Here is a 134,213-nt window from a genome sequence, read left to right as displayed (position 1 = left end):
GAACAGCTTTGTCGCAGTGGTTCGGGGCTTCCTGGGCAATCACAAGGCCGAAAACTATGTGGAGCTGGTTGAGACTCTGGTGAAGAACTACGGCACAATGGGCTGTAGGATGTCCCTCAAAGTCCATATCCTTGAGGCTCATCTTGATAAATTCAAGGAGAACATGGGAGTGTACTCGGAGGAGCAAGGCGAGCGCTTCCACCAGGATATACTGGACTTTGAACGCCGCTACCAAGGACAGTATAACGAGAACATGATGGGAGACTACATTTGGGGGCTGATTCGTGAAAGTGATTTACAGTATAATCGTAAATCTCGAAAAACTACTCATTTCTAAATCTTTTGTAGTCATTTTTGTATTACTTTAGTATTAATACATGTTAATTTGGATTCATATGTTGTTTTTTTCTGACTTTATGTGAACGAAAAGATACAAATTCGCCCGTTCTCATTGGAAATAGGTAAATTTCAAAATATCACTGTCCTGGTCACAAAAGCAAAGTTTGTGGGGAATAATAGCCATTTTCTATACTTCTGAGGCATAAGCAATTAGGAAATAACACTTACTACCCAGGAACAAAAATTGTGTTACATAGTGTAATGAGTCTTATTAAAACTGCTGTGCGATAATGAGTCCTATTGAAACTGCTGTGCCATAGGGAGTCTCATTGAAACTTCTGTGTGATAGGGAGTCTTATTGAAACTGCTGTGCCATAGGGAGTCTCATTGAAACTGCTGTGTGATAGGGAGTCTTACTGAAACTGCTGTGCAATAGGGAGTCTTATTGAAACTGCTGTGCGATAGGGAGTCTTATTGAAACTGCTGTGCGATAGGGAGTCTCATTGAAACTGCTGTGCAATAGGGAGTCTCATTGAAACTGTTGTGTGATAGGGAGTCTTATTGAAACTGCTGTGCAATAGGGAGTCTTATTGAAACTGCTGTGCAATAGGGAGTCTCATTGAAGCTGCTGTGTGATAGGGAGTCTCATTGAAACTGCTGTGCAATAGGGAGTCTCATTGAAACTGCTGTGTGATAGGGAGTCTCATTGAAACTGCTGTGCGATAGGGAGTCTTATTGAAACTGCTGTGCAATAGGGAGTCTCATTGAAACTGCTGTGTGATAGGGAGTCATTGAAACTGCTGTGAAATAGGATAAGTCTCATTGAAACTGCTGTGCAATAGGGAGTCTTATTTAAACTGCTGTGCGATAATGAGACTTATTAAAACTGCTGTGTGATAGGGAGTCTCATTGAAACTGCTGTGTGATAGGGAGTCTTACTGAAACTGCTGTGCGATAGGGAGTCTCATTGAAACTGCTGTGCAATAGGGAGTCTCATTGAAACTTCTGTGAAATAGGATGAGTCTCATTGAAACTACTGTGCAATAGGGAGTCTTATTGAAACTGCTGTGCAATAGGGAGTCTTATTGAAACTGCTGTGCAATAGGGAGTCTCATTGAAACTGCTGTGCAATATTGAGTCTCATTGAAACTGCTGTGAAATAGGATGAGTCTCATTGAAACTGCAGTGCAATAGGGAGTCTTATTTAAACTGCTGTGCAATAGGGAGTCTCATTGAAACTGCTGTGCAATAGGGAGTCTCATTGAAACTGTTGTGTGATAGGGAGTCTTATTGAAACTGCTGTGCGATAGGGAGTCTTATTGATACTGCTGTGCAATAGGGAGTCTTACTGAAACTGCTGTGCGATAGGCAGTCTTATTGAAACTGCTGTGCGATAGGGAGTCTTATTGAAACTGCTGTGCAATAGGGAGTCTTATTGAAACTGCTGTGCAATAGGGAGTCTTATTTAAACTGCTGTGCAATAGGGAGTCTCATTGAAACTGCTGTGCAATAGGGAGTCTTATTGAAACTGCTGTGCAATAGGGAGTCTCATTGAAACTGCTGTGCGATAGGGAGTCTCATTGAAAGTGTTTGAGAGAGACCCAGGGAAAGCACTGTTTTAAAAGGAACTAATCTAAAAAGTTATATAAAAAAATGAAATGGTGTCTTTCCTATAGACTTGCTCTGTACAGCTCTGCAGTGTTGATCTCTCTTTCCTTTTAACCTGTTCTGTACAGCTCTGCAGTGTTGAGTTTCCTACAGACCTGCTCTGTGCAGCTCTGCAGTGTTGTTTTCTATAGACCTGCTCTGTGCAGCTCTGCAGTGTTCAGTTTCCTATAGACCTGCTCTGTGCAGCTCTGCAGTGTTGGTTCCTATAGAACAGCTGTGTGCAGCTCTGCAGTGTTGAGTTTCCTATAGACCTGCTCTGTGCAGCTCTGCCGTCTTGAGTTTCCTATAGACCTACTCTGTGCAGCTCTGCAGTGTTGAGTTTCCAATAGACCTGCTCTGTGCAGCTCTGCAGTGTTGAGTTTCCTATAGACCTGCTCTGTGCAGCTCTGCAGTGTTATTTTCTATAGACCTGCTCTGTGCAGCTCTGCAGTGTTGAGTTTAATATAGACCTGCTCTGTGCAGCTCTGCAGTGTTGAGTTTCCTATAGACCTGCTCTGTGCAGCTCTGCAGTGTTGAGTTTCCTATAGACCTGCTCTGTGCAGCTCTGCAGTGTTGGTTCCTATAGACCAGCTGTGTGCAGCTCTGCAGTGTTGAGTTTCCTATAGACCTGCTCTGTGCAGCTCTGCAGTGTTATTGTCTATAGACCTGCTCTGTGCAGCTCTGCAGTGTTGAGTTTCCTATAGACCTGCTCTGTGCAGCTCTGCAGTGTTGAGTTTCCTATAGACCTGCTCTGTGCAGCTCTGCAGTGTTGAGTTTCCTATAGACCTGCTCTGTGCAGCTCTGCAGTGATGAGTTTCCTATAGACCTGCTCTGTGCAGCTCTGCAGTGTTATTTTCTATAGACCTGCTCTGTGCAGCTCTGCAGTGTTGAGTTTCCTATAGACCTGCTCTGTGCAGCTCTGCAGTGTTGAGTTTCCTATAGACCTGCTCTGTGCAGCTCTGCAGTGTTGAGTTTCCTATAGACCTGCTCTGTGCAGCTCTGCAGTGATGAGTTTCCTATAGACCTGCTCTGTGCAGCTCTGCAGTGTTGAGTTTCCTATAGACCTGCTCTGTGCAGCTCTGTTCATAATGAATTACAAATTACACTTCTTTTAAAGTCTTTTGCCATTTCTTTCCCAGTTTTATGTCTCTCTCTCTCTTTGACTTTCTTAATTGATACGAAAATCCCTACAAAATATTCTGCAACTGTTTTAAGATGTTTAAAGATGATATATATATATATATATATATATATATATATATATATATATATATATATATATATATATATATATACAAAATGTGTTTCAGATGTTACAATTTGAAACTGTTTTCTTTTTAGTTTGGAATTGCGTGTATTTTATTTAATTTAAGTGCAAAATGACTATTTTTTTTTTGAAGGGACTGGTCCATTTAGGTGCAGTCAAAGAGAGGGGTGAGGGAGTTTGGACTAGTAATAATATTGTAATAATAATAATAATAATAATAATAATAATAATAATAATAATAATAATAATATGCACAATAGCCTTAGACCAATCACCCCCTATACTAACTATAATGGACTGTTCCGTGTTACTTTGTACTTTTTTTTTTAAAAAGGTGTTGGATTGACTGAATTTGTGTAATTTTAGGAATTTGTTTATAAAGTTGTGTATTGATTTTTTCATTTATGTATTTATTTGTTTATTTCGTTCATTCATTTTCATAAGTGTTATTTCTCAGGAATTTAAGATTTACAACATTTTATGGATTTTAAAAACAGCACTGTACTGTACTGGAGATATGAGAGCCAGCTAATTCAATACAGTCCAGTCTAATCTAACAGCACTGTACTGTACTGGGGATCTGAGAGCCAGCTAATTCAATACAGTCCAGTCTAATCCAACAGCACTGTACTGTACTGGGGATCTGGGAGCCAGCTAATTCAATACAGTCCAGTCTAATCTAACAGCACGGTACTGTACTGGGGATCTGAGAGCCAGCTAATTCAATACAGTCCAGTCTAATCTAACAGCACGGTACTGTACTGGGGATCTGAGAGCCAGCTAATTCAATACAGTCCAGTCTAGTCTAACAGCACTGTACTGTACTGGGGATCTGAGAGCCAGCTAATTCAATACAGTCCAGTCTAATCTAACAGCACTGTACTGTACTGGAGATATGAGAGCCAGCTAATTCAATACAGTCCAGTCTAATCTAACAGCACGGTACTGTACTGTACTGGACATTTTGGTAGGGAATGTGTTCACATGCGACAATTGACAAGCTCTTACCAAGATGGCAGCCCAACAACAAACAGAAAAAAAAAACGAAAAAATATTTTAACTATTGTCATTCTTTTAACAAAAAAAAAACATTCTGTGTTGTATTGTGTTGTATTTTTATGTATTTTTGTAAAAAAAAAAACATGTTGAATAAATGCTTTATTTAAAAAAAAAAAAAACTAAAAAAACACCTTTTGTGTTTCCTCTTTTCAAGCAAAATGCAATGGGACTTTATTTGATTTCATGCGAAACACACATACATCAAATATATTTCTGTCAATAAAAACATAATTCTTAAAGGTTATTAAATTAGTTTTATCTTTTCTTAATGAATGTCTTTTAAATTTGTAAAATTATAACCCATTAAAATAGAACAAATCGACAGAAATTAATGCATTTGTCGCTCGTTACCCTTTTTCATTTTTTTATTATTATAAAGTCCAGCCACTGTAAAATATCAGAAATTATCGCGATCGCTAAAACCCAGCCCATCACTGATGTATCATGGGAACAAAGAACAGTCGTTTGAATTTGAATACGAATATATTCAATATTTGACCAAAAAAGAGGGGATATGGCAGGAAGACAAGTAAGAGAATAATCTTTTTTATTGTATTTTCTTAATTAAACAGGAAATAGGAAACTTTTTTTTTCTCAGCGTCTTTTCTGTGTTTTCAACGTGTTGTGTTGTCAGGATACCGTACACACTTAACTCGCTCAGTCAAAAATAGATTTTTTGAAGCTTAACTATTTATTTTTTTGTTGTAATATTTTAAAAAAATCTCCCAATTTGGAATATCCAATTGTTTTTTTATGGCGCTGCTGCAACTTCCCGTATCGACTCGGGAGAACGAAGACTCATCATGCGCATCCTCTGAAACAAACGCCGTCAGCCACCCTCCTCTTGTCACACTGCAAAAGCAAAGCCAGCCGCACCTGGCTGTAGCGGTGTTGGAGGAAACGCAGTTCCGCCCACAACTCGCAGGCGAACGGTCGCCACAGGAGTTGCTGGAGCTTGTTGAGACAAGGATTACCAAGCTGACCTAAGCCCTCCCAACCCGGGTGGCATTCGGCTTATTGTGCGCCGCCCCCTCGGTGTTCCTGTCGGCGATGGCATAGTCTGGATTGGAACCAGCGATCTCCAGGCTATAGAACACACCCTGCATTTCAGATGAAGCGCCTCAGCTGGATGCTCCACTCCCCCCCAACAATTCAGCAATTCAGTAGGCTACATTTGACCCGTTCAGTTAATCAGTGCAGTGTTTTTCACTAGTTTTCTGTTAGGTTCTCATCTGTTTTCTTTCTCAGTATTAGCCGTGATTTCCTGGAAAATGTGACAGTGGCGACCTGCAAGTTTGGTCCATCCATAATTAAATACTCTACTGCAGTTACTGCTTGCTCTTAAATATAACTCTATTTAATGTATTGCAGCTGCTCTTATTTAAACTGCCTTTACATTGATTTCCACATTCCATTTTGCACTCGTTATTCGTCCGATTTGATCTCCATTCTGCTTCCAAGCTGATGGCTGGGAAGCCTATTGTTTCTGTTAGGATTAAATAGCTACGTATTTTGAAATAAAGATGTATTCATTATTATGAACGTTAACAGAAAGTATATTGTATTTACTTTTCCCATGTGTGCTTGCCTTGTACAAATCTGACAGAGTTTCAACAAAGGCATTTGACTTGGGTTCATTAGTTAGCCTATACTGCCATCTACAGCATTACTGCGGGAGCCGTTTATTTCTTTTGGATATTTTCACAACTAACCATGCGAGCATGTAGTCGTGGCCGAGTGGTTAAGGCGATGGACTTGAAATCCATTGGGGTTTCCCCGCGCAGGTTCGAATCCTGCCGACTACGTAAGCTTTGTTTTTAATTGATTGTATGTGTTCATTGTTAATGCATGTTTAAAGCACAGGAAGTCTGAAATATTACTGGTTGTACTTCATATCGCTTCGGTTCATTTTGTTAAAGATTGTTCATTTTGGCACCATTACAAATGCTGTGGTTTCTTTAAAGAAGAAAAGCCATGGCCCGTACGGGGATTGAACCCGCAACCTTGGCGTTATTAGCACCACGCTCTAACCAACTGAGCTAACCGGCCACACACTCAAAACTTGATACTAGAACCCGAGGAAAATAAGTCCTGCGGACATTATGTGTTCTACCAAGATGTTCTCATGTTAAACTGAACAATAACACATTCAAAGTATTGGAAAGGCATAATTAGAGGCCTCGTCATAATGAGGCAGTTTAACAGTGTGAAGGATGTGGTGAGGTGCAGGCTTGCGGTGACTTTCTCTCATTTAACGAACTTGTGATTTGAATACTAACAAGAAAAACAAATCAAATTACCAAGCATTCGATGGACGTTTTAAGAAATAAATAAACAAACAGATTTGTCAGAAGTGGGATTCGAACCAACGCCTCCAGTGAGACTGCGACCTGAACGCAGCGCCTTAGACCGCTCGGCCATCCTGACTTACACCGACGACTTTGCACAACACTGCAGTACACTGCTGAACCTCCAATGTCTGACGCTACAGTAAATCACCTGGTGTGTGCGTGAACTTATTCTTTATCTGTTTATATTAAGGAGGGCGACCTTTTTCGTCGCATTCTATATGGGATCACAAGGACACTCCTCTTACAGACAGAAAATATACGGCAAACAGAGCGATCGCTTCACGGTTAGAAACAAATCAGAACAGTCTGTTAGCAAATTAACTTCATGAAAAAACCACACAGGCATTACATAAATGTTACAGATATGTATCGTAGACACAAAAGTTGTAACATAATTGAGTACATTTGTAAACTATCCGCCAGTAACAGACATTATCTCACATTATCTCTAGTTTCAAACGCATTATCACAGGCGGCACAATTACGACATGGAAAAAATCCAGTATATTTGTCCAGTACACCTAGATCTCTCGAACATTAAAATGAGTCAGCCCTTAAAAAATCATTACATAATCACATCACCAAAACATACATTTTACAAAAATAAATCTGTCATTGAATTAATTTTCCAGTTTTTCATTGCATTGTTTCTTCCCAAGTTCTTAATATCCATCCATATATAATCTTTCACTCTACCAAAAACAATTTTACAAAAATCAATTTCTGTTGCTTGATTTTTTGTTTTATTATACAGATTCATGTTTCTCAACAACCACAAAGCTTCTTTGGCACTGTTGATGATCAGCCATGCCTTCTTCCAATTATCTGTTTTTAAAGCCCCTCTTGGCCCATACATAATCACATTACATGTCAATTCATTTGTTTTGATAAATTTTTTTCAGAAGCACTTTTACCCTCCCCCAACATCCTTTAGCAAACTTACAGTTACAAAAGACATGTTCAACCGACTCAGTTTCTTTACAATCAACTCTTACACATGTATCTGTCATTGCCATTTGTCTTCTGTACATAAGCTGCCGACAAGGTAAGCGTGCATGTACAGATAGCCAAGCTATATGCTTCTGAGTATTAGATAAGCCAGGATATCCTACATTTCTCCACACAACTGTTGACACGTGTGCACATTGAAAATTAACTTTGATTAATTTAACATTTGCCAGTTTCTTTTTCTGCAAATCTCTAGGTTTCCACTTTGCTTTTGGCCAATCCATCAGATCATATTCTAAAATAAACCGTGAAGCCTTCTTGTATACAAAAGGCATCATCCAACTGTAGGGCACTGTCAAATTTATATAAATTAATCCCATCTTTCTTACAAAATGTCCAAAAAAATACCTGGCAAAGGACTGCATTTCTTATTCATCTGAAGAATTGTGTTAATTAGAAAACAGACAAAATTTACATACAAATAAAAAATGACATTAGGAAAACCTTTCCCTCCATTTTTCTTTTCCAACATTACAGTTTCCCTTTTCACCTTTTCCATTCTCCCCCCCCCCAAAAGAAAATAAACAGCTCCCTATTAATCGATTTGCAAGATGCTCTGTCCGGAGGAAAAACCTTTGCTACATATAAGAGCATTGACATAAACACCACTTTAATTATTAAAATTTTACCTTCCATTGACAACTTTCTGGGATTCCAGAAAGTGATTTTCTTTCTCACTTTACTCATCACCTCCACCCAATTCCTTACCCCACTCACATTTTTATCAAAAATCATGCCTAAAACTTTAATGTAATCATTCTTCAATTTTAACATTTTCTTAATTTCATCTCTCTCCTCCCACTCCCCCATACAAAAAGCCTCACTTTTCTCCATATTAATTTTCGAACCAGAAGCTTTCCCATATAAAACCATAATTTTCAAAGCTTCCTGAATAGAGTAGAAGTCTTTACACATCAATGTCACATCATCCATGTATGCTAAGGCTTTAACCTCCTGATGATCAGAGCCAGGAATTACCACCCCCTCAATCTGTGTATTCTTTCTAATTTGTAAAAGTGCAGGTTCTAAACAATAAATATATAACAGGGGTGACAAAGGACACCCCTGTCTCACCCCTGACTTCACCTCAAAACCAGCAGACATAAATCCATTAACAATAACTTTACTACTGATGCCTCTGTACAGCATCTTCACCCATCTAATAAATCTTTGATCCAAACCCATGTACTCCAAAACTTTAAACATAAAACAATGATCAACCTGATCATAGGCCTTTTCTTGGTCAAGATTAATTAAACATAAAGGTGAATCTCTCTCCTTTGCATAGATACATGTATCTCTAATCAATACTAAATTCTCAGCAATAGCTCTTCCTGGAACACCACATACTTGGTCAGGATCAATTAATTTTGCCGTTATATTTTGAAACCTAAACATTATTATCTTGGACAAGATCTTATAGTCACAATTGAGGAGACTAATAGGCCTCCAGTTTTTCAGCTCCTCTTTTTCCCCTTTATTTTTAAATAGGAGAGTTATCAGCCCTTCCCTCATAGAATCACTCATTAGTCCACTGCTCAAACATTCATTGAAAACTTCTAATAAATCTTCTTTAATCACTTCCCAAAAGGTGCAATAAAATTCTATGGGCAACCCATCTGATCCAGGAGTCTAACCTGTTTTAAAAGAAAAGCATGCTTCTTTAATCTCATCCAAATTTATATCCCTCAACAAATCATTATTCTCTTCTAATGTTACCTTGGTTTCCAGACTTTTAAGAAACAAATCTTGTATTACAGGAATTGTTTCTCTCTTTTCATAAAGAGATTTATAAAACTCCTCTGCAATTTTTAACATTTCATCTTTCCCTTTCAGAACTCCCCCATTCTCAGTTCTCAAGCCTTGTAGACAACTCTTCTTCCTAAACATTACTTTAAAGAAAAACCTACTACAAGTCTCGTTTTCTTCCATGTAGTTGACTCTAGCCCTAAACATAACCTTTTTTTCCATTTCTAAAAATATCTTGTACAGTTTCTCCTAAATATCTCTTATTTCCTCCTGGAAATCAAACCCCTGACTCTGCAACCCAAACAAGTTTTGTAATCTTTTTTGTAACTTAACATATTTATTTTTCCTTTCCTCTGCCCTCCTCCTTCCTAGTGATATAAAATAGCCTTTTGTCCTACTCTTGATCATTTCCCACCATTCACACACCGAATCAAAACACACTTTCAACTCTTTCCACTCTGTATACCTTTTTTTAAAAGCCTGAACCAAATCCTGATTCTGTAATAATGCACAATTAAATTTCCAAAAACCTCTTCCATATTCAAAATTGTTAACCAGTTCAACAGATACCACCAAACTCTTGTGGTCTGAAAAAAAAAACAGTTTCCAATTCAACATTTTTCACATTTAAAAACTGTGAAACGAAACAAAAATCTATTCTAGAAAAGGAGGACTGTGCATTATTGAACCATGTAAAACCAGGGTCTAATGGGCAAAAGCATTTTGCTGCATCCTTCAAGTGAGCATCTTTCACTATTATTTTTAACAATTTTCCTGATTCATCTAAATTCCACTTCCTTTTATCAGCAGGTAACAATCCACAATTAAAATCTCCCGCCACTATTAGAGTTTTGTTGCTCACTAAAAGCAATCTTAAGTGTTCAAAAATATGTTCCCTCTCTGCACACGTTTCAGCCCCATAAATATTCACTAAACAAATTTCTGTTTCATGATACTTTATATCAACTGCTAACAAACGCCCTGGAATTATATCAGAAACAGATTTAACTTCAATATGAGGGTTTTTAAACAGAATCCCCAACCCTGCAGCCTTTTCTACATTTGATCCCGCCCACACAGATATCCCAACATTCCATTCCTTCTTTAAATTTGCATAATCATTTGAAAAGGAAATACTGCACTCTTGTAAAAATATAATATCGGCACTAATAGATTTAAGGTAACCAAAAACACTCTTTCTCTTATCAGTCCCTTTAATACCTCTAACATTTACAGAACATAAATTCAATATCATCATTGTATAAACACGAATGACAGAAAAAAACCCAAACTTAATCATTTGTTTGTCCCTTTTTTCCCCCTTCTTTTTCTCTCCCACGTTATGCCACTGATAGTCTCCTCTTGTGTTCTCAATATTATCCTTGTCGTTGATTGTATTGTTATCAACTCCTTTATCTTTGTATTTGTTTGTGGCAGCCATCTTGTCTTTGTCTTTGTCTTTGTCTTTGTCTTTGTCTTTGTCTTTGTTTGTGGCAGCCATCTTGTCTTTGTCTTTGTCTTTGTTTGTGGCAGCCATCTTGTCTTTGTCTTTGTTTGTGGCAGCCATCTTGTCTTTGTCTTTGCCTATGGTAGCCACCTTTTCATTGTTATCTGACTCACCCTCTGCTACAACTGCTGGTTTCAAAAATACAGACACAGCAGAGAATGTCTGCACATCTCCCTCCTCCAGAAATGTAGAGCCCTGGAAATCAGTTCTTTCAATTTCCAGCCCCCGAGTTGGAGTGTCTGGACTACTAATCACAGCCAGGCACTTTTCTTGCTTCCCAATATGTGCAAGTAAATGCTCTCTTTCCTGATCGTGCACAACATCAGGGGCAATATTAACCCCCCAGACTTTCTTTTTTGTTTTAGCCACAGCCTATTCTTCAGGCTTCCGTTTACCAGTCAGCTGTATTATCTCCATTTCATTATCACTGTTATCCTCCTCTGCAGAGACATCAGGCTCATTTTCCGAAAACTCTGAGCTATACAGGTCCTCTTTAAGACTCCTGTCTTCATCCTGCTGTTCCTCTGTTCTCTCTTTGCTGGCTTCCTCCTCCCTTTCAACATCCTGCTGTTGTGTTACTCTCTGTCCTTTAACTATATTGGTATACAACTCTGGGCAAGTTTTGAAAACATGGCCCTCTTCCCCACTGTGGCAAAGTGCCCCACCCCTGTGTGCATTTGTGTGCTCTGTGTTGTATATATGCATGCGTATGTTAATGTTGGTGTATAGATTGGTACACGGGATATAAACAGGTCTGTGTTTCACGTGTGTTTAAATTGTATATTTGTATTTAGGCACGGGATTGCACATCACGCACGTGCATTTAAAATATAATATGCGAGCACGGGGTTGCACAGAATTAATTCACGTGCTGGGATTCAAGTGAATAATGAATTAGTAATTGAATCCCAGCACAATAGTATATATAGACGCACATTTCTTGCACTCAGGGTTAGGTGTTCGGAAGAGGAGAACGGGTGAGAGAGAGAGGAGAGTTAAAATCATTAAAAGTAAAGTGTTTTGTTTGTACTCACCGTGTTTGTTCGTCTGTCCTGCACCGTCTGTTTAGTGTTTAGTCGTTTTGTATGTCTGTTTATTTTGACGCAAGTGCCGTGTCCTGTGTTTTTGTGCTGTTTGAAACCTTTTATTTGTTAATAAACGCTGAGTGCAGCCATTGCACTCAGCTCATCATCACCACCGTCTGTGTATTCCTTTTCTGGTCTGACGCCACCCACTCTGGCCGTCTTTGTGACACGTGGTGTCATCGTGGGATAGCCGCGCCTCCAAGCGTCAGACCAGGAGGGGTTTTGTTAAAAAAAAAAAAAAAAAAAAAAATATATATATATATATATATAATGGCAGAAGACGCCACAAAATGGCGGGACTGGTTCCTGGAGAATGCTGGGCTGGAGGCCCAGGCTCTGCCCATAGTCGTTCGGGCCCTGTGGATGATGGACAGTGAGAGATGGGAGGCCTATCAGCAGGAACACACCCCAAACACCTTGGAGGAAGGTGTGGAGTTTCTCCTCAGCTACCTGGAGGCAACGATAAACGGAACAGCAGCCCAGGTAGCAGGACCACCAGCAGAGGAGTACCTGCTGTCCCCATCTCCACCAGCAGAGGGTGAATGCCTGCTGGTTTTGCCTCCACAGCCCAAGCGGGAGACAGATAAAGAGGTGAAGGACAGGGAGGAGGAGTGCCGCCTAAGGGCCAGGCATCCACGGCGATGTAACAAGCCATCGTCGGGGTGCCTCCTCTGCGACCAGGATCACCTGTTCGGCGCGCACATGCCCAGCCGCCACAGCAGAGGGAGCCAGCACCGCCAGGAGCAGAGGAGCTGGAGCTGCCTCTGCCTCCACCACCACCAGGAGCAGAGGAGCTGGAGCTGTCTCTGCCTCCACCACCACCAGGAGCAAAGGAGCTGGAGCTGCCTCTGCCTCCACCACCGCCAGGAGCAGAGGAGCTGGAGCTGCCTCTCCCTCCACCACCGCCAGGAGCAGAGGAGCTGGAGCTGCCTCTGCCTCCACCACTGCCAGGAGCAGAGGAGCTGGAGCTGCCTCTGCCTCCACCACCGCCAGGAGCAGAGGAGCTGGAGCTGCCTCTGCCTCCACCACCGCCAGGAGCAGAGGAGCTGGAGCTGCCTCTGTTTCCGCCACCGCCCGGAGCAGAGGAGCAGGAGCTGCCTCTGCTGCCCGTACCTCCACAGGGAGTACGGTGGCCGGAGCCCCAGAAAGGGGAGCTGCCGGCCACGAAGAAGGGGGACGAGGTCTGGAGACCACTTTCCCCAGCAGCAGTTTCGCTGCAGGAGTTCTTGTGGCCGGAGCCCCACAGGAGGGAGCTGCCGGCTACGAAGAAGGGGGAGGTCGGGGGACCACCTGCCCCCGCAGCTTTTTCGCTGCAGGACGGGACCAGCATGCTGTCAGCCGTGCCACTACCGGCAGGGGAGCTGACAGCATTTCCAGCCATGGGCCCACTGAAGCCTCCCTTCCCAGCCCGAGACTTTGTCCTGGACTGCTGGGTTTTTAAGGGGGGAGGTGGCCGTTGAGGCCATGTGTGCTGCGCACAAGGGGGGGTATATGTGGCAAAGTGCCCCGCCCCTGTGTGCATTTGTGTGTTCTGTGTTGTATATATGCATGCGTATGTTAATGTTGGTGTATAGATTGGTACACGGGATATAAACAGGTCTGTGTTTCACGTGTGTTTAAATTGTATATTTGTATTTAGGCACGGGATTGCACATCACGCACGTGCATTTAAAATATAATATGCGAGCACGGGGTTGCACAGAATTAATTCACGTGCTGGGATTCAAGTGAATAATGAATTAGTAATTGAATCCCAGCACAATAGTATATATAGACGCACATTTCTTGCACTCAGGGTTAGGTGTTCGGAAGAGGAGAACGGGTGAGAGAGAGAGGAGAGTTAAAATCATTAAAAGTAAAGTGTTTTGTTTGTACTCACCGTGTTTGTTCGTCTGTCCTGCACCGTCTGTTTAGTGTTTAGTCGTTTTGTATGTCTGTTTATTTTGGCGCAAGTGCCGTGTCCTGTGTTTTTGTGCTGTTTGAAACCTTTTATTTGTTAATAAACGCTGAGTGCAGCCATTGCACTCAGCTCATCATCACCATCGTCTGTGTATTCCTTTTCTGGTCTGACGCCACCCACTCTGGCCGTCTTTGTGACACCCACACAGATTGCAGTGTTTCTCCTCATGGCAGAGAGCAGTTACATGCGGCCCTCCACAGTTCTTGCATTTAGTTAAAGAACAACTCACAGCCAGGTGTCCCAGTTGTCCACAGTTACGACACAGCTTCGGCATCCCATTGTATACAACAAACCCACGAGCTGCCCCCAAAGTCACATTACTGGGAAGGTGACGCACCCCACCAATCCCCTCTGGATCCTTAAACAGTTGAATGAGCCACTGACGTGCTCCATTCCACACGCCATCTCTGTCCACAACTTTGCGGCTAGATGAAGTAACTTTGCAGTATCTCTTAAGCCATGTTTCCACGTCATATTCATGAACAGACTCATTATAAAACTGTATAGTCACAACTTTAATCTCCCGGTCAGACAGAGGTTCAACCAAAAAATGTTTCAGAGGAAGTTCATTCTTTCTCATTCTATATCTTTGTAAAAACTTTTCCATTTTTTCAGAATTTACAAAACTTACATCAAAGCTTGCCTCAGTTCCAGGTCTCTTGATTAAACAGTTCAGGTCTTTTGAAGTCTCCAACATTTTCTGGATAATCTTTCTACTGAAGTCAATTCTAGTTAGGTAATTCTCTTCAATTTTGCCGCACAATGTAAAACGAATTACATTGTGCCTCCGCACACCTGGTTGCATCGGCATCCCCACAGCTCCTGAAGAAAGCCCCTCCAAATCCCGGCAGAAGACTTCCTCCGAAGCAGGAATGCTTTATACTCTCTAGATAGTTTAGCAATTCTGTTGAAAACAAACTGCAGAAATGATCCCTGAAAGTATTGTTTTATGGGCAAGTGGCCGACCGTCTCCCTCCAACTCTGAGTGGCACCGGTAGCTGTGCCGCTGACAAATTAACAGGAGCTTTCATATAATGCAATTGCTGTTGCCCAGTGAGGTGTTACAACAACATTTCAAACTCATTCCAGACTGCAGGCGGTTAAAAGCTAAATTGGGTTCAAGTTTCTCGTATGATTTAAAAAGTAGGAGCCAGTTGCCTCATTTGCATTGTCTGCCTTCCTCCTTTGCACTGTGAAGTCTATCAGATTTGTGCTTAAAATCTGAATACGATTCCCATTTGAATCGTATATATTTGGTTTCCATTTTAGCTCTATGCATACACACTGTTCTGTTGAGACTCCCAAGGTGTTATGTAATAAAACACCATAATCGGTTAGCACGTTGGGCTGTTAATCGAAATTTTGGTGTTTCAAGCCCACGCAGAGATGATGCTTTTTGCATTTCTTTATCGTATTAGAAAATGGCACTATAATACGTTTTTATTTCCTCCAATTACACTGAAGAAATTATGTGCTGTTTTTTTAATTCAAAAATTAATTAAGAAAAAATAGCCCTAGTCGTGCTGTTTGCAAAAACCCGGGATCGAAGCAGGGATCGTTACAGTCTAACGCTCTCCCAACTGAGCTATTTCAGCTTGACGCGATTTTGCTATCGAGACAGCATTCTTTTCGTCAATCGCCTTTTTGTCAAGCCAGTAAACCTGCATGTAATGAGAAACGTTCAACAGTTCGGAAACACCACAATAGAATCCAATGCCTTTGCAAATGTGTTTCCAAACTGTTAGTTTTTCTCCCAAATGCGGTTTCTCAAAAAATGGTTTTGCCTACTTTTTATTATTATTATTACTTTTTCCAGAGTAAGACCAAAAGGCAAACATCCAGGAAATAGTTAAACACTGCTACAGCGCTTGAACTGTCTCAACAAATGTTTAGCTCTAAAATGTGTACATTAAAAGTCTATTAACATCTTTAACACAATCATCTGTGTTCCAATAGCGGTTAATCCACATGGTGATCAATAAAGTAAATGCTGGCTTTGTTCACATATTCGCAAGACGTTTTCACGATTCACGCATATTCTGAACAAGCACACTAGAATATGGTAATGAAAGGACAGGAAAATAACTGCTTTATTGGCTCTGGTCTTGTATCGTCACCTTGATTACTGTCCGTAAGAAAGTGGCATTAATCAAAAACCTAATTATGTAAGGTTCCCAATGCGCAAATACGCAGCATACTTAAACTTCTTCACAATCTTAAATCTTCCCACATGAATGTCAAATACGTACTGACAAGTACGGCCCTTTCCCAGTGTAACACTCTGCTGTGTTTGAACACCAACGATGGCTTGGATATGATGTATTAAACCACGATACTATTGTTCCCACTTTCTTTATTACTACCAAATGTGCTTTTCGTGTCAGTCCTTGTGGCCTAATGGATAAGGCACTGGCTTTCTAAGCCATGGATTGTGGTTTCGAGTCCCATCTGGGGTGTGATTTTGTTATAGGAGGCTGTGTGGTCCAGTGGTTAAAGATAAAGGGCTTTTAAACAGGAGGTCCCCCGGTACACATCCCACCTCAGCCACTGACTCATTGTGTGACCCTGAGCAAGTCACTTAACCTCCTTGTGCTCCGTTTTTCGGGTGAGATGTAAATGTAAGTGACTCTACAGCTGATGCATAGTTCACACACCCTAGTCTCTGTAAGTTACCATGTATAATAAAAACGAACATAATTATGGTATGTTTTATTAGCATGAAATATTTTGTAGATCTTGTTATCTGCTAAGTCCGCTCACGCTAGCCAGAACGTGCTCGAGTGCTCTGGCAACAGCCATGAAGCAAGTCAATTTTTCAGTTCAATTAAATAACTACTTTGTTTTTGTGGATGGGGGTGTTTCTTGAAAAGATCAGTTAAATAGCTACGTATTTTGAAATAAAGATGTATTCATTATTATGAACGTTAACAAAAATTATATTGTATTTACATTTCCCACGTGTGCTTGCCTTGTACAAATCTGACAGTTTCAACAAAGACATTTGACTTTGGTTCATTAGTTAGCCTATACTGCCATCTACAGCATTACTACTGGTTTCGTTTACTTCTTTTGGATATTTTCACAAATACTCGCGCGTGCATGTAGTCGTGGCCGAGTGGTTAAGGCGATGGACTAGAAATCCATTGGGGTTTCCCCGCGCAGGTTCGAATCCTGCCGACTACGTAAGCTTTGTTTTTAATTGATTGTATGTGTTCATTGTTAATACATGTTTAAAGCTCAGGAAGTCTGAAATATTACTGGTTGTAGTTCATATCGCTTCGGTTCATTTTGTTAAAGAATGTTCATTTTGGCACCATTACAAATGCTGTGGTTTCTTTAAATAAGAAAAGCCGTGGCCCGTACGGGGATCGAACCCGCAACCTTGGCGTTATTAGCACCACGTTCTAACCAACTGAGCTAACCGGCCACACACTCAAAACTTGATACTAGAACCCGAGGAAAATAAGTCCTGCGGACATTATGATTGTTCTACCAAGATGTTCTCATGTTAAACTGAACAATAACACATTCAAAGTATTGGAAAGGCATAATTAGAGGCCTCGTGACCTTGTGATTTGAATACTAACAAGAAAAACAAATCAAATTACCAAGCATTTGGTGGACGTTTTAAGAAATAAATAAACAAACAGATTTGTCAGAAGTGGGATTCGAACCCACGCCTCCAGAGAGACTGCGACCTGAACGCAGCGCCTTAGACCGTTCGGCCATCCTGACTTACACCGACAACTTTGCACAACACTGCAGTACACTGCTGAACCTCCAATGTCTGACGCTACAGTAAATCACCTGGTGTGTGCGTGAACTTATTCTTTATCTGTTTATATTAAGGAGGGCGACCTGTTTCGTCGCATTTATATGGGATTACAAGGACACTCCTCTTACAGAAAGAAAATATACATCAAACAGAGTGATCGCTTCATGGTTAGAAACAAATCAGAACAGTCTGTTAGCAAATGAACTTCATGAAAAAACCACACAGGCATTACATAAATGTTACAGATATCTTTCGTAGATAAAAAAGTTGTAACATAATTGAGTACATTTGTAAACAATCTGCCAGTAGCAGACATTATCTCAAAGCGCTATCATTTAATTATTTTCAGCTCTTATGAAAGACAAGTATGCTTGCACATTATATCACAGATAACATGATAACCCTAGCTCTTCATTTAATCCCTCGGGTTGTACCGTATGGAAATAGAAATCCATTTGGATTCACATTGTAATAGTTTTTGATCGAGATTATCACCTCCTCGAGCTTGAAATATTTTTTTGTATGCCACGGTATTTAAGATCTGAAACGGAATGTTTGGCATCTATAAAATGTCTAGCTAGTGGTGAGTGGATATCTTTTCTCCTAATTGAACTTTTATGCTCGCTCATTAATGTGCAATCGTAACTGTCTAGTACTTTTACCAACATGCTGTAAATGGCAAGGACAAGAAATCAAATAAATGACATGAGTTTGTGACACCGACCACATATAATGGGGTAAGAAACTCCCATCTGCAACTTAATTGTTTGCAGTTAGTCTGGCAGGACACCTTAATCCAAAATGTAATTATCTCAAAGTGGTCACATACTTGTTCAATTAAGAATTATAAAAAAGTGGGTATACACCTTTCCCTTTGTGCATCTGTGCAATTTTGTCTATCATGGCTTCAGATTCTACCACACTCTCGCCCATTGCTGTTACTGACACTGGTTGTTCAGACCCTGTTGCTTTTACTGACATAAATGCACCTGTGGTGACTAGGAGGGATCAAACAGATCATTTAGCTTCTTCTCTTAGTCTCTTATATCTGAGTGAGCCAGAGAGTGAAGATGAAGGAGACTTGGTTAATAGTGTACAGGAGTTGGAACAAGTGAAACAGGATATACAAGCCATAAATGACCGTATAAGGAATGTAGAGCAGGATGTACGTCAAGCTCAAAGAGTAGCTTTAATCGGGAGGAGATATTCAGAGAGCAGGTGCGAACACGTTTTGGGCAAACTGAAGAATTTGTAGTACAGCCTGTGTTAAAATTGGAAAAGGCTATTATTGATTGTTTAGGCAAGCGAGATAAAGCTTGGGAGCATAAACTTAACAAATTAGCCAGAAAGGCTAGTATCCCTTTATTGTCTTCGGTTCCAGCTGTGAACCAGGCTGAGAAGCATTACCTAGTGAAGGAAGAGGGTCAAAGTTGCCTATTAGAATTAATTTTCCAGAATTTGGTACAGATGAACAAACATCTGACGCAATGATATATGTGGAGCTGTGTGAGGAGTTTTTAGCCTTGCGCCCTATGTCTGACCCTGGATTGATGGCTACCTTGTCGTCTGTTCTGAAAGGATCAACAAAAAGTTGGTGGATTGCGGAACGCCACAATTTACATTCATGGTATGCTTTTAAAATCTCTTTTTTTTAGGCTTTTTTTACCCTCCGATTTCCAAACCGAAATAGAAGATCGACTGAGGAACAGAGTGCAGTCCCCCCAGGAGTGCATTTGAGATTCTGCCTATGACTATCGTGCCTTGTGCATTAAGTGGAGACCTGAAGATTGAAGAAGCAGACGTGGTGCACCGAATCCTCAATAATGCCAATCCCAAACTTGCTAGTGGGCTGCGTGGGGCAATTAAGTCTGTGTCTGAGCTCGTGCAGGTGGGCACGATGATTGAGAGAGACTGGGCTAATCAAAAGGAATATTGGGCGAAGGTGAATAACAAGAACCTTCCATAGTCACGCCCACAAAAGAAGCCAAAGAAACTGGCAGAGGTGAGTGTTATCCACAGCAGGCCTAAAAAAACGTTTAATGAAACCTGGCCTGGATGTTTTATCACTTTTAGCAGTGCAGATAGAAGCAAGAGGGGTTTGCGGACAAGCTTTACTGGACACAGGTAGCACATACTCTCTAATCTGCTGGAAGCTATGGAAGGGGCTTTGCCGTCCAGAAGAAGAACTGACACCTTGTGCGGAGCAGCAGTTTTCCTTGGCAAATGGAACCTCTCACACAGCAATGGGTAAAGCTCACGTTACTTTCAGCTTTCATGACACGTTCTGGTCAATTCCTGTTTTCATCCTGGCAGATAAAGACCTGGCGTTTCCTATCGTCCTCGGGCTGGATTTTCTCGACAAGACCAAGACAAGAATTGACGTGGCAAATAGAAAGTATGGAGTTTGGAATGGAGGGAGATATATCTTTCATCCCTTCCTGGAAAAGACAGCATGGGAACAGGCATGGCGTCCCAGAGACTTGTTGCCCAGAATCTGTTTGCATTATGCGCTTCCACCTCAGAGCCCAAAAACTATCACGGGGCACATTAGCACTATTATCACAGAACCATCAGGTGCGTTGAGTGATTTATTGTCGTTGTTATGACCTGACCTTGTGGGAGTGATGAGGCAGTGGACACGGGTGTGTTCAAACCAGTTGGGAAGAACCAATGTTACAAAGCATGTAATACATACCATTGATGAAGTTCCTGTGCGTTCACGTGCCTATAGAGTCTCTCCACAGAAGCGAGCCATCATTGAGCATTATCTGCACCAGATGAAAGAGGATGGGGTTATTGAACCTTCGACTTCCGCCTGGGCTTCTCCTGTTGTGCTGGTGCCTAAGGCAGATGGATCTTGGCGTTTTTGTGTGGATTATCGGCGGATTAAAGTAAAAACACATTTTGATGCATACCCCATGCCCTTGATACATGATATCCTCTAGTCTTTTAACCCTTTGCAGTCCATTTATTAAGTGTGCGTCAGGTGCGTCAGGTCCAATTTATTTTCACACGTGCAGTTAATTTTAGACGTGCTGTTTAAAAGTATTTTTTTTCCACAGTCAAACAGGTTTAAAAGGCCCTGCATATCAACAAAGCACTCACTAGGCATCTCCAGCCCCTCCCCACCCTTTCGTTCGCTATCGCTTTCACATATGCTAAGAAATAAATAATAATAATAATAATAATAGTCGTACATCCCGATCAATCATCTCCTGATCACTCGTTTTATCACCAAACTCCTCAATAATGCAATCCAAGTCATTATTTTATTACTATAACATCTCAAAAAGCTCGGCAAATGTCCGTGATAGTCTCTGTGCACTGCTACAGTAACAGCCAGCTTGTTTCCTTATGACCGCCCATATGGGATGCTAGGGGCAAGTATGACTATTAAAGATATGCCTTTTTTTATTGGCTTGTCTCAGATCCTGTTGCTCCCACTCGGCTATTGAATGGTTTTCTTGGCTTTTTCCTGAGAAAAAACGACTAGAAAGCTGTTTTTTGCGTTTTTTGATGTCGGACAGGGTCCGACAATGGACCGGATAGTTATAATTGCAATGTCGGACCAGATCTGACATAGGACCACAAAGGGTTAAAGGAGCTAGTGTTTTCAGTTCTCTTGACCTACAGTCAGGGTACTGGCAAGTGACGATGGCTGAGGATAGCAAGAAGAAGACTGCCTTTACCACCCCTTTTGGATTGTTTCAATTCCACGTTATGCCTTTTGGATTGAAGAAAGCCTCTGCCACGTTTCAGCGGCTAATGGAACAGGTCCTCGGTGAATTAAAGGGAGTATCTTGTTTTGTTTATATTGATGATACTAATGTGTATTCAAGGACGGAGGAGCAGCACTTAAGGGACCTTGGAGAGGTGTTTAAGAGATTACACCAAGCTCACCTTTCCTTAAATTTAAAGAAGTGTCATTTGTTTAATCACACTTTGACTTTTTTAGGTCATGTGGTTTCGGGAGATGGCATTTCTGCAGATCCAAAAAAAATTGGATGCCATTCAGTCTTACCCTGAGCCCACAAACCTGAAGGAGGTCCAGCAGTTTTGGGAGTTGACCGGATGGTACCATAAATTCATTCCAGGTTTTGCTGACATCGCAGTACCCTTAAATAACCCGAAGAAGAAGGACATGCTGTGGAATTGGACTACAGAGTGTCATGAGAGCTGGATGAAACTCAAAGCAGCACTACAGTCTCCACCCATCCTCACGCATCCTGATCTTTCTAAACCTTTTAAGGTCTACACAGATGTCAGTGATGTGGGGTTGGGCGCAGTGATGGCTCAGAACTTTGATGGAGAGCATGTTATTGCCTTCTCATCCCGAATCCTCAGTAGTGCTGAAAAGAACTATTCCACTTCAGAGAAGGAGTGTTTGGCAATCGTTTGGGCTGTGGAGAAATGGCGTTATTTCTTGGAAGGAATACAATTATTATTATTATTTATTTCTTAGCAGATCCCTTATCCAGGGCGACTTACAATCATAAGCAAATACATTTCAAGTGTTACAGTACAAGTAATTCAATATGAGCAAGATAAATGCAATGACTTTGGTTCAAGCAAGTACAAGTGTGACAAAATACAATTCAATAATACAGCAGATAACAGTGACAGTGATAGTTACGTCAAGATATGATTAAATACAAAATACTACAGATTAAACACTTGGCAGATTACAGTATTCTGAAGTACAGGATTAAATGCAGTAAAATAGGGGGCAGATAAGAGCAAATAAAGCGCATTTAAGGGAGGATGATAGTGTCCCAGAGGAAAAACAGAGGAGTTCTACAGGTGCTGTCTGAAGAGGTGAGTCTTAAGGAGGCGCCGGAATGTGGTCAGGGACTGGGTGGTCCTGACATCTGTAGGTAGGTCATTCCACCACTGCGGAGTGAGGGTGGAGAAGGAGCAGGCTCTGGAGGCAGGGGAGCGTAGAGGAGGTAGAGCCAGTCCTCTAGTGCAGGAGGAGCGGAGAGGTCGAGTGGGGGTGTAGGGAGAGATGAGGGTCTGGAGGTAGCTGGGTGCAGTCTGGTCAATTTGAAGTTGTAACCGACCATGCAGCTCTAGCCTGGGCCTTCAATTGTCCAAAGACATCCTCCCGGCTCACTAGATGGACACTCAGACTTCAACAATTTGACTTCACTGTGCTGTATCGAAAAGGAAGTCTCAATACCGTTCCTGATGCTTTATCGAAGGTTCCAGTATCTGGTCCATCCAATATTGCAGTCTACTCCAGCAATTCACAGAGCTTCAGCTTGGATTTGCCTGTTTTGTTTGACGAAATTGCGGCCTCTCAGTCAAGGGATAAGAACATCCAGGAGATCCTCGCTTCATTAACATCTTCCAACACCACCACCAAACCTGACCGCATCACCTATGTGGAACACCAGGGAGTTGTATATAGGCGGGTACCAATCAAAGGCGATGCATTCAAGTTTCAGCTTGTGGTCCCCTCTGAGTTAACATCAACTTTCTTACAGTACTTCCACAACAATCCACTAGGGGGACATCTGGGCAGGCTAAAGACACTTCTCAGAATGCTGGAGGTGGCCTGGTGGCCAGAGATTCGCAAGGAAACTTGGAGACATACTAAGGAATGCCAGACCTGTCAGCAGTATAAGGCATCGAACACAAAACCTGCAGGAATTTTACAATCCACCACTGTTCCCGAACAGAGAGAAATGCTTAGAATCGACCTGATGGGCCCATTTCCCCGCAGTAAGAGCGGTAACACCATACTTGTGGTAGTTGTTGATTATTACTCAAAATGGGTTGAGTTTTTTTCCATTATGAGATGGCAAGACTCCCCGGATTATTAACATCCTGATTAGGGACATCTTTACTCGATGGGGCACACTACGCTATTTGGTGTCTGACAGAGGGAGCCAGTTCACCAGTCAACTCCTGAAAGGTATCTGTAAGACCTGGGGAGTTGTGAACAAGCTCACTACAGCATACCACCTGCAAATCAACCTCACAGAACTTATAAACTGCACGGTGAAGACAATGATCGCCTCTTATGTGGGGAATAACAATGAAGAATGGGATAAGTGGATTTGCTGATTCCGATTCACCATCAATTCTGCTCGCCAGGAATCCACAGGATTTAGTCCCACTTAACGGGCATTGGGGCGAAGATTAAAAGGGCCATTGGATCGGCTTTGTAATGTAGCTCCCCAGCAAGAGTCGTTAAGACAAAACTTACTTGAAAGGCAACAGCAGTTAGTTCATCAGGTGGTTAGTAATGTAGATAAGGCTCAGACTAGGCAGGCCAAGTATTACAACTCCAAACATAAATATGTAACATTTGAGGAGGGTGATTTGGTCTGGGTTAGGTCACACCCTTTATCTGAAGCTGCTTCTAAGTTTTCAGCTAAGCTTGCGCCCAAATGGACTGGTCCATTTACAGTAATGAAGCGACTTGGACCGGTTAATTATCGAGTGCAGTTTGGTGATCACAAGTGTGACACCTTAAATGTAGTTAACTTAAAACCCTACTTTGGTTTTAAACCCAGTTGTGCCTCTTGTTTGGGGGGGGGATATGTGACACCAACCACATATAATGCGGTAAGAAACTCCCCATCTGCAACTTAATTGATTGCAGTTAGTCTGGCCAGACACCTTAATCCGACATGTAATTATCTCAAAGTGGTCACAAACTTGTTCAATTAAGAATTATAAAAAGTGGGTATATGTGGCAATGCGCCCCGCCCCTGTGTGCATTTATGTGTTGTATGTTGCGTGCGTGTGTAAATGTTGGTGTATAGTCATTGGTACACGGGATATAAACGGGTCTGTGTTTCACGTGTATTTAAAAAGTGTATAATTATATTTAGGCACGGGATTGCACATCACGCACGTGCATTTAAAATATAATATGTGAGCACGGGGTTGCACAGAATTAATTCACGTGCTGGGATTCAAGTGAATTATTAATTAGTAATTGAATCCCAGCACAACAGTATAAATAGATGCACGTTTAGTCACTCGTGGTTAGGTGTTCAGTGAGTGGAGAACGGGATTGGAGACGGAGGTGAAGTAAAGTAATAATAGTAAAAGTAATAGTTAAATCTGCTCACCGTGTTTGTTCGTCTGTCCTGCACCGTCTGTTTAGTGTTTAGTCGTTTTGTATGTCTGTTTATTTTGGCGCAAGTGCCGTGTCCTGTTTTGTGTACCGTTTAAAACCTTTTTATTTGTTAATAAACGCTGAGTGCAGCCACTATAGAAATGATCCCTGAAAGTATTGTTTTATGGGCAAGTGGCTGACCGTCTCCCTCCAACTCTGAGTGGCACTGGTAGCTGTGCCGCTGACAAATAAACAGGAGCTTTCATATAATGCAATTGCTGTTGCCCAGTGAGGTGTTACAACAACATTTCAAACTCATTCCAGACTGCAGGCGGTTAAAAGCTAAATTGGGTTCAAGTTTCTCGTATGATTTAAAAAGTAGGAGCCAGTTGCCTCATTTGCATTGTCTGCCTTCCTCCTTTGCACTGTGAAGTCTATCAAATGTGTTTCCAAACTGTTAGTTTTTCTCCCAAATGCGGTTTCTCAAAAAATGGTTTTGCCTACTTTTTATTATTATTATTACTTTTTCCAGAGTAAGACCAAAAGGCAAACATCCAGGAAATAGTTAAACACTGCTACAGCGCTTGACCTGTCTCAACAAACGTTTAGCTCTAAAACGTGTACATTAAAAGTCTATTAACATCTTTAAAACAATCATGTGTGTTCCAATAGCGGTTAATCCACATGGTGATCAATAAAGTGAATGCTGGCTTTGTTCACATATTAGCAAGACGTTTTCATGATTCACGCATATTCTGAACAAGCACACTAGAATATCGTAATGAAAGGACAGGAAAATAACTGCTTTATTGGCTCTGGTCTTGTATCGTCACCTTGATTACTGTCCGTAAGAAAGTGGCATTAATCAAAAACCTAATTTATGTAAGGTTCCCAATGCGCAAATACGTAGCATATTTAAACTTCTTCACAATCTTAAATCTTCCCACATGAATGTCAAATACGTACTGACAAGTACGTCCCTTTCCCAATGTAACACTCTGTTGTGTTTGAACACCAACGATGGCTTGGATATGATGTATTAAACCACGATACTATTGTTCCCACTTTCTTTAGTACTACCAAATGTGCTTTTCGTGTCAGCCCTTGCGGCCTAATGGATAAGGCACTGTCTTTCTAAGCCAGGGATTGTTGTTTCGAGTCCCTCTGGGGTGTGATTTTGTTGTAGGAGGCTGTGTGGTCCAGTGGTTAAAGATAAAGGGCTTGTAACCAGGAGGTCCCCCGGTACAAATCCCACCTCAGCCACTGACTCATTGTGTGCCCCTGAGCAAGTCACTTAACTTTCTTGTGCTCTGTTTTCGGGTGAGATGTAACTGTAAGTGACTCTGCAGCTGATGCATAGTTCACACACCCTAGTCTCTGTAAGTCGCCACGGATAAAGGCGTCTGCTAAATAAATAATAATAAAATGAACATAATTATGGTAAGTTTTATTGGCATGTGATATTTTGTAGATCTTGTTATCTGCTTAGTCCGCTCACGCTAGCCAGAACGTGCTCGAGTGCTCTGGCAGCAGCCATGAAGCAAGTCAGTTTTTCAGTTGAAATAAATATCTACTTTGTTTTTGTGGATGGGGGTGTTTTGAAAAGATCAGTTAAATAGCTACGTATTTTGAAATAAAGATGTATTCATTATTATGAACGTTAACAGAAAGTATATTGTATTTACTTATCCCACGTGTGCTTGCCTTGTACAAATCTGACAGAGTTTCAACAAAGGCATTTGACTTTGGTTCATTAGCCTATACTGCCATCTACAGCATTACTGCGGGAGACGTTACTTCTTTTGGATATTTTCACAACTAACCGGGCGAGCATGTAGTCGTGACCGAGTGGTTAAGGCGATGGACTTGAAATCCATTGGGGTTTCCCCGCGCAGGTTCGAATCCTGCCGACTAAGTAAGCTTTGTTTTTAATTGATTGTATGTGTTCATTGTTAATACATGTTTAAAGCTCAGGAAGTCTGAAATATTACTGGTTGTACTTCATATCGCTTCGGTTCATTTTGTTAAAGAATGTTCATTTTGGCACAATTACAAATGCTGTGGTTTCTTTAAAGAAGAAAAGCCGTGGCCCGTACGGGGATCGAACCCGCGACCTTGGCGTTATTAGCACCACGCTCTAACCAACTGAGCTAACCGGCCACACACTCAAAACTTGCTACTAGAACCCGAGGAAAATAAGTCCTGCGGACATTATGATTGTTCTACCAAGATGTTCTCATGTTAAACTGAACAATAACACATTCAAAGTATCGGAAAGGCATAATTAGAGGCCTCGTCATAATGAGGCAGTTTAACAGTGTGAAGGATGTGGTGAGGTGCAGGTTTGCGGTGACTTTCTCTCATTTAACGACCTTGTGATTTGAATACTAACAAGAAAAACAAATCAAATTACCAAGCATTCAGTGGACGTTTTAAGAAATAAATGAACAAAAAGATTTGTCAGAAGTGGGATTCGAAGCAAGCCTCCATTGAGACTGCGACCTGAACGCAGCGCCTTAGACCGCTCGGCCATCCTGACTGACACCGACGACTTTGCCCAACACTGCAATACACTGCTGAACCTCCAATGTCTGACGCTGCAGTAAATCACCTGGTGTGTGCGTAAACTTATTCTTTTTCAGTTTATATTAAGGTGGGCGACCTGTTTCGTCGCATTCTATATGGGATTGTAGCAGCCACACCCAGTGACACCCATCGAGAGTCCTAATACCGACACTACTAAAAATTAATTAAAAGGTTTGGAATAGGAATGACAACAGAATGACAAAGGCAGAATAACAATTCACAAAGCTTTATTACAATGATCCATGATTCACACAAATCAGTTCAAATAACTAACAATAAAATGTATTAAAGTTGTACTAAAAACAAGGAGGGGAAATTGAATAAAGCCAGCCGATAGCCACATTTTAAAAGCATGGGGTATTAGACCAACATATAGCAGCGATTACACTTCTCTTTAAGAGTGCTAGGTGATTGGAAACAGCTCTTCCCAGCAAGGGTTCAACAACAAAAGCCAGATTGTTAATACACACAAGTTTTAACAGTATTAGGGAACGTTAGCTGCAACATTACAGGTTTAACTATATTAGAGCAATTCAACAACAATACAAGTTTAGTTAAGATAATTAGCAGCAACGTTCAGCTTTAGCAGCGGTGTAGCATAAGTAAACAGAACCAAAAGGTGTGGGGACATTTACCTGCTGCTGGAACACTTTTAATCTAACAAAACAAAATTGATGAGACCGGGATTTAACCACACGTCTCAGAGCTTTATTCAACAGACTAGCTCTCGAATTATCCAACACTTTACTTTTGGAATATACTCACACGGCTGTAACACCGCAGACACAGACACAGCGCGTCTCCAGAACACTCATCTACAGCAGCAGCACACCGAATCTCAGGTCCCACGCACCTGTCGGTACTTCCTCTCTCACCCCGCCTCAAAGAAAGAAACTTTCTCCCGACAGCCCGGCTAGCTCAGTCGGTAGAGCATGAGACTCTTACTCTCAGGGTCGTGGGTTCGAGCCCCACGTTGGGCGTCCTTTTTAAATACAAATTGTAGATGTTTCTTCGAGGCAACGGAGCAATGTCTGATTCTGTTCACATTGTATAAAGTATTGCAACACAATTACTTATTGGTCATTGTCATATAGCAATTGCTATTGTAAAATGCGTGCATCCTTTAAAGCTATACCGATATTGAAATAAAGAATCTTACTTTCGTGGGTTGGCTTCAATCTGATTCTTTTTTTACACTTGTCATTACATCATTCATGGAGCAAGTTAGTATGTGCGTAATAAACCCAATCGGGCCTTGATACGAGACAACCCTAGTCTGTGCTGAAATGAAATAATGCGGTTTTCTACTAAAGCAAACGCAGCTTGTCAGAATGGTCGAGTGGTCTACGGTGCCAGACTCAAGGACGCTGTCTTTCCAAAGAATTGTGTGTTCTGGTCTCCGAATGGAGGCGTGGGTTCAAATCCCACTTCTGACAGTTCACTTTGACTTATTTTTTAAATGAATCAATTTGTTCATTTTACTATAAAAGATTGTTTCAAGGAAATCAACAGCTGATACCAAACTCTTGTCAGCACTCAATACCATTTTCATTTCCATTTTAAATCGGACTAAAATAGCGTTCCTAACACAGATTGCATTTTTGTTGTAAACTGGCTACTTGTCGAAGTCACTGAAAAATATTTTGTGTAGAAACATGTGTTATTTAACTAAAGATTGTTTTAATATTTCAAATAACATATTACTTTGAAAAACATCTCCGACTGCCACTGGATCGTGGTCTCAGGCTGGGATGCGGACCATTGAGAACAGTATAAACGATCTATTAGTGGAAGTAGCTTACATGAGAAATGCCCTCGTTTAACATGCTAGGATGATCGACTTCGGTATTCTCCAACTGCTGTTTACATTTTCTAACACGTTATGAGGACGAATACAAAGGTTGACAGCTTCCTTGTAAGTGGGGGTAAGCACAAGTTATTTTCAGATGTAATGTCTATTTTAAACTCAATCTAGTCCTGCGTAGTGCAAAAGACATTGCTATATTTTTATATTAGTCAAGCCCTATTTAAAGTGTTCTTAAATTGTTTTGACATTAGCAATGATCAATTTAAATGTGGTTATTGATTTAAACAACTGAACAATTGTGGGCTTGATGGTTTCTTTTTTCTACGTTTCTACCGGAATGAGATACACACTCAAAATGTGTCCCCTTCCTTCAGCAACCCCCGACTGAAGATTGAAGTGGTCATTCCTTGCAGCGAGTAGGTTCCCGATAACAACACTCATTGTCAGCTCGGTGCTCAGAAGAAAACACTGCCACTCCTCCTGGTGGATACCGAGACCAATCCCTTCAAAACGTGTTTCATTCTAGAAATGATCCTTGCAAATATAGTCTTAACTTTTATTAGCAGACCGTCGCCCCCAACTGGCAAGCTCTACTTCATATGAAACAATGACTGGGCAACAACGAGGTGTTACATTAACAATACAAACTAACTCGAGACAGCCAAGCCGTTAAAGCATACCTTAAGTTAGTCATGTGATACAAAAGCAAGTATTGGCATTTTTGCATCGTCTGCCTCGTCAAACAAGCTCGAGCCACAGCACACAGCGCTGCAAGCGACTGAATAAACGAGCTGAGACTACTTTTTAAAGAAATTGAAAACATACCTCTAGTCGAAATACTTGCTATTTAGTTAATTAAATTATTTTTTTTAAATTTGCAATCACAGACTACATTGCCAAAATAAAAAACAACTGACAATCTGATTTGCTCGTATCAAGCTGCGATGAAGCCTATGAGAATCCCTGGCACCATTAAAGGGGAATTAGCTCAAATGGTAGAGCGCTCGCTTAGCATGCGAGAAGTAGCGGGATCGATGCCTGCATTCTCCAAATAATTTTAAAGTATCTGCGTATTTTGTCCCGGCGCATTATGGAGATAAATACAAAGTGTGACAATTCTTTGTAACAGAGACGCCCACCCTGCATGTGTATTTTAATGCACAGTCTGCTAATTTGTAATAATCCCCGGACTGAAAAACTGCAGCGCGTGATATTTTGTAGTTCTTCTTATCTCCTATGTCCGCTAACGCTAGGCACAACGTGCCCGAGTGCTGTAGCAGCAGCCATGAAGCAAGTTAGTTTTTCAGTAGAAATAAGGCTTTTGTGTATGGGTGTTTTGAAAAGATCAGTTAAATAGCTACGTATTTTGAAATAAGGATGTATTCATTATTATGAACGTTGGCAGAAAGGATATTGTATTATTATTTCCCACGTGTGCTTGACTTGTACAAATCTGATAGAGTTTCAACAAAGGCATTTGACTTGGGTTCATTATTTAGCCTATACTGCCATCTGCAGCATTACTGCGGGTGTCGTTTGCTTCTTTTGACAATAATACGGCTGTTTTCACGGAAAACCGTGAGAGCATGTAGCCGTGGCTGAGTGGTTAATGAACAAACAGAGCTGTCAGAAATGGAATTCGAACCCACGCTTCCAGGGTAACTGTGATCTGAACGCAGCGCCATAGCTCGCTCAACCATCCTGAATTAGACACGTCTTTTCACAACATTGCAGTACACTGCTGAACCTCCGATGTCTGACGCTGCAGTAAATCAACTCGTGTGTGTACTTATTCTTTTTCTGTTTATATGAAGGAGGGCGACCTGTTTTGTCGCATTCTATATGGGATTGTAGCAGCCACACCCAGTGACACCCAGTGAGAGTCCTAATACCGACACTACTAAAAATTAATTAAAAGGTTTGGAATAGGAATGACAACAGAATGACAAAGGCAGAATAACAATTCACAAAGCTTTATTACAATGATCCATGAGTCACATAAATCAGTTCAAATAACTAACAATACAATGTATTAAAGTTGTACTAAAAACAAGGAGGGGAAATTGAATAAAGCCAGCCAATAGCCACATTTTAAAAGCATGGGGTATTAGACCAACATATAGCAGCGATTACACTTCTCTTTAAGAGTGCTAGGTGATTGGAAACAGCTCTTCGCAGCAAGGGTACAACAACAAAAGCCAGATTGTTAATACACACAAGTTTTAACAGTATTAGGGAACGTTAGCTGCAACATTACAGGTTTAACTATATTAGAGCAATTCAACAACAATACAAGTTTAGTTAAGATAATTAGCAGCAACGTTCAGGTTTAGCAGCGCTGTAGCATAAGTAAACAGAACCAAAAGGTGTGGGGACATTTACCTGCTGCTGGAACACTTTTAATCTAACAAAACAAAATTGATGAGACCGGGATTTAACCACACGTCTCAGAGCTTTATTCAACAGACTAGCTCTCGAATTATCCAACACTTTACTTTTGGAATATACTCACACGGCTGTAACACCGCAGACACAGACACAGCGCGTCTCCAGAACACTCATCTACAGCAGCAGCACACCGAATCTCAGGTCCCACGCACCTGTCGGTACTTCCTCTCTCACCCCGCCTCAAAGAAAGAAACTTTCTCCCGACAGCCCGGCTAGCTCAGTCGGTAGAGCATGAGACTCTTAATCTCAGGGTCGTGGGTTCGAGCCCCACGTTGGGCGTCCTTTTTAAATACAAATTGTAGATGTTTCTTCGAGGCAACGGAGCAATGTCTGATTCTGTTCACATTGTATAAAGTATTGCAACACAATTACTTATTGGTCATTGTCATATAGCAATTGCTATTGTAAAATGCGTGCATCCTTTAATGCTATACCGATATTGAAATAAAGAATCTTACTTTTGTGGGTTGGCTTCAATCTGATTCTTTTTTTACACTTGTCATTACATCATTCATGGAGCAAGATAGTATGTGCGTAATAAACCCAATCGGGCCTTGATACAATAGACAACCCTAGTCTGTGCTGAAATGAAATAATGCGGTTTTCTACTAAAGCAAACGCAGCTTGTCAGAATGGCCGAGTGGTCTAAGGCGCCAGACTCAAGGACGCTGTCTTTCCAAAGATTTGTGTGTTCCGTTCTCCATGTGGAGGCGTGGGTTCAAATCCCACTTCTGACAGTTCACTTTTAATTATTTTTTAAATGAATCAATTTGTTCATTTTACTATAAAAGATTGTTTCAAGGAAATCAACAGCTGATACCAAACTCTTGTCAGCACTCAATACCATTTTCATTTCCATTTTAAATCGGACTAAAATAGCGTTCCTAACACAGATTGCATTTTTGTTGTAAACTGGCTACTTGTCGAAGTCACTGAAAAATATTTTGTGTAGAAACATGTTATTTAACTAAAGATTGTTTTAATATTTCAAATAACATATTACTTTGAAAAACATCTCCGACTGCCACTGGATCGTGGTCTCAGGCTGGGATGCGGACCATTGAGAACAGTATAAACGATCTATTAGTGGAAGTAGCTTACATGAGAAATGCCCTCGTTTAACATGCTAGGATGATCGACTTCGGTATTCTCCAACTGCTGTTTACATTTTCTAACACGTTATGAGGACGAATACAAAGGTTGACAGCTTCCTTGTAAGTGGGGGTAAGCACAAGTTATTTTCAGATGTAATGTCTATTTTAAACTCAATCTAGTCCTGCGTAGTGCAAAAGACATTGCTATATTTTTTATATTAGTCAAGCCCTATTTAAAGTGTTCTTAAATTGTTTTGACATTAGCAATGATCAATTTAAATGTGGTTATTGATTTAAACAACTGAACAATTGTGGGCTTGATGGTTTCTTTTTTCTACGTTTCTACCGGAATGAGATACACACTCAAAATGTGTCCCCTTCCTTCAGCAACCCCCGACTGAAGATTGAAGTGGTCATTCCTTGCAGCGAGTAGGTTCCCGATAACAACACTCATTGTCAGCTCGGTGCTCAGAAGAAAACACTGCCACTCCTCCTGGTGGATACCGAGACCAATCCCTTCAAAACGTGTTTCATTCTAGAAATGATCCTTGCAAATATAGTCTTAACTTTTATTAGCAGACCGTCGCCCCCAACTGGCAAGCTCTACTTCATATGAAACAATGACTGGGCAACAACGAGGTGTTACATTAACAATACAAACTAACTCGAGACAGCCAAGCCGTTAAAGCATACCTTAAGTTTGTCGTGTGATACAAAAGCAAGTATTGGCATTTTTGCATCGTCTGCCTCGTCAAACAAGCTCGAGCCACAGCACACAGCGCTGCTGCATCGGGACACAGATTGTGGATTTCTAAGCGACTGAATAAACGAGCTGAGACTACTTTTTAAAGAAATTGAAAACATACCTCTAGTCGAAATACTTGCTATTTAGTTAATTAAATTATTTTTTTAAATTTGCAATCACAGACTACATTGCCAAAATAAAAATAAAAAACAACTGACAATCTGATTTGCTCGTATCATGCTGCGATGAAGCCTATGAGAATCCCTGGCACCATTAAAGGGGAATTAGCTCAAATGGTAGAGCGCTCGCTTAGCATGCGAGAAGTAGCGGGATCGATGCCCGCATTCTCCAAATAATTTTAAAGTATCTGCGTATTTTGTCCCGGCGCATTATGGAGATAAATACAAAGTGTGACAATTCTTTGTAACAGAGACGTCCACCATGCATGTGCATTTTAATGCACAGTCTGCTAATTTGTAATAATCCCCGGACTGAAAAACTGCAGCGCGTGATATTTTGTAGGTCTTCTTATCTCCTATGTCCGCTAACGCTAGGCACAACGTGCCCGAGTGCTGTAGCAGCAGCCATGAAGCAAGTTAGTTTTTCAGTAGAAATAAGGCTTTTGTGTATGGGTGTTTTGAAAAGATCAGTTAAATAGCTACGTATTTTGAAATAAGGATGTATTCATTATTATGAACGTTGGCAGAAAGGATATGGTATTATTATTTCCCACGTGTGCTTGACTTGTACAAATCTGATAGAGTTTCAACAAAGGCATTTGACTTGGGTTCATTATTTAGCCTATACTGCCATCTGATTTCCATTACACGAGAGTAGATGTTAAAACTTCATGCTGATTTGAACTCGGCTCTCGTTAAGATAAGCACCAACTAAGACGTAGCTTTACAGTAAACTAATGTGATCCATATGTGTCTCCATCCATTTACGTTTCCTTCCATATGATGATGTAGATATCCTTCTGTCTGGTGTTAATGGCTGAAGTGTAATGCTGGCTCCAGGGATCAGCTTATTTTGCCTCCCTGGCGCATCAGCACACACAACGGCTGCGATGCTGGCTCCGGGGATCAACCAAAGTGCGGCCTCCCCAGCGCATCAGCATGACAACCGTCTGGATTGAGCTAAGTAGGGTACATCTCTGGGGTTTTCAAGTGGGCACCTTCCATCCTCAGTGTTTCGTCGACTAGCCCACGACACCTCAAGAGGGCTCGACGGTGATTCTGGCGTCCCAGCATCACCCCCCTCCGTCCCCCACTCAACTCAGCCCAGCTTACTTACCTGTCCCCAGCCAGAATCTTTCCGTCTCAACCACAGCCAGTTGCTGCTCCTTTCTGCTGCTTCAGATAAGTTCTTCACTGTGCGACGCAACTCTTGGCCACTGAATCCGACGTCTCTGAGAAACCGGGTTGTAGAGTGTGCCACAAATCCTCGACAACCCACTTCCACTGGGTAAACCCGAACTCTCCATCCTCGCTGTTCCGCTTCAGTGGCTAGTTGAGCATACCGCAGTTTCTTCCTCTCATACGCCTCATCTACAACATCCTCCCATGGCACTGTTAACTCTACCAGGTGAACAAGGCGTGCTGATCCAGACCACAAGACAATATCTGGTCGAAGGTTAGTGGTGGCAATCTCAGGTGGAAAAATAAGCCGCTGACCAACATCTGCCAGCATTTTCCAGTCTCTAGCAGCTTCCAGTTGTCCTGGGCGAGAATTGGTTTTAACACCTTTTCTTGGTGGTTGCTCTCCTGGGCGGAGGAATGTTGTCTTTTGTGTGTAATTGTGACAGTCTGGCTCGCAGTGGTGAGGGTGATGACGTCACGGACCAGGAAGTAACTGAATCACAAACAGTGGATGGGCGGGTGAAGCTGAGTGCAGTAGCACTCAGCGTATTTATTAACAAACAAAATATTAAACAAACCAACAAAACACAAAACAAAAGGGCACGAGGGCCAAACGAATGAACAAACAAACAAGTAAGTGATGTGCTGGGTAATCCAGCACGTTTTAGCAATTGTTTTCCAAATGTGGCTTTCTCTCTCCTCTCTCCGCTCTCCCGTACTCTCCTCTACACTCTCAACCCCAAATGCAGAGAGCTGCAGGTTTATATACTCTGGCCGAGGGATTAACTAGTTGGTAATTATCTTATTATCCCCCGGCCAGAGTCTGCACGCGTTTGGTAAGGATGCATGACTGTCAGCTATTTAAGTAATCAGTAGCTGATCAGCCATGCATCCTCACGGGGTTTTTAAATAATAATAAAAGACGCGGCGCTTTTACCCGCGCCGCAAACAAAAATACAAATAATAATAAATAGGGGCGGGACACTCCGCCACAGTAATGTTTTGATGGAACAGGTGACAACTTATTGGTCATGTTACGCTTGTCTTCCAATGCTAAGGCCAAACATTGCAGCACCTGGTCATGGCGCCAAGTAAACCGTCCTTGGCTAAGAGCCACCTTACATCCTGTCAAAATGTGCCTTAATGTTGCAGGTGATGAACACAAAGGACATGAGGGATCCTCTCCTACCCAGAGGTTTAGGTTCTGTGGTGATGGGAGAACATCATATGTTGACCTGATGAGGAAACTGATCCTGCTCTGTTCCATTGACCATAGGTCTTTCCAGCCAATCTTGCGTTGTTCCACACTCTCCCATCTCATCCATTCTCCCTGCTTGGCCTGGGAAATGGCCTTTATACACCTCATCCTCTCCTCCTGCTTTTGCACCTCGTTGACTACCAGCTTCCTCCTTTGAGCTGGGGCCGCCTTGTGCCATGTAGGAGGAGTTGAACTGAAACCAAGACCCCCTCTTCCATGCTGAACTTGCCCCATGATATCACCAATTCGAAGGGCAGCCTTTGCATCTTCCACAGCTTTCTTTGCCGCCCACTTTCTTCCAGTTTTCAACACAGGTGCTGCCTCCCTTACGCATTTATCGCGTGACTCTACTAAAGTCATTTCCAGTCTGACCTTGGCGCACTTAAACTCCTCGGTTAGAGCAGAGACTGGTAGCTGCAGTATTCCTTTACCATAAAGTCCCACTCTGCTGAGGCAGCGTGGAACTCCCAACCATTTCCTGATGTATGAACTGATTAAAGCTTCCAACTTCTCTACTGTTGTCAAAGAAACCTCGTACACAGTCAGTGGCCACAGCAACCTCGGCAGTAGACCAAACTGAAAGCACCAGAGTTTTAGTTTACCTGGTAGAGCCCAGCTGTCTATGCTCTTCAACCCTTCCACTGCTTGTTGTCTAACTTCTCCCACACGAACTGTGTCCTTTAGATCCCCGTCGTACCATCTCCCAAGACTCTTCACTGGCTTCTCAGACACTGTTGGTATTGCCTCACCATTAATGAAGAATGTTTTATCTACTACTTTGCCTTTAATTATAGAGATGCTCCTTGATTTAGTGGGCTTGAATTGCATTCGTGCCCATTCAATGTTATTGGTTAATTTGCCCAATAATCGATTAGTGCAGGCTACTGTTGTAGTCATGGTTGTCATGTCATCCATGTATGCTCGAATTGGTGGTAGTCGCATTCCAGAAGCCAAGCGCTCTCCTCCTACTACCCATTTTGATGCCCTAATGATTACTTCCATTGCCATGGTAAAAGCCAGTGGAGAAATGGTGCATCCTGCCATTATTGCATTGCAGCATTACTGCGGTTGTCGTTTGCTTCTTTTGACAATAATACGGCTGTTTTCACGGAAAACCGTGAGAGCATGTAGCCGTGGCTGAGTGGTTAATGAACAAACAGAGCTGTCAGAAATGGAATTCGAAGCCACGCTTCCAGGGTAACTGTGATCTGAACGCAGCGCCATAGCTCGCTCAACCATCCTGAATTAGACACGTCTTTTCACAACATTGCAGTACACTGCTGAACCTCCGATGTCTGACGCTGCAGTAAATCAACTCGTGTGTGTGTGTGTACTTATTCTTTTTCTGTTTATATGAAGGAGGGCGACCTGTTTTGTAGCATTCTATATGGGATTGTAGCAGCCACACCCAGTGACACCCAGTGAGAGTCCTAATACCGACACTACTAAAAATTAATTAAAAGGTTTGGAATAGGAATGACAACAGAATGACAAAGGCAGAATAACAATTCACAAAGCTTTATTACAATGATCCATGATTCACATAAATCAGTTCAAATAACTAACAATACAATGTATTAAAGTTGTACTAAAAACAAGGAGGGGAAATTGAATAAAGCCAGCCAATAGCCACATTTTAAAAGCAGGGGGTATTAGACCAACATATAGCAGCGATTACACTTCTCTTTAAGAGTGCTAGGTGATTGGAAACAGCTCTTCGCAGCAAGGGTACAACAACAAAAGCCAGATTGTTAATACACACAAGTTTTAACAGTATTAGGGAACGTTAGCTGCAACATTACAGGTTTAACTATATTAGAGCAATTCAACAACAATACAAGTTTAGTTAAGATAATTAGCAGCAACGTTCAGGTTTAGCAGCGCTGTAGCATAAGTAAACAGAACCAAAAGGTGTGGGGACATTTACCTGCTGCTGGAACACTTTTAATCTAACAAAACAAAATTGATGAGACCGGGACCACACGTCTCAGAGCTTTATTCAACAGACTAGCTCTCGAATTATCCAACACTTTACTTTTGGAATATACTCACACGGCTGTAACACCGCAGACACAGACACAGCGCGTCTCCAGAACACTCATCTACAGCAGCAGCACACCGAATCTCAGGTCCCACGCACCTGTCGGTACTTCCTCTCTCACCCCGCCTCAAAGAAAGAAACTTTCTCCCGACAGCCCGGCTAGCTCAGTCGGTAGAGCATGAGACTCTTAATCTCAGGGTCGTGGGTTCGAGCCCCACGTTGGGCGTCCTTTTTAAATACAAATTGTAGATGTTTCTTCGAGGCAACGGAGCAATGTCTGATTCTGTTCACATTGTATAAATATTGCAACACAATTACTTATTGGTCATTGTCATATAGCAATTGCTATTGTAAAATGCGTGCATCCTTTAAAGCTATACCGATATTGAAATAAAGAATCTTACTTTCGTGGGTTGGCTTCAATCTGATTCTTTTTTACACTTGTCATTACATCATTCATGGAGCAAGTTAGTATGTGCGTAATAAACCCAATCGGGCCTTGATACAATAGACAACCCTAGTCTGTTCTGAAATGAAATAATGCGGTTTTCTACTAAAGCAAACGCAGCTTGTCAGAATGGCCGAGTGGTCTAAGACGCCAGACTCAAGGACGCTGTCTTTCCAAAGAATTGTGTGTTCTGGTCTCCGAATGGAGGCGTGGGTTCAAATCCCACTTCTGACAGTTCACTTTTACTTATTTTTTAAATGAATCAATTTGTTCATTTTACTATAAAAGATTGTTTCAAGGAAATCAACAGCTGATACCAAACTCTTGTCAGCACTCAATACCATTTTCATTTCCATTTTAAATCGGACTAAAATAGCGTTCCTAACACAGATTGCATTTTTGTTGTAAACTGGCTACTTGTCGAAGTCACTGAAAAATATTTTGTGTAGAAACATGTGTTATTTAACTAAAGATTGTTTTAATATTTCAAATAACATATTACTTTGAAAAACATCTCCGACTGCCACTGGATCGTGGTCTCAGGCTGGGATGCGGACCATTGAGAACAGTATAAACGATCTATTAGTGGAAGTAGCTTACATGAGAAATGCCCTCGTTTAACATGCTAGGATGATCGACTTCGGTATTCTCCAACTGCTGTTTACATTTTCTAACACGTTATGAGGACGAATACAAAGGTTGACAGCTTCCTTGTAAGTGGGGGTAAGCACAAGTTATTTTCAGATGTAATGTCTATTTTAAACTCAATCTAGTCCTGCGTAGTGCAAAAGACATTGCTATATTTTTATATTAGTCAAGCCCTATTTAAAGTGTTCTTAAATTGTTTTGACATTAGCAATGATCAATTTAAATGTGGTTATTGATTTAAACAACTGAACAATTGTGGGCTTGATGGTTTCTTTTTTCTACGTTTCTACCGGAAAGAGATACACACTCAAAATGTGTCCCCTTCCTTCAGCAACCCCCGACTGAAGATTGAAGTGGTCATTCCTTGCAGCGAGTAGGTTCCCGATAACAACACTCATTGTCAGCTCGGTGCTCAGAAGAAAACACTGCCACTCCTCCTGGTGGATACCAAGACCAATCCCTTCAAAACGTGTTTCATTCTAGAAATGATCCTTGCAAATATAGTCTTAACTTTTATTAGCAGACCGTCGCCCCCAACTGGCAAGCTCTACTTCATATGAAACAATGACTGGGCAACAACGAGGTGTTACATTAACAATACAAACTAACCCGAGACAGCCAAGCCGTTAAAGCATACCTTAAGTTTGTCGTGTGATACAAAAGCAAGTATTGGCATTTTTGCATCATCTGCCTCGTCAAACAAGCTCGAGCCACAGCACACAGCGCTGCTGCATCGGGACACAGATTGTGGATTTCTAAGCGACTGAATAAACGAGCTGAGACTACTTTTTAAAGAAATTGAAAACATACCTCTAGTCGAAATACTTGCTATTTAGTTAATTAAATTATTTTTTTAAATTTGCAATCACAGACTACATTGCCAAAATAAAAATAAAAAACAACTGACAATCTGATTTGCTCGTATCAAGCTGCGATGAAGCCTATGAGAATCCCTGGCACCATTAAAGGGGAATTAGCTCAAATGGTAGAGCGCTCGCTTAGCATGCGAGAAGTAGCGGGATCGATGCCCGCATTCTCCAAATAATTTTAAAGTATCTGCGTATTTTGTCCCGGCGCATTATGGAGATAAATACAAAGTGTGACAATTCTTTGTAACAGAGACGCCCACCATGCATGTGTATTTTAATGCACAGTCTGCTAATTTGTAATAATCCCCGGACTGAAAAACTGCAGCGCGTGATATTTTGTAGGTCTTCTTATCTCCTATGTCCGCTAACGCTAGGCACAACGTGCCCGAGTGCTGTAGCAGCAGCCATGAAGCAAGTTAGTTTTTCAGTAGAAATAAGGCTTTTGTGTATGGGTGTTTTGAAAAGATCAGTTAAATAGCTACGTATTTTGAAATAAGGATGTATTCATTATTATGAACGTTGGCAGAAAGAATATGGTATTATTATTTCCCACGTGTGCTTGACTTGTACAAATCTGATAGAGTTTCAACAAAGGCATTTGACTTGGGTTCATTATTTAGCCTATACTGCCATCTGCAGCATTACTGCGGGTGTCGTTTGCTTCTTTTGACAATAATACGGCTGTTTTCACGGAAAACCGTGAGAGCATGTAGCCGTGGCTGAGTGGTTAATGAACAAACAGAGCTGTCAGAAATGGAATTCGAACCCACGCTTCCAGGGTAACTGTGATCTGAACGCAGCGCCATAGCTCGCTCAACCATCCTGAATTAGACACGTCTTTTCACAACATTGCAGTACACTGCTGAACCTCCGATGTCTGACGCTGCAGTAAATCAACTCGTGTGTGTGTGTGTGTACTTATTCTTTTTCTGTTTATATGAAGGAGGGCGACCTGTTTTGTCGCATTCTATATGGGATTGTAGCAGCCACACCCAGTGACACCCAGTGAGAGTCCTAATACCGACACTACTAAAAATTAATTAAAAGGTTTGGAATAGGAATGACAACAGAATGACAAAGGCAGAATAACAATTCACAAAGCTTTATTACAATGATCCATGAGTCACATAAATCAGTTCAAATAACTAACAATACAATGTATTAAAGTTGTACTAAAAACAAGGAGGGGAAATTGAATAAAGCCAGCCAATAGCCACATTTTAAAAGCATGGGGTATTAGACCAACATATAGCAGCGATTACACTTCTCTTTAAGAGTGCTAGGTGATTGGAAACAACTCTTCGCAGCAAGGGTACAACAACAAAAGCCAGATTGTTAATACACACAAGTTTTAACAGTATTAGGGAACGTTAGCTGCAACATTACAGGTTTAACTATATTAGAGCAATTCAACAACAATACAAGTTTAGTTAAGATAATTAGCAGCAACGTTCAGGTTTAGCAGCGCTGTAGCATAAGTAAACAGAACCAAAAGGTGTGGGGACATTTACCTGCTGCTGGAACACTTTTAACCTAACAAAACAAAATTGATGAGACCGGGATTTAACCACACGTCTCAGAGCTTTATTCAACCGACTAGCTCTCGAATTATCCAACACTTTACTTTTGGAATATACTCACACGGCTGTAACACCGCAGACACAGACACAGCGCGTCTCCAGAACACTCATCTACAGCAGCAGCACACCGAATCTCAGGTCCCACGCACCTGTCGGTACTTCCTCTCTCACCCCGCCTCAAAGAAAGAAACTTTCTCCCGACAGCCCGGCTAGCTCAGTCGGTAGAGCATGAGACTCTTAATCTCAGGGTCGTGGGTTCGAGCCCCACGTTGGGCGTCCTTTTTAAATACAAATTGTAGATGTTTCTTCGAGGCAACGGAGCAATGTCTGATTCTGTTCACATTGTATAAAGTATTGCAACACAATTACTTATTGGTCATTGTCATATAGCAATTGCTATTGTAAAATGCGTGCATCCTTTAAAGCTATACCGATATTGAAATAAAGAATCTTACTTTCGTGGGTTGGCTTCAATCTGATTATTTTTTTACACTTGTCATTACATCATTCATGGAGCAAGTTAGTATGTGCGTAATAAACCCAAACGGGCCTTGATACAATAGACAACCCTAGTCTGTGCTGAAATGAAATATTGCGGTTTTCTACTAAAGCAAACGCAGCTTGTCAGAATGGCCGAGTGGTCTAAGGCGCCAGACTCAAGGACGCTGTCTTTCCAAAGAATTGTGTGTTCTGGTCTCCGAATGGAGGCGTGGGTTCAAATCCCACTTCTGACAGTTCACTTTTACTTATTTTTTAAATGAATCAATTTGTTCATTTTACTATAAAAGATTGTTTCAAGGAAATCAACAGCTGATACCAAACTCTTGTCAGCACTCAATACCATTTTCATTTCCATTTTAAATCGGACTAAAATAGCGTTCCTAACACAGATTGCATTTTTGTTGTAAACTGGCTACTTGTCGAAGTCACTGAAAAATATTTTGTGTAGAAACATGTGTTATTTAACTAAAGATTGTTTTAATATTTCAAATAACATATTACTTTGAAAAACATCTCCGACTGCCACTGGATCGTGGTCTCAGGCTGGGATGCGGACCATTGAGAACAGTATAAACGATCTATTAGTGGAAGTAGCTTACATGAGAAATGCCCTCGTTTAACATGCTAGGATGATCGACTTCGGTATTCTCCAACTGCTGTTTACATTTTCTAACACGTTATGAGGACGAATACAAAGGTTGACAGCTTCCTTGTAAGTGGGGGTAAGCACAAGTTATTTTCAGATGTAATGTCTATTTTAAACTCAATCTAGTCCTGCGTAGTGCAAAAGACATTGCTATATTTTTATATTAGTCAAGCCCTATTTAAAGTGTTCTTAAATTGTTTTGACATTAGCAATGATCAATTTAAATGTGGTTATTGATTTAAACAACTGAACAATTGTGGGCTTGATGGTTTCTTTCTTATACGTTTCTACCGGAATGAGATACACACTCAAAATGTGTCCCCTTCCTTCAGCAACCCCCGACTGAAGATTGAAGTGGTCATTCCTTGCAGCGAGTAGGTTCCCGATAACAACACTCATTGTCAGCTCGGTGCTCAGAAGAAAACACTGCCACTCCTCCTGGTGGATACCGAGACCAATCCCTTCAAAACGTGTTTCATTCTAGAAATGATCCTTGCAAATATAGTCTTAACTTTTATTAGCAGACCGTCGCCCCCAACTGGCAAGCTCTACTTCATATGAAACAATGACTGGGCAACAACGAGGTGTTACATTAACAATACAAACTAACTCGAGACAGCCAAGCCGTTAAAGCATACCTTAAGTTTGTCGTGTGATACAAAAGCAAGTATTGGCATTTTTGCATCGTCTGCCTCGTCAAACAAGCTCGAGCCACAGCACACAGCGCTGCTGCATCGGGACACAGATTGTGGATTTCTAAGCGACTGAATAAACGAGCTGAGACTACTTTTTAAAGAAATTGAAAACATACCTCTAGTCGAAATACTTGCTATTTAGTTAATTAAATTATTTTTTTAAATTTGCAATCACAGACTACATTGCCAAAATAAAAATAAAAAACAACTGACAATCTGATTTGCTCGTATCAAGCTGCGATGAAGCCTATGAGAATCCCTGGCACCATTAAAGGGGAATTAGCTCAAATGGTAGAGCGCTCGCTTAGCATGCGAGAAGTAGCGGGATCGATGCCCGCATTCTCCAAATAATTTTAAAGTATCTGCGTATTTTGTCCCGGCGCATTATGGAGATAAATACAAAGTGTGACAATTCTTTGTAACAGAGACGCCCACCATGCATGTGTATTTTAATGCACAGTCTGCTAATTTGTAATAATCCCCGGACTGAAAAACTGCAGCGCGTGATATTTTGTAGGTCTTCTTATCTCCTATGTCCGCTAACGCTAGGCACAACGTGCCCGAGTGCTGTAGCAGCAGCCATGAAGCAAGTTAGTTTTTCAGTAGAAATAAGGCTTTTGTGTATGGGTGTTTTGAAAAGATCAGTTAAATAGCTACGTATTTTGAAATAAGGATGTATTCATTATTATGAACGTTGGCAGAAAGGGTATGGTATTATTATTTCCCACGTGTGCTTGACTTGTACAAATCTGATAGAGTTTCAACAAAGGCATTTGACTTGGGTTCATTATTTAGCCTATACTGCCATCTGCAGCATTACTGCGGGTGTCGTTTGCTTCTTTTGACAATAATACGGCTGTTTTCACGGAAAACCGTGAGAGCATGTAGCCGTGGCTGAGTGGTTAATGAACAAACAGAGCTGTCAGAAATGGAATTCGAAGCCACGCTTCCAGGGTAACTGTGATCTGAACGCAGCGCCATAGCTCGCTCAACCATCCTGAATTAGACACGTCTTTTCACAACATTGCAGTACACTGCTGAACCTCCGATGTCTGACGCTGCAGTAAATCAACTCGTGTGTGTGTGTGTACTTATTCTTTTTCTGTTTATATGAAGGAGGGCGACCTGTTTTGTCGCATTCTATATGGGATTGTAGCAGCCACACCCAGTGACACCCAGTGAGAGTCCTAATACCGACACTACTAAAAATTAATTAAAAGGTTTGGAATAGGAATGACAACAGAATGACAAAGGCAGAATAACAATTCACAAAGCTTTATTACAATGATCCATGAGTCACATAAATCAGTTCAAATAACTAACAATACAATGTATTAAAGTTGTACTAAAAACAAGGAGGGGAAATTGAATAAAGCCAGCCAATAGCCACATTTTAAAAGCATGGGGTATTAGACCAACATATAGCAGCGATTACACTTCTCTTTAAGAGTGCTAGGTGATTGGAAACAGCTCTTCGCAGCAAGGGTACAACAACAAAAGCCAGATTGTTAATACACACAAGTTTTAACAGTATTAGGGAACGTTAGCTGCAACATTACAGGTTTAACTATATTAGAGCAATTCAACAACAATACAAGTTTAGTTAAGATAATTAGCAGCAACGTTCAGGTTTAGCAGCGGTGTAGCATAAGTAAACAGAACCAAAAGGTGTGGGGACATTTACCTGCTGCTGGAACACTTTTAATCTAACAAAACAAAATTGATGAGACCGGGATTTAACCACACGTCTCAGAGCTTTATTCAACAGACTAGCTCTCGAATTATCCAACACTTTACTTTTGGAATATACTCACACGGCTGTAACACCGCAGACACAGACACAGCGCGTCTGCAGAACACTCATCTACAGCAGCAGCACACCGAATCTCAGGTCCCACGCACCTGTCGGTACTTCCTCTCTCACCCCGCCTCAAAGAAATAAACTTTCTCCCGACAGCCCGGCTAGCTCAGTCGGTGGAGCATGAGACTCTTAATCTCAGGGTCGTGGGTTCGAGCCCCACGTTGGGCGTCCTTTTTAAATACAAATTGTAGATGTTTCTTCGAGGCAACGGAGCAATGTCTGATTCTGTTCACATTGTATAAAGTATTGCAACACAATTACTTATTGGTCATTGTCATATAGCAATTGCTATTGTAAAATGTGTGCATCCTTTAAAGCTATACCGATATTGAAATAAAGAATCTTACTTTCGTGGGTTGGCTTCAATCTGATTCTTTTTTTACACTTGTCATTACATCATTCATGGAGCAAGTTAGTATGTGCGTAATAAACCCAATCGGGCCTTGATACAATAGACAACCCTAGTCTGTGCTGAAATGAAATAATGCGGTTTTCTACTAAAACAAACGCAGCTTGTCAGAATGGCCGAGTGGTCTAAGGCGCCAGACTCAAGGACACTGTCTTTCCAAAGAATTGTGTGTTCTGGTCTCCGAATGGAGGCGTGGGTTCAAATCCCACTTCTGACAGTTCACTTTTACTTATTTTTTAAATGAATCAATTTGTTCATTTTACTATAAAAGATTGTTTCAAGGAAATCAACAGCTGATACCAAACTCTTGTCAGCACTCAATACCATTTTAATTTCCATTTTAAATCGGACTAAAATAGCGTTCCTAACACAGATTGCATTTTTGTTGTAAACTGGCTACTTGTCGAAGTCACTGAAAAATATTTTGTGTAGAAACATGTGTTATTTAACTAAAGATTGTTTTAATATTTCAAATAACATATTACTTTGAAAAACATCTCCGACTGCCACTGGATCGTGGTCTCAGGCTGGGATGCGGACCATTGAGAACAGTATAAACGATCTATTAGTGGAAGTAGCTTACATGAGAAATGCCCTCATTTAACATGCTAGGAAGATCGACTTCGGTATTCTCCAACTGCTGTTTACATTTTCTAACACGTTATGAGGACGAATACAAAGGTTGACAGCTTCCTTGTAAGTGGGGGTAAGCACAAGTTATTTTCAGATGTAATGTCTATTTTAAACTCAATCTAGTCCTGCGTAGTGCAAAAGACATTGCTATATTTTTATATTAGTCAAGCCCTATTTAAAGTTTTCTTAAATTGTTTTGACATTAGCAATGATCAATTTAAATGTGGTTATTGATTTAAACAACTGAACAATTGTGGGCTTGATGGTTTCTTTTTTCTACGTTTCTACCGGAATGAGATACACACTCAAAATGTGTCCCCTTCCTTCAGCAACCCCCGACTGAAGATTGAAGTGGTCATTCCTTGCAGCGAGTAGGTTCCCGATAACAACACTCATTGTCAGCTCGGTGCTCAGAAGAAAACACTGCCACTCCTCCTGGTGGATACCGAGACCAATCCCTTCAAAACGTGTTTCATTCTAGAAATGATCCTTGCAAATATAGTCTTAACTTTTATTAGCAGACCGTCGCCCCCAACTGGCAAGCTCTACTTCATATGAAACAATGACTGGGCAACAACGAGGTGTTACATTAACAATACAAACTAACTCGAGACAGCCAAGCCGTTAAAGCATACCTTAAGTTTGTCGTGTGATACAAAAGCAAGTATTGGCATTTTTGCATCGTCTGCCTCGTCAAACAAGCTCGAGCCACAGCACACAGCGCTGCTGCATCGGGACACAGATTGTGGATTTCTAAGCGACTGAATAAACGAGCTGAGACTACTTTTTAAAGAAATTGAAAACATACCTCTAGTCGAAATACTTGCTATTTAGTTAATTAAATTATTTTTTTAAATTTGCAATCACAGACTACATTGCCAAAATAAAAATAAAAAACAACTGACAATCTGATTTGCTCGTATCAAGCTGCGATGAAGCCTATGAGAATCCCTGGCACCATTAAAGGGGAATTAGCTCAAATGGTAGAGCGCTCGCTTAGCATGCGAGAAGTAGCGGGATCGATGCCCGCATTCTCCAAATAATTTTAAAGTATCTGCGTATTTTGTCCCGGCGCATTATGGAGATAAATACAAAGTGTGACAATTCTTTGTAACAGAGACGCCCACCATGCATGTGTATTTTAATGCACAGTCTGCTAATTTGTAATAATCCCCGGACTGAAAAACTGCAGCGCGTGATATTTTGTAGGTCTTCTTATCTCCTATGTCCGCTAACGCTAGGCACAACGTGCCCGAGTGCTGTAGCAGCAGCCATGAAGCAAGTTAGTTTTTCAGTAGAAATAAGGCTTTTGTGTATGGGTGTTTTGAAAAGATCAGTTAAATAGCTACGTATTTTGAAATAAGGATGTATTCCTTATTATGAACGTTGGCAGAAAGGATATGGTATTATTATTTCCCACGTGTGCTTGACTTGTACAAATCTGATAGAGTTTCAACAAAGGCATTTGACTTGGGTTCATTATTTAGCCTATACTGCCATCTGCAGCATTACTGCGGGTGTCGTTTGCTTCTTTTGACAATAATACGGCTGTTTTCACGGAAAACCGTGAGAGCATGTAGCCGTGGCTGAGTGGTTAATGAACAAACAGAGCTGTCAGAAATGGAATTCGAAGCCACGCTTCCAGGGTAACTGTGATCTGAACGCAGCGCCATTGCTCGCTCAACCATCCTGAATTAGACACGTCTTTTCACAACATTGCAGTACACTGCTGAACCTCCGATGTCTGACGCTGCAGTAAATCAACTCGTGTGTGTGTGTGTACTTATTCTTTTTCTGTTTATATGAAGGAGGGCGACCTGTTTTGTCGCATTCTATATGGGATTGTAGCAGCCACACCCAGTGACACCCAGTGAGAGTCCTAATACCGACACTACTAAAAATTAATTAAAAGGTTTGGAATAGGAATGACAACAGAATGACAAAGGCAGAATAACAATTCACAAAGCTTTATTACAATGATCCATGAGTCACATAAATCAGTTCAAATAACTAACAATACAATGTATTAAAGTTGTACTAAAAACAAGGAGGGGAAATTGAATAAAGCCAGCCAATAGCCACATTTTAAAAGCATGGGGTATTAGACCAACATATAGCAGCGATTACACTTCTCTTTAAGAGTGCTAGGTGATTGGAAACAGCTCTTCGCAGCAAGGGTACAACAACAAAAGCCAGATTGTTAATACACACAAGTTTTAACAGTATTAGGGAACGTTAGCTGCAACATTACAGGTTTAACTATATTAGAGCAATTCAACAACAATACAAGTTTAGTTAAGATAATTAGCAGCAACGTTCAGGTTTAGCAGCGGTGTAGCATAAGTAAACAGAACCAAAAGGTGTGGGGACATTTACCTGCTGCTGGAACACTTTTAATCTAACAAAACAAAATTGATGAGACCGGGATTTAACCACACGTCTCAGAGCTTTATTCAACAGACTAGCTCTCGAATTATCCAACACTTTACTTTTGGAATATACTCACACGGCTGTAACACCGCAGACACAGACACAGCGCGTCTCCAGAACACTCATCTACAGCAGCAGCACACCGAATCTCAGGTCTCACGCACCTGTCGGTACTTCCTCTCTCACCCCGCCTCAAAGAAAGAAACTTTCTCCCGACAGCCCGGCTAGCTCAGTCGGTAGAGCATGAGACTCTTAATCTCAGGGTCGTGGGTTCGAGCCCCACGTTGGGCGTCCTTTTTAAATACAAATTGTAGATGTTTCTTCGAGGCAACGGAGCAATGTCTGATTCTGTTCACATTGTATAAAGTATTGCAACACAATTACTTATTGGTCATTGTCATATAGCAATTGCTATTGTAAAATGCGTGCATCCTTTAAAGCTATACCGATATTGAAATAAAGAATCTTACGTTCGTGGGTTGGCTTCAATCTGATTCTTTTTTTACACTTGTCATTACATCATTCATGGAGCAAGTTAGTATGTGCGTAATAAACCCAATCGGGCCTTGATACAATAGACAACCCTAGTCTGTGCTGAAATGAAATAATGCGATTTTCTACTAAAGCAAACGCAGCTTTTCAGAATGGCCGAGTGGTCTAAGGCGCAAGACTCAAGGACGCTGTCTTTCCAAAGAATTGTGTGTTCTGGTCTCCGAATGGAGGCGTGGGTTCAAATCCCACTTCTGACAGTTCACTTTTACTTATTTTTTAAATGAATCAATTTGTTCATTTTACTATAAAAGATTGTTTCAAGGAAATCAACAGCTGATACCAAACTCTTGTCAGCACTCAATACCATTTTCATTTCCATTTTAAATCGGACTAAAATAGCGTTCCTAACACAGATTGCATTTTTGTTGTAAACTGGCTACTTGTCGAAGTCACTGAAAAATATTTTGTGTAGAAACATGTGTTATTTAACTAAAGATTGTTTTAATATTTCAAATAACATATTACTTTGAAAAACATCTCCGACTGCCACTGGATCGTGGTCTCAGGCTGGGATGCGGACCATTGAGAACAGTATAAACGATCTATTAGTGGAAGTAGCTTACATGAGAAATGCCCTTGTTTAACATGCTAGGATGATCGACTTCGGTATTCTCCAACTGCTGTTTACATTTTCTAACACGTTATGAGGACGAATACAAAGGTTGACAGCTTCCTTGTAAGTGGGGGTAAGCACAAGTTATTTTCAGATGTAATGTCTATTTTAAACTCAATCTAGTCCTGCGTAGTGCAAAAGACATTGCTATATTTTTATATTAGTCAAGCCCTATTTAAAGTGTTCTTAAATTGTTTTGACATTAGCAATGATCAATTTAAATGTGGTTATTGATTTAAAAAACTGAACAATTGTGGGCTTGATGGTTTCTTTTTTCTACGTTTCTACCGGAATGAGATACACACTCAAAATGTGTCCCCTTCCTTCAGCAACCCCCGACTTAAGATTGAAATGGTCATTCCTTGCAGCGAGTAGGTTCCCGATAACAACACTCATTGTCAGCTTGGTGCTCAGAAGAAAACACTGCCACTCCTCCTGGTGGATACCGAGACCAATCCCTTAAAAACGTGTTTCATTCTAGAAATGATCCTTGCAAATATAGTCTTAACTTTTATTAGCAGACCGTCGCCCCCAACTGGCAAGCTCTACTTCATATGAAACAATGAATGGGCAACAACGAGGTGTTACATTAACAATACAAACTAACTCGAGACAGCCAAGCCGTTAAAGCATACCTTAAGTTTGTCGTGTGATACAAAAGCAAGTATTGGCATTTTTGCATCGTCTGCCTCGTCAAACAAGCTCGAGCCACAGCACACAGCGCTGCTGCATCGGGACACAGATTGTGGATTTCTAAGCGACTGAATAAACGAGCTGAGACTACTTTTTAAAGAAATTGAAAACATACCTCTAGTCGAAATACTTGCTATTTAGTTAATTAAATTATTTTTTTAAATTTGCAATCACAGACTACATTGCCAAAATAAAAATAAAAAACAACTGACAATCTGATTTGCTCGTATCAAGCTGCGATGAAGCCTATGAGAATCCCTGGCACCATTAAAGGGGAATTAGCTCAAATGGTAGAGCGCTCGCTTAGCATGCGAGAAGTAGTGGGATCGATGCCCGCATTCTCCAAATAATTTTAAAGTATCTGCGTATTTTGTCCCGGCGCATTATGGAGATAAATACAAAGTGTAACAATTCTTTGTAACAGAGACGCCCACCATGCATGTGTATTTTAATGCACAGTCTGCTAATTTGTAATAATCCACGGACTGAAAAACTGCAGCGCGTGATATTTTGTAGGTCTTCTTATCTCCTATGTCCGCTAACGCTAGGCACAACGTGCCCGAGTGCTGTAGCAGCAGCCATGAAGCAAGTTAGTTTTTCAGTAGAAATAAGGCTTTTGTGTATGGGTGTTTTGAAAAGATCAGTTAAATAGCTACGTATTTTGAAATAAGGATGTATTCATTATTATGAACGTTGGCAGAAAGGATATGGTATTATTATTTCCCACGTGTGCTTGACTTGTACAAATCTGATAGAGTTTCAACAAAGGCATTTGACTTGGGTTCATTATTTAGCCTATACTGCCATCTGCAGCATTACTGCGGGTGTCGTTTGCTTCTTTTGACAATAATACGGCTGTTTTCACGGAAAACCGTGAGAGCATGTAGCCGTGGCTGAGTGGTTAATGAACAAACAGAGCTGTCAGAAATGGAATTCGAACCCACGCTTCCAGGGTAACTGTGATCTGAACGCAGCGCCATAGCTCGCTCAACCATCCTGAATTAGACACGTCTTTTTACAACATTGCAGTACACTGCTGAACCTCCGATGTCTGACGCTGCAGTAAATCAACTCGTGTGTGTGTGTACTTATTCTTTTTCTGTTTATATGAAGGAGGGCGACCTGTTTTGTCGCATTCTATATGGGATTGTAGCAGCCACACCCAGTGACACCCAGTGAGAGTCCTAATACCGACACTACTAAAAATTAATTAAAAGGTTTGGAATAGGAATGACAACAGAATGACAAAGGCAGAATAACAATTCACAAAGCTTTATTACAATGATCCATGAGTCACATAAATCAGTTCAAATAACTAACAATACAATGTATTAAAGTTGTACTAAAAACAAGGAGGGGAAATTGAATAAAGCCAGCCAATAGCCACATTTTAAAAGCATGGGGTATTAGACCAACATATAGCAGCGATTACACTTCTTTTTAAGAGTGCTAGGTGATTGGAAACAGCTCTTCGCAGCAAGGGTACAACAACAAAAGCCAGATTGTTAATACACACAAGTATTAACAGTATTAGGGAACGTTAGCTGCAACATTACAGGTTTAACTATATTAGACCAATTCAACAACAATACAAGTTTAGTTAAGATAATTAGCAACAACGTTCAGGTTTAGCAGCGGTGTAGCATAAGTAAACAGAACCAAAAGGTGTGGGGACATTTACCTGCTGCTGGAACACTTTTAACCTAACAAAACAAAATTGATGAGACCGGGATTTAACCACACGTCTCAGAGCTTTATTCAACAGACTAGCTCTCGAATTATCCAACACTTTACTTTTGGAATATACTCACACGGCTGTAACACCGCAGACACAGACACAGCGCGTCTCCAGAACACTCATCTACAGCAGCAGCACACTGAATCTCAGGTCCCACGCACCTGTCGGTACTTCCTCTCTCACCCCACCTCAAAGAAAGAAACTTTCTCCCGACAGCCCGGCTAGCTCAGTCGGTGGAGCATGAGACTCTTAATCTCAGGGTCGTGGGTTCGAGCCCCACGTTGGGCGTCCTTTTTAAATACAAATTGTAGATGTTTCTTCGAGGCAACGGAGCAATGTCTGATTCTGTTCACATTGTATAAAGTATTGCAACACAATTACTTATTGGTCATTGTCATATAGCAATTGCTATTGTAAAATGCGTGCATCCTTTAAAGCTATACCGATATTGAAATAAAGAATCTTACTTTCGTGGGTTGGCTTCAATCTGATTCTTTTTTTACACTTGTCATTACATCATTCATGGAGCAAGTTAGTATGTGCGTAATAAACCCAATCGGGCCTTGATACAATAGACAACCCTAGTCTGTGCTGAAATGAAATAATGCAGTTTTCTACTAAAGCAAACGCAGCTTGTCAGAATGGCCGAGTGGTCTAAGGCGCCAGACTCAAGGACGCTGTCTTTCCAAAGAATTGTGTGTTCTGGTCTCCGAATGGAGGCGTGGGTTCAAATCCCACTTCTGACAGTTCACTTTTACTTATTTTTTAAATGAATCAATTTGTTCATTTTACTATAAAAGATTGTTTCAAGGAAATCAACAGCTGATACCAAACTCTTGTCAGCACTCAATACCATTTTCATTTCCATTTTAAATCGGACTAAAATAGCGTTCCTAACACAGATTGCATTTTTGTTGTAAACTGGCTACTTGTCGAAGTCACTGAAAAATATTTTGTGTAGAAACATGTGTTATTTAACTAAAGATTGTTTTAATATTTCAAATAACATATTACTTTGAAAAACATCTCCGACTGCCACTGGATCGTGGTCTCAGGCTGGGATGCGGACCATTGAGAACAGTATAAACGATCTATTAGTGGAAGTAGCTTACATGAGAAATGCCCTCGTTTAACATGCTAGGATGATCGACTTCGGTATTCTCCAACTGCTGTTTACATTTTCTAACACGTTATGAGGACGAATACAAAGGTTGACAGCTTCCTTGTAAGTGGGGGTAAGCACAAGTTATTTTCAGATGTAATGTCTATTTTAAACTCAATCTAGTCCTGCGTAGTGCAAAAGACATTGCTATATTTTTATATTAGTCAAGCCCTATTTAAAGTGTTCTTAAATTGTTTTGACATTAGCAATGATCAATTTAAATGTGGTTATTGATTTAAACAACTGAACAATTGTGGGCTTGATGGTTTCTTTTTTCTACGTTTCTACCGGAATGAGATACACACTCAAAATGTGTCCCCTTCCTTCAGCAACCCCCGACTGAAGATTGAAGTGGTCATTCCTTGCAGCGAGTAGGTTCCCGATAACAACACTCATTGTCAGATCGGAGCTCAGAAGAAAACACTGCCACTCCTCCTGGTAGATACCGAGACCAATCCCTTCAAAACGTGTTTCATTCTAGAAATGATCCTTGCAAATATAGTCTTAACTTTTATTAGCAGACCGTCGCCCCCAACTGGCAAGCTCTACTTCATATGAAACAATGACTGGGCAACAACGAGGTGTTACATTAACAATACAAACTAACCCGAGACAGCCAGGCCGTTAAAGCATACCTTAAGTTTGTCGTGTGATACAAAAGCAAGTATTGGCATTTTTGCATCGTCTGCCTCGTCAAACAAGCTCGAGCCACAGCACACAGCGCTGCTGCATCGGGACACAGATTGTGGATTTCTAAGCGACTGAATAAACGAGCTGAGACTACTTTTTAAAGAAATTGAAAACATACCTCTAGTCGAAATACTTGCTATTTAGTTAATTAAATTATTTTTTTAAATTTGCAATCACAGACTACATTGCCAAAATAAAAATTAAAAACAACTGACAATCTGATTTGCTCGTATCAAGCTGCGATGAAGCCTATGAGAATCCCTGGCACCATTAAAGGGGAATTAGCTCAAATGGTAGAGCGCTCGCTTAGCATGCGAGAAGTAGCGGGATCGATGCCCGCATTCTCCAAATAATTTTAAAGTATCTGCGTATTTTGTCCCGGCGCATTATGGAGATAAATACAAAGTGTGACAATTCTTTTTAACAGAGGCGCCCACCATGCATGTGTATTTTAATGCACAGTCTGCTAATTTGTAATAATCCCCGGACTGAAAAACTGCAGCGCGTGATATTTTGTAGGTCTTCTTATCTCCTATGTCCGCTAATGCTAGGCACAACGTGCCCGAGTGCTGTAGCAGCAGCCATGAAGCAAGTTAGTTTTTCAGTAGAAATAAGGCTTTTGTGTATGGGTGTTTTGAAAAGATCATTTAAATAGCTACGTATTTTGAAATAAGGATGTATTCATTATTATGAACGTTGGCAGAAAGGATATGGTATTATTATTTCCCACGTGTGCTTGACTTGTACAAATCTGATAGAGTTTCAACAAAGGCATTTGACTTGGGTTCATTATTTAGCCTATACTGCCATCTGCAGCATTACTGCGGGTGTCGTTTGCTTCTTTTGACAATAATACGGCTGTTTTCACGGAAAACCGTGAGAGCATGTAGCCGTGGCTGAGTGGTTAATGAACAAACAGAGCTGTCAGAAATGGAATTCGAACCCACGCTTCCAGGGTAACTGTGATCTGAACGCAGCGCCAAAGCTAGCTCAACCATCCTGAATTAGACACGTCTTTTTACAACATTGCAGTACACTGCTGAACCTCCGATGTCTGACGCTGCAGTAAATCAACTCGTGTGTGTGTGTGTACTTATTCTTTTTCTGTTTATATGAAGGAGGGCGACCTGTTTTGTCGCATTCTATATGGGATTGTAGCAGCCACACCCAGTGACACCCAGTGAGAGTCCTAATACCGACACTACTAAAAATTAATTAAAAGGTTTGGAATAGGAATGACAACAGAATGACAAAGGCAGAATAACAATTCACAAAGCTTTATTACAATGATCCATGAGTCACATAAATCAGTTCAAATAACTAAAAATACAATGTATTAAAGTTGTACTAAAAACAAGGAGGGGAAATTGAATAAAGCCAGCCAATAGCCACATTTTAAAAGCATGGGGTATTAGACCAACATATAGCAGCGATTACACTTCTCTTTAAGAGTGCTAGGTGATTGGAAACAGCTCTTCGCAGCAAGGGTACAACAACAAAAGCCAGATTGTTAATACACACAAGTTTTAACAGTATTAGGGAACGTTAGCTGCAACATTACAGGTTTAACTATATTAGACCAATTCAACAACAATACAAGTTTAGTTAAGATAATTAGCAGCAACGTTCAGGTTTAGCAGCGGTGTAGCATAAGTAAACAGAACCAACAGGTGTGGGGACATTTACCTGCTGCTGGAACACTTTTAATCTAACAAAACAAAATTGATGAGACCGGGATTTAACCACACGTCTCAGAGCTTTATTCAACAGACTAGCTCTCGAATTATCCAACACTTTACTTTTGGAATATACCCACACGGCTGTAACACCGCAGACACAGACACAGCACGTCTCCAGAACACTCATCTACAGCAGCAGCACACCGAATCTCAGGTCCCACGCACCTGTCGGTACTTCCTCTCTCACCCCGCCTCAAAGAAAGAAACTTTCTCCCGACAGCCCGGCTAGCTCAGTCGGTAGAGAATGAGACTCTTAATCTCAGGGTCGTGGGTTCGAGCCCCACGTTGGGCGTCCTTTTTAAATACAAATTGTAGATGTTTCTTCGAGGCAACGGAGCAATGTCTGATTCTGTTCACATTGTATAAAGTATTGCAACACAATTACTTATTGGTCATTGTCATATAGCAATTGCTATTGTAAAATGCGTGCATCCTTTAAAGCTATACCGATATTGAAATAAAGAATCTTACTTTCGTGGGTTGGCTTCAATCTGATTCTTTTTTTACACTTGTCATTACATCATTCATGGAGCAAGTTAGTATGTGCGTAATAAACCCAATCGGGCCTTGATACGAGACAACCCTAGTCTGTGCTGAAATGAAATAATGCGGTTTTCAACTAAAGCAAACGCAGCTTGTCAGAATGGCCGAGTGGTCTAAGGCGCCAGACTCAAGGACGCTGTCTTTCCAAAGAATTGTGTGTTCTGGTCTCCGAATGGAGGCGTGGGTTCAAATCCCACTTCTGACAGTTCACTTTTACTTATTTTTTAAATGAATCAATTTGTTCATTTTACTATAAAAGATTGTTTCAAGGAAATCAACAGCTGATACCAAACTCTTGTCAGCACTCAATACCATTTTAATTTCCATTTTAAATCGGACTAAAATAGCGTTCCTAACACAGATTGCATTTTTGTTGTAAAATGGCTACTTGTCGAAGTCACTGAAAAATATTTTGTGTAGAAACATGTGTTATTTAACTAAAGATTGTTTTAATATTTCAAATAACATATTACTTTGAAAAACATCTCCGACTGCCACTGGATCGTGGTCTCAGGCTGGGATGCGGACCATTGAGAACAGTATAAACGATCTATTAGTGGAAGTAGCTTACATGAGAAATGCCCTCGTTTAACATGCTAGGATGATCGACCTCGGTATTCTCCAACTGCTGTTTACATTTTCTAACACGTTATGAGGACGAATACAAAGGTTGACAGCTTCCTTGTAAGTGGGGGTAAGCACAAGTTATTTTCAGATGTAATGTCTATTTTAAACTCAATCTAGTCCTGCGTAGTGCAAAAGACATTGCTATATTTTTATATTAGTCAAGCCCTATTTAAAGTGTTCTTAAATTGTTTTGACATTAGCAATGATCAATTTAAATGTGGTTATTGATTTAAACAACTGAACAATTGTGGGCTTGATGGTTTCTTTTTTCTACGTTTCTACCGGAATGAGATACACACTCAAAATGTGTCCCCTTCCTTCAGCAACCCCCGACTGAAGATTGAAGTGGTCATTCCTTGCAGCGAGTAGGTTCCCGATAACAACACTCATTGTCAGCTCGGTGCTCAGAAGAAAATACTGCCACTCCTCCTGGTGGATACCGAGACCAATCCCTTCAAAACGTGTTTCATTCTAGAAATGATCCTTGCAAATATAGTCTTAACTTTTATTAGCAGACCGTCGCCCCCAACTGGCAAGCTCTACTTCATATGAAACAATGACTGGGCAACAACGAGGTGTTACATTAACAATACAAACTAACCCGAGACAGCCAGGCCGTTAAAGCATACCTTAAGTTTGTCGTGTGATACAAAAGCAACTATTGGCATTTTTGCATCGTCTGCCTCGTCAAACAAGCTCGAGCCACAGCACACAGCGCTGCTGCATCGGGACACAGATTGTGGGTTTCTAAGCGACTGAATAAACGAGCTGAGACTACTTTTTAAAGAAATTGAAAACATACCTCTAGTCGAAATACTTGCTATTTAGTTAATTAAATTATTTTTTTAAATTTGCAATCACAGACTACATTGCCAAAATAAAAATAAAAAACAACTGACAATCTGATTTGCTCGTATCAAGCTGCGATGAAGCCTATGAGAATCCCTGGCACCATTAAAGGGGAATTAGCTCAAATGGTAGAGCCCTCGCTTAGCATGCGAGAAGTAGCGGGATCGATGCCCGCATTCTCCAAATAATTTTAAAGTATCTGCGTATTTTGTCCCGGCGCATTATGGAGATAAATACAAAGTGTGACAATTCTTTGTAACAGAGACGCCCACCATGCATGTGTATTTTAATGCACAGTCTGCTAATTTGTAATAATCCCTGGACTGAAAAACTGCAGCGCGTGATATTTTGTAGGTCTTCTTATCTCCTATGTCCGCTAACGCTAGGCACAACGTGCCCGAGTGCTGTAGCAGCAGCCATGAGCAAGTTAGTTTTTCAGTAGAAATAAGGCTTTTGTGTATGGGTGTTTTGAAAAGATCAGTTAAATAGCTAAGTATTTTGAAATAAGGATGTATTCATTATTATGAACGTTGGCAGAAAGGATATGGTATTATTATTTCCCACGTGTGCTTGACTTGTACAAATCTGATAGAGTTTCAACAAAGGCATTTGACTTGGGTTCATTATTTAGCCTATACTGCCATCTGCAGCATTACTGCGGGTGTCGTTTGCTTCTTTTGACAATAATACGGCTGTTTTCACGGAAAACCGTGAGAGCATGTAGCCGTGGCTGAGTGGTTAATGAACAAACAGAGCTGTCAGAAATGGAATTCGAACCCACGCTTCCAGGGTAACTGTGATCTGAACGCAGCGCCATAGCTCGCTCAACCATCCTGAATTAGACACGTCTTTTCACAACATTGCAGTACACTGCTGAACCTCCGATGTCTGACGCTGCAGTAAATCAACTCGTGTGTGTGTGTGTGTGTACTTATTCTTTTTCTGTTTATATGAAGGAGGGCGACCTGTTTTGTCGCATTCTATATGGGATTGTAGCAGCCACACCCAGTGACACCCAGTGAGAGTCCTAATACCGACACTACTAAAAATTAATTAAAAGGTTTGGAATAGGAATGACAACAGAATGACAAAGGCAGAATAACAATTCACAAAGCTTTATTACAATGATCCATGAGTCACATAAATCAGTTCAAATAACTAACAATACAATGTATTAAAGTTGTACTAAAAACAAGGAGGGGAAATTGAATAAAGCCAGCCAATAGCCACATTTTAAAAGCATGGGGTATTAGACCAACATATAGCAGCGATTACACTTCTCTTTAAGAGTGCTAGGTGATTGGAAACAGCTCTTCGCAGCAAGGGTACAACAACAAAAGCCAGATTGTTAATACACACAAGTTTTAACAGTATTAGGGAACGTTAGCTGCAACATTACAGGTTTAACTATATTAGAGCAATTCAACAACAATACAAGTTTAGTTAAGATAATTAGCAGCAACGTTCAGGTTTAGCAGCGGTGTAGCATAAGTAAACAGAACCAAAAGGTGTGGGGACATTTACCTGCTGCTGGAACACTTTTAATCTAACAAAACAAAATTGATGAGACCGGGATTTAACCACACGTCTCAGAGCTTTATTCAACAGACTAGCTCTCGAATTATCCAACACTTTACTTTTGGAATATACTCACACGGCTGTAACACCGCAGACACAGACACAGCGCGTCTGCAGAACACTCATCTACAGCAGCAGCACACCGAATCTCAGGTCCCACGCACCTGTCGGTACTTCCTCTCTCACCCCGCCTCAAAGAAAGAAACTTTCTCCCGACAGCCCGGCTAGCTCAGTCGGTAGAGCATGAGACTCTTAATCTCAGGGTCGTGGGTTCGAGCCCCACGTTGGGCGTCCTTTTTAAATACAAATTGTAGATGTTTCTTCGAGGCAACGGAGCAATGTCTGATTCTGTTCACATTGTATAAAGTATTGCAACACAATTACTTATTGGTCATTGTCATATAGCAATTGCTATTGTAAAATGCGTGCATCCTTTAAAGCTATACCGATATTGAAATAAAGAATCTTACTTTCGTGGGTTGGCTTCAATCTGATTCTTTTTTTACACTTGTCATTACATCATTCATGGAGCAAGTTAGTATGTGCGTAATAAACCCAATCGGGCCTTGATACAATAGACAACCCTAGTCTGTGCTGAAATGAAATAATGCAGTTTTCTACTAAAGCAAAGGCAGCTTGTCAGAATGGCCGAGTGGTCTAAGGCGCCAGACTCAAGGACGCTGTCTTTCCAAAGAATTGTGTGTTCTGGTCTCCGAATGGAGGCGTGGGTTCAAATCCCACTTCTGACAGTTCACTTTTACTTATTTTTTAAATGAATCAATTTGTTCATTTTACTATAAAAGATTGTTTCAAGGAAATCAACAGCTGATACCAAACTCTTGTCAGCACTCAATACCATTTTCATTTCCATTTTAAATCGGACTAAAATAGCGTTCCTAACACAGATTGCATTTTTGTTGTAAACTGGCTACTTGTCGAAGTCACTGAAAAATATTTTGTGTAGAAACATGTGTTATTTAACTAAAGATTGTTTTAATATTTCAAATAACATATTACTTTGAAAAACATCTCCGACTGCCACTGGATCATGGTCTCAGGCTGGGATGCGGACCATTGAGAACAGTATAAACGATCTATTAGTGGAAGTAGCTTACATGAGAAATGCCCTCGTTTAACATGCTAGGATGATCGACTTCGGTATTCTCCAACTGCTGTTTACATTTTCTAACACGTTATGAGGACGAATACAAAGGTTGACAGCTTCCTTGTAAGTGGGGGTAAGCACAAGTTATTTTCAGATGTAATGTCTATTTTAAACTCAATCTAGTCCTGCGTAGTGCAAAAGACATTGCTATATTTTTATATTAGTCAAGCCCTATTTAAAGTGTTCTTAAATTGTTTTGACATTAGCAATGATCAATTTAAATGTGGTTATTGATTTAAACAACTGAACAATTGTGGGCTTGATGGTTTCTTTTTTCTACGTTTCTACCGGAATGAGATACACACTCAAAATGTGTCCCCTTCCTTCAGCAACCCCCGACTGAAGATTGAAGTGGTCATTCCTTGCAGCGAGTAGGTTCCCGATAACAACACTCATTGTCAGCTCGGTGCTCAGAAGAAAACACTGCCACTCCTCCTGGTGGATACCGAGACCAATCCCTTCAAAACGTGTTTCATTCTAGAAATGATCCTTGCAAATATAGTCTTAACTTTTATTAGCAGACCGTCGCCCCCAACTGGCAAGCTCTACTTCATATGAAACAATGACTGGGCAACAACGAGGTGTTACATTAACAATACAAACTAATCCGAGACAGCCAGGCCGTTAAAGCATACCTTAAGTTTGTCGTGTGATACAAAAGCAAGTATTGGCATTTTTGCATCGTCTGCCTCGTCAAACAAGCTCGAGCCACAGCACACAGCGCTGCTGCATCGGGACACAGATTGTGGATTTCTAAGCGACTGAATAAACGAGCTGAGACTACTTTTTAAAGAAATTGAAAACATACCTCTAGTCGAAATACTTGCTATTTAGTTAATTAAATTATTTTTTTAAATTTGCAATCACAGACTACATTGCCAAAATAAAAATAAAAAACAACTGACAATCTGATTTGCTCGTATCAAGCTGCGATGAAGCCTATGAGAATCCCTGGCACCATTAAAGGGGAATTAGCTCAAATGGTAGAGCGCTCGCTTAGCATGCGAGAAGTAGCGGGATCGATGCCCGCATTCTCCAAATAATTTTAAAGTATCTGCGTATTTTGTCCCGGCGCATTATGGAGATAAATACAAAGTGTGACAATTCTTTGTAACAGAGACGCCCACCATGCATGTGTATTTTAATGCACAGTCTGCTAATTTGTAATAATCCCCGGACTGAAAAACTGCAGCGCGTGATATTTTGTAGGTCTTCTTATCTCCTATGTCCGCTAACGCTAGGCACAACGTGCCCGAGTGCTGTAGCAGCAGCCATGAAGCAAGTTAGTTTTTCAGTAGAAATAAGGCTTTTGTGTATGGGTGTTTTGAAAAGATCAGTTAAATAGCTACGTATTTTGAAATAAGGATGTATTCATTATTATGAACGTTGGCAGAAAGGATATGGTATTATTATTTCCCACGTGTGTTTGACTTGTACAAATCTGATAGAGTTTCAACAAAGGCATTTGACTTGGGTTCATTATTTAGCCTATACTGCCACCTGCAGCATTACTGCGGGTGTCGTTTGCTTCTTTTGACAATAATACGGCTGTTTTCACGGAAAACCGTGAGAGCATGTAGCCGTGGCTGAGTGGTTAATGAACAAACAGAGCTGTCAGAAATGGAATTCGAACCCACGCTTCCAGGGTAACTGTGATCTGAACGCAGCGCCATAGCTCGCTCAACCATCCTGAATTAGACACGTCTTTTCACAACATTGCAGTACACTGCTGAACCTCCGATGTCTGACGCTGCAGTAAATCAACTCGTGTGTGTGTGTGTACTTATTCTTTTTCTGTTTATATGAAGGAGGGCGACCTGTTTTGTCGCATTCTATATGGGATTGTAGCAGCCACACCCAGTGACACCCAGTGAGAGTCCTAATACCGACACTACTAAAAATTAATTAAAAGGTTTGGAATAGGAATGACAACAGAATGACAAAGGCAGAATAACAATTCACAAAGCTTTATTACAATGATCCATGAGTCACATAAATCAGTTCAAATAACTAACAATACAATGTATTAAAGTTGTACTAAAAACAAGGAGGGGAAATTGAATAAAGCCAGCCAATAGCCACATTTTAAAAGCATGGGGTATTAGACCAACATATAGCAGCGATTACACTTCTCTTTAAGAGTGCTAGGTGATTGGAAACAGCTCTTCGCAGCAAGGGTACAACAACAAAAGCCAGATTGTTAATACACACAAGTTTTAACAGTATTAGGGAACGTTAGCTGCAACATTACAGGTTTAACTATATTAGAGCAATTCAACAACAATACAAGTTTAGTTAAGATAATTAGCAGCAACGTTCAGGTTTAGCAGCGCTGTAGCATAAGTAAACAGAACCAAAAGGTGTGGGGACATTTACCTGCTGCTGGAACACTTTTAATCTAACAAAACAAAATTGATGAGACCGGGATTTAACCACACGTCTCAGAGCTTTATTCAACAGACTAGCTCTCGAATTATCCAACACTTTACTTTTGGAATATACTCACACGGCTGTAACACCGCAGACACAGACACAGCGCGTCTCCAGAACACTCATCTACAGCAGCAGCACACCGAATCTCAGGTCCCACGCACCTGTCGGTACTTCCTCTCTCACCCCGCCTCAAAGAAAGAAACTTTCTCCCGACAGCCCGGCTAGCTCAGTCGGTAGAGCATGAAACTCTTAATCTCAGGGTCGTGGGTTCGAGCCCCACGTTGGGCGTCCTTTTTAAATACAAATTGTAGATGTTTCTTCGAGGCAACGGAGCAATGTCTGATTCTGTTCACATTGTATAAAGTATTGCAACACAATTACTTATTGGTCATTGTCATATAGCAATTGCTATTGTAAAATGCGTGCATCCTTTAAAGCTATACCGATATTGAAATAAAGAATCTTACTTTCGTGGGTTGGCTTCAATCTGATTCTTTTTTTACACTTGTCATTACATCATTCATGGAGCAAGTTAGTATGTGCGTAATAAACCCAATCGGGCCTTGATACAATAGACAACCCTAGTCTGTGTTGAAATGAAATAATGCAGTTTTCTACTAAAGCAAACGCAGCTTGTCAGAATGGCCGAGTGGTCTAAGGCGCCAGACTCAAGAACGCTGTCTTTCCAAAGAATTGTGTGTTCTGGTCTCCGAATGGAGGCGTGGGTTCAAATCCCACTTCTGACAGTTCACTTTTACTTATTTTTTAAATGAATCAATTTGTTCATTTTACTAAAAAAGATTGTTTCAAGGAAATCAACAGCTGATACCAAACTCTTGTCAGCACTCAATACCATTTTCATTTCCATTTTAAATCGGACTAAAATAGCGTTCCTAACACAGATTGCATTTTTGTTGTAAACTGGCTACTTGTCGAAGTCACTGAAAAATATTTTGTGTAGAAACATGTGTTATTTAACTAAAGATTGTTTTAATATTTCAAATAACATATTACTTTGAAAAACATCTCCGACTGCCACTGGATCGTGGTCTCAGGCTGGGATGCGGACCATTGAGAACAGTATAAACGATCTATTAGTGGAAGTAGCTTACATGAGAAATGCCCTCGTTTAACATGCTAGGATGATCGACTTTGGTATTCTCCAACTGCTGTTTACATTTTCTAACACGTTATGAGGACGAATACAAAGGTTGACAGCTTCCTTGTAAGTGGGGGTAAGCACAAGTTATTTTCAGATGTAATGTCTATTTTAAACTCAATCTAGTCCTGCGTAGTGCAAAAGACATTGCTATATTTTTATATTAGTCAAGCCCTATTTAAAGTGTTCTTAAATTGTTTTGACATTAGCAATGATCAATTTAAATGTGGTTATTGATTTAAACAACTGAACAATTGTGGGCTTGATGGTTTCTTTTTTCTACGTTTCTACCGGAATGAGATACACACTCAAAATGTGTCCCCTTCCTTCAGCAACCCCCGACTGAAGATTGAAGTGGTCATTCCTTGCAGCGAGTAGGTTCCCGATAACAACACTCATTGTCAGCTCGGTGCTCAGAAGAAAACACTGCCACTCCTCCTGGTGGATACCGAGACCAATCCCTTCAAAACGTGTTTCATTCTAGAAATGATCCTTGCAAATATAGTCTTAACTTTTATTAGCAGACCGTCGCCCCCAACTGGCAAGCTCTACTTCATATGAAACAATGACTGGGCAACAACGAGGTGTTACATTAACAATACAAACTAATCCGAGACAGCCAGGCCGTTAAAGCATACCTTAAGTTTGTCGTGTGATACAAAAGCAAGTATTGGCATTTTTGCATCGTCTGCCTCGTCAAACAAGCTCGAGCCACAGCACACAGCGCTGCTGCATCGGGACACAGATTGTGGATTTCTAAGCGACTGAATAAACGAGCTGAGACTACTTTTTAAAGAAATTGAAAACATACCTCTAGTCGAAATACTTGCTATTTAGTTAATTAAATTATTTTTTTAAATTTGCAATCACAGACTACATTGCCAAAATAAAAATAAAAAACAACTGACAATCTGATTTGCTCGTATCAAGCTGCGATGAAGCCTATGAGAATCCCTGGCACCATTAAAGGGGAATTAGCTCAAATGGTAGAGCGCTCGCTTAGCATGCGAGAAGTAGCGGGATCGATGCCCGCATTCTCCAAATAATTTTAAAGTATCTGCGTATTTTGTCCCGGCGCATTATGGAGATAAATACAAAGTGTGACAATTCTTTGTAACAGAGAGGCCCACCATGCATGTGTATTTTAATGCACAGTCTGCTCATTTGTAATAATCCCCGGACTGAAAAACTGCAGCGCGTGATATTTTGTAGGTCTTCTTATCTCCTATGTCCGCTAACGCTAGGCACAACGTGCCCGAGTGCTGTAGCAGCAGCCATGAAGCAAGTTAGTTTTTCAGTAGAAATAAGGCTTTTGTGTATGGGTGTTTTGAAAAGATCAGTTAAATAGCTACGTATTTTGAAATAAGGATGTATTCATTATTATGAACGTTGGCAGAAAGGATATGGTATTATTATTTCCCACGTGTGCTTGACTTGTACAAATCTGATAGAGTTTCAACAAAGGCATTTGACTTGGGTTCATTATTTAGCCTATACTGCCACCTGCAGCATTACTGCGGGTGTCGTTTGCTTCTTTTGACAATAATACGGCTGTTTTCACGGAAAACCGTGAGAGCATGTAGCCGTGGCTGAGTGGTTAATGAACAAACAGAGCTGTCAGAAATGGAATTCGAACCCACGCTTCCAGGGTAACTGTGATCTGAACGCAGCGCCATAGCTCGCTCAACCATCCTGAATTAGACACGTCTTTTCACAACATTGCAGTACACTGCTGAACCTCCGATGTCTGACGCTGCAGTAAATCAACTCGTGTGTGTGTGTGTGTACTTATTCTTTTTCTGTTTATATGAAGGAGGGCGACCTGTTTTGTCGCATTCTATATGGGATTGTAGCAGCCACACCCAGTGACACCCAGTGAGAGTCCTAATACCGACACTACTAAAAATTAATTAAAAGGTTTGGAATAGGAATGACAACAGAATGACAAAGGCAGAATAACAATTCACAAAGCTTTATTACAATGATCCATGAGTCACATAAATCAGTTCAAATAACTAACAATACAATGTATTAAAGTTGTACTAAAAACAAGGAGGGGAAATTGAATAAAGCCAGCCAATAGCCACATTTTAAAAGCATGGGGTATTAGACCAACATATAGCAGCGATTACACTTCTTTTTAAGAGTGCTAGGTGATTGGAAACAGCTCTTCGCAGCAAGGGTACAACAACAAAAGCCAGATTGTTAATACACACAAGTTTTAACAGTATTAGGGAACGTTAGCTGCAACATTACAGGTTTAACTATATTAGACCAATTCAACAACAATACAAGTTTAGTTAAGATAATTAGCAGCAACGTTTAGGTTTAGCAGCGGTGTAGCATAAGTAAACAGAACCAAAAGGTGTGGGGACATTTACCTGCTGCTGGAACACTTTTAATCTAACAAAACAAAATTGATGAGACCGGGATTTAACCACACGTATCGGAGCTTTATTCAACAGACTAGCTCTCGAATTATCCAACACTTTACTTTTGGAATATACTCACACGGCTGTAACACCGCAGACACAGACACAGCGCGTCTGCAGAACACTCATCTACAGCAGCAGCACACCGAATCTCAGGTCCCACGCACCTGTCGGTACTTCCTCTCTCACCCCGCCTCAAAGAAAGAAACTTTCTCCCGACAGCCCGGCTAGCTCAGTCGGTAGAGCATGAGACTCTTAATCTCAGGGTCGTGGGTTCGAGCCCCACGTTGGGCGTCCTTTTTAAATACAAATTGTAGATGTTTCTTCGAGGCAACGGAGCAATGTCTGATTCTGTTCACATTGTATAAAGTATTGCAACACAATTACTTATTGGTCATTGTCATATAGCAATTGCTATTGTAAAATGCGTGCATCCTTTAAAGCTATACCGATATTGAAATAAAGAATCTTACTTTCGTGGGTTGGCTTCAATCTGATTCTTTTTTTACACTTGTCATTACATCATTCATGGAGCAAGTTAGTATGTGCGTAATAAACCCAATCGGGCCTTGATACAATAGACAACCCTAGTCTGTGCTGAAATGAAATAATGCAGTTTTCTACTAAAGCAAAGGCAGCTTGTCAGAATGGCCGAGTGGTCTAAGGCGCCAGACTCAAGGACGCTGTCTTTCCAAAGAATTGTGTGTTCTGGTCTCCGAATGGAGGCGTGGGTTCAAATCCCACTTCTGACAGTTCACTTTTACTTATTTTTTAAATGAATCAATTTGTTCATTTTACTATAAAAGATTGTTTCAAGGAAATCAACAGCTGATACCAAACTCTTGTCAGCACTCAATACCATTTTCATTTCCATTTTAAATCGGACTAAAATAGCGTTCCTAACACAGATTGCATTTTTGTTGTAAACTGGCTACTTGTCGAAGTCACTGAAAAATATTTTGTGTAGAAACATGTGTTATTTAACTAAAGATTGTTTTAATATTTCAAATAACATATTACTTTGAAAAACATCTCCGACTGCCACTGGATCATGGTCTCAGGCTGGGATGCGGACCATTGAGAACAGTATAAACGATCTATTAGTGGAAGTAGCTTACATGAGAAATGCCCTCGTTTAACATGCTAGGATGATCGACTTCGGTATTCTCCAACTGCTGTTTACATTTTCTAACACGTTATGAGGACGAATACAAAGGTTGACAGCTTCCTTGTAAGTGGGGGTAAGCACAAGTTATTTTCAGATGTAATGTCTATTTTAAACTCAATCTAGTCCTGCGTAGTGCAAAAGACATTGCTATATTTTTATATTAGTCAAGCCCTATTTAAAGTGTTCTTAAATTGTTTTGACATTAGCAATGATCAATTTAAATGTGGTTATTGATTTAAACAACTGAACAATTGTGGGCTTGATGGTTTCTTTTTTCTACGTTTCTACCGGAATGAGATACACACTCAAAATGTGTCCCCTTCCTTCAGCAACCCCCGACTGAAGATTGAAGTGGTCATTCCTTGCAGCGAGTAGGTTCCCGATAACAACACTCATTGTCAGCTCGGTGCTCAGAAGAAAACACTGCCACTCCTCCTGGTGGATACCGAGACCAATCCCTTCAAAACGTGTTTCATTCTAGAAATGATCCTTGCAAATATAGTCTTAACTTTTATTAGCAGACCGTCGCCCCCAACTGGCAAGCTCTACTTCATATGAAACAATGACTGGGCAACAACGAGGTGTTACATTAACAATACAAACTAATCCGAGACAGCCAGGCCGTTAAAGCATACCTTAAGTTTGTCGTGTGATACAAAAGCAAGTATTGGCATTTTTGCATCGCCTGCCTCGTCAAACAAGCTCGAGCCACAGCACACAGCGCTGCTGCATCGGGACACAGATTGTGGATTTCTAAGCGACTGAATAAACGAGCTGAGACTACTTTTTAAAGAAATTGAAAACATACCTCTAGTCGAAGTACTTGCTATTTAGTTAATTAAATTATTTTTTTAAATTTGCAATCACAGACTACATTGCCAAAATAAAAATAAAAAACAACTGACAATCTGATTTGCTCGTATCAAGCTGCGATGAAGCCTATGAGAATCCCTGGCACCATTAAAGGGGAATTAGCTCAAATGGTAGAGCGCTCGCTTAGCATGCGAGAAGTAGCGGGATCGATGCCCGCATTCTCCAAATAATTTTAAAGTATCTGCGTATTTTGTCCCGGCGCATTATGGAGATAAATACAAAGTGTGACAATTCTTTGTAACAGAGACGCCCACCATGCATGTGTATTTTAATGCACAGTCTGCTAATTTGTAATAATCCCCGGACTGAAAAACTGCAGCGCGTGATATTTTGTAGGTCTTCTTATCTCCTATGTCCGCTAACGCTAGGCACAACGTGCCCGAGTGCTGTAGCAGCAGCCATGAAGCAAGTTAGTTTTTCAGTAGAAATAAGGCTTTTGTGTATGGGTGTTTTGAAAAGATCAGTTAAATAGCTACGTATTTTGAAATAAGGATGTATTCATTATTATGAACGTTGGCAGAAAGGATATGGTATTATTATTTCCCACGTGTGTTTGACTTGTACAAATCTGATAGAGTTTCAACAAAGGCATTTGACTTGGGTTCATTATTTAGCCTATACTGCCACCTGCAGCATTACTGCGGGTGTCGTTTGCTTCTTTTGACAATAATACGGCTGTTTTCACGGAAAACCGTGAGAGCATGTAGCCGTGGCTGAGTGGTTAATGAACAAACAGAGCTGTCAGAAATGGAATTCGAACCCACGCTTCCAGGGTAACTGTGATCTGAACGCAGCGCCATAGCTCGCTCAACCATCCTGAATTAGACACGTCTTTTCACAACATTGCAGTACACTGCTGAACCTCCGATGTCTGACGCTGCAGTAAATCAACTCGTGTGTGTGTGTACTTATTCTTTTTCTGTTTATATGAAGGAGGGCGACCTGTTTTGTCGCATTCTATATGGGATTGTAGCAGCCACACCCAGTGACACCCAGTGAGAGTCCTAATACCGACACTACTAAAAATTAATTAAAAGGTTTGGAATAGGAATGACAACAGAATGACAAAGGCAGAATAACAATTCACAAAGCTTTATTACAATGATCCATGAGTCACATAAATCAGTTCAAATAACTAACAATACAATGTATTAAAGTTGTACTAAAAACAAGGAGGGGAAATTGAATAAAGCCAGCCAATAGCCACATTTTAAAAGCATGGGGTATTAGACCAACATATAGCAGCGATTACACTTCTCTTTAAGAGTGCTAGGTGATTGGAAACAGCTCTTCGCAGCAAGGGTACAACAACAAAAGCCAGATTGTTAATACACACAAGTTTTAACAGTATTAGGGAACGTTAGCTGCAACATTACAGGTTTAACTATATTAGAGCAATTCAACAACAATACAAGTTTAGTTAAGATAATTAGCAGCAACGTTCAGGTTTAGCAGCGCTGTAGCATAAGTAAACAGAACCAAAAGGTGTGGGGACATTTACCTGCTGCTGGAACACTTTTAATCTAACAAAACAAAATTGATGAGACCGGGATTTAACCACACGTCTCAGAGCTTTATTCAACAGACTAGCTCTCGAATTATCCAACACTTTACTTTTGGAATATACTCACACGGCTGTAACACCGCAGACACAGACACAGCGCGTCTCCAGAACACTCATCTACAGCAGCAGCACACCGAATCTCAGGTCCCACGCACCTGTCGGTACTTCCTCTCTCACCCCGCCTCAAAGAAAGAAACTTTCTCCCGACAGCCCGGCTAGCTCAGTCGGTAGAGCATGAGACTCTTAATCTCAGGGTCGTGGGTTCGAGCCCCACGTTGGGCGTCCTTTTTAAATACAAATTGTAGATGTTTCTTCGAGGCAACGGAGCAATGTCTGATTCTGTTCACATTGTATAAAGTATTGCAACACAATTACTTATTGGTCATTGTCATATAGCAATTGCTATTGTAAAATGCGTGCATCCTTTAAAGCTATACCGATATTGAAATAAAGAATCTTACTTTCGTGGGTTGGCTTCAATCTGATTCTTTTTTTACACTTGTCATTACATCATTCATGGAGCAAGTTAGTATGTGCGTAATAAACCCAATCGGGCCTTGATACAATAGACAACCCTAGTCTCTGTTGAAATGAAATAATGCAGTTTTCTACTAAAGCAAACGCAGCTTGTCAGAATGGCCGAGTGGTCTAAGGCGCCAGACTCAAAGACGCTGTCTTTCCAAAGAATTGTGTGTTCTGGTCTCCGAATGGAGGCGTGGGTTCAAATCCCACTTCTGACAGTTCACTTTTACTTATTTTTTAAATGAATCAATTTGTTCATTTTACTATAAAAGATTATTTCAAGGAAATCGACAGCTGATACCAAACTCTTGTCAGCTCTCAATACCATTTTCATTTCCATTTTAAATCAGACTAAAATAGCGTTCCTAACACAGATTGCATTTTTGTTGTAAACTGGCTACTTGTCGAAGTCACTGAAAAATATTTTGTGTAGAAACATGTGTTATTTAACTAAAGATTGTTTTAATATTTCAAATAACATATTACTTTGAAAAACATCTCCGACTGCCACTGGATCGTGGTCTCAGGCTGGGATGCGGACCATTGAGAACAGTATAAACGATCTATTAGTGGAAGTAGCTTACATGAGAAATGCCCTCGTTTAACATGCTAGGATGATCGACCTCGGTATTCTCCAACTGCTGTTTACATTTTCTAACACGTTATGAGGACGAATACAAAGGTTGACAGCTTCCTTGTAAGTGGGGGTAAGCACAAGTTATTTTCAGATGTAATGTCTATTTTAAACTCAATCTAGTCCTGCGTAGTGCAAAAGACATTGCTATATTTTTATATTAGTCAAGCCCTATTTAAAGTGTTCTTAAATTGTTTTGACATTAGCAATGATCAATTTAAATGTGGTTATTGATTTAAACAACTGAACAATTGTGGGCTTGATGGTTTCTTTTTTCTACGTTTCTACCGGAATGAGATACACACTCAAAATGTGTCCCCTTCCTTCAGCAACCCCCGACTGAAGATTGAAGTGGTCATTCCTTGCAGCGAGTAGGTTCCCGATAACAACACTCATTGTCAGCTCGGTGCTCAGAAGAAAACACTGCCACTCCTCCTGGTGGATACCGAGACCAATCCCTTCAAAACGTGTTTCATTCTAGAAATGATCCTTGCAAATATAGTCTTAACTTTTATTAGCAGACCGTCGCCCCCAACTGGCAAGCTCTACTTCATATGAAACAATGACTGGGCAACAACGAGGTGTTACATTAACAATACAATCTAACCCGAGACAGCCAGGCCGTTAAAGCATACCTTAAGTTTGTCGTGTGATACAAAAGCAAGTATTGGCATTTTTGCATCGTCTGCCTCGTCAAACAAGCTCGAGCCACAGCACACAGCGCTGCTGCATCGGGACACAGATTGTGGATTTCTAAGCGACTGAATAAACGAGCTGAGACTACTTTTTAAAGAAATTGAAAACATACCTCTAGTCGAAATACTTGCTATTTAGTTAATTAAATTATTTTTTTAAATTTGCAATCACAGACTACATTGCCAAAATAAAAATAAAAAACAACTGACAATCTGATTTGCTCGTATCAAGCTGCGATGAAGCCTATGAGAATCCCTGGCACTATTAAAGGGGAATTAGCTCAAATGGTAGAGCGCTCGCTTAGCATGCGAGAAGTAGCGGGATCGATGCCCGCATTCTCCAAATAATTTTAAAGTATCTGCGTATTTTGTCCCGGCGCATTATGGAGATAAATACAAAGTGTGACAATTCTTTGTAACAGAGAGGCCCACCATGCATGTGTATTTTAATGCACAGTCTGCTCATTTGTAATAATCCCCGGACTGAAAAACTGCAGCGCGTGATATTTTGTAGGTCTTCTTATCTCCTATGTCCGCTAACGCTAGGCACAACGTGCCCGAGTGCTGTAGCAGCAGCCATGAAGCAAGTTAGTTTTTCAGTAGAAATAAGGCTTTTGTGTATGGGTGTTTTGAAAAGATCAGTTAAATAGCTACGTATTTTGAAATAAGGATGTATTCATTATTATGAACGTTGGCAGAAAGGATATGGTATTATTATTTCCCACGTGTGCTTGACTTGTACAAATCTGATAGAGTTTCAACAAAGGCATTTGACTTGGGTTCATTATTTAGCCTATACTGCCATCTGCAGCATTACTGCGGGTGTCGTTTGCTTCTTTTGACAATAATACGGCTGTTTTCACGGAAAACCGTGAGATCATGTAGCCGTGGCTGAGTGGTTAATGAACAAACAGAGCTGTCAGAAATGGAATTCGAAGCCACGCTTCCAGGGTAACTGTGATCTGAACACAGCGCCATAGCTCGCTCAACCATCCTGAATTAGACACGTCTTTTCACAATATTGCAGTACACTGCTGAACCTCCGATGTCTGACGCTGCAGTAAATCAAATCGTGTGTACTTATTCTTTTTCTGTTTATATGAAGGAGGGCGACCTGTTTTGTCGCATTCTATATGGGATTGTAGCAGCCACACCCAGTGACACCCAGTGAGAGTCCTAATACCGACACTACTAAAAATTAATTAAAAGGTTTGGAATAGGAATGACAACAGAATGACAAAGGCAGAATAACAATTCACAAAGCTTTATTACAATGATCCATGAGTCACATAAATCAGTTCAAATAACTAACAATACAATGTATTAAAGTTGTACTAAAAACAAGGAGGAGAAATTGAATAAAGCCAGCCAATAGCCACATTTTAAAAGCATGGGGTATTAGACCAACATATAGCAGCGATTACACTTCTCTTTAAGAGTGCTAGGTGATTGGAAACAGCTCTTCGCAGCAAGGGTACAACAACAAAAGCCAGATTGTTAATACACACAAGTTTTAACAGTATTAGGGAACGTTAGCTGCAACATTACAGGTTTAACTATATTAGAGCAATTCAACAACAATACAAGTTTAGTTAAGATAATTAGCAGCAACGTTCAGGTTTAGCAGCGGTGTAGCATAAGTAAACAGAACCAAAAGGTGTGGGGACATTTACCTGCTGCTGGAACACTTTTAATCTAACAAAACAAAATTGATGAGACCTGGATTTAACCACACGTCTCAGAGCTTTATTCAACAGACTAGCTCTAGAATTATCCAACACTTTACTTTTGGAATATACTCACACGGCTGTAACACCGCAGACACAGACACAGCGCGTCTCCAGAACACTCGTCTACAGCAGCCACACCCCGAATCTCAGGTCCAACCACCTGTCGGTACTTCCTCTCTCACCCCGCCTCAAAGAAATAAACTTTCTCCCGACAGCCCGGCTAGCTCAGTCGGTAGAGCATGAGACTCTTAATCTCAGGGTCGTGGGTTCGAGCCCCACGTTGGGCGTCCTTTTTAAATACAAATTGTAGATGTTTCTTCGAGGCAACGGAGCAATGTCTGATTCTGTTCACATTGTATAAAGTATTGCAACACAATTACTTATTGGTCATTGTCATATAGCAATTGCTATTGTAAAATGCGTGCATCCTTTAAAGCTATACCGATATTGAAATAAAGAATCTTACTTTCGTGGGTTGGCTTCAATCTGTTTCTTTTTTTACACTTGTCATTACATCATTCATGGAGCAAGTTAGTATGTGCGTAATAAACCCAATCGGGCCTTGATACAATAGACAACCCTAGTCTGTGCTGAAATGAAATAATGCGGTTTTCTACTAAAGCAAACGCAGCTTGTCAGAATGGCTGAGTGGTCTAAGGCGCCAGACTCAAGGACACTGTCTTTCCAAAGAATTGTGTGTTCTGGTCTCCGAATGGAGGCGTGGGTTTAAATCCCACTTCTGACAGTTCACTTTTACTTATTTTTTAAATGAATCAATTTGTTCATTTTACTAAAAAAGATTGTTTCAAGGAAATCATCAGCTGATACCAAACTCTTGTCAGCACTCAATACCATTTTCATTTCCATTTTAAATCGGACTAAAATAGCGTTCCTAACACAGATTGCATTTTTGTTGTAAACTGGCTACTTGTCGAAGTCACTGAAAAATATTTTGTGTAGAAACATGTGTTATTTAACTAAAGATTGTTTTAATATTTCAAATAACATATTACTTTGAAAAACATCTCCGACTGCCACTGGATCGTGGTCTCAGGCTGGGATGCGGACCATTGAGAACAGTATAAACGATCTATTAGTGGAAGTAGCTTACATGAGAAATGCCCTCGTTTAACATGCTAGGATGATCGACCTCGGTATTCTCCAACTGCTGTTTACATTTTCTAACACGTTATGAGGACGAATACAAAGGTTGACAGCTTCCTTGTAAGTGGGGGTAAGCACAAGTTATTTTCAGATGTAATGTCTATTTTAAACTCAATCTAGTCCTGCGTAGTGCAAAAGACATTGCTATATTTTTATATTAGTCAAGCCCTATTAAAAGTGTTCTTAAATTGTTTTGACATTAGCAATGATCAATTTAAATGTGGTTATTGATTTAAACAACTGAACAATTGTGGGCTTGATGGTTTCTTTTTTCTACGTTTCTACCGGAATGAGATACACACTCAAAATGTGTCCCCTTCCTTCAGCAACCCCCGACTGAAGATTGAAGTGGTCATTCCTTGCAGCGAGTAGGTTCCCGATAACAACACTCATTGTCAGCTCGGTGCTCAGAAGAAAACACTGCCACTCCTCCTGGTAGATACCGAGACCAATCCCTTCAAAACGTGTTTCATTCTAGAAATGATCCTTGCAAATATAGTCTTAACTTTTATTAGCAGACCGTCGCCCCCAACTGGCAAGCTCTACTTCATATGAAACAATGAGTGGGCAACACGAGGTGTTACATTAACAATACAAACTAACCCGAGACAGCCAGGCCGTTAAAGCATACCTTAAGTTTGTCGTGTGATACAAAAGCAAGTATTGGCATTTTTGCATCGTCTGCCTCGTCAAACAAGCTCGAGCCACAGAACACAGCGCTGCTGCATCGGGACACAGATTGTGGATTTCTAAGCGACTGAATAAACGAGCTGAGACTACTTTTTAAAGAAATTGAAAACATACCTCTAGTCGAAATACTTGCTATTTAGTTAATTAAATTATTTTTTTAAATTTGCAATCACAGACTACATTGCCAAAATAAAAATAAAAAACAACTGACAATCTGATTTGCTCGTATCAAGCTGCGATGAAGCCTATGAGAATCCCTGGCACCATTAAAGGGGAATTAGCTCAAATGGTAGAGCGCTCGCTTAGCATGCGAGAAGTAGCGGGATCGATGCCCGCATTCTCCAAATAATTTTAAAGTATCTGCGTATTTTGTCCCGGCGCATTATGGAGATAAATACAAAGTGTGACAATTCTTTGTAACAGAGAGGCCCACCATGCATGTGTATTTTAATGCACAGTCTGCTCATTTGTAATAATCCCCGGACTGAAAAACTGCAGCGCGTGATATTTTGTAGGTCTTCTTATCTCCTATGTCCGCTAACGCTAGGCACAACGTGCCCGAGTGCTGTAGCAGCAGCCATGAAGCAAGTTAGTTTTTCAGTAGAAATAAGGCTTTTGTGTATGGGTGTTTTGAAAAGATCAGTTAAATAGCTACGTATTTTGAAATAAGGATGTATTCATTATTATGAACGTTGGCAGAAAGGATATGGTATTATTATTTCCCACGTGTGCTTGACTTGTACAAATCTGATAGAGTTTCAACAAAGGCATTTGACTTGGGTTCATTATTTAGCCTATACTGCCATCTGCAGCATTACTGCGGGTGTCGTTTGCTTCTTTTGACAATAATACGGCTGTTTTCACGGAAAACCGTGAGAGCATGTAGCCGTGGCTGAGTGGTTAATGAACAAACAGAGCTGTCAGAAATGGCATTCGAACCCACGCTTCCAGGGTAACTGTGATCTGAACGCAGCGCCAAAGCTAGCTCAACCATCCTGAATTAGACACGTCTTTTTACAACATTGCAGTACACTGCTGAACCTCCGATGTCTGACGCTGCAGTAAATCAACTCGTGTGTGTGTGTACTTATTCTTTTTCTGTTTATATGAAGGAGGGCGACCTGTTTTGTCGCATTCTATATGGGATTGTAGCAGCCACACCCAGTGACACCCAGTGAGAGTCCTAATACCGACACTACTAAAAATTAATTAAAAGGTTTGGAATAGGAATGACAACAGAATGACAAAGGCAGAATAACAATTCACAAAGCTTTATTACAATGATCCATGAGTCACATAAATCAGTTCAAATAACTAAAAATACAATGTATTAAAGTTGTACTAAAAACAAGGAGGGGAAATTGAATAAAGCCAGCCAATAGCCACATTTTAAAAGCATGGGGTATTAGACCAACATATAGCAGCGATTACACTTCTCTTTAAGAGTGCTAGGTGATTGGAAACAGCTCTTCGCAGCAAGGGTACAACAACAAAAGCCAGATTGTTAATACACACAAGTTTTAACAGTATTAGGGAACGTTAGCTGCAACATTACAGGTTTAACTATATTAGACCAATTCAACAACAATACAAGTTTAGTTAAGATAATTAGCAGCAACGTTCAGGTTTAGCAGCGCTGTAGCATAAGTAAACAGAACCAAAAGGTGTGGGGACATTTACCTGCTGCTGGAACACTTTTAATCTAACAAAACAAAATTGATGAGACCGGGATTTAACCACACGTCTCAGAGCTTTATTCAACAGACTAGCTCTCGAATTATCCAACACTTTACTTTTGGAATATACTCACACGGCTGTAACACCGCAGAGACAGACACAGCGCGTCTCCAGAACACTCATCTACAGCAGCAGCACACCGAATCTCAGGTCCCACGCACCTGTCGGTACTTCCTCTCTCACCCCGCCTCAAAGAAAGAAACTTTCTCCCGACAGCCCGGCTAGCTCAGTCGGTAGAGCATGAGACTCTTAATCTCAGGGTCGTGGGTTCGAGCCCCACGTTGGGCGTCCTTTTTAAATACAAATTGTAGATGTTTCTTCGAGGCAACGGAGCAATGTCTGATTCTGTTCACATTGTATAAAGTATTGCAACACAATTACTTATTGGTCATTGTCATATAGCAATTGCTATTGTAAAATGCGTGCATCCTTTAAAGCTATACCGATATTGAAATAAAGAATCTTACTTTCGTGGGTTGGCTTCAATCTGTTTCTTTTTTTACACTTGTCATTACATCATTCATGGAGCAAGTTAGTATGTGCGTAATAAACCCAATCGGGCCTTGATACAATAGACAACCCTAGACTGTGCTGAAATGAAATAATGCGGTTTTCTACTAAAGCATACGCAGCTTGTCAGAATGGCCGAGTGGTCTAAGGCGCCAGACTCAAGGACGCTGTCTTTCCAAAGAATTGTGTGTTCTGGTCTCCGAATGGAGGCGTGGGTTCAAATCCCACTTCTGACAGTTCTCTTTTACTTATTTTTTAAATGAATCAATTTGTTCATTTTACTAAAAAAGATTGTTTCAAGGAAATCAACAGCTGATACCAAACTCTTGTCAGCACTCAATACCATTTTCATTTCCATTTTAAATCGGACTAAAATAGCGTTCCTAACACAGATTGCATTTTTGTTGTAAACTGGCTACTTGTCGAAGTCACTGAAAAATATTTTGTGTAGAAACATGTGTTATTTAACTAAAGATTGTTTTAATATTTCAAATAACATATTACTTTGAAAAACATCTCCGACTGCCACTGGATCGTGGTCTCAGGCTGGGATGCGGACCATTGAGAACAGTATAAACGATCTATTAGTGGAAGTAGCTTACATGAGAAATGCCCTCGTTTAACATGCTAGGATGATCGACCTCGGTATTCTCCAACTGCTGTTTACATTTTCTAACACGTTATGAGGACGAATACAAAGGTTGACAGCTTCCTTGTAAGTGGGGGTAAGCACAAGTTATTTTCAGATGTAATGTCTATTTTAAACTCAATCTAGTCCTGCGTAGTGCAAAAGACATTGCTATATTTTTATATTAGTCAAGCCCTATTTAAAGTGTTCTTAAATTGTTTTGACATTAGCAATGATCAATTTAAATGTGGTTATTGATTTAAACAACTGAACAATTGTGGGCTTGATGGTTTCTTTTTTCTACGTTTCTACCGGAATGAGATACACACTCAAAATGTGTCCCCTTCCTTCAGCAACCCCCGACTGAAGATTGAAGTGGTCATTCCTTGCAGCGAGTAGGTTCCCGATAACAACACTCATTGTCAGCTCGGTGCTCAGAAGAAAACACTGCCACTCCTCCTGGTGGATACCGAGACCAATCCCTTCAAAACGTGTTTCATTCTAGAAATGATCCTTGCAAATATAGTCTTAACTTTTATTAGCAGACCGTCGCCCCCAACTGGCAAGCTCTACTTCATATGAAACAATGACTGAGCAACAACGAGGTGTTACATTAACAATACAAACTAACCCGAGACAGCCAGGCCGTTAAAGCATACCTTAAGTTTGTCGTGTGATACAAAAGCAAGTATTGGCATTTTTGCATCGTCTGCCTCGTCAAACAAGCTCGAGCCACAGCACACAGCGCTGCTGCATCGGGACACAGATTGTGGATTTCTAAGCGACTGAATAAACGAGCTGAGACTACTTTTTAAAGAAATTGAAAACATACCTCTAGTCGAAATACTTGCTATTTAGTTAATTAAATTATTTTTTTAAATTTGCAATCACAGACTACATTGCCAAAATAAAAATAAAAAACAACTGACAATCTGATTTGCTCGTATCAAGCTGCGATGAAGCCTATGAGAATCCCTGGCACCATTAAAGGGGAATTAGCTCAAATGGTAGAGCGCTCGCTTAGCATGCGAGAAGTAGCGGGATCGATGCCCGCATTCTCCAAATAATTTTAAAGTATCTGCGTATTTTGTCCCGGCGCATTATGGAGATAAATACAAAGTGTGACAATTCTTTGTAACAGAGACGCCCGCCATGCATGTGTATTTTAATGCACAGTCTGCTAATTTGTAATAATCCCCGGACTGAAAAACTGCAGCGCGTGATATTTTGTAGGTCTTCTTATCTCCTATGTCCGCTAACGCTAGGCACAACGTGCCCGAGTGCTGTAGCATCAGCCATGAAGCAAGTTAGTTTTTCAGTAGAAATAAGGCTTTTGTGTATGGGTGTTTTGAAAAGATCAGTTAAATAGCTATGTATTTTGAAATAAGGATGTATTCATTATTATGAACGTTGGCAGAAAGGATATGGTATTATTATTTCCCACGTGTGCTTGACTTGTACAAATCTGATAGAGTTTCAACAAAGGCATTTGACTTGGGTTCATTATTTAGCCTATACTGCCATCTGCAGCATTACTGCGGGTGTCGTTTGCTTCTTTTGACAATAATACGGCTGTTTTCACGGAAAACCGTGAGATCATGTAGCCGTGGCTGAGTGGTTAATGAACAAACAGAGCTGTCAGAAATGGAATTCGAACCCACGCTTCCAGGGTAACTGTGATCTGAACGCAGCGCCATAGCTCGCTCAACCATCCTGAATTAGACACGTCTTTTCACAACATTGCAGTACACTGCTGAACCTCCGATGTCTGACGCTGCAGTAAATCAACTCGTGTGTGTGTGTACTTATTCTTTTTCTGTTTATATGAAGGAGGGCGACCTGTTTTGTCGCATTCTATATGGGATTGTAGCAGCCACACCCAGTGACACCCAGTGAGAGTCCTAATACCGACACTACTAAAAATTAATTAAAAGGTTTGGAATAGGAATGACAACAGAATGACAAAGGCAGAATAACAATTCACAAAGCTTTATTACAATGATCCATGAGTCACATAAATCAGTTCAAATAACTAACAATACAATGTATTAAAGTTGTACTAAAAACAAGGAGGGGAAATTGAATAAAGCCAGTCAATAGCCACATTTTAAAAGCATGGGGTATTAGACCAACATATAGCAGCGATTACACTTCTCTTTAAGAGTGCTAGGTGATTGGAAACAGCTCTTCGCAGCAAGGGTACAACAACAAAAGCCAGATTGTTAATACACACAAGTTTTAACAGTATTAGGGAACGTTAGCTGCAACATTACAGGTTTAACTATATTAGAGCAATTCAACAACAATACAAGTTTAGTTAAGATAATTAGCAGCAACGTTCAGGTTTAGCAGCGGTGTAGCATAAGTAAACAGAACCAAAAGGTGTGGGGACATTTACCTGCTGCTGGAACACTTTTAATCTAACAAAACAAAATTGATGAGACCTGGATTTAACCACACGTCTCAGAGCTTTATTCAACAGACTAGCTCTAGAATTATCCAACACTTTACTTTTGGAATATACTCACACGGCTGTAACACCGCAGACACAGACACAGCGCGTCTCCAGAACACTCGTCTACAGCAGCAGCACACCGAATCTCAGGTCCAACCACCTGTCGGTACTTCCTCTCTCACCCGCCTCAAAGAAATAAACTTTCTCCCGACAGCCCGGCTAGCTCAGTCGGTAGAGCATGAGACTCTTAATCTCAGGGTCGTGGGTTCGAGCCCCACGTTGGGCGTCCTTTTTAAATACAAATTGTAGATGTTTCTTCGAGGCAACGGAGCAATGTCTGATTCTGTTCACATTGTATAAAGTATTGCAACACAATTACTTATTGGTCATTGTCATATAGCAATTGCTATTGTAAAATGCGTGCATCCTTTAAAGCTATACCGATATTGAAATAAAGAATCTTACTTTCGTGGGTTGGCTTCAATCTGTTTCTTTTTTTACACTTGTCATTACATCATTCATGGAGCAAGTTAGTATGTGCGTAATAAACCCAATCGGGCCTTGATACAATAGACAACCCTAGTCTGTGCTGAAATGAAATAATGCGGTTTTCTACTAAAGCAAACGCAGCTTGTCAGAATGGCTGAGTGGTCTAAGGCGCCAGACTCAAGGACGCTGTCTTTCCAAAGAATTGTGTGTTCCAGTCTCCGAATGGAGGCGTGGGTTCAAATCCCACTTCTGACAGTTCACTTTTACTTATTTTTTAAATGAATCAATTTGTTCATTTTACTAAAAAAGATTGTTTCAAGGAAATCATCAGCTGATACCAAACTCTTGTCAGCACTCAATACCATTTTCATTTCCATTTTAAATCGGACTAAAATAGCGTTCCTAACACAGATTGCATTTTTGTTGTAAACTGGCTACTTGTCGAAGTCACTGAAAAATATTTTGTGTAGAAACATGTGTTATTTAACTAAAGATTGTTTTAATATTTCAAATAACATATTACTTTGAAAAACATCTCCGACTGCCACTGGATCGTGGTCTCAGGCTGGGATGCGGACCATTGAGAACAGTATAAACGATCTATTAGTGGAAGTAGCTTACATGAGAAATGCCCTCGTTTAACATGCTAGGATGATCGACCTCGGTATTCTCCAACTGCTGTTTACATTTTCTAACACGTTATGAGGACGAATACAAAGGTTGACAGCTTCCTTGTAAGTGGGGGTAAGCACAAGTTATTTTCAGATGTAATGTCTATTTTAAACTCAATCTAGTCCTGCGTAGTGCAAAAGACATTGCTATATTTTTATATTAGTCAAGCCCTATTAAAAGTGTTCTTAAATTGTTTTGACATTAGCAATGATCAATTTAAATGTGGTTATTGATTTAAACAACTGAACAATTGTGGGCTTGATGGTTTCTTTTTTCTACGTTTCTACCGGAATGAGATACACACTCAAAATGTGTCCCCTTCCTTCAGCAACCCCCGACTGAAGATTGAAGTGGTCATTCCTTGCAGCGAGTAGGTTCCCGATAACAACACTCATTGTCAGCTCGGTGCTCAGAAGAAAACACTGCCACTCCTCCTGGTAGATACCGAGACCAATCCCTTCAAAACGTGTTTCATTCTAGAAATGATCCTTGCAAATATAGTCTTAACTTTTATTAGCAGACCGTCGCCCCCAACTGGCAAGCTCTACTTCATATGAAACAATGACTGGGCAACACGAGGTGTTACATTAACAATACAAACTAACCCGAGACAGCCAGGCCGTTAAAGCATACCTTAAGTTTGTCGTGTGATACAAAAGCAAGTATTGGCATTTTTGCATCGTCTGCCTCGTCAAACAAGCTCGAGCCACAGAACACAGCGCTGCTGCATCGGGACACAGATTGTGGATTTCTAAGCGACTGAATAAACGAGCTGAGACTACTTTTTAAAGAAATTGAAAACATACCTCTAGTCGAAATACTTGCTATTTAGTTAATTAAATTATTTTTTTAAATTTGCAATCACAGACTACATTGCCAAAATAAAAATAAAAAACAACTGACAATCTGATTTGCTCGTATCAAGCTGCGATGAAGCCTATGAGAATCCCTGGCACCATTAAAGGGGAATTAGCTCAAATGGTAGAGCGCTCGCTTAGCATGCGAGAAGTAGCGGGATCGATGCCCGCATTCTCCAAATAATTTTAAAGTATCTGCGTATTTTGTCCCGGCGCATTATGGAGATAAATACAAAGTGTGACAATTCTTTGTAACAGAGAGGCCCACCATGCATGTGTATTTTAATGCACAGTCTGCTCATTTGTAATAATCCCCGGACTGAAAAACTGCAGCGCGTGATATTTTGTAGGTCTTCTTATCTCCTATGTCCGCTAACGCTAGGCACAACGTGCCCGAGTGCTGTAGCAGCAGCCATGAAGCAAGTTAGTTTTTCAGTAGAAATAAGGCTTTTGTGTATGGGTGTTTTGAAAAGATCAGTTAAATAGCTACGTATTTTGAAATAAGGATGTATTCATTATTATGAACGTTGGCAGAAAGGATATGGTATTATTATTTCCCACGTGTGCTTGACTTGTACAAATCTGATAGAGTTTCAACAAAGGCATTTGACTTGGGTTCATTATTTAGCCTATACTGCCATCTGCAGCATTACTGCGGGTGTCGTTTGCTTCTTTTGACAATAATACGGCTGTTTTCACGGAAAACCGTGAGAGCATGTAGCCGTGGCTGAGTGGTTAATGAACAAACAGAGCTGTCAGAAATGGCATTCGAACCCACGCTTCCAGGGTAACTGTGATCTGAACGCAGCGCCAAAGCTAGCTCAACCATCCTGAATTAGACACGTCTTTTTACAACATTGCAGTACACTGCTGAACCTCCGATGTCTGACGCTGCAGTAAATCAACTCGTGTGTGTGTGTACTTATTCTTTTTCTGTTTATATGAAGGAGGGCGACCTGTTTTGTCGCATTCTATATGGGATTGTAGCAGCCACACCCAGTGACACCCAGTGAGAGTCCTAATACCGACACTACTAAAAATTAATTAAAAGGTTTGGAATAGGAATGACAACAGAATGACAAAGGCAGAATAACAATTCACAAAGCTTTATTACAATGATCCATGAGTCACATAAATCAGTTCAAATAACTAAAAATACAATGTATTAAAGTTGTACTAAAAACAAGGAGGGGAAATTGAATAAAGCCAGCCAATAGCCACATTTTAAAAGCATGGGGTATTAGACCAACATATAGCAGCGATTACACTTCTCTTTAAGAGTGCTAGGTGATTGGAAACAGCTCTTCGCAGCAAGGGTACAACAACAAAAGCCAGATTGTTAATACACACAAGTTTTAACAGTATTAGGGAACGTTAGCTGCAACATTACAGGTTTAACTATATTAGACCAATTCAACAACAATACAAGTTTAGTTAAGATAATTAGCAGCAACGTTCAGGTTTAGCAGCGGTGTAGCATAAGTAAACAGAACCAAAAGGTGTGGGGACATTTACCTGCTGCTGGAACACTTTTAATCTAACAAAACAAAATTGATGAGACCGGGATTTAACCACACGTCTCAGAGCTTTATTCAACAGACTAGCTCTCGAATTATCCAACACTTTACTTTTGGAATATACTCACACGGCTGTAACACCGCAGAGACAGACACAGCGCGTCTCCAGAACACTCATCTACAGCAGCAGCACACCGAATCTCAGGTCCCACGCACCTGTCGGTACTTCCTCTCTCACCCCGCCTCAAAGAAAGAAACTTTCTCCCGACAGCCCGGCTAGCTCAGTCGGTAGAGCATGAGACTCTTAATCTCAGGGTCGTGGGTTCGAGCCCCACGTTGGGCGTCCTTTTTAAATACAAATTGTAGATGTTTCTTCGAGGCAACGGAGCAATGTCTGATTCTGTTCACATTGTATAAAGTATTGCAACACAATTACTTATTGGTCATTGTCATATAGCAATTGCTATTGTAAAATGCGTGCATCCTTTAAAGCTATACCGATATTGAAATAAAGAATCTTACTTTCGTGGGTTGGCTTCAATCTGTTTCTTTTTTTACACTTGTCATTACATCATTCATGGAGCAAGTTAGTATGTGCGTAATAAACCCAATCGGGCCTTGATACAATAGACAACCCTAGACTGTGCTGAAATGAAATAATGCGGTTTTCTACTAAAGCATACGCAGCTTGTCAGAATGGCCGAGTGGTCTAAGGCGCCAGACTCAAGGACGCTGTCTTTCCAAAGAATTGTGTGTTCTGGTCTCCGAATGGAGGCGTGGGTTCAAATCCCACTTCTGACAGTTCACTTTTACTTATTTTTTAAATGAATCAATTTGTTCATTTTACTAAAAAAGATTGTTTCAAGGAAATCAACAGCTGATACCAAACTCTTGTCAGCACTCAATACCATTTTCATTTCCATTTTAAATCGGACTAAAATAGCGTTCCTAACACAGATTGCATTTTTGTTGTAAACTGGCTACTTGTCGAAGTCACTGAAAAATATTTTGTGTAGAAACATGTGTTATTTAACTAAAGATTGTTTTAATATTTCAAATAACATATTACTTTGAAAAACATCTCCGACTGCCACTGGATCGTGGTCTCAGGCTGGGATGCGGACCATTGAGAACAGTATAAACGATCTATTAGTGGAAGTAGCTTACATGAGAAATGCCCTCGTTTAACATGCTAGGATGATCGACTTCGGTATTCTCCAACTGCTGTTTACATTTTCTAACACGTTATGAGGACGAATACAAAGGTTGACAGCTTCCTTGTAAGTGGGAGTAAGCACAAGTTATTTTCAGATGTAATGTCTATTTTAAACTCAATCTAGTCCTGCGTAGTGCAAAAGACATTGCTATATTTTTATATTAGTCAAGCCCTATTTAAAGTGTTCTTAAATTGTTTTGACATTAGCAATGATCAATTTAAATGTGGTTATTGATTTAAACAACTGAACAATTGTGGGCTTGATGGTTTCTTTTTTCTACGTTTCTACCGGAATGAGATACACACTCAAAATGTGTCCCCTTCCTTCAGCAACCCCCGACTGAAGATTGAAGTGGTCATTCCTTGCAGCGAGTAGGTTCCCGATAACAACACTCATTGTCAGCTCGGTGCTCAGAAGAAAACACTGCCACTCCTCCTGGTGGATACCGAGACCAATCCCTTCAAAACGTGTTTCATTCTAGAAATGATCCTTGCAAATATAGTCTTAACTTTTATTAGCAGACCGTCGCCCCCAACTGGCAAGCTCTACTTCATATGAAACAATGACTGGGCAACAACGAGGTGTTACATTAACAATACAAACTAACCCGAGACAGCCAGGCCGTTAAAGCATACCTTAAGTTTGTCGTGTGATACAAAAGCAAGTATTGGCATTTTTGCATCGTCTGCCTCGTCAAACAAGCTCGAGCCACAGCACACAGCGCTGCTGCATCGGGACACAGATTGTGGATTTCTAAGCGACTGAATAAACGAGCTGAGACTACTTTTTAAAGAAATTGAAAACATACCTCTAGTCGAAATACTTGCTATTTAGTTAATTAAATTATTTTTTTAAATTTGCAATCACAGACTACATTGCCAAAATAAAAATAAAAAACAACTGACAATCTGATTTGCTCGTATCAAGCTGCGATGAAGCCTATGAGAATCCCTGGCACCATTAAAGGGGAATTAGCTCAAATGGTAGAGCGCTCTCTTAGCATGCGAGAAGTAGCGGGATCGATGCCCGCATTCTCCAAATAATTTTAAAGTATCTGCGTATTTTGTCCCGGCGCATTATGGAGATAAATACAAAGTGTGACAATTCTTTGTAACAGAGAGGCCCACCATGCATGTGTATTTTAATGCACAGTCTGCTCATTTGTAATAATCCCCGGACTGAAAAACTGCAGCGCGTGATATTTTGTAGGTCTTCTTATCTCCTATGTCCGCTAACGCTAGGCACAACGTGCCCGAGTGCTGTAGCAGCAGCCATGAAGCAAGTTAGTTTTTCAGTAGAAATAAGGCTTTTGTGTATGGGTGTTTTGAAAAGATCAGTTAAATAGCTACGTATTTTGAAATAAGGATGTATTCATTATTATGAACGTTGGCAGAAAGGATATGGTATTATTATTTCCCACGTGTGCTTGACTTGTACAAATCTGATAGAGTTTCAACAAAGGCATTTGACTTGGGTTCATTATTTAGCCTATACTGCCATCTGCAGCATTACTGCGGGTGTCGTTTGCTTCTTTTGACAATAATACGGCTGTTTTCACGGAAAACCGTGAGATCATGTAGCCGTGGCTGAGTGGTTAATGAACAAACAGAGCTGTCAGAAATGGAATTCGAAGCCACGCTTCCAGGGTAACTGTGATCTGAACGCAGCGCCATAGCTCGCTCAACCATCCTGAATTAGACACGTCTTTTCACAATATTGCAGTACACTGCTGAACCTCCGATGTCTGACGCTGCAGTAAATCAAATCGTGTGTGTGTGTGTACTTATTCTTTTTCTGTTTATATGAAGGAGGGCGACCTGTTTTGTCGAATTCTATATGGGATTGTAGCAGCCACACCCAGTGACACCCAGTGAGAGTCCTAATACCGACACTACTAAAAATTAATTAAAAGGTTTGGAATAGGAATGACAACAGAATGACAAAGGCAGAATAACAATTCACAAAGCTTTATTACAATGATCCATGAGTCACATAAATCAGTTCAAATAACTAACAATACAATGTATTAAAGTTGTACTAAAAACAAGGAGGGGAAATTGAATAAAGCCAGCCAATAGCCACATTTTAAAAGCATGGGGTATTAGACCAACATATAGCAGCGATTACACTTCTTTTTAAGAGTGCTAAGTGATTGGAAACAGCTCTTCGCAGCAAGGGTACAACAACAAAAGCCAGATTGTTAATACACACAAGTTTTAACATTATTAGGGAACGTTAGCTGCAACATTACAGGTTTAACTATATTAGACCAATTCAACAACAATACAAGTTTAGTTAAGATAATTAGCAGCAACGTTCAGGTTTAGCAGCGGTGTAGCATAAGTAAACAGAACCAACAGGTGTGGGGACATTTACCTGCTGCTGGAACACTTTTAATCTAACAAAACAAAATTGATGAGACCGGGATTTAACCACACGTCTCAGAGCTTTATTCAACAGACTAGCTCTCGAATTATCCAACACTTTACTTTTGGAATATACCCACACGGCTGTAACACCACAGACACAGACACAGCGCGTCTCCAGAACACTCATCTACAGCAGCAGCACACCGAATCTCAGGTCCCACGCACGTGTCGGTACTTCCTCTCTCACCCCGCCTCAAAGAAAGAAACTTTCTCCCGACAGCCCGGCTAGCTCAGTCGGTAGAGCATGATACTCTTAATCTCAGGGTCGTGGGTTCGAGCCCCACGTTGGGCGTCCTTTTTAAATACAAATTGTAGATGTTTCTTCGAGGCAACGGAGCAATGTCTGATTCTGTTCACATTGTATAAAGTATTGCAACACAATTACTTATTGGTCATTGTCATATAGCAATTGCTATTGTAAAATGCGTGCATCCTTTAAAGCTATACCGATATTGAAATAAAGAATCTTACTTTCGTGGGTTGGCTTCAATCTGATTCTTTTTTTACACTTGTCATTACATCATTCATGGAGCAAGTTAGTATGTGCGTAATAAACCCAATCGGGCCTTGATACAATAGACAACCCTAGTCTGTGCTGAAATGAAATAATGCGGTTTTCTACTAAAGCAAACGCAGCTTGTCAGAATGGCCGAGTGGTCTAAGGCGCCAGACTCAAGGACGCTATCTTTCCAAAGAATTGTGTGTTCTGATCTCCGAATGGAGGCGTGGGTTCAAATCCCACTTCTGACAGTTCTCTTTTACTTATTTTTTAAATGAATCAATTTGTTCATTTTACTATAAAAGATTGTTTCAAGGAAATCAACAGCTGATACCAAACTCTTGTCAGCACTCAATACCATTTTAATTTCCATTTTAAATCGGACTAAAATAGCGTTCCTAACACAGATTGCATTTTTGTTGTAAACGATCTATTAGTGGAAGTAGCTTACATGAGAAATGCCCTCGTTTAACATGCTAGGATGATCGACCTCGGTATTCTCCAACTGCTGTTTACATTTTCTAACACGTTATGAGGACGAATACAAAGGTTGACAGCTTCCTTGTAAGTGGGGGTAAGCACAAGTTATTTTCAGATGTAATGTCTATTTTAAACTCAATCTAGTCCTGCGTAGTGCAAAAGACATTGCTATATTTTTATATTAGTCAAGCCCTATTTAAAGTGTTCTTAAATTGTTTTGACATTAGCAATGATCAATTTAAATGTGGTTATTGATTTAAACAACTGAACAATTGTGGGCTTGATGGTTTCTTTTTTCTACGTTTCTACCGGAATGAGATACACACTCAAAATGTGTCCCCTTCCTTCAGCAACCCCCGACTGAAGATTGAAGTGGTCATTCCTTGCAGCGAGTAGGTTCCCGATAACAACACTCATTGTCAGCTCGGTGCTCAGAAGAAAACACTGCCACTCCTCCTGGTGGATACCGAGACCAATCCCTTCAAAACGTGTTTCATTCTAGAAATGATCCTTGCAAATATAGTCTTAACTTTTATTAGCAGACCGTCGCCCCCAACTGGCAAGCTCTACTTCATATGAAACAATGACTGGGCAACAACGAGGTGTTACATTAACAATACAAACTAACCCGAGACAGCCAGGCCGTTAAAGCATACCTTAAGTTTGTCGTGTGATACAAAAGCAAGTATTGGCATTTTTGCATCGTCTGCCTCGTCAAACAAGCTCGAGCCACAGCACACAGCGCTGCTGCATCGGGACACAGATTGTGGGTTTCTAAGCGACTGAATAAACGAGCTGAGACTACTTTTTAAAGAAATTGAAAACATACCTCTAGTCGAAATACTTGCTATTTAGTTAATTAAATTATTTTTTTAAATTTGCAATCACAGACTACATTGCCAAAATAAAAATAAAAAACAACTGACAATCTGATTTGCTCGTATCAAGCTGCGATGAAGCCTATGAGAATCCCTGGCACCATTAAAGGGGAATTAGCTCAAATGGTAGAGCGCTCGCTTAGCATGCGAGAAGTAGCGGGATCGATGCCCGCATTCTCCAAATAATTTTAAAGTATCTGCGTATTTTGTCCCGGCGCATTATGGAGATAAATACAAAGTGTGACAATTCTTTGTAACAGAGAGGCCCACCATGCATGTGTATTTTAATGCACAGTCTGCTAATTTGTAATAATCCCCGGACTGAAAAACTGCAGCGCGTGATATTTTGTAGGTCTTCTTATCTCCTATGTCCGCTAACGCTAGGCACAACGTGCCCGAGTGCTGTAGCAGCAGCCATGAAGCAAGTTAGTTTTTCAGTAGAAATAAGGCTTTTGTGTATGGGTGTTTTGAAAAGATCAGTTAAATAGCTACATATTTTGAAATAAGGATGTATTCATTATTATGAACATTGGCAGAAAGGATATGGTATTATTATTTCCCACGTGTGCTTGACTTGTACAAATCTGATAGAGTTTCAACAAAGGCATTTGACTTGGGTTCATTATTTAGCCTATACTGCCACCTGCAGCATTACTGCGGGTGTCGTTTGCTTCTTTTGACAATAATACGGCTGTTTTCACGGAAAACCGTGAGAGCATGTAGCCGTGGCTGAGTGGTTAATGAACAAACAGAGCTGTCAGAAATGGAATTCGAATCCACGCTTCCAGGGTAACTGTGATCTGAACGCAGCGCCATAGCTCGCTCAACCATCCTGAATTAGACACGTCTATTCACAACATTGCAGTACACTGCTGAACCTCCAATGTCTGACGCTGCAGTAAATCAACTCGTGTGTGTGTGTGTACTTATTCTTTTTCTGTTTATATGAAGGAGGGCGACCTGTTTTGTCGCATTCTATATGGGATTGTAGCAGCCACACCCAGTGACACCCAGTGAGAGTCCTAATACCGACACTACTAAAAATTAATTAAAAGGTTTGGAATAGGAATGACAACAGAATGACAAAGGCAGAATAACAATTCACAAAGCTTTATTACAATGATCCATGAGTCACATAAATCAGTTCAAATAACTAACAATACAATGTATTAAAGTTGTACTAAAAACAAGGAGGGGAAATTGAATAAAGCCAGCCAATAGCCACATTTTAAAAGCATGGGGTATTAGACCAACATATAGCAGCGATTACACTTCTCTTTAAGAGTGCTAGGTGATTGGAAACAGCTCTTCGCAGCAAGGGTACAACAACAAAAGCCAGATTGTTAATACACACAAGTTTTAACAGTATTAGGGAACGTTAGCTGCAACATTACAGGTTTAACTATATTAGAGCAATTCAACAACAATACAAGTTTAGTTAAGATAATTAGCAGCAACGTTCAGGTTTAGCAGCGCTGTAGCATAAGTAAACAGAACCAAAAGGTGTGGGGACATTTACCTGCTGCTGGAACACTTTTAATCTAACAAAACAAAATTGATGAGACCGGGATTTAACCACACGTCTCAGAGCTTTATTCAACAGACTAGCTCTCGAATTATCCAACACTTTACTTTTGGAATATACTCACACGGCTGTAACACCGCAGACACAGACACAGCGCGTCTCCAGAACACTCATCTACAGCAGCAGCACACCGAATCTCAGGTCCCACGCACCTGTCGGTACTTCCTCTCTCACCCCGCCTCAAAGAAAGAGACTTTCTTCCGACAGCCCGGCTAGCTCAGTCGGTAGAGCATGAGACTCTTAATCTCAGGGTCGTGGGTTCGAGCCCCACGTTGGGCGTCCTTTTTAAATACAAATTGTAGATGTTTCTTCGAGGCAACGGAGCAATGTCTGATTCTGTTCACATTGTATAAAGTATTGCAACACAATTACTTATTGGTCATTGTCATATAGCAATTGCTATTGTAAAATGCGTGCATCCTTTAAAGCTATACCGATATTGAAATAAAGAATCTTACTTTTGTGGGTTGGCTTCAATCTGATTCTTTTTTTACACTTGTCATTACATCATTCATGGAGCAAGTTAGTATGTGCGTAATAAACCCAATCGGGCCTTGATACAATAGACAACCCTAGTCTGTGCTGAAATGAAATAATGCGGTTTTCTACTAAAGCAAATGCAGCTTGTCAGAATGGCCGAGTGGTCTAAGGCGCCAGACTCAAGGACGCTGTCTTTCCAAAGAATTGTGTGTTCTGGTCTCCGAATGGAGGCGTGGGTTCAAATCCCACTTCTGACAGTTCACTTTTACTTATTTTATAAATGAATCAATTTGTTCATTTTACTATAAAAGATTGTTTCAAGGAAATCAACAGCTGATACCAAACTCTTGTCAGCACTCAATACCATTTTCATTTCCATTTTAAATCGGACTAAAATAGCGTTCCTAACACAGATTGCATTTTTGTTGTAAACTGGCTACTTGTCGAAGTCACTGAAAAATATTTTGTGTAGAAACATGTGTTATTTAACTAAAGATTGTTTTAATATTTCAAATAACATATTACTTTGAAAAACATCTCCGACTGCCACTGGATCGTGGTCTCAGGCTGGGATGCTGACCATTGAGAACAGTATAAACGATCTATTAGTGGAAGTAGCTTACATGAGAAATGCCCTCGTTTAACATGCTAGGATGATCGACTTCGGTATTCTCCAACTGCTGTTTACATTTTCTAACACCTTATGAGGACGAATACAAAGGTTGACAGCTTCCTTGTAAGTGGGGGTAAGCACAAGTTATTTTCAGATGTAATGTCTATTTTAAACTCAATCTAGTCCTGCGTAGTGCAAAAGACATTGCTATATTTTTATATTAGTCAAGCCCTATTTAAAGTGTTCTTAAATTGTTTTGACATTAGCAATGATCAATTTAAATGTGGTTATTGATTTAAACAACTGAACAATTGTGGGCTTGATGGTTTCTTTTTTCTACGTTTCTACCGGAATGAGATACACACTCAAAATGTGTCCCCTTCCTTCAGCATCCCCCGACTGAAGATTGAAGTGGTCATTCCTTGCAGCGAGTAGGTTCCCGATAACAACACTCATTGTCAGCTCGGTGCTCAGAAGAAAACACTGCCACTCCTCCTGGTGGATACCGAGACCAATCCCTTCAAAACGTGTTTCATTCTAGAAATGATCCTTGCAAATATAGTCTTAACTTTTATTAGCAGACCGTCGCCCCCAACTGGCAAGCTCTACTTCATATGAAACAATGACTGGGCAACAACGAGGTGTTACATTAACAATACAAACTAACTCGAGACAGCCAAGCCGTTAAAGCATACCTTAAGTTTGTCGCGTGATACAAAAGCAAGTATTGGCATTTTTGCATCGTCTGCCTCGTCAAACAAGCTCGAGCCACAGCACACAGCGCTGCTGCATCGGGACACAGATTGTGGATTTCTAAGCGACTGAATAAACGAGCTGAGACTACTTTTTAAAGAAATTGAAAACATACCTCTAGTCGATATACTTGCTATTTAGTTAATTAAATTATTTTTCTAAATTTGCAATCACAGACTACATTGCCAAAATAAAAATAAAAAACAACTGACAATCTGATTTGCTCGTATCAAGCTGCGATGAAGCCTATGAGAATCCCTGGCACCATTAAAGGGGAATTAGCTCAAATGGTAGAGCGCTCGCTTAGCATGCGAGAAGTAGCGGGATCGATGCCCGCATTCTCCAAATAATTTTAAAGTATCTGCGTATTTTGTCCCGGCGCATTATGGAGATAAATACAAAGTGTGACAATTCTTTGTAACAGAGACGCCCACCATGCATGTGTATATTAATGCACAGTCTGCTAATTTGAAATAATCCCTGGACTGAAAAACTGCAGCGCGTGATATTTTGTAGGTCTTCTTATCTCCTATGTCCGCTAACGCTAGGCACAACGTGCCCGAGTGCTGTAGCAGCAGCCATGAGCAAGTTAGTTTTTCAGTAGAAATAAGGCTTTTGTGTATGGGTGTTTTGAAAAGATCAGTTAAATAGCTACGTATTTTGAAATAAGGATGTATTCATTATTATGAACGTTGGCAGAAAGGATATGGTATTATTATTTCCCACGTGTGCTTGACTTGTACAAATCTGATAGAGTTTCAACAAAGGCATTTGACTTGGGTTCATTATTTAGCCTATACTGCCATCTGCAGCATTACTGCGGGTGTCGTTTGCTTCTTTTGACAATAATACGGCTGTTTTCACGGAAAACCGTGAGATCATGTAGCCGTGGCTGAGTGGTTAATGAACAAACAGAGCTGTCAGAAATGGAATTCGAACCCACGCTTCCAGGGTAACTGTGATCTGAACGCAGCGCCATAGCTCGCTCAACCATCCTGAATTAGACACGTCTTTTCACAACATTGCAGTACACTGCTGAACCTCCGATGTCTGACGCTGCAGTAAATCAACTCGTGTGTGTGTGTGTACTTATTCTTTTTCTGTTTATATGAAGGAGGGCGACCTGTTTTGTCGCATTCTATATGGGATTGTAGCAGCCACACCCAGTGACACCCAGTGAGAGTCCTAATACCGACACTACTAAAAATTAATTAAAAGGTTTGGAATAGGAATGACAACAGAATGACAAAGGCAGAATAACAATTCACAAAGCTTTATTACAATGATCCATGAGTCACATAAATCAGTTCAAATAACTAACAATACAATGTATTAAAGTTGTACTAAAAACAAGGAGGGGAAATTGAATAAAGCCAGTCAATAGCCACATTTTAAACCAACATATAGCAGCGATTACACTTCTCTTTAAGAGTGCTAGGTGATTGGAAACAGTTCTTCGCAGCAAGGGTACAACAACAAAAGCCAGATTTTTAATACACACAAGTTTTAACAGTATTAGGGAACGTTAGCTGCAACATTACAGGTTTAACTATATTAGAGCAATTCAACAACAATACAAGTTTAGTTAAGATAATTAGCAGCAACGTTCAGGTTTAGCAGCAGTGTAGCATAAGTAAACAGAACCAAAAGGTGTGGGGACATTTACCTGCTGCTGGAACACTTTTAATCTAACAAAACAAAATTGATGAGTCCTGGATTTAACCACACGTCTCAGAGCTTTATTCAACAGACTAGCTCTAGAATAATCCAACACTTTACTTTTGGAATATACTCACACGGCTGTAACACCGCAGACACAGACACAGCGCGTCTCCAGAACACTCGTCTACAGCAGCAGCACACCGAATCTCAGGTCCAACCACCTGTCGGTACTTCCTCTCTCACCCCGCCTCAAAGAAATAAACTTTCTCCCGACAGCCCGGCTAGCTCAGTCGGTAGAGCATGAGACTCTTAATCTCAGGGTCGTGGGTTCGAGCCCCACGTTGGGCGTCCTTTTTAAATACAAATTGTAGATGTTTCTTCGAGGCAACGGAGCAATGTCTGATTCTGTTCACATTGTATAAAGTATTGCAACACAATTACTTATTGGTCATTGTCATATAGCAATTGCTATTGTAAAATGCGTGCATCCTTTAAAGCTATACCGATATTGAAATAAAGAATCTTACTTTTGTGGCTTGGTTTCAATCTGATTCTTTTTTTACACTTGTCATTACATCATTCATGGAGCAAGTTAGTATGTACGTAATAAACCCAATCGGGCCTTGATACAATAGACAACCCTAGTCTGTGCTGAAATGAAATAATGCGGTTTTCTACTAAAGCAAACGCAGCTTGTCAGAATGGCCGAGTGGTCTAAGGAGCCAGACTCAAGGACGCTGTCTTTCCAAAGAATTGTGTGTTCCGGTCTCCGAATGGAGGCGTGGGTTCAAATCCCACTTCTGACAGTTCACTTTTACTTATTTTTTAAATGAATCAATTTGTTCATTTTACTATAAAAGATTGTTTCAAGGAAATCAACAGCTGATACCAAACTCTTGTCAGCACTCAATACCATTTTCATTTCCATTTTAAATCGGACTAAAATAGCGTTCCTAACACAGATTGCATTTTTGTTGTAAACTGGCTACTTGTCGAAGTCACTGAAAAATATTTTGTGTAGAAACATGTGTTATTTAACTAAAGATTGTTTTAATATTTCAAATAACATATTACTTTGAAAAACATCTCCGACTGCCACTGGATCGTGGTCTCAGGCTGGGATGCGGACCATTGAGAACAGTATAAACGATCTATTAGTGGAAGTAGCTTACATGAGAAATGCCCTCGTTTAACATGCTAGGATGATCGACCTCGGTATTCTCCAACTGCTGTTTACATTTTCTAACACGTTATGAGGACGAATACAAAGGTTGACAGCTTCCTTGTAAGTGGGGGTAAGCACAAGTTATTTTCAGATGTAATGTCTATTTTAAACTCAATCTAGTCCTGCGTAGTGCAAAAGACATTGCTATATTTTTATATTAGTCAAGCCCTATTAAAAGTGTTCTTAAATTGTTTTGACATTAGCAATGATCAATTTAAATGTGGTTATTGATTTAAACAACTGAACAATTGTGGGCTTGATGGTTTCTTTTTTCTACGTTTCTACCGGAATGAGATACACACTCAAAATGTGTCCCCTTCCTTCAGCAACCCCCGACTGAAGATTGAAGTGGTCATTCCTTGCAGCGAGTAGGTTCCCGATAACAACACTCATTGTCAGCTCGGTGCTCAGAAGAAAACACTGCCACTCCTCCTGGTGGATACCGAGACCAATCCCTTCAAAACGTGTTTCATTCTAGAAATGATCCTTGCAAATATAGTCTTAACTTTTATTAGCAGACCGTCGCCCCCAACTGGCAAGCTCTACTTCATATGAAACAATGACTGGGCAACAACGAGGTGTTACATTAACAATACAAACTAACTCGAGACAGCCAAGCCGTTAAAGCATACCTTAAGTTTGTCGCGTGATACAAAAGCAAGTATTGGCATTTTTGCATTGTCTGCCTCGTCAAACAAGCTCGGGCCACAGCACACAGCGCTGCTGCATCGGGACACAGATTGTGGATTTCTAAGCGACTGAATAAACGAGCTGAGACTACTTTTTAAAGAAATTGAAAACATACCTCTAGTCGAAATACTTGCTATTTAGTTAATTAAATTATTTTTTTAAATTTGCAATCACAGACTACATTGCCAAAATAAAAATAAAAAACAACTGACAATCTGATTTGCTCGTATCAAGCTGCGATGAAGCCTATGAGAATCCCTGGCACCATTAAAGGGGAATTAGCTCAAATGGTAGAGCGCTCTCTTAGCATGCGAGAAGTAGCGGGATCGATGCCCGCATTCTCCAAATAATTTTAAAGTATCTGCGTATTTTGTCCCGGCGCATTATGGAGATAAATACAAAGTGTGACAATTCTTTGTAACAGAGAGGCCCACCATGCATGTGTATTTTAATGCACAGTCTGCTAATTTGTAATAATCCCCGGACTGAAAAACTGCAGCGCGTGATATTTTGTAGGTCTTCTTATCTCCTATGTCCGCTAACGCTAGGCACAACGTGCCCGAGTGCTGTAGCAGCAGCCATGAAGCAAGTTAGTTTTTCAGTAGAAATAAGGCTTTTGTGTATGGGTGTTTTGAAAAGATCAGTTAAATAGCTACGTATTTTGAAATAAGGATGTATTCATTATTATGAACGTTGGCAGAATTGATATGGTATTATTATTTCCCACGTGTGCTTGACTTGTACAAATATGATAGAGTTTCAACAAAGGCATTTGACTTGGGTTCATTATTTAGCCTATACTGCCATCTGCAGCATTACTGCGGGTGTCGTTTGCTTCTTTTGACAATAATACGGCTGTTTTCACGGAAAACCGTGAGAGCATGTAGCCGTGGCTGAGTGGTTAATGAACAAACAGAGCTGTCAGAAATGGAATTCGAACCCACGCTTCCAGGGTAACTGTGATCTGAACGCAGCGCCATAGCTCGCTCAACCATCCTGAATTAGACACGTCTTTTCACAACATTGCAGTACACTGCTGAACCTCCGATGTCTGACGCTGCAGTAAATCAACTCGTGTGTGTGTGTGTACTTATTCTTTTTCTGTTTATATGAAGGAGGGCGACCTGTTTTGTCGCATTCTATATGGGATTGTAGCAGCCACACCCTGTGACACCCAGTGAGAGTCCTAATACCGACACTACTAAAAATTAATTAAAAGGTTTGGAATAGGAATGACAACAGAATGACAAAGGCAGAATAACAATTCACAAAGCTTTATTACAATGGTCCATGAGTCACATAAATCAGTTCAAATAACTAACAATAAAATGTATTAAAGTTGTACTAAAAACAAGGAGGGGAAATTGAATAAAGCCAGCCAATAGCCACATTTTAAAAGCATGGGGTATTAGACCAACATATAGCAGCGATTACACTTCTCTTTAAGAGTGCTAGGTGATTGGAAACAGCTCTTCGCAGCAAGGGTACAACAACAAAAGCCAGATTGTTAATACACACAAGTTTTAACAGTATTAGGGAACGTTAGCTACAACATTACAGGTTTAACTATATTAGAGCAATTCAACAACAATACAAGTTTAGTTAAGATAATTAGCAGCAACGTTCAGGTTTAGCAGCGGTGTAGCATAAGTAAACAGAACCAAAAGGTGTGGGGACATTTACCTGCTGCTGGAACACTTTTAATCTAACAAAACAAAATTGATGAGACCGGGATTTAACCACACGTCTCAGAGCTTTATTCAACAGACTAGCTCTCGAATTATCCAACACTTTACTTTTGGAATATACTCACACGGCTGTAACACCGCAGACACAGACACAGCGCGTCTCCAGAACACTCATCTACAGCAGCAGCACACCGAATCTCAGGTCCCACGCACCTGTCGGTACTTCCTCTCTCACCCCGCCTCAAAGAAAGAAACTTTCCCGACAGCCCGGATAGCTCAGTCGGTAGAGCATGAGACTCTTAATCTCAGGGTCGTGGGTTCGAGCCCCACGTTGGGCGTCCTTTTTAAATACAAATTGTAGATGTTTCTTCGAGGCAACGGAGCAATGTCTGATTCTGTTCACATTGTATAAAGTATTGCAACACAATTACTTATTGGTCATTGTCATATAGCAATTGCTATTGTAAAATGCGTGCATCCTTTAAAGCTATACCGATATTGAAATAAAGAATCTTACTTTCGTGGGTTGGCTTCAATCTGATTCTTTTTTTACACTTGTCATTACATCATTCATGGAGCAAGTTAGTATGTGCGTAATAAACCCAATCGGGCCTTGATACGAGACAACCCTAGTCTGTGCTGAAATGAAATAATGCGGTTTTCTACTAAAGCAAACGCAGCTTGTCAGAATGGCCGAGTGGTCTAAGGCGCCAGACTCAAGGACGCTGTCTTTCCAAAGAATTGTGTGTTCTGGTCTCCGAATGGAGGCTTGGGTTCAAATCCCACTTCTGACAGTTCACTTTTACTTATTTTTTAAATGAATCAATTTGTTCATTTTACTATAAAAGAATGTTTCAAGGAAATCAACAGCTGATACCAAACTCTTGTCAGCACTCAATACCATTTTCATTTCCATTTTAAATCGGACTAAAATAGCGTTCCTAACACAGATTGCATTTTTGTTGTAAACTGGCTACTTGTCGAAGTCACTGAAAAATATTTTGTGTAGAAACATGTGTTATTTAACTAAAGATTGTTTTAATATTTCAAATAACATATTACTTTGAAAAACATCTCCGACTGCCACTGGATCGTGGTCTCAGGCTGGGATGCGGACCATTGAGAACAGTATAAACGATCTATTAGTGGAAGTAGCTTACATGAGAAATGCCCTCGTTTAACTCGACCTCGGTATTCTCCAACTGCTGTTTACATTTTCTAACACGTTATGAGGACGAATACAAAGGTTGACAGCTTCCTTGTAAGTGGGGGTAAGCACAAGTTATTTTCAGATGTAATGTCTATTTTAAACTCAATCTAGTCCTGCGTAGTGCAAAAGACATTGCTATATTTTTATATTAGTCAAGCCCTATTAAAAGTGTTCTTAAATTGTTTTGACATTAGCAATGATCAATTTAAATGTGGTTATTGATTTAAACAACTGAACAATTGTGGGCTTGATGGTTTCTTTTTTCTACGTTTCTACCGGAATGAGATACACACTCAAAATGTGTCCCCTTCCTTCAGCAACCCCCGACTGAAGATTGAAGTGGTCATTCCTTGCAGCGAGTAGGTTCCCGATAACAACACTCATTGTCAGCTCGGTGCTCAGAAGAAAACACTGCCACTCCTCCTGGTGGATACCGAGACCAATCCCTTCAAAACGTGTTTCATTCTAGAAATGATCCTTGCAAATATAGTCTTAACTTTTATTAGCAGACAGTCGCCCCCAACTGGCAAGCTCTACTTCATATGAAACAATGACTGGGCAACAACGAGGTGTTACATTAACAATACAAACTAACCCGAGACAGCCAGGCCGTTAAAGCATACCTTAAGTTTGTCGTGTGATACAAAAGCAAGTATTGGCATTTTTGCATCGTCTGCCTCGTCAAACAAGCTCGAGCCACAGCACACAGCGCTGCTGCATCGGGACACAGATTGTGGATTTCTAAGCGACTGAATAAACGAGCTGAGACTACTTTTTAAAGAAATTGAAAACATACCTCTAGTCGAAATACTTGCTATTTAGTTAATTAAATTATTTTTTTAAATTTGCAATCACAGACTACATTGCCAAAATAAAAATAAAAAACAACTGACAATCTGATTTGCTCGTATCAAGCTGCGATGAAGCCTATGAGAATCCCTGGCACCATTAAAGGGGAATTAGCTCAAATGGTAGAGCGTTCGCTTAGCATGCGAGAAGTAGCGGGATCGATGCCCGCATTCTCCAAATAATTTTAAAGTATCTGCGTATTTTGTCCCGGCGCATTATGGAGATAAATACAAAGTGTGACAATTCTTTGTAACAGAGACGCCCGCCATGCATGTGTATTTTAATGCACAGTCTGCTAATTTGTAATAATCCCCGGACTGAAAAACTGCAGCGCGTGATATTTTGTAGGTCTTCTTATCTCCTATGTCCGCTAACGCTAGGCACAACGTGCCCGAGTGCTGTAGCAGCAGCCATGAAGCAAGTTAGTTTTTCAGTAGAAATAAGGCTTTTGTGTATGGGTGTTTTGAAAAGATCAGTTAAATAGCTACGTATTTTGAAATAAGGATGTATTCATTATTATGAACGTTGGCAGAAAGGATATGGTATTATTATTTCCCACGTGTGCTTGACTTGTACAAATCTGATAGAGTTTCAACAAAGGCATTTGACTTGGGTTCATTATTTAGCCTATACTGCCATCTGCAGCATTACTGCGGGTGTCGTTTGCTTCTTTTGACAATAATACGGCTGTTTTCACGGAAAACCGTGAGAGCATGTAGCCGTGGCTGAGTGGTTAATGAACAAACAGAGCTGTCAGAAATGGAATTCGAACCCACGCTTCCAGGGTAACTGTGATCTGAACGCAGCGCCATAGCTCGCTCAACCATCCTGAATTAGACACGTCTTTTTACAACATTGCAGTACACTGCTGAACCTCCGATGTCTGATGCTGCAGTAAATCAACTCGTGTGTGTGTGTACTTATTCTTTTTCTGTTTATATGAAGGAGGGCGACCTGTTTTGTCGCATTCTATATGGGATTGTAGCAGCCACACCCAGTGACACCCAGTGAGAGTCCTAATACCGACACTACTAAAAATTAATTAAAAGGTTTGGAATAGGAATGACAACAGAATGACAAAGGCAGAATAACAATTCACAAAGCTTTATTACAATGATCCATGAGTCACCTAAATCAGTTCAAATAACTAACAATACAATGTATTAAAGTTGTACTAAAAACAAGGAGGGGAAATTGAATAAAGCCAGCCAATAGCCACATTTTAAAAGCATGGGGTATTAGACCAACATATAACAGCGATTACACTTCTTTTTAAGAGTGCTAGGTGATTGGAAACAGCTCTTCGCAGCAAGGGTACAACAACAAAAGCCAGATTGTTAATACACACAAGTTTTAACAGTATTAGGGAACGTTAGCTGCAACATTACAGGTTTAACTATATTAGAGCAATTCAACAACAATACAAGTTTAGTTAAGATAATTAGCAGCAACGTTCAGGTTTAGCAGCGCTGTAGCATAAGTAAACAGAACCAAAAGGTGTGGGGACATTTACCTGCTGCTGGAACACTTTTAATCTAACAAAACAAAATTGATGAGACCGGGATTTAACCACACGTCTCAGAGCTTTATTCAACAGACTAGCTCTCGAATTATCCAACACTTTACTTTTGGAATATACTCACACGGCTGTAACACCGCAGACACAGACACAGCGCGTCTCCAGAACACTCATCTACAGCAGCCACACCCCGAATCTCAGGTCCCACGCACCTGTCGGTACTTCCTCTCTCACCCCGCCTCAAAGAAAGAAACTTTCTCCCGACAGCCCGGCTAGCTCAGTCGGTAGAGCATGAGACTCTTAATCTCAGGGTCGTGGGTTCGAGCCCCACGTTGTGCGTCCTTTTTAAATACAAATTGTAGATGTTTCTTCGAGGCAACGGAGCAATGTCTGATTCTGTTCACATTGTATAAAATATTGCAACACAATTACTTATTGGTCATTGTCATATAGCAATTGCTATTGTAAAATGCGTGCATCCTTTAAAGCTATACCGATATTGAAATAAAGAATCTTACTTTCGTGGGTTGGCTTCAATCTGATTCTTTTTTTTACACTTGTCATTACATCATTCATGGAGCAAGTTAGTATGTGCGTAATAAACCCAATCGGGCCTTGATACGAGACAACCCTAGTCTGTGCTGAAATGAAATAATGCGGTTTTCTACTAAAGCAAACGCAGCTTGTCAGAATGGCCGAGTGGTCTAAGGCGCCAGACTCAAGGACGCTGTCTTTCCAAAGAATTGTGTGTTCTGGTCTCCGAATGGAGGCTTGGGTTCAAATCCCACTTCTGACAGTTCACTTTTACTTATTTTTTAAATGAATCAATTTGTTCATTTTACTATAAAAGAATGTTTCAAGGAAATCAACAGCTGATACCAAACTCTTGTCAGCACTCAATACCATTTTCATTTCCATTTTAAATCGGACTAAAATAGCGTTCCTAACACAGATTGCATTTTTGTTGTAAACTGGCTACTTGTCGAAGTCACTGAAAAATATTTTGTGTAGAAACATGTGTTATTTAACTAAAGATTGTTTTAATATTTCAAATAACATATTACTTTGAAAAACATCTCCGACTGCCACTGGATCGTGGTCTCAGGCTGGGATGCGGACCATTGAGAACAGTATAAACGATCTATTAGTGGAAGTAGCTTACATGAGAAATGCCCTCGTTTAACTCGACCTCGGTATTCTCCAACTGCTGTTTACATTTTCTAACACGTTATGAGGACGAATACAAAGGTTGACAGCTTCCTTGTAAGTGGGGGTAAGCACAAGTTATTTTCAGATGTAATGTCTATTTTAAACTCAATCTAGTCCTGCGTAGTGCAAAAGACATTGCTATATTTTTATATTAGTCAAGCCCTATTAAAAGTGTTCTTAAATTGTTTTGACATTAGCAATGATCAATTTAAATGTGGTTATTGATTTAAACAACTGAACAATTGTGGGCTTGATGGTTTCTTTTTTCTACGTTTCTACCGGAATGAGATACACACTCAAAATGTGTCCCCTTCCTTCAGCAACCCCCGACTGAAGATTGAAGTGGTCATTCCTTGCAGCGAGTAGGTTCCCGATAACAACACTCATTGTCAGCTCGGTGCTCAGAAGAAAACACTGCCACTCCTCCTGGTGGATACCGAGACCAATCCCTTCAAAACGTGTTTCATTCTAGAAATGATCCTTGCAAATATAGTCTTAACTTTTATTAGCAGACCGTCGCCCCCAACTGGCAAGCTCTACTTCATATGAAACAATGACTGGGCAACAACGAGGTGTTACATTAACAATACAAACTAATCCGAGACAGCCAGGCCGTTAAAGCATACCTTAAGTTTGTCGTGTGATACAAAAGCAAGTATTGGCATTTTTGCATCGTCTGCCTCGTCAAACAAGCTCGAGCCACAGCACACAGCGCTGCTGCATCGGGACACAGATTGTGGGTTTCTAAGCGACTGAATAAACGAGCTGAGACTACTTTTTAAAGAAATTGAAAACATACCTCTAGTCGAAATACTTGCTATTTAGTTAATTAAATTATTTTTTTAAATTTGCAATCACAGACTACATTGCCAAAATAAAAATAAAAAACAACTGACAATCTGATTTGCTCGTATCAAGCTGCGATGAAGCCTATGAGAATCCCTGGCACCATTAAAGGGGAATGAGCTCAAATGGTAGAGCGTTCGCTTAGCATGCGAGAAGTAGCGGGATCGATGCCCGCATTCTCCAAATAATTTTAAAGTATCTGCGTATTTTGTCCCGGCGCATTATGGAGATAAATACAAAGTGTGACAATTCTTTGTAACAGAGACGCCCGCCATGCATGTGTATTTTAATGCACAGTCTGCTAATTTGTAATAATCCCCGGACTGAAAAACTGCAGCGCGTGATATTTTGTAGGTCTTCTTATCTCCTATGTCCGCTAACGCTAGGCACAACGTGCCCGAGTGCTGTAGCAGCAGCCATGAAGCAAGTTAGTTTTTCAGTAGAAATAAGGCTTTTGTGTATGGGTGTTTTGAAAAGATCAGTTAAATAGCTACGTATTTTGAAATAAGGATGTATTCATTATTATGAACGTTGGCAGAAAGGATATGGTATTATTATTTCCCACGTGTGCTTGACTTGTACAAATCTGATAGAGTTTCAACAAAGGCATTTGACTTGGGTTCATTATTTAGCCTATACTGCCATCTGCAGCATTACTGCGGGTGTCGTTTGCTTCTTTTGACAATAATACGGCTGTTTTCACGGAAAACCGTGAGAGCATGTAGCCGTGGCTGAGTGGTTAATGAACAAACAGAGCTGTCAGAAATGGAATTCGAACCCACGTTTCCAGGGTAACTGTGATCTGAACGCAGCGCCATAGCTCGCTCAACCATCCTGAATTAGACACGTCTTTTTACAACATTGCAGTACACTGCTGAACCTCCGATGTCTGATGCTGCAGTAAATCAACTCGTGTGTGTGTGTACTTATTCTTTTTCTGTTTATATGAAGGAGGGCGACCTGTTTTGTCGCATTCTATATGGGATTGTAGCAGCCACACCCAGTGACACCCAGTGAGAGTCCTAATACCGACACTACTAAAAATTAATTAAAAGGTTTGGAATAGGAATGACAACAGAATGACAAAGGCAGAATAACAATTCACAAAGCTTTATTACAATGATCCATGAGTCACATAAATCAGTTCAAATAACTAAAAATACAATGTATTAAAGTTGTACTAAAAACAAGGAGGGGAAATTGAATAAAGCCAGCCAATAGCCACATTTTAAAAGCATGGGGTATTAGACCAACATATAGCAGCGATTACACTTCTCTTTAAGAGTGCTAGGTGATTGGAAACAGCTCTTCGCAGCAAGGGTACAACAACAAAAGCCAGATTGTTAATACACACAAGTTTTAACAGTATTAGGGAACGTTAGCTGCAACATTACAGGTTTAACTATATTAGACCAATTCAACAACAATACAAGTTTAGTTAAGATAATTAGCAGCAACGTTCAGGTTTAGCAGCGGTGTAGCATAAGTAAACAGAACCAAAAGGTGTGGGGACATTTACCTGCTGCTGGAACACTTTTAATCTAACAAAACAAAATTGATGAGACCGGGATTTAACCACACGTCTCAGAGCTTTATTCAACAGACTAGCTCTCGAATTATCCAACACTTTACTTTTGGAATATACTCACACGGCTGTAACACCGCAGAGACAGACACAGCGCGTCTCCAGAACACTCATCTACAGCAGCAGCACACCGAATCTCAGGTCCCACGCACCTGTCGGTACTTCCTCTCTCACCCCGCTTCAAAGAAAGAAACTTTCTCCCGACAGCCCGGCTAGCTCAGTCGGTAGAGCATGAGACTCTTAATCTCAGGGTCGTGGGTTCGAGCCCCACGTTGGGCGTCCTTTTTAAATACAAATTGTAGATGTTTCTTCGAGGCAACGGAGGAGCAATGTCTGATTCTTTTCACATTGTATAAAGTATTGCAACACAATTACTTATTGGTCATTGTCATATAGCAATTGCTATTGTAAAATGCGTGCATCCTTTAAAGCTATACCGATATTGAAATAAAGAATCTTACTTTCGTGGGTTGGCTTCAATCTGTTTCTTTTTTTACACTTGTCATTACATCATTCATGGAGCAAGTTAGTATGTGCGTAATAAACCCAATCGGGCCTTGATACAATAGACAACCCTAGACTGTGCTGAAATGAAATAATGCGGTTTTCTACTAAAGCATACGCAGCTTGTCAGAATGGCCGAGTGGTCTAAGGCGCCAGACTCAAGGACGCTGTCTTTCCAAAGAATTGTGTGTTCTGGTCTCCGAATGGAGGCGTGGGTTCAAATCCCACTTCTGACAGTTCTCTTTTACTTATTTTTTAAATGAATCAATTTGTTCATTTTACTAAAAAAGATTGTTTCAAGGAAATCAACAGCTGATACCAAACTCTTGTCAGCACTCAATACCATTTTCATTTCCATTTTAAATCGGACTAAAATAGCGTTCCTAACACAGATTGCATTTTTGTTGTAAACTGGCTACTTGTCGAAGTCACTGAAAAATATTTTGTGTAGAAACATGTGTTATTTAACTAAAGATTGTTTTAATATTTCAAATAACATATTACTTTGAAAAACATCTCCGACTGCCACTGGATCGTGGTCTCAGGCTGGGATGCGGACCATTGAGAACAGTATAAACGATCTATTAGTGGAAGTAGCTTACATGAGAAATGCCCTCGTTTAACATGCTAGGATGATCGACCTTGGTATTCTCCAACTGCTGTTTACATTTTCTAACACGTTATGAGGACGAATACAAAGGTTGACAGCTTCCTTGTAAGTGGGGGTAAGCACAAGTTATTTTCAGATGTAATGTCTATTTTAAACTCAATCTAGTCCTGCGTAGTGCAAAAGACATTGCTATATTTTTATATTAGTCAAGCCCTATTTAAAGTGTTCTTAAATTGTTTTGACATTAGCAATGATCAATTTAAATGTGGTTATTGATTTAAACAACTGAACAATTGTGGGCTTGATGGTTTCTTTTTTCTACGTTTCTACCGGAATGAGATACACACTCAAAATGTGTCCCCTTCCTTCAGCAACCCCCGACTGAAGATTGAAGTGGTCATTCCTTGCAGCGAGTAGGTTCCCGATAACAACACTCATTGTCAGCTCGGTGCTCAGAAGAAAACACTGCCACTCCTCCTGGTGGATACCGAGACCAATCCCTTCAAAACGTGTTTCATTCTAGAAATGATCCTTGCAAATATAGTCTTAACTTTTATTAGCAGACCGTCGCCCCCAACTGGCAAGCTCTACTTCATATGAAACAATGACTGAGCAACAACGAGGTGTTACATTAACAATACAAACTAACCCGAGACAGCCAGGCCGTTAAAGCATACCTTAAGTTTGTCGTGTGATACAAAAGCAAGTATTGGCATTTTTGCATCGTCTGCCTCGTCAAACAAGCTCGAGCCACAGCACACAGCGCTGCTGCATCGGGACACAGATTGTGGATTTCTAAGCGACTGAATAAACGAGCTGAGACTACTTTTTAAAGAAATTGAAAACATACCTCTAGTCGAAATACTTGCTATTTAGTTAATTAAATTATTTTTTTAAATTTGCAATCACAGACTACATTGCCAAAATAAAAATAAAAAACAACTGACAATCTGATTTGCTCGTATCAAGCTGCGATGAAGCCTATGAGAATCCCTGACACCATTAAAGGGGAATTAGCTCAAATGGTAGAGCGCTCGCTTAGCATGCGAGAAGTAGCGGGATCGATGCCCGCATTCTCCAAATAATTTTAAAGTATCTGCGTATTTTGTCCCGGCGCATTATGGAGATAAATACAAAGTGTGACAATTCTTTGTAACAGAGACGCCCGCCATGCATGTGTATTTTAATGCACAGTCTGCTAATTTGTAATAATCCCCGGACTGAAAAACTGCAGCGCGTGATATTTTGTAGGTCTTCTTATCTCCTATGTCCGCTAACGCTAGGCACAACGTGCCCGAGTGCTGTAGCATCAGCCATGAAGCAAGTTAGTTTTTCAGTAGAAATAAGGCTTTTGTGTATGGGTGTTTTGAAAAGATCAGTTAAATAGCTACGTATTTTGAAATAAGGATGTATTCATTATTATGAACGTTGGCAGAAAGGATATGGTATTATTATTTCCCACGTGTGCTTGACTTGTACAAATCTGATAGAGTTTCAACAAAGGCATTTGACTTGGGTTCATTATTTAGCCTATACTGCCATCTGCAGCATTACTGCGGGTGTCGTTTGCTTCTTTTGACAATAATACGGCTGTTTTCACGGAAAACCGTGAGATCATGTAGCCGTGGCTGAGTGGTTAATGAACAAACAGAGCTGTCAGAAATGGAATTCGAACCCACGCTTCCAGGGTAACTGTGATCTGAACGCAGCGCCATAGCTCGCTCAACCATCCTGAATTAGACACGTCTTTTCACAACATTGCAGTACACTGCTGAACCTCCGATGTCTGACGCTGCAGTAAATCAACTCGTGTGTGTGTGTACTTATTCTTTTTCTGTTTATATGAAGGAGGGCGACCTGTTTTGTCGCATTCTATATGGGATTGTAGCAGCCACACCCAGTGACATCCAGTGAGAGTCCTAATACCGACACTACTAAAAATTAATTAAAAGGTTTGGAATAGGAATGACAACAGAATGACAAAGGCAGAATAACAATTCACAAAGCTTTATTACAATGATCCATGAGTCACATAAATCAGTTCAAATAACTAACAATACAATGTATTAAAGTTGTACTAAAAACAAGGAGGGGAAATTGAATAAAGCCAGTCAATAGCCACATTTTAAAAGCATGGGGTATTAGACCAACATATAGCAGCGATTACACTTCTCTTTAAGAGTGCTAGGTGATTGGAAACAGCTCTTCGCAGCAAGGGTACAACAACAAAAGCCAGATTGTTAATACACACAAGTTTTAACAGTATTAGGGAACGTTAGCTGCAACATTACAGGTTTAACTATATTAGAGCAATTCAACAACAATACAAGTTTAGTTAAGATAATTAGCAGCAACGTTCAGGTTTAGCAGCGGTGTAGCATAAGTAAACAGAACCAAAAGGTGTGGGGACATTTACCTGCTGCTGGAACACTTTTAATCTAACAAAACAAAATTGATGAGACCTGGATTTAACCACACGTCTCAGAGCTTTATTCAACAGACTAGCTCTAGAATTATCCAACACTTTACTTTTGGAATATACTCACACGGCTGTAACACCGCAGACACAGACACAGCGCGTCTCCAGAACACTCGTCTACAGCAGCAGCACACCGAATCTCAGGTCCAACCACCTGTCGGTACTTCCTCTCTCACCCCGCCTCAAAGAAATAAACTTTCTCCCGACAGCCCGGCTAGCTCAGTCGGTAGAGCATGAGACTCTTAATCTCAGGGTCGTGGGTTCGAGCCCCACGTTGGGCGTCCTTTTTAAATACAAATTGTAGATGTTTCTTCGAGGCAACGGAGCAATGTCTGATTCTGTTCACATTGTATAAAGTATTGCAACACAATTACTTATTGGTCATTGTCATATAGCAATTGCTATTGTAAAATGCGTGCATCCTTTAAAGCTATACCGATATTGAAATAAAGAATCTTACTTTCGTGGGTTGGCTTCAATCTGTTTCTTTTTTTACACTTGTCATTACATCATTCATGGAGCAAGTTAGTATGTGCGTAATAAACCCAATCGGGCCTTGATACAATAGACAACCCTAGTCTGTGCTGAAATGAAATAATGCGGTTTTCTACTAAAGCAAACGCAGCTTGTCAGAATGGCTGAGTGGTCTAAGGCGCCAGACTCAAGGACGCTGTCTTTCCAAAGAATTGTGTGTTCCAGTCTCCGAATGGAGGCGTGGGTTCAAATCCCACTTCTGACAGTTCACTTTTACTTATTTTTTAAATGAATCAATTTGTTCATTTTACTAAAAAAGATTGTTTCAAGGAAATCATCAGCTGATACCAAACTCTTGTCAGCACTCAATCCCATTTTCATTTCCATTTTAAATCGGACTAAAATAGCGTTCCTAACACAGATTGCATTTTTGTTGTAAACTGGCTACTTGTCGAAGTCACTGAAAAATATTTTGTGTAGAAACATGTGTTATTTAACTAAAGATTGTTTTAATATTTCAAATAACATATTACTTTGAAAAACATCTCCGACTGCCACTGGATCGTGGTCTCAGGCTGGGATGCGGACCATTGAGAACAGTATAAACGATCTATTAGTGGAAGTAGCTTACATGAGAAATGCCCTCGTTTAACATGCTAGGATGATCGACTTCGGTATTCTCCAACTGCTGTTTACATTTTCTAACACGTTATGAGGACGAATACAAAGGTTGACAGCTTCCTTGTAAGTGGGAGTAAGCACAAGTTATTTTCAGATGTAATGTCTATTTTAAACTCAATCTAGTCCTGCGTAGTGCAAAAGACATTGCTATATTTTTATATTAGTCAAGCCCTATTTAAAGTGTTCTTAAATTGTTTTGACATTAGCAATGATCAATTTAAATGTGGTTATTGATTTAAACAACTGAACAATTGTGGGCTTGATGGTTTCTTTTTTCTACGTTTCTACCGGAATGAGATACACACTCAAAATGTGTCCCCTTCCTTCAGCAACCCCCGACTGAAGATTGAAGTGGTCATTCCTTGCAGCGAGTAGGTTCCCGATAACAACACTCATTGTCAGCTCGGTGCTCAGAAGAAAACACTGCCACTCCTCCTGGTGGATACCGAGACCAATCCCTTCAAAACGTGTTTCATTCTAGAAATGATCCTTGCAAATATAGTCTTAACTTTTATTAGCAGACAGTCGCCCCCAACTGGCAAGCTCTACTTCATATGAAACAATGACTGGGCAACAACGAGGTGTTACATTAACAATACAAACTAACCCGAGACAGCCAGGCCGTTAAAGCATACCTTAAGTTTGTCGTGTGATACAAAAGCAAGTATTGGCATTTTTGCATCGTCTGCCTCGTCAAACAAGCTCGAGCCACAGCACACAGCGCTGCTGCATCGGGACACAGATTGTGGATTTCTAAGCGACTGAATAAACGAGCTGAGACTACTTTTTAAAGAAATTGAAAACATACCTCTAGTCGAAATACTTGCAATTTAGTTAATTAAATTATTTTTTTAAATTTGCAATCACAGACTACATTGCCAAAATAAAAATAAAAAACAACTGACAATCTGATTTGCTCGTATCAAGCTGCGATGAAGCCTATGAGAATCCCTGGCACCATTAAAGGGGAATTAGCTCAAATGGTAGAGCGCTCTCTTAGCATGCGAGAAGTAGCGGGATCGATGCCCGCATTCTCCAAATAATTTTAAAGTATCTGCGTATTTTGTCCCGGCGCATTATGGAGATAAATACAAAGTGTGACAATTCTTTGTAACAGAGAGGCCCACCATGCATGTGTATTTTAATGCACAGTCTGCTCATTTGTAATAATCCCCGGACTGAAAAACTGCAGCGCGTGATATTTTGTAGGTCTTCTTATCTCCTATGTCCGCTAACGCTAGGCACAACGTGCCCGAGTGCTGTAGCAGCAGCCATGAAGCAAGTTAGTTTTTCAGTAGAAATAAGGCTTTTGTGTATGGGTGTTTTGAAAAGATCAGTTAAATAGCTACGTATTTTGAAATAAGGATGTATTCATTATTATGAACGTTGGCAGAAAGGATATGGTATTATTATTTCCCACGTGTGCTTGACTTGTACAAATCTGATAGAGTTTCAACAAAGGCATTTGACTTGGGTTCATTATTTAGCCTATACTGCCATCTGCAGCATTACTGCGGGTGTCGTTTGCTTCTTTTGACAATAATACGGCTGTTTTCACGGAAAACCGTGAGATCATGTAGCCGTGGCTGAGTGGTTAATGAACAAACAGAGCTGTCAGAAATGGAATTCGAAGCCACGCTTCCAGGGTAACTGTGATCTGAACGCAGCGCCATAGCTCGCTCAACCATCCTGAATTAGACACGTCTTTTCACAATATTGCAGTACACTGCTGAACCTCCGATGTCTGACGCTGCAGTAAATCAAATCGTGTGTGTGTGTGTACTTATTCTTTTTCTGTTTATATGAAGGAGGGCGACCTGTTTTGTCGCATTCTATATGGGATTGTAGCAGCCACACCCAGTGACACCCAGTGAGAGTCCTAATACCGACACTACTAAAAATTAATTAAAAGGTTTGGAATAGGAATGACAACAGAATGACAAAGGCAGAATAACAATTCACAAAGCTTTATTACAATGATCCATGAGTCACATAAATCAGTTCAAATAACTAACAATACAATGTATTAAAGTTGTACTAAAAACAAGGAGGGGAAATTGAATAAAGCCAGCCAATAGCCACATTTTAAAAGCATGGGGTATTAGACCAACATATAGCAGCGATTACACTTCTTTTTAAGAGTGCTAAGTGATTGGAAACAGCTCTTCGCAGCAAGGGTACAACAACAAAAGCCAGATTGTTAATACACACAAGTTTTAACATTATTAGGGAACGTTAGCTGCAACATTACAGGTTTAACTATATTAGACCAATTCAACAACAATACAAGTTTAGTTAAGATAATTAGCAGCAACGTTCAGGTTTAGCAGCGGTGTAGCATAAGTAAACAGAACCAACAGGTGTGGGGACATTTACCTGCTGCTGGAACACTTTTAATCTAACAAAACAAAATTGATGAGACCGGGATTTAACCACACGTCTCAGAGCTTTATTCAACAGACTAGCTCTCGAATTATCCAACACTTTACTTTTGGAATATACCCACACGGCTGTAACACCACAGACACAGACACAGCGCGTCTCCAGAACACTCATCTACAGCAGCAGCACACCGAATCTCAGGTCCCACGCACGTGTCGGTACTTCCTCTCTCACCCCGCCTCAAAGAAAGAAACTTTCTCCCGACAGCCCGGCTAGCTCAGTCGGTAGAGCATGAGACTCTTAATCTCAGGGTCGTGGGTTCGAGCCCCACGTTGGGCGTCCTTTTTAAATACAAATTGTAGATGTTTCTTCGAGGCAACGGAGCAATGTCTGATTCTGTTCACATTGTATAAAGTATTGCAACACAATTACTTATTGGTCATTGTCATATAGCAATTGCTATTGTAAAATGCGTGCATCCTTTAAAGCTATACCGATATTGAAATAAAGAATCTTACTTTCGTGGGTTGGCTTCAATCTGATTCTTTTTTTACACTTGTCATTACATCATTCATGGAGCAAGTTAGTATGTGCGTAATAAACCCAATCGGGCCTTGATACAATAGACAACCCTAGTCTGTGCTGAAATGAAATAATGCGGTTTTCTACTAAAGCAAACGCAGCTTGTCAGAATGGCCGAGTGGTCTAAGGCGCCAGACTCAAGGACGCTATCTTTCCAAAGAATTGTGTGTTCTGGTCTCCGAATGGAGGCGTGGGTTCAAATCCCACTTCTGACAGTTCTCTTTTACTTATTTTTTAAATGAATCAATTTGTTCATTTTACTATAAAAGATTGTTTCAAGGAAATCAACAGCTGATACCAAACTCTTGTCAGCACTCAATACCATTTTAATTTCCATTTTAAATCGGACTAAAATAGCGTTCCTAACACAGATTGCATTTTTGTTGTAAACGATCTATTAGTGGAAGTAGCTTACATGAGAAATGCCCTCGTTTAACATGCTAGGATGATCGACCTCGGTATTCTCCAACTGCTGTTTACATTTTCTAACACGTTATGAGGACGAATACAAAGGTTGACAGCTTCCTTGTAAGTGGGGGTAAGCACAAGTTATTTTCAGATGTAATGTCTATTTTAAACTCAATCTAGTCCTGCGTAGTGCAAAAGACATTGCTATATTTTTATATTAGTCAAGCCCTATTTAAAGTGTTCTTAAATTGTTTTGACATTAGCAATGATCAATTTAAATGTGGTTATTGATTTAAACAACTGAACAATTGTGGGCTTGATGGTTTCTTTTTTCTACGTTTCTACCGGAATGAGATACACACTCAAAATGTGTCCCCTTCCTTCAGCAACCCCCGACTGAAGATTGAAGTGGTCATTCCTTGCAGCGAGTAGGTTCCCGATAACAACACTCATTGTCAGCTCGGTGCTCAGAAGAAAACACTGCCACTCCTCCTGGTGGATACCGAGACCAATCCCTTCAAAACGTGTTTCATTCTAGAAATGATCCTTGCAAATATAGTCTTAACTTTTATTAGCAGACCGTCGCCCCCAACTGGCAAGCTCTACTTCATATGAAACAATGACTGGGCAACAACGAGGTGTTACATTAACAATACAAACTAACCCGAGACAGCCAGGCCGTTAAAGCATACCTTAAGTTTGTCGTGTGATACAAAAGCAAGTATTGGCATTTTTGCATCGTCTGCCTCGTCAAACAAGCTCGAGCCACAGCACACAGCGCTGCTGCATCGGGACACAGATTGTGGGTTTCTAAGCGACTGAATAAACGAGCTGAGACTACTTTTTAAAGAAATTGAAAACATACCTCTAGTCGAAATACTTGCTATTTAGTTAATTAAATTATTTTTTTAAATTTGCAATCACAGACTACATTGCCAAAATAAAAATAAAAAACAACTGACAATCTGATTTGCTCGTATCAAGCTGCGATGAAGCCTATGAGAATCCCTGGCACCATTAAAGGGGAATTAGCTCAAATGGTAGAGCGCTCGCTTAGCATGCGAGAAGTAGCGGGATCGATGCCCGCATTCTCCAAATAATTTTAAAGTATCTGCGTATTTTGTCCCGGCGCATTATGGAGATAAATACAAAGTGTGACAATTCTTTGTAACAGAGAGGCCCACCATGCATGTGTATTTTAATGCACAGTCTGCTCATTTGTAATAATCCCCGGACTGAAAAACTGCAGCGCGTGATATTTTGTAGGTCTTCTTATCTCCTATGTCCGCTAACGCTAGGCACAACGTGCCCGAGTGCTGTAGCAGCAGCCATGAAGCAAGTTAGTTTTTCAGTAGAAATAAGGCTTTTGTGTATGGGTGTTTTGAAAAGATCAGTTAAATAGCTACATATTTTGAAATAAGGATGTATTCATTATTATGAACATTGGCAGAAAGGATATGGTATTATTATTTCCCACGTGTGCTTGACTTGTACAAATCTGATAGAGTTTCAACAAAGGCATTTGACTTGGGTTCATTATTTAGCCTATACTGCCACCTGCAGCATTACTGCGGGTGTCGTTTGCTTCTTTTGACAATAATACGGCTGTTTTCACGGAAAACCGTGAGATCATGTAGCCGTGGCTGAGTGGTTAATGAACAAACAGAGCTGTCAGAAATGGAATTCGAATCCACGCTTCCAGGGTAACTGTGATCTGAACGCAGCGCCATAGCTCGCTCAACCATCCTGAATTAGACACGTCTATTCACAACATTGCAGTACACTGCTGAACCTCCAATGTCTGACGCTGCAGTAAATCAACTCGTGTGTGTGTGTGTACTTATTCTTTTTCTGTTTATATGAAGGAGGGCGACCTGTTTTGTCGCATTCTATATGGGATTGTAGCAGCCACACCCAGTGACACCCAGTGAGAGTCCTAATACCGACACTACTAAAAATTAATTAAAAGGTTTGGAATAGGAATGACAACAGAATGACAAAGGCAGAATAACAATTCACAAAGCTTTATTACAATGATCCATGAGTCACATAAATCAGTTCAAATAACTAACAATACAATGTATTAAAGTTGTACTAAAAACAAGGAGGGGAAATTGAATAAAGCCAGCCAATAGCCACATTTTAAAAGCATGGGGTATTAGACCAACATATAGCAGCGATTACACTTCTCTTTAAGAGTGCTAGGTGATTGGAAACAGCTCTTCGCAGCAAGGGTACAACAACAAAAGCCAGATTGTTAATACACACAAGTTTTAACAGTATTAGGGAACGTTAGCTGCAACATTACAGGTTTAACTATATTAGAGCAATTCAACAACAATACAAGTTTAGTTAAGATAATTAGCAGCAACGTTCAGGTTTAGCAGCGCTGTAGCATAAGTAAACAGAACCAAAAGGTGTGGGGACATTTACCTGCTGCTGGAACACTTTTAATCTAACAAAACAAAATTGATGAGACCGGGATTTAACCACACGTCTCAGAGCTTTATTCAACAGACTAGCTCTCGAATTATCCAACACTTTACTTTTGGAATATACTCACACGGCTGTAACACCGCAGACACAGACACAGCGCGTCTCCAGAACACTCATCTACAGCAGCAGCACACCGAATCTCAGGTCCCACGCACCTGTCGGTACTTCCTCTCTCACCCCGCCTCAAAGAAAGAGACTTTCTTCCGACAGCCCGGCTAGCTCAGTCGGTAGAGCATGAGACTCTTAATCTCAGGGTCGTGGGTTCGAGCCCCACGTTGGGCGTCCTTTTTAAATACAAATTGTAGATGTTTCTACGAGGCAACGGAGCAATGTCTGATTCTGTTCACATTGTATAAAGTATTGCAACACAATTACTTATTGGTCATTGTCATATAGCAATTGCTATTGTAAAATGCGTGCATCCTTTAAAGCTATACCGATATTGAAATAAAGAATCTTACTTTCGTGGGTTGGCTTCAATCTGATTCTTTTTTTACACTTGTCATTACATCATTCATGGAGCAAGTTAGTATGTGCGTAATAAACCCAATCGGGCCTTGATACAATAGACAACCCTAGTCTGTGCTGAAATGAAATAATGCGGTTTTCTACTAAAGCAAATGCAGCTTGTCAGAATGGCCGAGTGGTCTAAGGCGCCAGACTCAAGGACGCTGTCTTTCCAAAGAATTGTGTGTTCTGGTCTCCGAATGGAGGCGTGGGTTCAAATCCCACTTCTGACAGTTCACTTTTACTTATTTTATAAAAGAATCAATTTGTTCATTTTACTATAAAAGATTGTTTCAAGGAAATCAACAGCTGATACCAAACTCTTGTCAGCACTCAATACCATTTTCATTTCCATTTTAAATCGGACTAAAATAGCGTTCCTAACACAGATTGCATTTTTGTTGTAAACTGGCTACTTGTCGAAGTCACTGAAAAATATTTTGTGTAGAAACATGTGTTATTTAACTAAAGATTGTTTTAATATTTCAAATAACATATTACTTTGAAAAACATCTCCGACTGCCACTGGATCGTGGTCTCAGGCTGGGATGCTGACCATTGAGAACAGTATAAACGATCTATTAGTGGAAGTAGCTTACATGAGAAATGCCCTCGTTTAACATGCTAGGATGATCGACTTCGGTATTCTCCAACTGCTGTTTACATTTTCTAACACCTTATGAGGACGAATACAAAGGTTGACAGCTTCCTTGTAAGTGGGGGTAAGCACAAGTTATTTTCAGATGTAATGTCTATTTTAAACTCAATCTAGTCCTGCGTAGTGCAAAAGACATTGCTATATTTTTATATTAGTCAAGCCCTATTTAAAGTGTTCTTAAATTGTTTTGACATTAGCAATGATCAATTTAAATGTGGTTATTGATTTAAACAACTGAACAATTGTGGGCTTGATGGTTTCTTTTTTCTACGTTTCTACCGGAAAGAGATACACACTCAAAATGTGTCCCCTTCCTTCAGCAACCCCCGACTGAAGATTGAAGTGGTCATTCCTTGCAGCGAGTAGGTTCCCGATAACAACACTCATTGTCAGCTCGGTGCTCAGAAGAAAACACTGCCACTCCTCCTGGTGGATACCGAGACCAATCCCTTCAAAACGTGTTTCATTCTAGAAATGATCCTTGCAAATATAGTCTTAACTTTTATTAGCAGACCGTCGCCCCCAACTGACAAGCTCTACTTCATATGAAACAATGACTGGGCAACATCGAGGTGTTACATTAACAATACAAACTAACTCGAGACAGCCAAGCCGTTAAAGCATACCTTAAGTTTGTCGCGTGATACAAAAGCAAGTATTGGCATTTTTGCATTGTCTGCCTCGTCAAACAAGCTCGAGCCACAGCACACAGCGCTGCTGCATCGGGACACAGATTGTGGATTTCTAAGCGACTGAATAAACGAGCTGAGACTACTTTTTAAAGAAATTGAAAACATACCTCTAGTCGAAATATTTGCTATTTAGTTAATTAAATTATTTTTTTTAAATTTGCAATCACAGACTACATTGCCAAAATAAAAATAAAAAACAACTGACAATCTGATTTGCTCGTATCAAGCTGCGATGAAGCCTATGAGAATCCCTGGCACCATTAAAGGGGAATTAGCTCAAATGGTAGAGCGCTCGCTTAGCATGCGAGAAGTAGCGGGATCGATGCCCGCATTCTCCAAATAATTTTAAAGTATCTGCGTATTTTGTCCCGGCGCATTATGGAGATAAATACAAAGTGTGACAATTCTTTGTAACAGAGACGCCCACCATGCATGTGTATTTTAATGCACAGTCTGCTAATTTGTAATAATCCCCGGACTGAAAAACTGCAGCGCGTGATATTTTGTAGGTCTTCTTATCTCCTATGTCCGCTAACGCTAGGCACAACGTGCCCGAGTGCTGTAGCAGCAGCCATGAAGCAAGTTAGTTTTTCAGAAGAAATAAGGCTTTTGTGTATGGGTGTTTTGAAAAGATCAGTTAAATAGCTACGTATTTTGAAATAAGGATGTATTCATTATTATGAACGTTGGCAGAAAGGATATTGTATTATTATTTCCCACGTGTGCTTGACTTGTACAAATCTGACAGAGTTTCAACAAAGGCATTTGACTTGGGTTCATTATTTAGCCTGTACTGCATCTACAGCATTACTGCGGGTGTCGTTTGCTTCTTTTGACAATAATACGGCTGTTTTCACGGAAAACCGTGAGAGCATGTAGCCGTGGCTGAGTGGTTAATGAACAAACAGAGCTGTCAGATATGGAATTCGAACCCACGCTTCCAGGGTAACTGTGATCTGAACGCAGCGCCATAGCTCGCTCAACCATCCTGAATTAGACACGTCTTTTTACAACATTGCAGTACACTGCTGAACCTCCGATGTCTGACGCTGCAGTAAATCAACTCGTGTGTGCGTGTACTTATTCTTTTTCTGTTTATATGAAGGAGGGCGACCTGTTTTGTCGCATTCTATATGGGATTGTAGCAGCCACACCCAGTGACACCCAGTGAGAGTCCTAATACCGACACTACTAAAAATTAATTAAAAGGTTTGGAATAGGAATGACAACAGAATGACAAAGGCAGAATAACAATTCACAAAGCTTTATTACAATGATCCATGATTCACATAAATCAGTATAAATAACTAACAATAAAATGTATTAAAGTTGTACTAAAAACAAGGAGGGGAAATTGAATAAAGCCAGCCAATAGCCACATTTTAAAAGCATGGGGTATTAGACCAACATATAGCAGCGATTACACTTCTCTTTAAGAGTGCTAGGTGATTGGAAACAGCTCTTCGCAGCAAGGGTACAACAACAAAAGCCAGATTGTTAATACACACAAGTTTTAACAGTATTAGGGAACGTTAGCTGCAACATTACAGGTTTAACTATATTAGAGCAATTCAACAACAATACAAGTTTAGTTAAGATAATTAGCAGCAACGTTCAGGTTTAGCAGCGGTGTAGCATAAGTAAACAGAACCAAAAGGTGTGGGGACATTGACCTGCTGCTGGAACACTTTTAATCTAACAAAACAAAATTGATGAGACCGGGATTTAACCACACGTCTCAGAGCTTTATTCAACAGACTAGCTCTCGAATTATCCAACACTTTACTTTTGGAATATACTCACACGGCTGTAACACCGCAGACACAGACACAGCGCGTCTCCAGAACACTCATCTACAGCAGCAGCACACCGAATCTCAGGTCCCACGCACCTGTCGGTACTTCCTCTCTCACCCCGCCTCAAAGAAAGAAACTTTCTCCCGACAGCCCGGCTAGCTCAGTCGGTAGAGCATGAGACTCTTAATCTCAGGGTCGTGGGTTCGAGCCCCACGTTGGGCGTCCTTTTTAAATACAAATTGTAGATGTTTCTTCGAGGCAAAGGAGCAATGTCTGATTCTGTTCACATTGTATAAAGTATTGCAACACAATTACTTATTGGTCATTGTCATATAGCAATTGCTATTGTAAAATGCGTGCATCCTTTAAAGCTATACCGATATTGAAATAAAGAATCCTACTTTCGTGGGTTGGCTTCAATCTGTTTCTTTTTTTACACTTGTCATTACATCATTCATGGAGCAAGTTAGTATGTGCGTAATAAACCCAATTGGGCCTTGATACAATAGACAACCATAGTCTGTGCTGAAATGAAATAATGCGGTTTTCTACTAAAGCAAACGCAGCTTGTCAGAATGGCCGAGTGGTCTAAGGCGCCAGACTCAAGGACGCTGTCTTTCCAAAGAATTGTGTGTTCTGGTCTCCGAATGGAGGCGTGGGTTCAAATCCCACTCTGACAGTTCACTTTTACTTATTTTTAAATGAATCAATTTGTTCATTTTACTAAAAAAGATTGTTTCAAGGAAATCAACAGCTGATACCAAACTCTTGTCAGCACTCAATACCATTTTCATTTCCATTTTAAATCGGACTAAAAAAGCGTTCCTAACACAGATTGCATTTTTGTTGTAAACTGGCTACTTGTCGAAGTCACTGAAAAATATTTTGTGTAGAAACATGTGTTATTTAACTAAAGATTGTTTTAATATTTCAAATAACATATTACTTTGAAAAACATCGCCGACTGCCACTGGATCGTGGTCTCAGGCTGGGATGCGGACCATTGAGAACAGTATAAACGATCTATTAGTGGAAGTAGCTTACATGAGAAATGTACTCGTTTAACATGCTAGGATGATCGACTTCGGTATTCTCCAACTGCTGTTTACATTTTCTAACACGTTATGAGGTCGAATACAAAGGTTGACAGCTTGCTTGTAAGTGGGGGTAAGAACAAAGTTATTTTCAGATGTAATGTTTTTATTTAAGCTCAATATTGTCCTGCGTAGTGCAAATCACATTACTATATTTTTATATTAGTCAAGCCGTATTTAAAGTGTTCTTAAATTGCTTTAGCATTAGCAATGACCAATTTGAAATTTGCTTATTGATTTTAACAACTGAGCAATTGTAGGCTTGATGTTATCTTTTTTTCTGAGTTTCTACCAGTATGAGACCAATCTTTCTAGCCGGGGGAGGTTTCAGTCCCCGCCCACCTACATAGTATTCAGGAGGAGGAAGGCTCTGGTGATTTCAAGGGTTTTGCTGCAAATGTGTTTCTTACCCGTTAAGTGCCATTGTCCTAATCTGAGACTACTTTGTCATTTTTGGCGCATTTTTAATTGGCATGTTATTTGAATTTTCTTTTAACTCTATTGTTATGATAACTAACTCTAATTTTGTTAACCGTAACAGTTAAATCTAGATGTAAGGTATCAGATTAAATAAACACACCTTGTGTTCAGATTTTTTTTTTTTGTTTTAATAAATGTATTTGTCCTCTATGGGTAGAGTCAGGTAAACTGCATACCTGCCGTTTCTACACCTTAACATTTACAAAATACACACACTAAATTGAAAAGTAATAACACAAAGTCTTGCCTTCAGTTAATATTTTAGAAAATCTATTTTGCTAACAGAAGACAATGTCTCTCTGGTGTTGGCCTGTCATTAGATTGCCGATTTAAAATCCCTGGTCCCATCGTAGAAGCAGGATAGTTTATTCACAAATAAATACATACACGTTTGTTTATGTTTCTTTTGTTGGTAAATTAACCCAATACATTATTGCATTCTGCCACGTAATTAGACGATCAAAGCCCATTTGTGCCAGTGCGCATTCAAAGGAGACGCGCTGAGAGAATCCTAGTTAAATACTAGTTTTACTGATTTAAACTAGTTGTTTAATGTTTTCTTTACTTTTAAAGCTGAGAATCAAACACACTTGCGACAACTTCATAGCCCTGCTGGCTACGAACACGTATCGAGTCGGCTGTTTCCTATAACCCTGGTGATACCGAGTGTTTTCCAAGTATCAGCATTCGGCATTACCATGCGTTTGGCATGCTTGCTGTGCACTCTAGCATTGCATAACAAGCATGTAGGATGCCGGGACTTCGTGGCGCAATGGTAGCGCGTCTGACTCCAGATCAGGAGGTTGCGTGTTCAAATCACGTCGAGGTCAAAGCCTTCTTTGTTTCTATTCCGCACTATTTCGTTGTTTAACGTGTTTGGATTTGAATGTTTCCGTGCATTTATTTAAACAATTTAGCCTACACAACATATCGATTGTATAGCGATCAAACAGAGATTTATTGTATTGTGATTTTTTTTTTATGTTTCATTTGATACTGCACAATAAATTAAAGTGACTCCCAAATTAATGTTGGCCAGTCTTCAATGACATAGTTGGGTAATAAAGTCATATTAACACTTCCTTGCATGTTATATTGAAAACAGCTCTACAAATACTAGTTTTGAAGAAACTTAAAGTACAGCAAGTAATGATTGATGCCTTAAAGCTTAACAGACCTTTACAAATTAACAAAGAAAACATAAAAAAGGGGCACATAGTCGGCAGGATGTGAACATGAGCGGGGAAACTCTAACATCTTTTAAGTCCATCACCTTAACTACTTGGCCAAAACTACTTTGTGTAAAGTACCAAGTTCTATAAACATATCACAGACCAAGAACAAATACACACAGTTTGTTTTTAATAAAACATTGACGAAACCACAATCCCTGGTTTAGGAGGCTAGTGCCTTATCCTTTAGGTGACTGCGGCACTTTCATATGGATAGTAGTCAGCGTGACAAAATACGACCAGAGGGAAAAAAGCAGTGGTTTCCGTGTCATTCCATTGCCATATTACATTGTGCATGTTCAGAATATGTGGGAATCCTGAAAACAGCATTGTAATATGTGAACAAATCAATAACTGAATTTAATTAACGCATGGATTAAACGCTATTGAGTGTTACGGTTGTTAATTAACTTGCAAAGCAAACGTTTTAGAGCTCAATTTTTAAGAGAGTTCAAGAGCTGACATATGCAGGAGCTGGCAATATTGACGTATTCCCAAGGGCTTTATCTTTTGGTCTTTCTGGGAACAATTTAAAAAGAAAAGAAAGCAATGTCATTTGTAAAGAAACGAATTTGATAGAAAACCTAACGTTTTCGAGGTCATTTGTCGATTTAAATGTGTCCAGTAATGTGCACATTTCCCTGATTGCGAATATAATACGAAGTCTTACCTTCAGTTAATATTTTAGAAAAACTGCTTTGCAAACAGAAGAAAAACAAGCTAGCAGAGGATGGTTTCGATCCATCGACCTCTGGGTTATGGGCCCAGCACACTTCCGCTGCGCCACTCTGCTGCTGTTGCCGCATAACTCAATTACCAAGCAGCAGAAAAAAAACTGAACTCATCGTGTTAACCAGCCACACGGCAGTGGCCGGGCCAAACCATGGAAACGTCGTAAATCAGAGATGATCCGTTTTCTTTTCTCCCAAATACGTTATGCAAAGTATGCAACTTTTCTGCCCACTTTGATCACAGGCAGTTTTATTCCCCAGTTTCGGCGGCCAATTCCAATATTCTGTCTCTCGAAAGCATCTTAAATCGTGGAAAGCGCTCTTTGTTTAAAATTACACAGAAGACTTATTTTGTTCGACCAGGCTTACAATTAGATATTTTCTTGTTTTCAAATAGATTTTTTGAAGCGCATATGGGGCACTATAGAAAATATATATGATTCATTGATTGAATGTTGGCCTGCGTTCGGTCTGGCAGGGTTAATTCTTAAAAAGACAACGCCGAAGGTTCTGATAAATGATTGCAATTATTTGAGATGCTGCATGTAGACAATAATGTAGGAGCACCACCACAGTTCCGACAAGGTTCCATAGTGTAGTGGTTACACGCAGAAGGCCCTGGGTTCGATCCCCAGTGGAACCACTGCAGTTTGTTTTTAAATTATATCAATCCCTGGTCAAGACAAAGTCTCTCTGGGGTTGGCCTGTCATTAGATTGCTGATGTAAGATCCCTGGTCCCATCGTAGAAGCAGGATAGTTTATTCACAAATAAATACATACACGTTTGTTTATGTTTCTTTTGTTGGTAAATTAACCCAATACATTATTGCATGCTGCCACGTAATTAGACGATCAAAGCCCATTTGTGCCAGTGCGCATTCAAAGGAGACGCGCTGAGAGAATCCTAGTTAAATACTAGTTTTACTGATTTAAACTAGTTGTTTAATGTTTTCTTTACTTTTAAAGCTGAGAATCAAACACACTTGCGACAACTTCATAGCCCTGCTGGCTACGAACACGTATCGAGTCGGCTGTTTCCTATAACCCTGGTGATACCGAGTGTTTTCCAAGTATCAGCATCGGCATTACCATGCGTTTGGCATGCTTGCTGTGCACTCTAGCATTGCATAACAAGCATGTAGTATGCCGGGACTTCGTGGCGCAACGGTAGCGCGTCTGACTCCAGATCAGAAGGTTGCATGTTCAAATCACGTCGAGGTCAAAGCCTTCTTTGTTTCTATTCCGCACTATTTTGTTTTTTTAACATGTTTGGATTTGAATGTTTCCGTGCATTTATTTAAACAATTTAGCCTACACAACATATCGATTGTATAGCGATCAAACAGAGATTTATTGTATTGTGATTTTTTTTATGTTTCATTTGATACTGCACAATAAATTAAAGTGACTCCCAAATTAATGTTGGCCAGTCTTCAATGACATAGTTGGGGAATAAAGTCATATTAACACTTCCTTGCATGTTATATTGAAAACAGCTCTACAAATACTAGTTTTGAAGAAAGTTAAAGTACAGCAAGTAATGATTGATGCCTTAAAGCTTAACAGACCTTTAAAAATTAACAAAGAAAACATAAAAAAGGGGCACATAGTCGTCAGGATGTGAACATGAGCGGGGAAACTCTAACATCTTTTAAGTCCATCACCTTAACTACTTGGCCAAAACTACTTTGTGTAAAGTACCAAGTTCTATAAACATATCACAGACCAAGAACAAATACACACAGTTTGTTTTTAATAAAACATTGACGAAACCACAATCCCTGGTTTAGGAGGCTAGTGCCTTATCCTTTAGGTGACTGCGGCACTTTCATATGGATAGTAGTCAGCGTGACAAAATACGACCAGAGGGAAAAAAGCAGTGGTTTCCCTGTCATTCCATTGCCATATTACATTGCGCATGTTCAGAATATGCGGGAATCCTGAAAACAGCATTGTAATATGTGAACAAATCAATAACCGAATTTAATTAACGCATGGATTAAACGCTATTGAGTGTTACGGTTGTTAATTAACTTGCAAAGCAAACGTTTTAGAGCTCAATTTTTAAGAGAGTTCAAGAGCTGACATATGCAGGAGCTGGCAATATTGATGTATTCCCAAGGGCTTTATCTTTTGGTCTTACTGGGAACAATTTAAAAAGAAAAGAAAGCAATGTCATTTGTAAAGAAACGAATTTGATAGAAAACCTAACGTTTTCGAGGTCAGTTGTCGATTTAAATGTGTCCAGTAATGTGCACATTTCCCTGATTGCGAATATAATACGAAGTCTTGCCTTCAGTTAATATTTTAGAAAAACTGCTTTGCAAACAGAAGAAAATCAAGCTAGCAGAGGATGGTTTCGATCCATCGACCTCAGGGTTATGGGCCCAGCACGCTTCCCCTGCGCCACTCTGCTACAGCTGTCTCATGATTGAATTAGCACAGATGAGTGATTTCACTCGGGCAGCCTAGCAGGTGGTCTGCTGCGAGTGATTTACTGACACACCCACACCTTTCACTCCCGTCTCCAAGATATTCCGTCACAACTACAACAGTACAATAATAACTGAGACCCGAACAGTGTCAGAGACGGTTCTAGCATGTCCCTTTTGTCCTATAAGTCATTAGATCCTTTTGCAAGGAAGGCCTTGGTTGCAAGGGTGTGCGGTTCTTTGATGGACTCAGATTCAGTTAAAATGTGTTTGCCCACTGACGACGGGAAGGAGAATGTAGAGATGGGAGCCCAGCTAACAAGATTTAAGTTTTGCAGGTATCAGGCTTTTAAAGACTGTCACCCACACCTGTGAGCAGAAACTGACTCACTGAGAGCAGAAACTGTCCCAAAACTGTCACAGCTACTGGAAGCAGGCTGATCTTTGGGAAACAAATTGAACATTTGTGAAAGTGCAACAAATCTTGTAATGACTGTAATGTATTTTAAAGAATATACAAATATTAGAAAATATTATTAGCAGATCTGTGGAAGGCCTGTGAGAAGGAGTTCATTGCATTGAAGGTCAGGCTGACCTGCTGAAAGTTCCAAACCTCCCTTATCAGACAAAAGCATCTTTTTTAATTAGACTCAGTCACAAAACATTCTTATCCAAAGAGAGCAGAATGGTAGAATCTATGAAACAGTTAATATGCGAGAAGCAATCGAACTAGGTTTGATTATAGTAAGAAAAAGCAAAAATATTTAAATAAATAAGAAACCCAATATAATAACATTAAGTAAATGTATGAGCAGTCCAATTAATATTAATAATAAAAAATTAACCTCTTGCCTTCTGTGTATATCAATGAAGTAAAACAGAATTGTAGTTTATAAGAGATTGCTACATTGACATATCTGAATTAGAACTACATATTATAAAATCATTTATACTATGAACTGTAACTCTAACAGTAAACTTACTGAAGGAATACAACTAATGTTGTAACCTCGTTCTCACCTGCTTGTGGTACAGGCAGTGTTGAAGATGACTCATTGGTGTTGGCTGATGAAGCGGGGATTTTTGATGGGCAGCGATTTAAAAGCCAAGATCGTCTGTATAATGAGCGATCTCGTTAATATTAACGAACAGAAATACCTTTTGGATAACAGAAGATACGCGTTTATCTTACAATAATCATTTTCTATATAGAACAGAAATTAATTAGAACCTGGCAGGAAGAGATGTGAACAGAAAGTGTAGTACGCGATAATTGATTAAGTTAGATATTGGTTTGAAATAATGAGTATTAGAAAATGCTTACGATAGTATTTCATATTAATCAACCCTAAAATTGGCAAAAAGCAAAGGTTGTCTTAAAACCCGCTTTATCTGGATACATATCAAAGAAGTTGTCACCTGTTCCATCAAAACATTACACACAAAAGACAACATTCCTCCTTCGAGGAGAGCAACCACCAAGAAAAGGTGTTAAAACCAATCCTCGCCCAGGACAACTGGAAGCTGCTAGAGACTGGAAAATGCTGGCAGATGTTGGTCAATCGCTTATTTTTCCACCTGAGATTGCCACCACTAACCTTCGACCAGATATTGTCTTGTGGTCTGGATCAGCACGCCTTGTTCACCTGGTAGAGTTAACAGTGCCATGGGGGGATGCTGTAGATGAGGCGTATGAGAGGAAGAAACTGCGGTATGCTCAACTAGCCGCTGAAGCAGAACAGCGAGGATGGAGGGTCCGGGTTTATCCAGTGGAGGTGGGTTGTCGAGGATTTGTGGCACACTCTACAACCCAGTTTCTCAGAGATGTCAGATTCAGTGGCCAAGAGTTGCATCGCACAGTGAAGAACTTATCTGAAGCAGCAGAGAGGAGCAGCAATTGGCTGTGGTTGAGACGGAAAGATTCAGAAAGATAGACAGAAAGATACGCTGATGGACGGGTAAGTAAGCTGGGCTGAGTTGAGTGGGGGATAGAGAGGGGTGATGTTGGGAAGCCAGAATCACTGTTGAGCCCTCTTGAGGTGTCGTGGACTAGTCGACAAAACACTGAGGATGGAAGGTGCCCACTTGAAGACCCCAAAGGTGTACCCTACTTAGCTCAATCCAGATGGTTTTCATGCTGATGCGCTGGGGAGACCGCATTGTGGTTGATCCCCGAAGCCAGCATCGCAGCCGTTGTGCGTGCTGATGCGCTATGGAGGTAAAATAAGCTGATCCTTGGAGCCAGCATTACACGTCAGCCATCAACACCAGCCAGAAGGATATCTGCATCATCATATGGAAGGAAACGCAAATGGAAGGAGACACAGATGCAGATGGATCACATTAGTTTACTGCAAAGCTATGTCTTAGTTGGTGCTTATCTTGGTGAGAGCCGAGTTCAAATCAGCATGAAGTTTTAACATCTAATCTCATGTAATGGAAATCTGCGTGTATGTGGTTTTATGTTGTCTAATTAAAGTGTTTGTCTGCCAAGATATGTTTTAAGGGGCTTAGTGGTCAGGTGGTTAAAGAAAAGCTCTTGTTACCAGGGGGTTCCTGGTTCAATCCCTGCTCAGCCACTGGCTCATTGTGTGTGACCCTGTCCCTGAGCAAGTCACTTAACCTCCTTGTGCTCCTTCCTTCAAATGAGATGTAAAACCCAGGTCCTATTGTAAGTGACTCTAAGCAACAGTGGTGATGCACAGTTTATCTGTAAGTTGCTTTGAATAAAAACATCTACTAAATAAATAAATAAAACTGATAACCTTAAAAATGATTTCCAGTTATTTAAAATAAAAAATAAAACCTTTGCTACAGGCACTGCTGACTCTTTACTTTTAGTGTTCTCAGTAAAAAATAAGGAAACATGGAAATAGATGTGCAGGAACCACGTAGCTATTTATTCGACAGTGAGAAAGATCAAAAGATTTAGCTACTTAAAGAAAACCTGCCTCTCTGTCTGCCGAATCCACCTGCTGGACACTTGTTGAATAACTGCTCATGTCCTTCCTTCCACAGGCTCGTGTTTGTTTCTGTCTTTGACCATAGTTTCAGGGGAGAGCGCGAACGCAGTCCCCCACTACCAGAAATTATGCAGTCGAGATTCCCGCATTTGGGGAATTCGCAGGGGTCAGCACAGCCGGAGTTCAATGGCCAAGCCTCGCCCTGGGTGAACCTTTTTCTTTTTTTAAGTTTTATTAAGTTCTGAAACAAATTTACAAATCCAAATAATAATGGCATATTGTGGCAATGTGCCCCATCCCTGTGTGCATTTGTGTGTTGCGTGCGTGTGTAAATGTTGGTGTATAGTCATTGGTACATGGGATATAAACTGGTCTGTGTTTCACGTGTATTTAAAAATGTAGATTTGTATTTAGCACGAGGAGGGCACAAATCACTTCACATGCTGGTTAAATGTAATATGTGAGCATGGGGTTGCACAGAATTAATTCACGTGCTGGGATTCAAGTGAATAATTAATTAGTAATTGAATCCCAGCACAATAGTATATATAGACGCTCATTTAATTCAGTAAGGGTTGGGTGTTCGGTGAGTGGAGAACGGGAGAGAGAGAAGGAGAAAAGTAATTGTTAAAATAATAATTAAAAGAAGCTCACCGTGTTTTGTCTGTTTGGTCCGTTTTTGTTTGTCTTTTTATTTTGGGGTATAGTGCCGTGTCCTGTTTTTGTGTTTAAAACCCTTTATTTTCTGTTCTGTTTGGTTATTAAATGCTGAGCGCGATCACGCGCTCAGATTCATCAAAACCCCAAGTCTCTGTTTATTTCCTGCTTCTGGTCTGACGCCACCCACTCCAGCCGTCTTTGTGACACGTGGTGTCCTGCGTGGGATTTACAGCGCCTCCAGGACTCAGGCCAGAGCAGGAACCGCATATTTGGATTAAAAAAAAAAAAAAAAAAAAAAAAAAAGAGGAAATATGGCAGAAGACGCCATCAAACTGCGGGACTGGATCCGGGAAAATGCTGGGCTGGAGGCAAAGTCGATACCAGTAGCCGCCCGGTTCCTGCGGTTGATGGACAGTGAGCGATGGGAGGCGTATGCAAGGGAACACACCGTAAGCACCTGGGAGGAAGGTGTGGAGTTGGTCCTCAGCTACCTGGAGGGAGTTATAACTACAACAGCCCAGGTAGCAGGTCCACCAGCAGAGGAAGAATGCCTGCTGTCCCCGTCTCCACCAGCAGAGAAAGAATGCCTGCTGGTTTTGCCTCCACAGCCCAAGCGGGAGGAGCCAGAGCGTCCACAGCCCGAGCGGGAGGAGCCTGAACGTCCTACGCCTGAGTGGGAGGAGCCCGAACGTCCTACGCCTGAGTGGGGGGAGCCCGAACGTCCACAGCCCAAGAGGGGGGAGTCGGTGCGTCCACAGCCCAAAAGGGAGGAGTCGGTGCGTCCACAGCCCAAAAGGGAGGAGTCGGTGCGTCCACAGCCCAAAAGGGAGGAGTCGGTGCGTCCACAGCCCGAAGAGAGGGAAGTCGGGGCTTCCACAGCCCTAGGACCCAAGCTGCCAGCAGAGGGAGAATACCTGTTGGTTCACCTGCTGCTGCCATCCCGAGAGCTAAAGGGGGAGGAGCCATCGCTGCCATCCCAAGAGCCAGAAGGGGAGGAGTTACAGGTGCAACCCCCTGAATTTTTCTGGGGGGGAGAAGGGCAGGATGCTGGTGTCCCCCAGCAGCCTCTATTTATGCTGCTGAAGGAAGCACGGCGCACACCAACCCAGCCGCCACAGCAGAGGGAGCCAGCACCGCCACAGCCTCCCTCTGAGTGGCCAGCATCAGCCCCATGGCCTCTGCCTCCACCGCAAGGAGCAGAGCAGCAGGAGCTGCCTCTGCCTCCTCCACCTCCACCGCTTCCTCCACTAGGAGCAGAGCAGAGGAGCAGGAGCTGCCTCTGCCTCTACCACCTCCAGGAGCAGAGGAGCAGGAGCTGCCTCTGCCTCCACCACCGCCAGGAGCAGAGGAGCAGGAGCTGCCTCTGCCACTTCCAGGAGCAGAGGAGCAGGAGCTGCCTCTGCCTCCACCACTGCCAGAAGCAGAACAGCAGGAGCTGTCTCTGCTTCCCGTACCTCCACCGCAGGGAGTACGGGGGCCGGAGCCCCAGAAAGGGGAGCTGTCGGCCACGAAGAAGGGGGAGGAGGTCTGGAGACCACCAACCCCAGCAGCAGTTTCGCTGCCGGAGATCGTGGGGGAGGTCAGGAGACCTGCTCCCACTGCAGCTTCTTTGCTGCTGTCGGAGCCCCACCAAAGTGAGCTACCGGCTACAAAGACAGGGGGAGAGGTCAGGAGACCACTTTCCCCAGCAGCAGTTTCGCTGCAGGAATGGACCAGCATGCTGTCAGCCGTGCCACTACCGGCAGGGGTGCTGACAGCATGGCCAGCCATGGGCCCACTGAAGCCTCCCTTCCCAGCCCGAGACTTTGTCCTGGACTGCTGGATTTTTAAGGGGGGAGGTGGCCGTTGAGGCCATGTGTGCTGTGCACAAGGGGGGGTATATGTGGCAATGTGCCCCATCCCTGTGTGCATTTGTGTGTTGCGTGCGTGTGTAAATGTTGGTGTATAGTCATTGGTACATGGGATATAAACGGGTCTGTGTTTCACGTGTATTTAAAAATGTAGATTTGTATTTAGGCACGAGGAGGGCACAAATCACTTCACATGCTGGTTAAATGTAATATGTGAGCATGGGGTTGCACAGAATTAATTCACGTGCTGGGATTCAAGTGAATAATTAATTAGTAATTGAATCCCAGCACAATAGTATATATAGACGCACATTTCATTCAGTCAGGGTTGGGTGTTCGGTGAGTGGAGAACGGGAGAGAGAGAAGGAGAAAAGTAATTGTTAAAATAATCGTTAAAAGAAGCTCACCGTGTTTGGTCCGTTTTTGTTTGTCTTTTTATTTTGGCGTATAGTGCTGTGTCCTGTTTTTGTGTTCCAACCTTTTATTTTCTGTTCTGTTTATTAAGCTTAACCAAAACTCCAAGTCTCTGTTACTTCCTGGCTCTGGTCTGACGCCACCCACTCCGGCCGTCTTTGTGACACATATATATTATACAAAAAAAACATCATATTGTTACATATTACAAAACATATTTGCAAAAATTAACTTACCTAAATACCTTCCTGTGGCAAAGTGGTTAGTAAGGGGAACAGGTGTAGCGGTGATGCGGTGCAGGAGTGACAGGCAGACAACGATAATCCAGTGGGAAAACTTTATTTTATTTTAATTCCTGGTCTAGTGACCATAAATAATAAGCCCCAGCAATACACAACGATGTGTAGAGCGCAGGGATGAAAACACAGGTTTACAGTCCTGGCAAAAGAAAACAAAAACACGTTCACCCGTCTCGGGTGCGTGCAGTCGTGCGGGTGGTGAGTGAATACACTTTATTTTGTGACGGTTCGTGATGTGGTGATCCGGCTTGTGCTGGCCCACGGCGACAGCTCCGGATGTGCTTTAGCTGTCTGGTGATTCCAAAAACACACAGTTATTTTACAGCTACAAACAAACACAAACACACACACGCAACTCTCTATAGAGTGATACAGTTACAGTACTTTACTGTCTCGTCCTTCTCGGTCCTTGGCTTAACCCAAACGAAGGAAAAGAACAGCATTACCCTGGCCCCTATATGTAATCCCGCATGATATCTAGGTAAACGGTTGCAGCTGTCTTTTTACTTGCAGCTGCCCCTAGTTTACCTGTCAAATCAATACGGTCTTACAACAGAGTCTCGCTTCCTTCCAGGCTGACCCACTTCCCGGTCCCGGAAACGAACTGTCAGGCCAGCCCTTCCAGATACTTCTCCTCCCATTCTTTAGCGCCCTCACAGGTCGGGAGGAAGATTTATCACCAGAACTCATTGTATTTCTGTCACATATCCCACCGGTCAGAGTGGAGCCGAAGGAACACTCGGCTAACTCTACCTTTCCCATTGCTCCCCCCTCCCGGGAAAAATAATCTGCATTTTGGTGTCTTTCCCTGCACGGTGTACCATATGGTACATGAAGGGCTGCAATGCCAGATACCACCGAGTTATCAGGGCATTGCTGTCCTTCATTGTGCTTAACCACTTGAGTGGGGCGTGGTCTGTGACAAGATCAAATGAGTGTCCCAGCAGGTAGTATCGTAAAGAGTGAGTAGCCCATTTAATGGCCAAACACTCTTTTTCGACTACGGAGTAGTTACGTTCCCGAGGTAACATTTTTTTGCTTACGTACAATATCGGGTGTTCTACTCCAGCTACTTTTTGGGACAAGACTGCACCCAAACCTCCATCCGAGGCGTCGGTGTGGAGGATGAATCTCTTGGTGAAATCTGGGGTAATAAGAGTGGGGGCCTGGCAAAGTTTACGCTTGATCGTATCAAACGCCCCCTGACACTCAGCTGACCATTTAATTAAATTTGGCGCACTCTTTTTGGTGAGGTCGACTAACGGGTTAACCACTGTGGCATACTCGGGGATGAAGCGGCGGTAATAACCGGCTAAGCCCAGTAGTGACCTCACCTGAGTCTTGGTTTTGGGGATCGCTGCATCAACCAAAGCCTGGATTTTGGTGACCACAGGTCTCACCCTTCCATTTCCCATTAAAAATCCCAAATATTGAGTCTCTGTTTTGGCAAACGCACATTTTCTCAAGTTAGCTGTCAGCCGGGCTGCTCTTAGAGACTGAAGAACGGCTGCAAGCCTAGCCAAATGCTCTCGCCAGGTGGAGCTGTAAATCACCACGTCATCAATATACGCTGCTGCATATTCATGATGTGGGCGTAAAACCTGGTCCATCAGT

General features: G+C 40.7%; 86 non-coding genes and 1 pseudogene across 86 annotated transcripts; 55 read left to right on the top strand and 32 right to left on the bottom strand.

Moving 5' to 3' along the window:
• The first annotated feature begins 6,035 nt into the window (after positions 1-6,035).
• trnas-uga (transfer RNA serine (anticodon UGA)) lies at positions 6,036-6,117 on the top strand. The gene has a single exon. It is a non-coding gene; the product is annotated as a tRNA-Ser (tRNA).
• Positions 6,118-6,287: 170 nt separating this feature from the next.
• Positions 6,288-6,361, bottom strand: trnai-aau (transfer RNA isoleucine (anticodon AAU)). The gene has a single exon. It is a non-coding gene; the product is annotated as a tRNA-Ile (tRNA).
• A 296-nt stretch (positions 6,362-6,657) lies between these two features.
• On the bottom strand, positions 6,658-6,739 carry trnal-cag (transfer RNA leucine (anticodon CAG)). Its single transcript has one exon. It is a non-coding gene; the product is annotated as a tRNA-Leu (tRNA).
• Positions 6,740-14,828: 8,089 nt separating this feature from the next.
• On the bottom strand, positions 14,829-14,921 carry LOC131705585 (small nucleolar RNA U3; annotated as a pseudogene).
• A 2,152-nt stretch (positions 14,922-17,073) lies between these two features.
• Positions 17,074-17,155, top strand: trnas-aga (transfer RNA serine (anticodon AGA)). Its single transcript has one exon. It is a non-coding gene; the product is annotated as a tRNA-Ser (tRNA).
• A 170-nt stretch (positions 17,156-17,325) lies between these two features.
• trnai-aau (transfer RNA isoleucine (anticodon AAU)) lies at positions 17,326-17,399 on the bottom strand. The gene has a single exon. It is a non-coding gene; the product is annotated as a tRNA-Ile (tRNA).
• Positions 17,400-17,625: 226 nt separating this feature from the next.
• Positions 17,626-17,707, bottom strand: trnal-cag (transfer RNA leucine (anticodon CAG)). The gene has a single exon. It is a non-coding gene; the product is annotated as a tRNA-Leu (tRNA).
• Positions 17,708-26,653: 8,946 nt separating this feature from the next.
• Positions 26,654-26,735, top strand: trnas-uga (transfer RNA serine (anticodon UGA)). The gene has a single exon. It is a non-coding gene; the product is annotated as a tRNA-Ser (tRNA).
• Positions 26,736-26,905: 170 nt separating this feature from the next.
• Positions 26,906-26,979, bottom strand: trnai-aau (transfer RNA isoleucine (anticodon AAU)). Its single transcript has one exon. It is a non-coding gene; the product is annotated as a tRNA-Ile (tRNA).
• Positions 26,980-28,312: 1,333 nt separating this feature from the next.
• trnak-cuu (transfer RNA lysine (anticodon CUU)) lies at positions 28,313-28,385 on the top strand. Its single transcript has one exon. It is a non-coding gene; the product is annotated as a tRNA-Lys (tRNA).
• Positions 28,386-28,730: 345 nt separating this feature from the next.
• trnal-caa (transfer RNA leucine (anticodon CAA)) lies at positions 28,731-28,841 on the top strand. Its single transcript has 2 exons — positions 28,731-28,768; positions 28,796-28,841. It is a non-coding gene; the product is annotated as a tRNA-Leu (tRNA).
• Positions 28,842-29,557: 716 nt separating this feature from the next.
• On the bottom strand, positions 29,558-29,763 carry LOC131705532 (small nucleolar RNA U3). The gene has a single exon (XR_009310485.1). It is a non-coding gene; the product is annotated as a small nucleolar RNA U3 (small nucleolar RNA).
• Positions 29,764-31,866: 2,103 nt separating this feature from the next.
• On the top strand, positions 31,867-31,939 carry trnak-cuu (transfer RNA lysine (anticodon CUU)). Its single transcript has one exon. It is a non-coding gene; the product is annotated as a tRNA-Lys (tRNA).
• A 347-nt stretch (positions 31,940-32,286) lies between these two features.
• Positions 32,287-32,397, top strand: trnal-caa (transfer RNA leucine (anticodon CAA)). Its single transcript has 2 exons — positions 32,287-32,324; positions 32,363-32,397. It is a non-coding gene; the product is annotated as a tRNA-Leu (tRNA).
• Positions 32,398-33,112: 715 nt separating this feature from the next.
• Positions 33,113-33,318, bottom strand: LOC131705531 (small nucleolar RNA U3). Its single transcript, XR_009310484.1, has one exon. It is a non-coding gene; the product is annotated as a small nucleolar RNA U3 (small nucleolar RNA).
• A 4,994-nt stretch (positions 33,319-38,312) lies between these two features.
• On the top strand, positions 38,313-38,385 carry trnak-cuu (transfer RNA lysine (anticodon CUU)). Its single transcript has one exon. It is a non-coding gene; the product is annotated as a tRNA-Lys (tRNA).
• A 345-nt stretch (positions 38,386-38,730) lies between these two features.
• Positions 38,731-38,841, top strand: trnal-caa (transfer RNA leucine (anticodon CAA)). Its single transcript has 2 exons — positions 38,731-38,768; positions 38,796-38,841. It is a non-coding gene; the product is annotated as a tRNA-Leu (tRNA).
• A 716-nt stretch (positions 38,842-39,557) lies between these two features.
• LOC131705546 (small nucleolar RNA U3) lies at positions 39,558-39,763 on the bottom strand. The gene has a single exon (XR_009310499.1). It is a non-coding gene; the product is annotated as a small nucleolar RNA U3 (small nucleolar RNA).
• Positions 39,764-41,907: 2,144 nt separating this feature from the next.
• trnak-cuu (transfer RNA lysine (anticodon CUU)) lies at positions 41,908-41,980 on the top strand. The gene has a single exon. It is a non-coding gene; the product is annotated as a tRNA-Lys (tRNA).
• Positions 41,981-42,327: 347 nt separating this feature from the next.
• Positions 42,328-42,438, top strand: trnal-caa (transfer RNA leucine (anticodon CAA)). The gene is made up of 2 exons: positions 42,328-42,365; positions 42,393-42,438. It is a non-coding gene; the product is annotated as a tRNA-Leu (tRNA).
• Positions 42,439-43,154: 716 nt separating this feature from the next.
• LOC131705530 (small nucleolar RNA U3) lies at positions 43,155-43,360 on the bottom strand. The gene has a single exon (XR_009310483.1). It is a non-coding gene; the product is annotated as a small nucleolar RNA U3 (small nucleolar RNA).
• A 2,142-nt stretch (positions 43,361-45,502) lies between these two features.
• trnak-cuu (transfer RNA lysine (anticodon CUU)) lies at positions 45,503-45,575 on the top strand. The gene has a single exon. It is a non-coding gene; the product is annotated as a tRNA-Lys (tRNA).
• A 347-nt stretch (positions 45,576-45,922) lies between these two features.
• trnal-caa (transfer RNA leucine (anticodon CAA)) lies at positions 45,923-46,033 on the top strand. Its single transcript has 2 exons — positions 45,923-45,960; positions 45,988-46,033. It is a non-coding gene; the product is annotated as a tRNA-Leu (tRNA).
• A 716-nt stretch (positions 46,034-46,749) lies between these two features.
• On the bottom strand, positions 46,750-46,955 carry LOC131705529 (small nucleolar RNA U3). The gene has a single exon (XR_009310482.1). It is a non-coding gene; the product is annotated as a small nucleolar RNA U3 (small nucleolar RNA).
• Positions 46,956-49,097: 2,142 nt separating this feature from the next.
• Positions 49,098-49,170, top strand: trnak-cuu (transfer RNA lysine (anticodon CUU)). Its single transcript has one exon. It is a non-coding gene; the product is annotated as a tRNA-Lys (tRNA).
• Positions 49,171-50,344: 1,174 nt separating this feature from the next.
• LOC131705500 (small nucleolar RNA U3) lies at positions 50,345-50,550 on the bottom strand. Its single transcript, XR_009310453.1, has one exon. It is a non-coding gene; the product is annotated as a small nucleolar RNA U3 (small nucleolar RNA).
• A 2,140-nt stretch (positions 50,551-52,690) lies between these two features.
• On the top strand, positions 52,691-52,763 carry trnak-cuu (transfer RNA lysine (anticodon CUU)). The gene has a single exon. It is a non-coding gene; the product is annotated as a tRNA-Lys (tRNA).
• A 347-nt stretch (positions 52,764-53,110) lies between these two features.
• On the top strand, positions 53,111-53,221 carry trnal-caa (transfer RNA leucine (anticodon CAA)). The gene is made up of 2 exons: positions 53,111-53,148; positions 53,176-53,221. It is a non-coding gene; the product is annotated as a tRNA-Leu (tRNA).
• Positions 53,222-53,937: 716 nt separating this feature from the next.
• LOC131705570 (small nucleolar RNA U3) lies at positions 53,938-54,143 on the bottom strand. Its single transcript, XR_009310522.1, has one exon. It is a non-coding gene; the product is annotated as a small nucleolar RNA U3 (small nucleolar RNA).
• A 2,142-nt stretch (positions 54,144-56,285) lies between these two features.
• trnak-cuu (transfer RNA lysine (anticodon CUU)) lies at positions 56,286-56,358 on the top strand. The gene has a single exon. It is a non-coding gene; the product is annotated as a tRNA-Lys (tRNA).
• A 345-nt stretch (positions 56,359-56,703) lies between these two features.
• trnal-caa (transfer RNA leucine (anticodon CAA)) lies at positions 56,704-56,814 on the top strand. Its single transcript has 2 exons — positions 56,704-56,741; positions 56,769-56,814. It is a non-coding gene; the product is annotated as a tRNA-Leu (tRNA).
• A 716-nt stretch (positions 56,815-57,530) lies between these two features.
• LOC131705569 (small nucleolar RNA U3) lies at positions 57,531-57,736 on the bottom strand. The gene has a single exon (XR_009310521.1). It is a non-coding gene; the product is annotated as a small nucleolar RNA U3 (small nucleolar RNA).
• Positions 57,737-59,881: 2,145 nt separating this feature from the next.
• Positions 59,882-59,954, top strand: trnak-cuu (transfer RNA lysine (anticodon CUU)). Its single transcript has one exon. It is a non-coding gene; the product is annotated as a tRNA-Lys (tRNA).
• A 347-nt stretch (positions 59,955-60,301) lies between these two features.
• Positions 60,302-60,412, top strand: trnal-caa (transfer RNA leucine (anticodon CAA)). The gene is made up of 2 exons: positions 60,302-60,339; positions 60,367-60,412. It is a non-coding gene; the product is annotated as a tRNA-Leu (tRNA).
• A 716-nt stretch (positions 60,413-61,128) lies between these two features.
• LOC131705528 (small nucleolar RNA U3) lies at positions 61,129-61,334 on the bottom strand. Its single transcript, XR_009310481.1, has one exon. It is a non-coding gene; the product is annotated as a small nucleolar RNA U3 (small nucleolar RNA).
• Positions 61,335-63,476: 2,142 nt separating this feature from the next.
• trnak-cuu (transfer RNA lysine (anticodon CUU)) lies at positions 63,477-63,549 on the top strand. Its single transcript has one exon. It is a non-coding gene; the product is annotated as a tRNA-Lys (tRNA).
• A 347-nt stretch (positions 63,550-63,896) lies between these two features.
• Positions 63,897-64,007, top strand: trnal-caa (transfer RNA leucine (anticodon CAA)). Its single transcript has 2 exons — positions 63,897-63,934; positions 63,962-64,007. It is a non-coding gene; the product is annotated as a tRNA-Leu (tRNA).
• A 716-nt stretch (positions 64,008-64,723) lies between these two features.
• On the bottom strand, positions 64,724-64,929 carry LOC131705527 (small nucleolar RNA U3). Its single transcript, XR_009310480.1, has one exon. It is a non-coding gene; the product is annotated as a small nucleolar RNA U3 (small nucleolar RNA).
• Positions 64,930-67,073: 2,144 nt separating this feature from the next.
• trnak-cuu (transfer RNA lysine (anticodon CUU)) lies at positions 67,074-67,146 on the top strand. Its single transcript has one exon. It is a non-coding gene; the product is annotated as a tRNA-Lys (tRNA).
• Positions 67,147-67,493: 347 nt separating this feature from the next.
• On the top strand, positions 67,494-67,604 carry trnal-caa (transfer RNA leucine (anticodon CAA)). Its single transcript has 2 exons — positions 67,494-67,531; positions 67,559-67,604. It is a non-coding gene; the product is annotated as a tRNA-Leu (tRNA).
• A 716-nt stretch (positions 67,605-68,320) lies between these two features.
• LOC131705526 (small nucleolar RNA U3) lies at positions 68,321-68,526 on the bottom strand. Its single transcript, XR_009310479.1, has one exon. It is a non-coding gene; the product is annotated as a small nucleolar RNA U3 (small nucleolar RNA).
• A 2,140-nt stretch (positions 68,527-70,666) lies between these two features.
• trnak-cuu (transfer RNA lysine (anticodon CUU)) lies at positions 70,667-70,739 on the top strand. Its single transcript has one exon. It is a non-coding gene; the product is annotated as a tRNA-Lys (tRNA).
• A 347-nt stretch (positions 70,740-71,086) lies between these two features.
• trnal-caa (transfer RNA leucine (anticodon CAA)) lies at positions 71,087-71,197 on the top strand. The gene is made up of 2 exons: positions 71,087-71,124; positions 71,152-71,197. It is a non-coding gene; the product is annotated as a tRNA-Leu (tRNA).
• Positions 71,198-71,913: 716 nt separating this feature from the next.
• Positions 71,914-72,119, bottom strand: LOC131705525 (small nucleolar RNA U3). The gene has a single exon (XR_009310478.1). It is a non-coding gene; the product is annotated as a small nucleolar RNA U3 (small nucleolar RNA).
• Positions 72,120-74,252: 2,133 nt separating this feature from the next.
• Positions 74,253-74,325, top strand: trnak-cuu (transfer RNA lysine (anticodon CUU)). The gene has a single exon. It is a non-coding gene; the product is annotated as a tRNA-Lys (tRNA).
• Positions 74,326-74,672: 347 nt separating this feature from the next.
• On the top strand, positions 74,673-74,783 carry trnal-caa (transfer RNA leucine (anticodon CAA)). The gene is made up of 2 exons: positions 74,673-74,710; positions 74,738-74,783. It is a non-coding gene; the product is annotated as a tRNA-Leu (tRNA).
• Positions 74,784-75,499: 716 nt separating this feature from the next.
• Positions 75,500-75,705, bottom strand: LOC131705564 (small nucleolar RNA U3). Its single transcript, XR_009310517.1, has one exon. It is a non-coding gene; the product is annotated as a small nucleolar RNA U3 (small nucleolar RNA).
• A 2,139-nt stretch (positions 75,706-77,844) lies between these two features.
• On the top strand, positions 77,845-77,917 carry trnak-cuu (transfer RNA lysine (anticodon CUU)). The gene has a single exon. It is a non-coding gene; the product is annotated as a tRNA-Lys (tRNA).
• A 347-nt stretch (positions 77,918-78,264) lies between these two features.
• trnal-caa (transfer RNA leucine (anticodon CAA)) lies at positions 78,265-78,375 on the top strand. The gene is made up of 2 exons: positions 78,265-78,302; positions 78,330-78,375. It is a non-coding gene; the product is annotated as a tRNA-Leu (tRNA).
• Positions 78,376-79,091: 716 nt separating this feature from the next.
• LOC131705524 (small nucleolar RNA U3) lies at positions 79,092-79,297 on the bottom strand. The gene has a single exon (XR_009310476.1). It is a non-coding gene; the product is annotated as a small nucleolar RNA U3 (small nucleolar RNA).
• A 2,138-nt stretch (positions 79,298-81,435) lies between these two features.
• trnak-cuu (transfer RNA lysine (anticodon CUU)) lies at positions 81,436-81,508 on the top strand. The gene has a single exon. It is a non-coding gene; the product is annotated as a tRNA-Lys (tRNA).
• Positions 81,509-81,855: 347 nt separating this feature from the next.
• trnal-caa (transfer RNA leucine (anticodon CAA)) lies at positions 81,856-81,966 on the top strand. The gene is made up of 2 exons: positions 81,856-81,893; positions 81,928-81,966. It is a non-coding gene; the product is annotated as a tRNA-Leu (tRNA).
• Positions 81,967-82,682: 716 nt separating this feature from the next.
• LOC131705563 (small nucleolar RNA U3) lies at positions 82,683-82,888 on the bottom strand. The gene has a single exon (XR_009310516.1). It is a non-coding gene; the product is annotated as a small nucleolar RNA U3 (small nucleolar RNA).
• A 2,139-nt stretch (positions 82,889-85,027) lies between these two features.
• Positions 85,028-85,100, top strand: trnak-cuu (transfer RNA lysine (anticodon CUU)). Its single transcript has one exon. It is a non-coding gene; the product is annotated as a tRNA-Lys (tRNA).
• Positions 85,101-85,447: 347 nt separating this feature from the next.
• Positions 85,448-85,558, top strand: trnal-caa (transfer RNA leucine (anticodon CAA)). Its single transcript has 2 exons — positions 85,448-85,485; positions 85,513-85,558. It is a non-coding gene; the product is annotated as a tRNA-Leu (tRNA).
• Positions 85,559-86,274: 716 nt separating this feature from the next.
• On the bottom strand, positions 86,275-86,480 carry LOC131705523 (small nucleolar RNA U3). The gene has a single exon (XR_009310475.1). It is a non-coding gene; the product is annotated as a small nucleolar RNA U3 (small nucleolar RNA).
• A 2,562-nt stretch (positions 86,481-89,042) lies between these two features.
• trnal-caa (transfer RNA leucine (anticodon CAA)) lies at positions 89,043-89,153 on the top strand. The gene is made up of 2 exons: positions 89,043-89,080; positions 89,108-89,153. It is a non-coding gene; the product is annotated as a tRNA-Leu (tRNA).
• A 550-nt stretch (positions 89,154-89,703) lies between these two features.
• Positions 89,704-89,909, bottom strand: LOC131705522 (small nucleolar RNA U3). Its single transcript, XR_009310474.1, has one exon. It is a non-coding gene; the product is annotated as a small nucleolar RNA U3 (small nucleolar RNA).
• A 2,142-nt stretch (positions 89,910-92,051) lies between these two features.
• Positions 92,052-92,124, top strand: trnak-cuu (transfer RNA lysine (anticodon CUU)). The gene has a single exon. It is a non-coding gene; the product is annotated as a tRNA-Lys (tRNA).
• Positions 92,125-92,471: 347 nt separating this feature from the next.
• Positions 92,472-92,582, top strand: trnal-caa (transfer RNA leucine (anticodon CAA)). Its single transcript has 2 exons — positions 92,472-92,509; positions 92,537-92,582. It is a non-coding gene; the product is annotated as a tRNA-Leu (tRNA).
• A 716-nt stretch (positions 92,583-93,298) lies between these two features.
• On the bottom strand, positions 93,299-93,504 carry LOC131705550 (small nucleolar RNA U3). The gene has a single exon (XR_009310503.1). It is a non-coding gene; the product is annotated as a small nucleolar RNA U3 (small nucleolar RNA).
• A 2,124-nt stretch (positions 93,505-95,628) lies between these two features.
• Positions 95,629-95,701, top strand: trnak-cuu (transfer RNA lysine (anticodon CUU)). The gene has a single exon. It is a non-coding gene; the product is annotated as a tRNA-Lys (tRNA).
• Positions 95,702-96,048: 347 nt separating this feature from the next.
• trnal-caa (transfer RNA leucine (anticodon CAA)) lies at positions 96,049-96,159 on the top strand. The gene is made up of 2 exons: positions 96,049-96,086; positions 96,114-96,159. It is a non-coding gene; the product is annotated as a tRNA-Leu (tRNA).
• A 716-nt stretch (positions 96,160-96,875) lies between these two features.
• Positions 96,876-97,081, bottom strand: LOC131705521 (small nucleolar RNA U3). The gene has a single exon (XR_009310473.1). It is a non-coding gene; the product is annotated as a small nucleolar RNA U3 (small nucleolar RNA).
• Positions 97,082-99,221: 2,140 nt separating this feature from the next.
• trnak-cuu (transfer RNA lysine (anticodon CUU)) lies at positions 99,222-99,294 on the top strand. Its single transcript has one exon. It is a non-coding gene; the product is annotated as a tRNA-Lys (tRNA).
• A 345-nt stretch (positions 99,295-99,639) lies between these two features.
• On the top strand, positions 99,640-99,750 carry trnal-caa (transfer RNA leucine (anticodon CAA)). Its single transcript has 2 exons — positions 99,640-99,677; positions 99,705-99,750. It is a non-coding gene; the product is annotated as a tRNA-Leu (tRNA).
• Positions 99,751-100,454: 704 nt separating this feature from the next.
• On the bottom strand, positions 100,455-100,660 carry LOC131705520 (small nucleolar RNA U3). The gene has a single exon (XR_009310472.1). It is a non-coding gene; the product is annotated as a small nucleolar RNA U3 (small nucleolar RNA).
• Positions 100,661-102,800: 2,140 nt separating this feature from the next.
• trnak-cuu (transfer RNA lysine (anticodon CUU)) lies at positions 102,801-102,873 on the top strand. The gene has a single exon. It is a non-coding gene; the product is annotated as a tRNA-Lys (tRNA).
• A 346-nt stretch (positions 102,874-103,219) lies between these two features.
• trnal-caa (transfer RNA leucine (anticodon CAA)) lies at positions 103,220-103,330 on the top strand. The gene is made up of 2 exons: positions 103,220-103,257; positions 103,285-103,330. It is a non-coding gene; the product is annotated as a tRNA-Leu (tRNA).
• A 704-nt stretch (positions 103,331-104,034) lies between these two features.
• On the bottom strand, positions 104,035-104,240 carry LOC131705518 (small nucleolar RNA U3). Its single transcript, XR_009310471.1, has one exon. It is a non-coding gene; the product is annotated as a small nucleolar RNA U3 (small nucleolar RNA).
• Positions 104,241-106,380: 2,140 nt separating this feature from the next.
• Positions 106,381-106,453, top strand: trnak-cuu (transfer RNA lysine (anticodon CUU)). Its single transcript has one exon. It is a non-coding gene; the product is annotated as a tRNA-Lys (tRNA).
• Positions 106,454-106,803: 350 nt separating this feature from the next.
• Positions 106,804-106,914, top strand: trnal-caa (transfer RNA leucine (anticodon CAA)). Its single transcript has 2 exons — positions 106,804-106,841; positions 106,869-106,914. It is a non-coding gene; the product is annotated as a tRNA-Leu (tRNA).
• A 716-nt stretch (positions 106,915-107,630) lies between these two features.
• LOC131705517 (small nucleolar RNA U3) lies at positions 107,631-107,836 on the bottom strand. The gene has a single exon (XR_009310470.1). It is a non-coding gene; the product is annotated as a small nucleolar RNA U3 (small nucleolar RNA).
• Positions 107,837-109,975: 2,139 nt separating this feature from the next.
• trnak-cuu (transfer RNA lysine (anticodon CUU)) lies at positions 109,976-110,048 on the top strand. Its single transcript has one exon. It is a non-coding gene; the product is annotated as a tRNA-Lys (tRNA).
• Positions 110,049-110,395: 347 nt separating this feature from the next.
• Positions 110,396-110,506, top strand: trnal-caa (transfer RNA leucine (anticodon CAA)). Its single transcript has 2 exons — positions 110,396-110,433; positions 110,468-110,506. It is a non-coding gene; the product is annotated as a tRNA-Leu (tRNA).
• A 716-nt stretch (positions 110,507-111,222) lies between these two features.
• On the bottom strand, positions 111,223-111,428 carry LOC131705516 (small nucleolar RNA U3). The gene has a single exon (XR_009310469.1). It is a non-coding gene; the product is annotated as a small nucleolar RNA U3 (small nucleolar RNA).
• A 2,142-nt stretch (positions 111,429-113,570) lies between these two features.
• On the top strand, positions 113,571-113,643 carry trnak-cuu (transfer RNA lysine (anticodon CUU)). Its single transcript has one exon. It is a non-coding gene; the product is annotated as a tRNA-Lys (tRNA).
• A 347-nt stretch (positions 113,644-113,990) lies between these two features.
• trnal-caa (transfer RNA leucine (anticodon CAA)) lies at positions 113,991-114,101 on the top strand. The gene is made up of 2 exons: positions 113,991-114,028; positions 114,056-114,101. It is a non-coding gene; the product is annotated as a tRNA-Leu (tRNA).
• Positions 114,102-114,651: 550 nt separating this feature from the next.
• LOC117395731 (small nucleolar RNA U3) lies at positions 114,652-114,857 on the bottom strand. Its single transcript, XR_004543656.3, has one exon. It is a non-coding gene; the product is annotated as a small nucleolar RNA U3 (small nucleolar RNA).
• A 2,142-nt stretch (positions 114,858-116,999) lies between these two features.
• On the top strand, positions 117,000-117,072 carry trnak-cuu (transfer RNA lysine (anticodon CUU)). The gene has a single exon. It is a non-coding gene; the product is annotated as a tRNA-Lys (tRNA).
• A 347-nt stretch (positions 117,073-117,419) lies between these two features.
• Positions 117,420-117,530, top strand: trnal-caa (transfer RNA leucine (anticodon CAA)). Its single transcript has 2 exons — positions 117,420-117,457; positions 117,485-117,530. It is a non-coding gene; the product is annotated as a tRNA-Leu (tRNA).
• A 716-nt stretch (positions 117,531-118,246) lies between these two features.
• Positions 118,247-118,452, bottom strand: LOC117395730 (small nucleolar RNA U3). The gene has a single exon (XR_004543655.2). It is a non-coding gene; the product is annotated as a small nucleolar RNA U3 (small nucleolar RNA).
• A 2,140-nt stretch (positions 118,453-120,592) lies between these two features.
• Positions 120,593-120,665, top strand: trnak-cuu (transfer RNA lysine (anticodon CUU)). The gene has a single exon. It is a non-coding gene; the product is annotated as a tRNA-Lys (tRNA).
• Positions 120,666-121,011: 346 nt separating this feature from the next.
• trnal-caa (transfer RNA leucine (anticodon CAA)) lies at positions 121,012-121,123 on the top strand. Its single transcript has 2 exons — positions 121,012-121,050; positions 121,078-121,123. It is a non-coding gene; the product is annotated as a tRNA-Leu (tRNA).
• Positions 121,124-122,775: 1,652 nt separating this feature from the next.
• On the top strand, positions 122,776-122,847 carry trnaw-cca (transfer RNA tryptophan (anticodon CCA)). The gene has a single exon. It is a non-coding gene; the product is annotated as a tRNA-Trp (tRNA).
• Positions 122,848-125,131: 2,284 nt separating this feature from the next.
• Positions 125,132-125,203, top strand: trnaw-cca (transfer RNA tryptophan (anticodon CCA)). The gene has a single exon. It is a non-coding gene; the product is annotated as a tRNA-Trp (tRNA).
• Positions 125,204-129,464: 4,261 nt separating this feature from the next.
• Positions 129,465-129,630, bottom strand: LOC131705568 (U1 spliceosomal RNA). Its single transcript, XR_009310520.1, has one exon. It is a non-coding gene; the product is annotated as a U1 spliceosomal RNA (small nuclear RNA).
• Positions 129,631-134,213: the final 4,583 nt, after the last annotated feature.

The sequence above is a fragment of the Acipenser ruthenus genome, chromosome 35 (assembly GCF_902713425.1).
Source record: "Acipenser ruthenus chromosome 35, fAciRut3.2 maternal haplotype, whole genome shotgun sequence".
In the NCBI taxonomy this organism is placed as follows: Eukaryota; Metazoa; Chordata; class Actinopteri; order Acipenseriformes; family Acipenseridae; genus Acipenser; species Acipenser ruthenus.
Note: the sequence above shows the minus strand (reverse complement) of the source record. Positions and strands in the feature narration are given on the sequence as shown.